The sequence below is a fragment of the Prionailurus viverrinus genome, chromosome X, assembly GCF_022837055.1.
Source record: "Prionailurus viverrinus isolate Anna chromosome X, UM_Priviv_1.0, whole genome shotgun sequence".
In the NCBI taxonomy this organism is placed as follows: domain Eukaryota; kingdom Metazoa; phylum Chordata; class Mammalia; order Carnivora; family Felidae; genus Prionailurus; species Prionailurus viverrinus.
This window is the reverse complement of record NC_062579.1, coordinates 47,266,207-47,410,385: the sequence shown is the minus strand read 5'-3', so window position 1 is coordinate 47,410,385 and position 144,179 is coordinate 47,266,207. Positions and strand designations below refer to the sequence as shown.

The window sequence follows — 144,179 nt, the reverse complement described above, 5'->3', positions numbered from 1 at the left end:
ACACTCCCTGAGTTCTGGCAGACTGGGATGGTTGGTCATCCTATTTTCAATCCTCTCAACTCTCCAAATGAAGACTTAATCTAACCATCTAACCTCCTCATCTGTTTGACTCATAGTCTATTTCTATATTTCTTTAATCCAACTCCTGAAGATTTATTTAAAAAATATATAAGTTCAACAAATTGAAATGTACTTCGGAGGAGCCAAATGTACTTCAGAACAGCATGGAAGTGTTTTGTGTGTCTTGCACCCATGAAATACAGCCAGACCAACACTAAACCATCCTACGCACCTAGAAAACTTACTGGAGGATTAACACAACAATCTGCACAACCTGAACTACAGAATTCACCAGGTATGTGGCATGGAGAAGTGAACCTGGGGAGCGAGAAGGTGCAGGAAGGGAGGTGCTTTTGTGAGCAGAGAGAGGACAGAGACTGGGGTGGGGGGAGAATATGGGAAAACTGCCCCCATCCCCAAAAGCAGCTCAAGAAAGTGGAAAATTGGAAACAGCCACGGGGACTAAAGTAAAAAGGGAAAAAGGAGAAAGGAGAGGGTTTAAATTCCATTAAGACCGTAAACAAGGGGAGTGCAGTCTGCAACTCTGCAGCTTGATACCTGGTAGTGTTCTGGTGGGAAGGGCGAATCCCCAGGAACAGAGTGGGGTCCGGGAGGTTCTCAGGCCACACGGGGGAAAGCGGTTCCACTGCTGAAAGGACATTTGGTAGAGACTGTTGAAGCCCCCTGGTCCCAGCAGACCCCAGAAAACAGCCACATTCACTGGTGCTGGAACAAGGCCATTAAGGGTGAAGGCTAGTGCCAGATGTGTGTTGTGATTTTCCATAATCCCTGAAATGCTGCTGCTACACTAGCTCACAAACTTTTTCTGGGGTGGGCTGGCATCTGGCTGTAGACTTGGAGCACTGGCAGCAGCAGGGTCCAGCAAGCATTTCTGGGTGCAGCTAACATTCAGCCATTGCTCATTTGGCCATTGCTCTGTGAGACCCACCCACTGAGGGGCAGACCAGGTCAAAGCCACAGTCCTTCAGAAGTAAGGGGCCAGGGAAAACAGCCACATGTGAGACAAAACTCGGGATAGAGGTACTGCCTGGGGCCTGGTCACAGAGAGTGAAATAGTGGGGAGTGGATGACAGCTGAAGACAGAGGACGGGTGTGCGATTGCTGATCCGGGAGAACAGACTGGGTAGCTGGGTGACACCATTTTCACCGATCCCACGCATGCGCATACGCAACTATGAGCACCCCAAAAATCCACCCCAGTAGGCTAGCAGCGCCATCAAGTGGAGAACGGAGCCGTTACACTGAGCCCCACCCAACTGGGCCAACTTCACTCTCAAGAATACAAGTGTCACCGCCAGCTTAGTTTATGGAGTATAAAGTGCTACATAGACTGACTTCTAGGGAAAAACGAAATAATTTCACCAATCTGTTAGCAGGTCCATCTATTCAATTTTCTTTCTTTTTTTTTTTCTCTTTTATACTTCTTTTCTTTTCCTTGAATACAGAAAGAGAAAAAACTCATTTTTATTTTCAACTTTTTTTTAAAAATAGTTTTAATTTTTTACTATATTTTTTACATCTGTGTAAATTTTTTCAAATTCTATTTTACTTCCATCATCTTATTTTAGTCTACTTCAGTGTATTCACCTTTCCAAATTTTCAAACGATTTCCTTTTTTTCTTTTTCTTTTTTTCTCTTTTTCATTTCTTTTCTATTTCTTGAATGCAGAAAGAGAAAAACTTCATGCTTACTTTCAATTTCTATTTAAAATATTTTTCTTTAATTTTTTTACTATGCTTTTTGCTTTTATGTAAAATTTTTCAAGTTCTGTTTACTTCCATCATTTTATTTTAGTCTACTACAGTATTCACTTTTTCAAATTTTCAATTTCCTTTTTTTCTTTTTATCTTTTTTCTGCTTTTCATTTTTCTTTTTCTTCAACACAGAAAAAGAAAAGATTAATATTTATTTTTAATTTTTATTAATTTTCTTTAATTTTTTTCTACTTTATTCTTTACTTTTGTTTATATTTTTTCAAATTCTCTTTTACTCCCATTATCTCATTTTATTCTCCTTCAGTGTATTCATTTTTCAAATTCTCCAAAGATTTTTTTTATTTTTAATTTATTTTTTATTTTTTTCTTCCCCCACATTATTTTTCTCTAATCTGTCAAACCACTTTCAACACCCAGACAAAACACACCTAGAATCTAGCATCATTTATTTGATTATTGTGTGCGTGTTTTTAATTTTTTAATTTTAATTTTTTTAATTTTAATATTTCTACCTCATTAATTCCTTTTCTCCCTGCAAAATGACAAAACAAAGGAATTCACCCCAAAAGAAAGAGCATGAAGAAACGACAACCAGGGATTTAACTAACACAGATAAAAGCAAGATGTCTGAATCAGAATTTAGAATTATGATAATAAGAATACTAGCTGGAGTCAAAAATAGATTAGAATCCCTTTCTGCAGAGATAAAAGAAGCAAAAAATAGCCAGAATGAAATTAAATACGCTATAACTGAGCTGCAATCATGGAAGGATGCCATGGCGGCAAGGATGGATGAGGCAGAACAGGGAATCGGTGATATAGAGGACAAATTTACAGAGAATAATGAAACAGAAATAAAAAGACAGAGATTAAGGCAAAACAGAACAATTTAAGAATTATAGAAATCAATGACTCATTAAAAAGGAAGAACATTGGATTCAGAGGCAGATGGCGGCGTAGGAGAACACTGGGCTTACCGCGTCCTGCTGATCACTTAGATTCCACCCACATCTGCCTAAATAACCCAGAAAACCTCCAGAGGACAAGTAGAATGGACTCTCCAGAGCCAAGCATAGACAAGAGGCCCACGGAAGAGGGTAGTTAGGGCAGAGAAGTGATGTGCTCTACAGGGACTGAAGGAAGGGAGCCGGGGCAGTGGAGGAGCAGCCCACCCGGCAAGGCAGACTGTTGACTTATAACATTGCAGATGTTAAGTCCCACTGGACTGCAGTGGGACTGCAGTCCCACTGGACTTAACATCTGCAATGTTATAAGTCAACAGCTCTGCTCGGAGAGCAGGAGGGCTAGAGGACAACGAGAGGGAGAGTTGTTGAGCCCTGGAAGACAAAGCACAGCTTGGCGGTGAACAAAGGTGCTGGGAAGTGCCATCTCCCTCTCCCATCCCCCAGCCAAAATCCCAAAGGGAACCAGTTCCTGTCACAGAACTTGTTTGCACCACGCAAACACCCAATGCTGTGCTTCTGTGTATCCATCCCACAGATGGGTCTGCCTCCCTCCCAGTGCCACAGGGCGCCTCCCGCAGAAGACCACCTTAGACAAAGCGAGCTGAGCCTGCCCCTCCTGCCCCTGTGCACCTTGCGGATCCATCCCAGATAATACACCAGAACCCATAGAAGCAGCACCAGGAGCCTGGCAGTGTGCAAGTAGCCCAGATAGGGGCCACACCTCTCCAGAGTGAGTCCTGCTCCTGGGAGAGGGGAAGATAAGGTACACATCAGTCTGAGTGGGGCCCCAGCGGTGGGCTGGGGGCAGATATCAGGTCTGACTGCAGCCCCGCCCACCAATGCAAGTTATGCCAGACAGCACAGAGGAAAAGCCCTGCAGTTCTGCACCACTCCAGGGACTATCCAAAATTAAGAAACAGAAGAATTCTCCTCAAAAGAAACTCCAGGAAGTAGCGACAGCTAATGAACTGATCAAAAACGATTTAAGCAATATAACAGAAAATGAATTGAAAATAATAGTCATAAAATTAACCACTGGGCTTGAAACAAGTATAGAGGACAGCAGAGAATCTATTGCTACAGAGATCAAGGGAGTAAGAAACAGTCAGGAGGAGCTAAAAACTGCTATAAATGAGCTGCAAAATAAAATGGAGGTGACCACAGCTCAGACTGAAGAGGGAGAGGAGAGAATAGGTGAATTAGAAGATAAAATTATGGAAAAAGAGGAAGCTGAGAAAAAGAGAGATAAAATATCCAGGAGTAGGAGGGGAGAATTAGAGAACTAAGATATGCGATGAAACAAAATAATATCCATATAATAGGGATTCTAAAGGAGGAAGAGAGAGAGAAAGGGGCTGAAGGTGTACTTGAACAAATCATAGCTGAGAAGTTCCTTGGTCTGGGAAAGGAAAAAGGCACTGAAATCCAAGAGGCACAGAGAACTCCCTTCAGACATAACTTGAATCGATCTTCTGCATGACATATAGTGAAACTGGCAAAATACAAGGGTAAAGAGAAAATTCTGAAAGCAGCCAGGGATAAACGTGCTACAACATATAAAGGGAGACTGATAAGACTAGTGACGGATCTATCTACTGAAACATGGCAGGCCAGAAAGGAATGGCAGGAAATCTTCAATGTGATGAACAGAAAAAAATATGCAGCCGTGAATCCTTTATCCAGCAATTCTGTCATTTAAGATAGAAGGAGAGATAAAGGTCTTCCCAAACAAACAAAAACTGAGGGATCATCACCACTAAACCAGCCCTACAAGAGATCCTAAGGGGGATCCTGTGAGACAAAGTACCAGAGACATCACTACAAGCATGAAACCTACAGACATCCCAATGACTCTAAACCCATATCTTTCTATAAAAACAAGACTCATCGATTTTCTGTCTACAAGAGACTCATTTTAGGCCTGAGGACACCTTCAGATTGAAAATGAGGGGATGGAGAACTATCTAGCATGCTACTGGAAGTCAAAAGAAAGCTGGCGGCACCTGGGTGGCGCAGTCGGTTAAGCGTCCGACTTCAGCCAGGTCACGATCTCGCGGTCTGTGAGTTCAAGCCCCGCGTCAGGCTCTGGGCTGATGGCTCAGAGCCTGGAGCCTGTTTCCGATTCTGTGTCTCCCTCTCTCTCTGCCCCTCCCCTGTTCATGCTCTGTCTCTCTCTGTCCCAAAAATAAATAAACGTTGAAAAAAAAATTTAAAAAAACAAAAGAAAGCTGGAGTAGCCATACTTATATCAGACAAACTAGACTTTAAATTAAAGGCTGGAACAAGAGATGAAGAAGGGAATTATCTAATAATTACAGGGTCTATCCATCAGGAAGAGCTAACAATTATAAATGTCTATGTGCCAAATACGGTAGCCCACAAATATATAAAACAATTAATCACAAACACAAGCAACCTTATTGATAAGAATGTGGTAATTGCATGGGATTTTAATACTCCACTTACAACAATGGATAGATCAACTAGACACAGGATCAATAAGGAAACAAGGGACCTGATTGATATCTTGGATCAGATGGACTTGACAGATAGATTTAGATCTCTGCATCCCAAAGCAACAGAATATACTTTCTTCTCGAGTGCACATGGAACATTCTCCAAGATAGATCACATACTGGGTCACAAAACAGCCCTTCATAAGTATAAAAGAATTGAGATCATACCATGCACACTGTCAGACCATAATGCTATGAAGCTTGAAATCAACCACACGAAAAAGTCTGGAAAACCTCCAAAAGCATGGGGGTTAAAGAACACCCTAATAAATAATGAATGGGTAAAGCAGGCAATTAGAGAAGAAATTAAAAAAATATATGGAAACAAACGAAAATGAAAAGAAAACAATCCAAACGCTTTGGGATGCAGTGAAGGCAGTCCTGAGAGGAAAATACATTGCAATCCAGGCCTATCTCAAGAAACAAGAAAATTCCCAAATACAAAATCTAACAGCACACCTAAAGGAAATAGAAGCAGGACAGCAAAGACATCCCAAACCCAGCAGAAGAAGAGAAATAATAACGATCAGGGCATAAATAAACAACATAGAATCTAAAAATGTGTAGAGCAGATCAATGAAACCAAGAATTTTTTTTTTGAAAAAATAAACAAAATTGATAAACCTCTAGCCAGGCTTCTCAAAAAGAAAAGGGAGATGACCCAAATAGATAAAATCATGAATGAAAATGGAATTATTACAATCAATCCCTCAGAAATACAAGCAATTAGGGCCGCCTGGGTGGCTTAGTCAGTTAAGCATCTGACTTCAGCTCAGGTCATGATCTTGCAGTCCGTGGGTTCGGGCCTCACGTTGTCTCTGTGCTGACAACTCAGAGCCTGCAGCCTGCTTCAGATTCTGTATCTCCCTCTCTCTCTCTGCCCCTACCCTGCTCATGCTCTCTGTCTGTCTCTTTTTCTCTCTCTCAAAAATAAATAATAAAACATTAAAAAAAACAAATAAAAGCAATTATAAGGGAATACTCTGAAAAATTATATGCCAACAAACAGGACAACCTGGAAGAAATCGTCAAATTCCTAAGCACCCACACACTTCCAAAACTCAAACAGGAAGAAATAGAAAATTTGAACAGACCCATAACCAGAAAGGAAATCGAATTAGTAATCAAAAATCTCCCATAAAACAAAAGTCCAGGGCCAGATGACTTTCCAGGGGAATTCTACCAAAAATTTAAGGCGGAGTTAACACCTATTCTCTTGAAGCTGTTCCAAAAATATAGAAATGGAATGAAAACTTCCAAACTGTTTCTATGAAGCCAGCATTACCTTGATTCCAAAACCAGACAGAGACCCCACTAAAAAGGAGAACTATAGACCAATTTTCCTGATGAACATGGATGCAAAAATCCTCAACAAGATATTAGCCAACTGGCTCCAACAATACATTAAAAAAAATTATTCACCACGACCAAGTGGGATTTATACCTGGGATGCAGGGCTGATTCAATATCCACAAAACAATTACCGTGATTCATCACATCAATAAAACAAAGGACAAGAACCATACGATCCTCTCAATAGATGCAGAGAAAGCATTTGACAAAATACAGCATCCTTTCTTGATAAAAACCCTGGAGAAAGTAGGGATAGAAGGAGCATACCTCGAGATCCTAAAAGCCATATATGAATGACCCGATGCTAATATCATCCTCAATAGAGAAAAACTGAGAGCTTTCCCCCTAAGGTCAGGAACGAGACAAGGATGTCCACTTTTGCTACTGTTATTCAAGATAGTATTGGAAGTCTTAGCCTCTGCAATCAGACAACACAAAGAAATAAAAAACATCCCAATCGGCCAGGAGGTCAAACTTTCACTCTTTGCAGATGACATGATACTCTATGTGGAAAACCCAAAAGATTCCACCACAAAACTGCTAGAACTAATTCATGAATTCAGCAAAGTTGCAGGATAGAAAATCAACGCACAGAAATCGTATATACCCGCATTCGTATATACCCACAATGAAGTCACAGAAAGAGAAATCAAGGAATCGATCCCATTTACAGTCATAGAGAAAAAACATAAAATACCTAGGAATAAATCTAACCAAAGAGGTGAAAATCTATGCACTGAAAACTATAGAAAGCTTATGAAAGAAATTGAAGAAGACAAAAAATGGAAAAAGATTCCATGCTCCTGGATAGGAAGAACAAATATTGTTAAGATGTCGATACTACCCAAAGAAATCTACATATTCAATGCAATCCCTATCAAAATAACACCAGCATTCTTCACAGAGCTAGAACAAACAATCCTAAAATTTGTATGGAAACAGAAAAGACCCCGAATAGCCAAAACAATCTTGAAAAAGAAAATCAAAGCGGGAAGCATCACAATCCCAGACTTCAAGCAATACTACAAAGCTGTAATCATCAAGACAGTATGGTACCAGCACAAGAACAGACACTCAGATCAATGGGACAGAATAGAGAACCCAGAAATGGACCCACAAACATATGGCCAACTCATCTTTGACAAAGCAGGAAAGAATATCCAATAGAATAAAGACAGTCTCTTCAGCAAGTGTTGCTGGGAAAACTGGACAGCGACATGCAGAAGAATGAACCTGGATCACTTTCTTACACCATACACAAAAATAAAGTAAAAATGGATGAAAGACCTAAATGTAAGACAGGAAGCCATCAAAATCCTTGAGGAGAAAGCAGGCAAAAACCTCTTTGATCTTGGCCACAGCAACTTCTTACTCAACATGTCTCTGGAGGCAAGGGAAACAAAAGCAAAAATGAACTACTGGGACCTCATCAAAATAAAAAGCTTCTACACAGCAAAGGAAACAATCAGCAAAACTAAAAGGCAACCTACAGAATGGGAGAAGATATTTGCAAATGACATATCAGATAAAGGGTTAGTATCCAAAATCTACAAAGAACTTATCAAACTCAACACCCAAAAAACAAATAATCCAGTGAAGAAATGGGGAAAAGACATGAATAGACACTTCTCCAAAGAAGACATCCAGATGGGTAACTGACACATTAAAAAATACTCAACATCACTCATCATCAGGGAAATAAAAATAAAAACCACCATGAGATACCACCTTACACCTGTCAGAATGGCTAACTTTAACAACTCAGGCAACAACAGATGTTGGCGAGGATGTGGAGAAAGAGGATGTCTTTTGCATTGTTGGTGGGAAGGCAAGCTGGTGCAGCCACTCTGGAAGACAGTATGGAGGTTCCTCAAAAAACTAAAATTAGAACTACTCTACGACCCAGCAATTGCACTACTAGGCATTTATCCACATGATACAGGTATGTTGTTTCAAAGGGACACATGCACCCCCATGTTTATAGCAGCACTATCAACAATAGAAAAAGTATTGAAAGAGCCCAAATGTCCATCGATGGATGAATGGATAAAGAAGATGTGGTATATATATATATATATATATATATATATATATATATATATATATATATAATGGAGTATTACTCGGCAATCAAAAATAATGAAATCTTGCCATTTCCAACTACATGGATGGAACTGGAGGGTATTATGCTAAGTGAAATTAGTCAGAGAAAGACAAGTATCATGACTTCACTCATATGAGGACTCTAAGAGACAAAACAGATGAACATAAGGGAAGGGAAACAAAAATAATATAAAAACAGAGAGGGAGACAAAATAGAAGTGACTCATAAATATGGATAACAAACTGAGGGTTACTGGAGGGGTTGTGGGAGGGGGCATGGGGTAAATGGGTAAAGGGCACTAAGGAATCTACTCCTGAAATCATTGTTGTACTATATGCTAACTAATTTGGATGTAAATTTTTAAAATTAAAAATTAAATTAAAAAAAATAAAAGTCAGTTATACCAATTAAAAAAAAATGCAATGTGCTTGTATATTCCATTCTCCCCAGTAACTCCATGTTCTAGGAGAGTGCTTCTCAACTGAGGTGGTTTACCCACTGGGGACATTTGGCAATGAATGGGATGTCATTTTTATTGTCACAACTTGGGGGGGGTGGAGAGTGCTACTGACATCTTGTGGATAGGAATCAGGGATGCTGTTAAACATCCCTCAATGCACAAGACAACTCCAATAAGGAATTATTTACATCAATTTCAATAGTGCTGAGGTTGAGAATCCTGGTCTAGTGGATATTATTAGCCAAAAAAATGTTACAAATGAAAACTCTGAGGCTGAGTGAGATAAATAGCTCAAGGTCAAAGAACTGAAAAGTGGCCTAGATAGGATTCAAGCCCAGACTGGTTGACTCTGGATCCAGCTCTTTGGTTACAATACTTCAATACTCCTGAGAAATGTTTTGTCAACTCATTTGCATGTATTACAACTCTGGCATGATAAGACATAGCCCATGTTAAAGATGGGGAGGTAAGTGTTCAAATCTTGGGTTGTTAGCTTCTTAATCCATTTTAGCATTATGCCCTATGGGCTATCCCACACCCCTCAAACACACACACACACACACACACACACACACACACACACACAACACAGGGTATGATGGCAATGAGGGTTTGGTACTTAGCTGGGGCCCCTGAGATGACTGGAAGTGAGTGACTGCTGGGACTAGGGTGGTAGTGGAGAGGGAAGAGTGGAAAGTCCATCCTTGCCAAGATAGTAGTCAGTTATGGGGAGGCAGCAAGCCCATTAGTCCAGTCTCCTGGTACTCAAAAAATGTCTCCAGTCCTTAATTCCAAAACCAGCCCCCAAGAGGAACCACACCTTGCCATGTAGAGCTCATAGAAGTGGCCTGATGATGTTGTTGAGTGATCACTGAATGCATCAATCAGGAAAGAATTCTTGAGATGTTTTATGATACATATTAGTAAGTTTATTTAAGTAGCATGGGGACAGGACCCGTGGGCAGAAAGAGCTTCACTTCTTCTGTATGAAGCTGGTGGTTATATGCTTAGTGCTCAAGGGGAAGGGGACATGCAGGGAGTATCAGATCATGTTTTCTTCGAATTTCTACTCATTAAACTACCTCCACAAGATTTCTCTGGTGCTTATCATTCAGTTAGATATTAACTATAGGTGAGATTTACAGCAGTCATGAGACCCTTTAAGAATGTAGCAACTAGCTGGGGCACCTGGGTGGCTCAGTCGGTTAAACGTCTGACTTCGACTCAGGTCATGATCTCATTGCTTGTGAGTTCCAGCCCCACATCGGGCTCTGTGCTGACAGCTTGGAGCCTGGAGCCTATTTCAGATTCTGTCTCTGTCTCTCTGCCCCTCCTCCGTTCATACACTGTCTTTCTCTCAAATATAAATAAACATTAAAAAAGATTTTTAAAAAAGAATGTAGCAACTAGCATGTATTTGATCCTTATCAAAACTATGCAGGCTATAGGTCAGCCTTCTGGGGTAAAGGTGAACATTTTTCTGCTTCTATCTCTCATCAGTGTAATCTATCCCAAAGCTCTCATTTTACAGATAAGTCAAAATAAAGTCCAGAGAAAGATCTGGCTCACTGTCTTGAGGGAGGAAAAGGAACAGGAACACTAAGGTACCTTGCCATCTAGTGCAGAGCTCATGACACTACATTCTCTGGAATCAGGCTTGCAAGCTAAGCAAGCCCTTTCACACCAGTGCTGAGTGGAAGCCAATACACCTTCTCACACCTCTGTACCTTTAATTCTCACCCAACAGTCTCTATTAATACCCTGGAATTTGAGGATCCTGAAGCAGATATTAAAGTGTGAAATTAGGGAGTATTAGAAAGAAAGAGGGATAGAGACTGTCCCTCTTCCTCTTTTAATATATCTTTTACACTGTGGTCCTGGGCTGCTCTTTTTGACCCCATCTCCTAGCCTCAGTGCCTAGCTCTTACTCCATCAGTGTCCTTGACTTTGGTCAGTTTGTCCTTTATAAGGATCCTAAACCTCAAAACCAATAAATTTATCCTAAACATAACATTTTCTACACCCCAGCTAGCCACTACACATACTTCTGTTGCCGGCCAAGCCCCAATAGTCATCAGAGTTTGGGACTCCACTCTACCCTGAGCCCTTACTCCCTAAGGCAGGCATTCTAGTTAAGTGGCCCAGCCATGTATTTCCTGCTCACAGAGAAAACATTTAGTTTATTCTATATCAGCAGTCCTTAAAAGGTGGTCCCTAAGTCGACAATGTCACCACCATTTTGGGAACTTAGAAATGCAAAATACCAGGCCCCACTCCAGACCTACAGAGTCAGAGACTCAGTGTAAAGCCCAGTAATTTTAGTTTTAACCAGTATTCCAGGTGATTCTGCTACATGCTGAACTTTAGAACTTCTTCTGCCTTGTACCCTTATGCTAGCCTTAAAAGGAAGCTAATGTTATCATTTTAGGGGTACTAGGAAGTAGGGTCACCAAGAACAGTTATGCTTTGTAAAACTCTGGATACCATCCTTCATGTAGATGTGAATAGTGCCTACAGAGTTTTGCAGTGTGAACCTGCCAGTAAGTGTTCCTCTTTCTCCCATGAAAAGAAATTAACAAATAAAAAATAGGAATATAATACCATATTTTCTATTAGTCCTCAAAGTGCTGTTCTGGAGCTGGTTCTTATAGGCTGAAACCAATTGTCTGCATCTCTTCCCAACAGTGTGTTCAATGATTTCACATTGGTAGCTTGACATTGCCTAGAATGAAAGTGTTTAAACCACAGAAATTGGCAAACAGTACAAATAAGAGTTTAAAAAAATTGAAGAGCCTGTTTATCCTTCTTGGCAAGGCCACCAAGTATAACCCTATGAGTTATGTATGGCAACAATACCTCTCCAGCAAATCTGTACAAAAATATTATTTCATCATAGTTCTTAGTGGCAAAAAGTTGGCAACAAAGCGAATGCTCAGAATAAGGAACAGTTGAAAAAACTACAGTATGTTCCTGAAAAGAAACAATTTCAGCTATATCAGATGACTTGAAGGGGCTTTAATGAGATATTGCTGAATGAAATATGCAGGAAAGTCTTTATGATATGATCTCATTTTGGAAAACAAACAATATGTGCATAAGAATATTTGGTTATGTGCAGGGAAAGATATATAATAGCATCAACGTGAATTATGAGAATGGGAAGGAGGATTCCCACAAAAAAAGACTGTTCAAAATATCCCTAATATTTATATGGTCAGATGTATATAGTTCAAAAATATCCCTAATATTTATATGGTCAAATGTATGTAGAATGACAATTTATATATTCTGTAAATGTAAACTTGTTTGGAAGAATATAATTAAAAACACAAAGTGGGGAGGTGGTGAGGTGATAATAAGGCATGGTAGTAGTATTGAGGATCCATGTGGGGTCACACTTCCCCAAGTGAAGCAGTCTCCCAATCCTGGTCAGTAAGGATCAGGATTTAACAATTCTCAGCTCCTTGATGCCCAATCCCAAGCTCTGGCTTTCCAACCTAATACAAAATCAAATGCTGAGCAACATATGGCACAGCTGGATCACTGGACAAATGAAAAGTGAGAGACAGGTAACCAACCAGCAACCACTGTGTTGTTACTATTCTAACAGCACCAGCCCAGATTCCCTGTATTTGTGCCCTTCTATTAGTGGGGTTAAGGGGAGGGGCTTTGACACCTTTCACTTGAGTGATAGCTCCCTTATCTTTAGCACTTTTCCTCCAATATCTAGTAAATAGTCTTGATTTCTAGTATCTAATCCTCTTTTCTTATTCCTTCCCCTGTCTCCCTTTCCAATATTTCAATACCAACTCTAGACTTAACCCATCCTTTAGAGGTATTCCCTGGACTCCTTGTCTTAGCCTGTACCTACTTTCTTTTCCATAGCTCTTATCATAACCTGAAATCATATTACACAGTACTTGTTTTCTTATAAGTTGTCATTTTCCTTCCACTAGAATGTAGACTCCATAAGGGCCAGGACTTTAATTTTGTCCAGTGATGCATCCCCTAGTAGAATGCCTGCTACATATGGGTGCTCAATTAATATTTCTTTGATGAATTACTGAATACATGAATTGCACTTAGTCTCCATATTTCTCCTATGCCCTTAGGATATTAGAATTTTTTTTCACAAAGGTTAACAGAAGGTCCTAAAGAAATTTGTGTCTGTTGGAGCCTTGAAGCAACTTTCACTCTCCACATTCCTTATAAGAACTGTACAGATATGGTTCAGATCCTTAGCACAGGTTCTTTGTTTTTGAAGTTTTGTTTTGTTTTCATATCTGTGTGGTAAAATGCATTTAAAAATTATGCAGGAGATTTCCAAACACAGGCAAAAGTAGCTTTACCAATTATCAACATATGACCAACCTTGTTGCATATATACCTTCTACTGTTATCTACTCCTTTTTTATTAGCTTTAATGGGGTATCATTTTCATACAATAAACTGTATTAAAGTATAAAACTTGACAAGTTTGGTATATGTATATACTCATAAAATCATGGCCACAATCAATATAATGAACATATTACTTACCCAAATATTAGAACAGTGCTTTTTAAACTGCAGGTTGCAACCCAGTAGTCATTTGTGGAATCACTTCCAGATAATTGATGTGAGACGAGTCTGGATAGTCCTGGAGCCTCATTTCTTCCCCTTTTCAGTAGCTCAGTTGAGAGCTGGATGTGCTATACTGAGCTAGCTGGGGAAAAACAAGACCTCTGGCTGCTGTCAGTGTTCTTGGCAGGAAAGGCTCTTCTTCCTAGGGCCCTTAGTATGTAGACCTTGGCCCTGGGCATGCATGCTCCTTAGCATTGTTACTGATCTGGGAGATCACTGATACATTTCCTGTTACTTAGAGACACTAGGTGTCACCTTAGCTCTTTTTCCCAAGGTGGAAGCACAGCTTGTGCTAGCCTGGAATGCTCATAGTTGCACAGATAGCCTACTGTCCAAGCAGGCCCCTCTTTGCTGGCCTTAATGCACACTTCTGTGACTGCCATATGCCAAGGAACAAGGAGAAATCAGGAGACTGTGTGTGCTCATCCACTTCTCAGCCTAGTTGTAAGTTTTCCCCCAATAAACCCCATGTTGTATTTGCATCATGTAGTATGTCAAAAGGTGGCTTCCTAAATATTACCAACACAGACTGTTGATAAGACCACGCTGAGTTTATTCCTTACTAGGGTGAAGAAGAACACCACCTATGCAAAGCTTTGGCAGAGATGTCTCAGAGGGAGGAAAGGCAAAATTAGAACTTGAGAACTGGAAGTTTGGTTTAAGGTAGGTCTTTATTTTAATGTTTATTTCTTTTTGAGAGAGAGACAGAGCACGAGTTTGGGGGGTGGGTAGAGAGAGAGGGAGACACAGAATCCAAAGCAAACTCCAGGCTGTGAGCTGTCAGCATAGAGCCTGACGCAGGGCTCAAACTCACGAGCCATGAGATCATGATCTGAGCTGAAATTGGACACTCAACCAACTGAGCCACCCAGGCACCCCAAGGTAGGTCTTTTAATGCTAGGACTTGATTAGAATTAGATAATGAGCATAACATAACAGTCCAGGATTTATGGAAACAGCAAGACAAGGATTTAGAAGTGAGAGATTAAAAGACTCAGGGGATTTTAAACTCCCTGTTGATGCTTTCAACTGAAGAGTTAGTTGTTGGATTTTTTTAGGATGCTCCTGTAATAAAACATTTGCCTGAGCAGGGGAGCCCTGGAAAAGTAAAGTCAAGCTAATGAAGACAACAGAATAGCAAAGTCATATTTGTTTAGACAGTAAGGTGTAGTTTTAGTTTTCAATGTCCAGGCTAAGTGTGGGAATAGAAGGTTTGATTCTCAGGTATTGGCAGTATATGTCCATGAACCCCTTACATGATAGTAAATAAACTATAAAATGAAACTGAATAAACTAGAATTGCATGTAGTAAGGTTAAATACTCTTTTGTGGAAACTTTATTTCAGTTATATATATGTATGTGTGAAATGAGTCATGAAGTAAAATGTATTTCTCACAATTGGTCTGAATCCAGAAATGTTTGAAAGAAAGCCTTAGAGAAATGATGATAGACCCCTAAAGGTGGTAATACCCTCTCTCAGCCAGTGTGCACTGCTCCAATCTAACCTTCTATGCTAAAAAGAGGAATGTCTGGCTTTGTTAGGAAAGAATACATAATCTGAGCATTAAAACAGAGGCCTTCTTCAGGTAGACTAAGAGTTGAGTGGGAGCTTTGAATCCATAATATTGTCTGCCATTTCAGCAGAGAGCTGAAAGAAGGCACATTGCTACTGCAGCACAAACATGCAGGCTAGACACGAATAATAACGTCCTACATGAGCATTGTTAGTGTCTAAAATAAATCCTTAAGAAAGCATAGGTTCCCATGTGACTGAGATGCAATCTACTTTGTCAGGGGACTGGATAAGATGACCCCTTGGGCCTCCTCCATTGAGAGGATATGATTCTAGAGAGAATCCTACAACAGAAGCAGGCAATTAACCTGAGATGTTTTCTTGCTAACACCTCCCAGCACCAGATCTTGAGGTAGAATACTAAATGTGACACAGTGGACAATGAAGAGCTTCCATTCTCAAGTGGATCATCTACTTCTCTGAGGACATTCTGCCAATTGAGGGCTTTAGAAGGCTGGAGGTTTTGGAAGGGATATTACCCTCCCCCCCTTCACAACCATCCCTCCTCATCAGGCCTGAAATTCCTCAGAGGGCCCCATTCCTTAGGATAAAGCACTATCTTATACACTTAAAATGTAAATTCTCCTTTGGCTCAAAATTTCAGCCTTTCACATTTATTTTTCCTACTTATCAAAAAGAGGCTTAGGTTAAAAAGAAAGTTAGAAACACTTCAACACTATCTCAGTGGGAATTTACATGGTTTATTCAGGAATTCATTTAGCAAACAAGGATTAAGATTAATTGGAGCCCTGGACGTACCTGGTTTTGAAGGTTTCATGGTCTGAAGCAGACCTGTAAACAGGTAAATCACATCCCATGTCTGAGAGCTGTGGAAAGAGCCTAGACTGAAGACACACAGACTTGGGAGGGAATCACATTTTTCCTTCTTACTGGTACCATCTTATGCCATGCAGCTGGGCTTTGGTTTTCTCATCTGTAAACTATTAAGAACAAAACCAATTTCACAGAATTCAGGCTATAGCCATAGGGAGACTGCTCAAAGAAAAGAAAGTTTTATAACGGCAAGTGAACAAAGGAATCATCACCAGTCTTATGGGAGTCATGAGGAAGTATGGATAGGGTCTCATCTCAAAATATGCCAGTGCAATGTGGTCCTTTTACAATTAGCTGGTTTTTGTTTGTTTGTTTTTGTTTTTTGTTTTTTTTTTTAACACAAAAGGGTGAGGGAGTTTCTCAACTGTGGCTCCTTTTTTCGAGCCCAGGGCTCAAAGTTCAATGTTTTCAAGCATTTAGCATATGGCCTGGCCCATGGTAGGCATTCAGCAAGCATTCCTTTCTTTTCCTTCCTCCAGTAGAAGGATGTACAAAGTGGTGTGGGGGTTCAGAGAAGGGCGTGACATATTTACTCTGCTTCAGAAAACTGGATTTGACAAATGATCCTGAATCTTAAAGGATGAATGGTGGCTTGCCAGAAAGAGGGAAAAAAAGAAGGCTTTCCAGATAGTGCTAACATAATAGAGAAGGGAATAGAGGCTTACAAGAGGTTTGCATATTCAGAGACCAGCTGTAACTTCAATGTTTTAAAAAGAATAACTGGACATGAGGTAGGTTTGAGCCAAATTGTAAAAACCTTTGAAAAGCCATTTAATGCTTACTATTTCAGGAAAATAATCCAGGAATTTATTACTCTATCAAGATGAGGTTCCATTTTATGAGACTACTGTGTAAGGGATGGAAGCAGGGAGACCAGTTAGGGGGGTAGTACATGATTCAGAGAGGACCTCTTTAAGGCCTTAAGATTTCACAGACAATGCCTTAGATTTGGAGAGAGCTTGTTTAATTAAAGTCCATTGGTACAGCTGGAGGTGTCCTGCAGAACCACATGCCTGGGGATTTTTAGAATTCATGAACATGTGACAAGGATGGATTCCATAGTACGTCTGGTAGGCTGCAAAAAGCACCTACCTTCCCAAATAAAAGACAGCCACATGCTAATCCCTGGAACCTGTGACTGTTACTTTCTATGGTAAAATAAGCAAATAAAATGGAACAATGCTACTTTATATGGTTAAATAAATTTAAATTTTTAATTGCACATATAACTAAATTAAAGATCTTGAAATTGGGATATTATCCTGGATTATCCAGATTGGCCCTGAATGTGATCACATATAGTAGAGGGAGGTAGTAGGAGATCTTACATAAACAAAGAAAAGGTGAAATGAAGATAGAACAGAGAGACATTTGAAGATGCTGGCCTTGAAGACTGGAGTGATGTGACTACAAGCCAAGGAATGCCAATAGACACCAGAAGCTGGAAAATACAAGAAATGGATTCTCCCCTAAAGCAGCCAGAGAGACTATGTCCCTGAAAATACCTCAATTTCAGCCAAATAATATTGATTTTGGACTTCTGACTTCCAGAACTGTGAGGTAATGAATTTCTGTTGTTTTAAGCCACCAAGTTTGTGGAAATGTGTGAAAGCAGCCACAAGAAACTAATATAGTGCCTCCTCAAAGCTATCACTACTTAACACACTTGTTGACCCAGAAATCCCTAATTCTCAACAGGTATCAAGCCTCATTTGTCACATATTAGACATGGTACTCTTGTTATGTACTTTGGTCAAGTTTTCTTGGAACACATGAAATAGGGAGACCATCAACTTCATGGAGAATGAAAGGGGAAGGATAGGGGTGTTTATGGAAAAGCCCTATCCAAAACTAGCCTCTAAACCCCCAAAATGTTCACAAATGATTTAGATTTGGCAGCTCCTCTGACTGGATTAGATTTCAAGGAACCATATAATCAATCTCCCTGTCTTTGCCTGTAAGCAGCCAAGATCCTGAACCATGTGAGAATACCACATCTTAGGAGAAAATGGCTGGAGAAAGCACATAGGGAGATCGGATTGGATTGTGTTGCTACTCAAAGAGATGCTGTTAAGACTGATATCAGTAGTTCTCCCTCAAGTGTTAGATTGGAAAACAACTTCTGTGAGAAAGATTGGAGCAGAACCCTGAACACATTTTAGCCATCCTGTGAAGTCAGAAGGGCTTCATAAAATCCCTCCCCCACACCCCGCAACTCCGTTATCCTAAGGAATTATGCAGAAAAATTAAGTATACCTATGCGGATGTTGAAACCAACACAGCAGCGGAATGATGGCAGAGTAAAATCCTACAACTTCCAGCTATGGACGAGAATCTAGAGATCACCCAGCCTAAGCGCTTCACTGCACAGATGAGAAAACCAAGCAGATTTTTCAACCCAAATTTAAATATTTCAATATTTTCTCTGTAGTCTTGCTTCAGTGTCCATAGTGTTTTTCTGGGTCAGGTGCTGATTCATTGTAATGAAAACATACTTACAAACGCATCCCAGTACACAGAATGACCAAGATCTTTCCCCTGCCTGCCAAAGGGCACAAACAAATTCCTCCCGAAGTTTAGACGCGTCCTCAGGGTCTGGGACTGAAGCTCATTAGCAGCCAGGGAATTAGCGGAACCTTGAGGCTGAACGGTTGCAGCCGGTACGGTTGCTTTGAGAAAAGAACACTTCCGGCTGGCGAGGCTGTGCCCCCAATTTGTGGTTAGGTTGGCCCCAGCCCTCTTGTTACGATTTGCCACGTTAACTCTGGAAGGCGGGCTTGCGTCTGGGTCACGCTTTTCCATTGGCTGCTGGCAGGGCGGTGGTTTGGAGCGAGGGTAGCACGTTGAACTGAAAGCCGCTCGGTCCAGTACAAGGCCTGCAGTCCGGTGGGAATCTGGGGGCCTGCAGGCCGGTGTCCGGTGGGAATCCGGGGGCCTGGACAGGTGTGGGTCCTTAGGGGATGGATCGCGTGTGGAGTGCGTGGTGCGGGAAGTGCGTCAAAGAGAAAGGGTCGTCACCACTTTGGGCCCAGCGCATCGTGGTCGCCTGGCTCAGTAGGGCCGAGTGGGATCAGGTGATGGTATATCTGTTCTGTGACGACCATAAATTGCAGCGGTACGCCCTGAACCGCATCACCGTGTGGAGAAGCAGGTATGGATGCAGGCTCAGCCCTCTTGCAAGCTGGTGGAGCCTCAACTCTTCTTTGTAGGATTCTGATAAAGGCCCTATTCTATAATCTCCTAAATGTCTAACGTCCTTATGAGTGGTTTGGGCGTTGCCCCTTTCCCAGGAGCCTGGGGGAAAGTCAAGCAGCCAAGTTTTGGTACTAATCCCGTTTGCAGAAAGAAAGAAAGAAAGAAAGAAAGAAAGAGAGAGAGAGAGTGTGCCTCAGCCACCCTCTTGTTAAATCTAGCTTTAACCCTTACATTCTTCCGTCTTGGGGAGGATGCTGTAGGGACCAGCGTTGCCGAGCCAGGGTTTAAGGAGTAGGTTAACAACCTAGGGTGTATTTCTGAGTTGAATTGAGCTGGGGTGGGGGTGCTTACTAACACAACCACGTTTGAATGGGGCGCCTCAGTCCAGTTGGTAAGATTGGGGAGCAAAGGATAAGGTCTTCTCTAACTGAATGAGTTGAAGTTGTAGAGTGAAAGAAAGAGGTATGTCCACATTTAATTTTTGGTTGATTGCCTAGCAGTTAGGTGTCCTTTGTATACCCTAGCCAGCCTCTCATGTGCTGTATACTATTGGATCCTAGGGACATTATCCTCCCCCTTCCCACTTGATTTGTGTCCTGTCATGCACTCTTGAGCCAGTTCAGTTATATAATTGGAATAACTTACAGCAACCTAGGTTCTGAGGGGGAGGGTGGATCAGGGTAAGGGACCTTTGTGATGGTGCTGGATTGTGGCCCTTTAGGTTAGGCAACGAACTTCCCCTGGCAGTGGCTTCTACTGCTGACCTGGTACGCTGTAAGCTCATGGATGTAACTGGTGGCTTGGGCACTGATGAACTTAGACTGCTCTATGGCATGGCGTTGGTCAGGTAAGATCTACAGGGGTAGGAGTGGGGGTGGGTAGAGGAATGGGGGTGGGGGTACACTTGATAAGCAAAGCTTGGCTTTATGTGCTACCTGAAACAAAAAGTCCCATGTGTCCCTCTGTATGGGTCACGCTGTGGTTGTTTGATTTGACAGCTTTTGGTACACCCTGTCAACACACATTCCTCTTTTTTTTTTTTTTTTCCTGAGAGCCTTCTATCCTCCATTTTTCTTTCCTTCTTTTTCTGGAATGTGGGGTAGAGGTGGTTTAGACCAAGTGATCTCAGTGAATCTCTTCCAGCTTTGACAATTTAATTTTTTTTCTTACCCTTTACCCAGATGAACTTCTCTGAATGGTTTGATGTCCTTGGCTATGACTTAATGTGGACTTTTCAACCCTTCCCTCATATATACCTAGCACCATCATGTTCCCCTTTTGTCCATGAACACTGAAAGGTTGCTGAGTTGAAGTGGACACATGGGCAGGGAATTCCTGATTTACAAAGTAATTCAGAGTGATTCTAGCTGTTTCATACACATCAGGAAAAAGGCTGCCACTGAATTTTCTCATCTATTGAAGTCTGTTCATCTCCTGCTGTTTCCTTTGTGTGCATTGAGGTCCTCCCTAATTCTTTTTATCTTATCCATCATTTAGGTGGGCTCCCCATATCATTTGATGTAGGTAGTCTTTTGTTTTAGCATTTATAAAATATTATCTAGCATAGTATGTTATGTCGTGCCATGAATATTTATCCTAGACTGACCTCTTCAAGGCCAGAGCAGTATCTTATTCATCTGTATGGCTTCAGTACAGGGCAGACATCCCTGTGCTGGCTGATACCAGTCATAAGAACAAGACAGAACAGTTATTGGAAAGGTTGTAGAAATGCAAGGTGTCAGTAACTCAGCAAGGTGTTTTGAAGCCCTACTGGTTTGAGTAAAACAGTTCCTTGGGCTATGCCACTTATTTCTTCCCCAACCCCAGGTTTGTGAATCTCATTTCCGAGAGGAAGACAAAGTTTGTCAAGCTCCCTCTCAAGTTCCTGGCTCAGGAGGTGTGTATGACAAAATTGCCTTACTAAATGGGGCATGGGGTGATGTGGGCATGCAGTCAGACTAGCTCATCCCACCACTACCAGCCAAGCCAAGCAAGAACCCCAGAGCCTCAGCCTCCAGCTTGAAAGTAGCAGACTTGCTCCCTTGCTCATGGCTGCTATCTTCAGTGGCTTGGCCTTTCCAGCTTGTTTGGAGTAGGCCAGTGAAGCTAAGGCACTGGAATACTCCACTGGGTGAGGACAAGAAAGAGGTGGCAGTCACAATGCCTGCCTTCTGGGAGCTGGCAGTCTGAGGCAGGAGATAAACTCAACCAATCAGCATGAAAATGCCTGACATTCCTGTCCTGAGTATGTGAGGTGTGTAGAGGCCCAGCCTCTGAGGCAGGTTCTCAGTCATCAAGAGAACTTCCTGAAAAGGGGTATGGGAGAGAGAGAGGAAGGATAAAGGGTACCCAAGGATTCAGACTAATACAGACAAGGCAGAGGAAGGCTGGGGTGATTGTTAATGCCCATTCATAGGAATCTCTTTATTGGAAGAGGGTCATTGGTGGTTGGGGGAGGCAGATATCTTTCCTGATTTTCAAGATCATCTACACAGAGTAAAAAGAATAAGGAGACCTTGTTTACAATCTTGGCTCTGCCACTAAGACTGGAACCTCATCAAGACCTCAATGTCTCTGTCAAATGCAGGGAGGCCAGGCTAATTCATCTCTGTTGTCCCTTCCAACTTTAATATTGTCTGATTTCTGTACTCACACTTCCCTTACAATCAGGTAAACATTCCGGATTGGATTGTTGAACTTCGCCATGAGTTGACTCACAAGAAAATGCCCCATATAAATGACTGCCGCAGAGGTGAGACTTCAGGAAGTATATCTATCATAGTTAAGTCCAGGAGCCTGGACTGGGTGGCACTGTGGGGAGGGAGAAGGAGGAGGGTCTTTAACTGGTGTCAGAGCCAGAACTAGGGAGAGGCAAGTGAAGCACTTGTTTTGGGCACAAACTTTAAGTGTGTGTCAAAAGCTCAGTAATTGAATTAAATAACATTTTAATGTGGAAAACCCCACAATGAACAAAATATCAAAAAATTAAGTAAAGACAGGATTACCATTACTCATTTTTCCTTTTGCTTCAGACTCCACTATGGCTTGGCAGGATGCTATTCTGATCCTGTTTTGATATCTTGGTTACTTTAATTTTTGGCATCCCCTTAAATTTTTTGCTTAAAGGGGAATGGAAGGCAGGTTGAGAGGTGTGAGCCATCAAATGTCATGAACCCAGAGGTTCTTTAGACACCCCATCCTAACTGATTCAGCCTAGTCCTGTCATGTTGGGGAAACTGAGATCTAGAAAAGAGAAGAGACTCAGCCAAGGCCATGTAACTAGCTAGTGGGTCTGGGTCCCTATTCTCTCGCTTGCCAGCCCTATGTTATTTTTGGCATCCCATCTCTAATACTGCTATTAGTTTCTTCTAGGAAAGTTGCTGGTGAGCATGAGAAAGCAAAGAACATGGAGATAACCCAGAGCAAGAATGGCTGCTTCTAGATATTTGAGATGTGTGCCTTCTTAGAGTTAAGCCTCTTCCCTGGGGTCTTCCCATAATGCTTATGAGACTGGGGGCCTGCTAGGAGCTGTTTGCCTATGGCTAGTCATATGACACTTCCTTTATTCCTCCCCTTGTTTAGGCTGTTATTTTGTTCTGAATTGGCTCCAGAAGACGTACTGGTGCCGCCAACTGGAGAATAGCCTGAGAGAAACCTGGGAGTTGGAGGAGGATAGGGAAGAGACAGATGAAGAAGACCAAGAGGAAGATAAAAACATTGTTGTTGATGACATCACAGAACAGAGAACAGAGCCTAAGGATAAGGGGAAAGGTGCAGAACTGGATGTCAGGGTTGATGGAAACAGTGAAAGCAACAAAGAGGTTGATTCACATTGGGAAAAGGCTCTGAGACATAAAGAGCTATATGGTAGGTGTCCTTGGGGGGCAGAGGCAGTATAGAGGGGCTCAAGAGTCTGGAAGGCTCAGACTTAGGGTTGACACTGGTTATTTCCCTGGCTCAGCAAATCCTCTGGGGTTGTAGTGAGTTTTAGCTTAAAAAAGTTACTGTCACATACCATTTCTCTTGAACCCTGTGAAGTAGGAGAGGCAAGAATTCTAGTTCCAAATTTACAACTCAAGAAATAAGGTGAGAAGGACTCACAGTCCCATGAGGAACAGAGGGCTGGGCTGCCCTATCTTTTCATACTCTGTTTTCAGAAAGAGCCCGAGAACTGCTGGTATTATACGAAGAGGAGCAGTTTAAGGTAAGAAAGCACCCTTGACTTGGTGTATTTTCATTCGCCCCAGCCATTTCTTCCTTCTTGCCAGCTTCCTGAGAGAAATCCTGAGAAGGAATTTGAAAGAAAAGTGGCAGAGCTTGAGGGAACTTCTCAGAAAGAGAAAGGGGGGAACTAGGAAGGAAACAAGAGAAGCAGAATACAGTTTGTTGACCCTTCACACCGATGGAAGAGAGCAGATGATGGAAGTTTGTGGATATCTGCCCCACTGGGTGGTAGGGAACAACTGGGCATAGGTGGTTGCATAGTCCTGCAGTACTGCAGCTGATAAGCATATGGCACCCAGGAACTTTCCTAGATCAGGTGAACTTGAGGGTTGCTATTTTAGCAGGAAGGAAGGTAGCTTAGAAACCATTCAGCTTGACCCTTTTCACAGATGAAGGAATTGAAACCACAGATTAGTGAAGGGACTGGCCCCAGGTCACATATGTAGTTAGCGATAGAACCAGAATTCGAATCTTGGTCATCTGATTCCCTTTCTTCCATAACCTATTGCTTCCCCTAATTCCTGGGCCCAATTGTCTCTGGCCCAATTCCAACAAAATGCCCCACTGTACATCTCAGTATTGGGATGTCTGGTGATTGGGAGCCACAGGAAATTCAAGAGGAGGAGGGAGATGGAAGAAGAAAATAAAGTCTGGCATTTGAAGGTCAGGATAATTTTAATTGTGGGGTCAGTAAGGGAGTTGTGGTCCTACCCCTGAAGGGAGGTACTGAGAGGTCCTATGGGAAGGGATCCTTGAAGGGTGGGAGAGGGTTGCCTGGCTGAACCACCTTTCTCATGGTAACCTCTTTGCTGGCAGGTGCTTGAGAAATTTAGGTATTTACCTCAGGCTGTTAAGGCATGGAACAACCTGTCTCCACCTGTAGAATGCATCCTGGCAGAGCTCAAGGGCATTACATGTGAGAACAGGTGTGTAACTAGATAATTAGGGGCTGCCTACTCTAGCCGCCTCACTGAAATAGGTTTCCATATCCCAGCTTGCCAACTTCTGCTATAAGGAAATCGTAGGGATAATCCTGATCCCCTGTGGGGTGACCTGTGTTCTGCATGACCCCCTTCCCTTGGCCCTCCCAGCTACCAGGTAGAGATTGCCTACTCTGAATCACTAAAATGACCAGAGACAGGAATGTCTGCTGTCATCAGTCCCCTGGCCAGCTTTGTTCCTCTGTGTCAAGTGGCATGTGGAGCTCTGGGCAAGTAGGAAAAGCCTTTCATCTCTTTACCACTTCACTGTCTAGCCTTTGTACAACTTTGAGGTAAAAGATATGGTGGGCACTGCAGATCTTTTTGAACTGCAATCAGGGAGTATTAATCCCTTGAATAGTTGTGGTTAGGGGAACAAAGGAGAGGCCTTCCCAGGGTCTGGCTCTTTGAAAGAGTAAGTCCTTCCCTGCTCAGTGTGGCCATGAGCCTTATTTCCCCCCTACCTTCAAAATACTGCTCAGTTCAATCCAGAGCAGACAAACAGTGTCTATCCATTCCTTTCCTACCTAGTTCTTGGCTCTTGCTACCTAAATTCACCTGGAAAGGACTTTGGGGAACCTTCCACTAAGAACCAATGAAAGCATTGCTAGGCCTTCCAAACTAGGAAGAGTTGGAAGAAATATGGGATGGAACAGAGAGTATTAGAAAGGTTGTATATGTGGTAGGGTGAGCCTGGGTGGGAGCCTGCAGTGGAGGTTGGGATTGCCCTGAGAGTCTTCTTCATTCCCAGGATATTACTAGTTCCAAAGATGTTTTATCAGTGTCTGCCCACCCTAGGTTTCTTGGCACCCTTCAGCACAGGCCACCCAGCAGCTGGGACAACTATTCCTGTACCTCTGTATTGTAATGTCTGCCTGGTTATGCTGAGCAGGCAATTGGCTGGCTGCTTTAAGTGCTCTTCCTGGATACTGACCTGAGGAGGTGGGAGATGGATGGAAGGATGTCCCTTTCCACCTCAAGCCTGGTAGAGGGAGGGATCTGAGCATGACAACATGATCTGACAATGCTTCTGGGCATTGAGTCACCTTGGGAACTCATGTTCCACCTCTAGGCCTGATCAGCTAGGGGAACCTCTCTTGGAGAAACTGCTCGCTCAGGAGAATACAGCTGGCTGTTGTTGGTTTCACTTTTAGCTACATGAGGTGAAAGCTGTACTTTCAACCTCTATAACTTAGTTCTAGGTTCTTGAGGTCCCTGGGATTAAGGATTATGTTTACTCCAGCAACTGAGTCCCCAAAGTTTCTGTTTCTAGGATCTGAAAGAGGGCAACCATGTAGAAGAGGAAGGATAAGAGACTGGAGGACTGTCAAGAGAAACAAAAAGACTGAGTAGTAGCTAAAGTCTAAAAGCCCTTGACTCTGTGACCTTAGTCATTTAACTCTCTGTGGGCCTGGGACTTTTCTCCATCTGTGTTTTCAGGCTTGTTCAGCTGCTACTGCCCTCATTATGGGCATTAGATCAGCATGTGCTTGGTAAATGTTTGTTCAGAACCCACTGATCCCAGTCTCTGACCCATCCTCTGTCCCAGAAGGCTGAGGCATGAGATCCAACTGTCAGTTACCTTTGCTTCCCCCCGTGCTGCTTTGCCCACCTGAGTCAGAGGCATAAGGTGCCTTGGGAGTGGGTGGGGGGTAGAAGAGGGTCTTCTCTCTGCTTAGTTGGCTTAATTGTCATCTTGCTTCAGGGAGGCTGTGTTGGATGCTTTTCTGGATGATGGCTTTCTTATCCCCACATTTGAACAGTTGGCAGCTTTGCAGATAGACTATGAAGGTATGGTCCTGGGGGCTTACATCAGTCTTAGAGTACTGTGTTTACTGGTGGCTAGGTGGCCCAAGGCTGTTTCCTGCCATTCCATAGCCTCTGGAAGCCTGTCTCAGACAAGCAGGACAAGTAGCCCCACTGATACTCAGTTTCTGGGCTACTCTTAGGTGGCCTGGAATTGGGTGGGGTGGATGGGATGGGATGGAATAAGATGGGATGGGATGGGATGGGATGGGATGGGATGGGATGGGATGGGATGGGATGGGATGGGATGAGATGGGATGGGATGGGATGGGATAAGTCTTAATGTTATTATTGTGCTATGTTAATTGTGATTTAGTCGCTTGCTAGTGAGCTAGAACAGCAGAACTGGAAGGGCCTTGTGAGGTCATCTAGTTCAACATCCTCATGTTACAGATGGGCAGACTGAGGTCCAGAGAGGGGAAGGTACTGACCCAAAGTTACACAGTGAGTTATTGACAAAGCTGAAGCTAGAACCAGAGCTTTTTTTAAATACTCTGTTTTGAATCAGTTGGTTGCCAGATACTAACTGGTTTCTCTCCTTGCTGTTCTACTCTTCTCTTTCTGTTCTCTGGTGGCAACTCTGTTGTTGGTGGGCCCCCCTCCTCCCTCTCTCTCTTCCCCTTCCTCTACACCTTCTCTCTCCCTCTCATTTTCTTCTTTCCTCCCTGCCTTTTTCCCTCTCCTCCCTCCCGGTCTCCCATCGGCCCCTGCCTCCCCTTTCCTTATCAACCTATGTCCCTCACAAACCAGAAAACATGGACTTGAGTGACATCCTGGTGCCAAAGCCGTTTTCTCAATTCTGGCAGCCCCTGCTCAGGGGTCTGCACTCCCAGACCTTCACGCAGGCCCTGCTAGAGAGGATGTTCTCCGAGCTGCCAACCTTGGGGGACAGTGGGATCCGGCCCACCTACATCCTCAGATGGACCATTGAACTGATTGTGGCTAACACCAAGACTGGTGAGAGAGTCTGGCCCTAGTCTCAGGGCCTAACACAGCCCAGGCAGGAGCATCTGCCATTGTTCTCAGCTCTCAGCTGAATAGCACCAGGCTGACACATTTCTTGTTAAATGTTTAGGCTTGCCCAGGAGGGCACCACAATAGCAGTGGACAAATCTTGTAGCTTTTTTTTTTCACAGGGCCAACTAAACGCGGTCTGGTACACAAGGGCCTAAATGCTTGAGCAATTGGGAGGAATAGAGTGGGGAGTCTGGGGGAATAGGGAGAGACAGAGCCAAGCTTTTAAAAGTACAAGGTTGGGTGGGGGGCTTACTTTTTCCTTCTCCTCAAACCCTCTCTTCTCTGTCAGGACGGAATGCCCGCCGATTTTCTGCAAGCCAGTGGGAAGCAAGAAGGAGCTGGAGGCTATTCAACTGCTCTGCTTCCCTTGACTGGCCCCGGGTGGTTGAGTCCTGCTTGGGCTCACCTTGCTGGGCTAGCTCCCAACTCCTTCAGCTGTAAGTGTCTTGAATTCCATCTGGTAAGAGGGTGAGGCCCTGGCCTCAGGGCCACACAGCCCTAGGGTGGCAGAGTTGGACAGGGCTCTTGCAAAAGACTCTGAATCCCATTCCCCTCCTACTAACAGGTGGGAGATCTGAGTCCCAGATAGGGGAGGGGCATGGTATTCTTGCCTAAGGTCACACAGCTTAAGACCTGGCTGAACTGAGTCCAGTATGAGAATGAATGAGATAATCTATGCCCCCTTCCGCCCCCAGAGTCCTTAGCACAGTGGCCTGTACAGAGTAAGTGCACAATAAATGGTAGCTGCTGTTTATTACTGAACCCAATCTTCTGACTCTGAGCCCAGTGCTGTTCTCCTTTGTTATGCCTCTCCTTTGTGTGCCTTCCATAGGTGCTTACTGATTTTCAGTGGCTTCCTATTGCCATCCTCTAGGCTTCTTAGCCTGACATTCAAACATCTTTCAGATTCTGCCCCAACCTATCATGGTAACCATACCTCCTGTATTCCCCTTTATCCAGTCTACCCTGGGTGCTATAGTCAAACTGAATATTGCACTGGTTCCTATAAATACCTGTGGTTGTCTCCCTTTCCTTTTCTCTGTCATATTCTGACCCTGAGTCACTTCCCTCATACTCATGGAAGCCTTTAGCACACAATTATCTTCTTGCTTTCTGGAGCAATATCTGTTTCATTTGAGTGTCTCATCTGATACTCTTCAGCTCTTCAACTCTAGTGACCTTCATTTTCCACTACACTCAGCAACCCATTTCCATCATTCAGAGCTCCTCTGCCTCTGAAACCTGACATCCCAACATTCTTCTCAGTGACCATAACCTCTTGACCTTCATTTTCTCATCCTTGCATCCCATGATGTTAGCCCTCTGCCTGCATCCAGACCTCCATTCCTCCATTTCCTCTCTCCCTCAACCTTGCTTCCCCTCCATCCTATCTTTTGTTCATTGCTTCAACCACTCATGATCAGGACCCTCTGCTCTGCCCATCCTTTGGTGTATCTGACTTGCAAACCCCTGAGCTGGGATTGATATGACTCACTCTGCTTCCCCATTCTTCAGCCTGGGTAGCTGAGCTCTGCTGGAAAAAACCACATATCACTGTGGAATGATGCCATTACAGCAGTATGATTTTTAATCTCAGGCAGGCCTCAGTTCAGCTTCTCTGAACTGTTCTCTTTTACTTGTTCTCTGCCCACTTTCTCTCCCATTTCCCCACTTTTCTAAACCCTTACCACTGACCTCAAGCCCCTCCCCCTCTCCCATTTCACCCCAGCTTCCTCAAGCACAGGAAAACATCCAGGAGGGCCCCCTCAACCTGAGGTCCAGTCCTCGTGAACTAATCTGCGGCTACATTCAACCATCTTGCTAATCTTGGGATGAGGTGGCTTTGTCCCACCTCAAAGCCTGCTCTTCCACCTGTGCCCTGGAGCCACCTCTGCCAGCATCTCTGGGCCCTTACCCCTGCCTCTCCTTTGCTCTACTCACTCTTAATCTTCAACCTATGAACATGCCTCGGGTTTTTTTTTTTTTTTTTCATCTTAAAACAGTAGTAACACAAGCAAAATCTCCTTTGACCCTGCATCCTTGTGTTGGGTTATTACCAGCTTATCACTCCTTCCTTCCCTCATCAAAACATCTCAAAAGAGTAGTCTATACTCAATAGTCTTGATTTCCTCACTACCCTCTTATTCCTCAACCTGCTATAATTTGACATCTACTCCCAAAACTGCTTCGACCTCCAAATTACCAAATCCAGTCAACTCTTGTCTGTTGCTGCATTATGGCTATTTACTACTCCCTTCTTAAAATGCCTGTGCTGTTTTCCTAGTTCCTATAAAGTACCAAGGCCCAAATCTCTTTAGTCCTGGCCTTACCCCCAAGATCCACCCTCCTATATTTGACTGTGTGTCAGACATGTCCCCGTGGATAGCCCACAGGCCAAAAGAGAATTGGTTATTTTATTCCCAACCCAATCCTGAAGTAATCCTCTTCTGCTCCCTATCTTCACTATATATGCTGTCATGCTGACTTCAAAATCTGAAATTTTGTGTTACCATCTCTACTTACCATAGTGTTTCCTTCCCTTTATCAGACTTAAGCTTTTCAAAGGTAAGGGCTCTGTATTAGCCATCTGTGCCCTAACACACCATGTAGATCCAGGTCCTAAATAGGCCTCAGTAAACATTCTTGAACTAAACTATACTCTGCTGTCTCATTGACGGCAGTGCTGTCTTTGGTGGGAGCTAACTCTGTGCCCGGGGACTAATTGAAGTGGGAGTCTGGATGCCAAGACCCTCTTAGTCCCCTGATCCCTCCATTGAGTGAGCAAGTCTTTCTTGAAACCTGATGGCATTGGTACAGTGGTAGCTTATAAGAAAAAAAAATGTGGCTTTATAGAGAATGTCAGCCAGGACAAGACCTCCAGGAGATGGAACTGAACCAAACAGCTAAATTGACAGATGTGTGTGCTCTAAAGAGAAGTGATATGGATGGGTGGGACACTGGGAGGAGAACCAAAAAAGTTTGGAGGGTTCAGGAAAGCATGACAGTGAGGGCATTTGAGAAATTCCAACAGGAAAAAGAATAAACAAAGTTTCAAAGTCTAGAAAGACCATGGCATGTGAATATAATGGGGGGAGGGAATGAAAAGACCAGCATGCGGAGGTTTGGATAGGTGGCCTTTAAGGTACTTTCCAATCCTAAGTGCCTGAAGAGTGGAAGCTGCTGGTCTTGGAGAAGTCTGGACCACAGAGATCTTCTCCCAATCCAGGCATACCAGAGGGATGCGACACATACCAGCAGTAACCGCAACTTACTTGGGTACGACTCCTTGTGCACAGATTCTGCGTTTCCAAGATAATCAGTGAATCTAGTCCTAATCACCCAATACACAGATTGAGACACAGGATTACCCTAGCTATTATGCTGCAAGTCAGTGGTAAGTCTGCAAGTCAGAACTGGGACCAGAATCCAGATATCCTGTCCTTACTCCTGTCTCTTTCTACACTGAATGTTCCATTAGATTGCACAATTGCAAAAAGTATGTATTAGTAGGCACATACAGAACTTGGCTTTGTTTTCCTGAGAGGAAAAAAATAAAAGATACCACTGGCAAATAACTGTCAGACATGGTGCTGTGCTTTTTGTAGAAGCAATATCATGTGACACAACAGTCTTCTTATTTGGTAAGAAAGACATTGAGACGCTGAGGAGTGAAGTAACTTATCCAAAAGTCACACAGTTTGTTGATGGTGGGACAGAGTACAAAATCCACATTCTTTCCACAACCTGACCTATGACCAGGCAAACCTGAGGAGAGAGATGCATTTTAAGATTGATATCACCCCCACACTTCAGTGGTTAGACTAGACAGCTTGAGATAGCATGTGGGTAATGATAAACAGTGGTGATACAGCATCTTGCCAATATCAAGTGCCTGGGAATATTCATTATTAAGCATACTAATGGACCACAGTGAGTTTCTCTCTGGCTTTTCCTCCAAAAATGCTGGAAACTTTAAAGTTTTTATTTTTATTTTTTTTTTGGAGACAGAGCAAGAGCATGAGCACAAGTGGGGGAGGGGCAGAGAGAGAGAGGGGGATAGAGGGTCTGAAGTGGGCTCTGTGTGCAAAGCAGAGAGCCTGATGTGGGGCTCAAACCCATGAAGCACGAGATCATGACTTGAGCCAAAAGGAGATACTTAACCCACTGAGCCACCAAGGTGCCCCAAGGCTGGAAACTTTTTAAGAACTTCTCCCAGCCAGCTGATATCAGTTCAGTTTGAGCCAGTGTCCTCTTGGAGTAATGAAATTAGCCATGCAGAAAGGGTGTCCCAGTAGAGTCACTAGTCCCCAGCCCTACCCCCAGTGACCAGAGATCATATGTGGTCAAATAGCCTGCTGAGCATATGACAACCTCCATGAATGACCCACAGTTCACAAACTCAATACTCCTAGAAGGAAACTATTTGTCCACTCCATGCCTTCAGCAGTGACCAGGTGCCTGGTTCTATATGAGGCTGTACAAGGGATGTTGATCCTCTTCCTCCCCAGGAGCTCTTCTTCCTTTTGGCTCTGTGTCTGTTGGTTTTGCTGTTTGCACCGTCCTTTATGTGCACACTATCATCATCTTTAACTCCCCTTTACCCAACTCCTACCATCCGGCCACCAAACCCTACTCTGTCTGTCTTTCGTGGCTTCTCTCCCTCTCATCTCCATAGTCAGTGCCCTAGGTCAACCCTCACTCGCTCCCTGGTCTCCCTGTCCTCAGGCTTCCCCATCTAGTCTATCTTCCACATGGCCATCCTCTACACAGGCACCATGGTGATCTTCAGAGGTGGAGCCATCAGCTGTGCATAGAGTCATCAGGTGACCCCCTGTGCCCAACATGCACATTTAACCTTTACAGTCTTTTTCTCCCACAGCTCCCCAGCACAGCCCTTCCCCTGGAGCAAAGCTACTCCCGCTACATGTACCCAGTACAGTGTGCTCACTTTTGTCTCTGTATAAAGCCCTCCCTTGATCTTTCCTGCCCTCCTGTGCTCTCTGCCTCTCTTCAGCTATTGTAGTGCCCAAGGTCTGCAGTGCTCATGTGGCCTCCCCACCCCACATCTTGCTTTGTCTTGTCAACCACTGACTTTTTTTCTTTTCCTCCATTCCAGGTTGGGCTGTAGTTGTTCCTGAAAAGGGATCAAATTTTGTATTCCATGTATAAGTTGCTCAGCACACTTCCAGGCATATCTTTGAAGCTCAGGACAAATTGCTCAGCTAAGCCATTGGAAGAGAGGGATCTGCCATTCCCATGTCCAGCCCTGTAGGTCTACTGCCTAGTTTGTGTATTTACACAGCATTTAGTACAGACTAATAGCTATCATTTATTACATGCCCACTCACTGTGTGCTAGGCACTATGCCAGGCATTCTATGTGAACTATCTTATTTACTCTTCCCAACAACCCTTTAAGTCAAGTGCCATCCTCATTTTACTGAGAATTGAAGTGAGCTACAGAGATGAATCACAGAGCTTGTTCAGGGTCCCTGGGCCCTTTCTGTTTTTGTATGTTCTTCTGCACTGCCTTTCAGAGGCAGGTCTGGAAACTCAAGAGACCAACTTCAAACCATGTAGTATTGGGGTATAAAGTGACTTGAGATTTTGAATCTTTCTTACCCCACCCCTCCCTTTGCTCAGTGTCTTCAAAGCCATGGGACAGGTCCTGCCAGATGAGGAGCAGGAGAAGCTGCTGCGAATCTGTTCCATTTACACCCAGAGTGGAGAAAACAGCCTAGTACAGGAGGGCTCAGAGGCCTCCCCCATTGGGAAGTCTCCATATACACTGGACAGCCTGTATTGGAGCTTCAAACCAGCTGGTTCCAGCTTTGGATCTGAAGAACCCCCGCAGCAGGAGGAGCAGGGCAGCCTTAATGATCTCCAGAAAAATGAAGAGGAGAAAGAGGTATTGGAAAATCAGGTGGAGGAGGAGGAAGAGGAAAACGATGACCAGAAGTGGGATGAGGAGGAGGATGAAGATGATGATGATGAAGAGGAGGAGGAGGAGAGAATGGAAGTGGAGCCTTTCTCTGCTGAGGAGTCTTCCACTGCTGAGAATTCCAGGCTCCTGGCCCAGAAAACAGGAGCTTTACAGGGCTCTGCATGGCAAATTAGCTCTGGTAAGAAGCCTGGTACCCACTTTCTCTCACACCAATCTTCCTTCTCTGGCTGGCTCTTGAGGTTTCCCTCCACCCTAGAGGAGATGGAAAGTAGCAGAGGTTAGCCAGTATGAGGCAGGTCTGGGAGGCAGTCTGGTGTGTGGGTGGCACCTGGCTTTCTTCCCCTTTAAGACAGTATGTAAGCTTCCAGGCCCTAAGAGCTATCATGCTACTGGATGCTTCATGCAGAGAACACATTCAGAGGGGATGGTGTGGGTGTGGGCACTGAGCAGCAGAACACAGAGGAGAAAGTGAGAGGTGGGTGGATATATATGATTCTGCATTTCTTTTTGGATGCAGTGATCCAGGAGCAGGTAGACAAATAATGCTTCCTATTTATATGTGAATGTGTATGGACACATGAGGGCTGGGTAGTGATGAGACAGAATTTTGCTGTGTATATGAGAAGGAAAACAGGTATTAAGTTAGAGGAAGTGGAAGGGAAAGCAGAAGAGCGAAAATAAGGAGTGTTGTGGCTTTGGGGTGAGCATACAAGTTAATGGGACAAAGCTTAGAGGGGGAAAGAAAGAATTAGGTGATAAGAAAGTGGGGGTGTATGAATCTGTTCCTGCTAATGGATGTGTTTTGAGTGCCTTTGTTTAGGTTAGGGGATAGGAACCTTGAGGCAGGGAGATCCTGAAGGAAAGAACATTTTGGTGTATATGTGTATACCGTGGAGGCAGGGGTAGATGCAGGGCAGTCAGTATTATGGAACCTGAAAGAGGGAAGGAAAACAGCTGGGACTGGGTGTGGCATAGGGTAGGCATGTTAGGGAACAATAGGGAGAGATGGGGAAGACAGTGAAGGAACTTAGGGGGAAAGGTGGAGCCTTTGCTCTTGTGTGGACATGTGTGGAAGGTCTGGGGCATAAAGGCACTGAGTGCTAGGGGTAGGGGAACATGTTTACGTCTGTTTACCTGCCTGCACATGCTGCATATAGAAAGGCATGGTGGCAGAGAACTCCTTAGTACAAGGAGGGCCGTGTTTGGGATCTTTGTAAATATTGAATGGGAGGGGCATTGACATAGGCAGAATTGTATGAGTATGTGAGAAAGAGAGAGTAGGGACTGTCAAGTCATTGTGAAGTGGATGCTATGAATCTGTGCATAGATGTACACATGGTCATGTATGTTTTTGGAAGAAGAAGCAGGGTCAATGAGACCTAAGGGAGACAGAAGGTATCTCTGTGAGGGAGGGGTATCTCTGCAATGAGAGGTGGGTGTATAAAGGTGTGAGAACAGGCAGTGAGACAGCCATCCAGAGGTAGTCTGTGTTGTCACTGAGGGACATGTACACGGATGTCAGGCTAGAGAGGCAGGGGCCAGATGTAGACAGGGTTGGGGATGCTGCTGATGGGGAGGGGAGGGAAGATGGTCGGGTCAGTGACAGACATGGGGAAAGTGGTCCCTGTGTGCGAAGGCATCTTTGTATTTATAGGGCAACACAGGTCATTAAGATAGGCACAACTTCCTTCCTGGAGAAGAGTCAGGGTGTGTGGTTCTGTGGATAACATAAAAAGCTAGTCCAGAATGCCAGGGCATTATTACAGAGAACTTTTAGGGTACCAAGGAGATGCAGAAGGCCTAAAATTGGACCTACTTGGAGGAGCTCATGAAGGCTTTGCTTGAAAACACTGGATGCACCAGTGTAAGGGTGGAGATGAGGCTTTACTATAATACTATGTAGAGGGTGTTTAAGTGGTAGGACAGAGGGGGTGGGTTGTGCCTGATATGGTTTGTTCTAAAGTGAAATTTCTTTGGGGTGGTAGGGGAGTGGTTTATGAAAGTGGAAAGGCAGGATATTAAAGTCTTTTATTCTCCCTCTTTCCATTGCTGCTTCTGTGTACAGCATACACAGGGGCATACACATATTTGGGGATATAGAGGGGATATAGAGACATTAAGATTTCTGGCTTGTATTCCTGTGAATGAGAGGTGTAGGAGGCAGAGTGAAACTGGGAGCACTCATTGAATGGAGGGTCAGTCTATATGCCTAAGTGTGTATACTTAGGTGGCAGTGGGGAGTGGGATATGCAATAAGACACCCCTTTCCTAGGTAAGGGATGTTCTGTGTGTGTATATCTGGGGGCAGTAAGACCTTGCAAAGGGATGGGGGGAGTATAATACCTCTGAGAGAGAGTACACTCTGAGGTGGGGTGTGTGTGTGTGTGTGTGTGTGTGTGTGTATCTATCTAAATGCAAGGCCACTAAGAAATGTGGCATTCAGACATGTTGGGGGTGGGGATTGTGTGTAGATGTGCAGGAAATCTAGGCCTTTCACATACTCTTGAGGTATCTGGGTTTGGGGATGCGGTGTGGGAATTCTGGAGTATCCAGACTCTCCAGAATATATGTGTGTACAGAGCAGGTGAGAAGTTGAGGCAGTGATACAGCCAGGTCTGAAGAAGTTGTTCTTGTCTATGTCTATGTTGGGGACATATCTGGGGAGGTGGGAGAACAAATATGTTTTTAGTTGTGTGCATGGCATGTGTGGACTTGGGAGTAGGTTGTGGTGGCATGTGTGGGTATGTGTGAACACATAGAGGGGATAAGGGCAATGAAGAGTGAATAGCCTAGTATGGAAGGGGTGGGGAGTGTGAAGGTAGAGAGGAGCTCATGAGAAATGATGGAGACAGGAGTAAGGCTGGACATGCACAGAAATCCCATGCTGAGAGGCTAATTGAAATGGGTGGGTAGACCATGTAGTTAGGCCTGTACACCACTCTGAGAACTATCTAATCAACCCACTTTTACTTCCTCCCTTGGCTTCACAGAAGATGTACGATGGGATACCTTTCCCTTAGGCCTAATGCCAGGTCAGACTGAGGACCCAGCAGAGCTTATGCTGGAAAATTATGACACCATGTATCTTTTGGACCAGCCTGTGCTAGAGCAGCGGCTGGAACCCCCAACATGCAAGACTGGGTGAGTGCCAATGGCAGCAGGAATTCTTATCCCTTTCTCTGCCTCCTGCAGGAGGGAGGGAGGGAGGGAGGAAGGGAGAGACACAAAGCAAGATGGGTGGGGAAGGTAGCTTCCCCCAGTCAGGGCCTAAGTGAGTGATGGATAAGTTCCAGTCCCTGGCTGGGCATTTTCCAGGATTCCCAGTCCCTAGTTGGTGGTGGGGGGCGAGGTTGGTGGTGGTATTGAGGTAGCCTCACAGAGCTGGCTTGGCACCCCTCTCAGATTGCATCCAGTTTGTGTGTGTGTGTGTCTCTGCTGGTAACACAAAGGAGCCCGTCCAGAGGGCTTGTACATTCTGGAATGCGGGGCCATTGTGACTGGGAGAATCCTATGAGCACCAGAGAGAGACCTCTGTGGGTCTTCCCCTGTGCTGCCTGCCTACTCCCTGGGAAATGAGCCCGTCTTCCTCTGGACATTCAGGGAGAGGGCTATAGAACCCAGGGGCCGCAGCAACAGGCCAGGGCCAAGACAGTGCTATGGACTCTCTGTCCTAGGCCAGGGGACAGCAGGCCTCTTAGAGAGGAGATGAGGCAGCTGGGAAAACCAGATAGTCTATAGTTGGGAGTGGGGCCCACATGTCTGAGAGACCTCTCCCCTTGAATAAGGCTGAATAAGGTGCTTGATGAGCACCACGGTATCAAGTGTGGGTAGGTAGAGCTGTTAATTCCAAAAGGAAGGGGAGTTGGCCCAGCTCCCATACCTCCTGTAGTAGGGGGGCTTCCTCTTGGAGCAAGCATGCCACCCCAGCTGCACCCCTGACTTGACTGTGTGGTCTTGAGCAAGTCCCTTTTCATCTCTGGGCCTCAGACGATGGGTGGGGATGGGACTAGATCATCTCTGAGGGTTTCAGCTGCAGTAGTGTAACCATGGATCTGCCTGAGGGGAGGATGATGGCTTTGCTCTCAGCTGTCACCCTCATCTACCTGGAAGGACCTTTGATCTGCAGGAAGCAGGGGAAATGAGTGTTCTGAGCAGCACCAGGGAGGGAGAAGGCAGTCCTCTCCCTAGAGTAACCTTGCAATCCTGGGATGGGATCTGGGCCTAGCCCTGTAGCCCAGTCCTGGCCTTGGCTGCCTTAACCAGCTGTTGGAGGTGGGAGGGATCCAGCTCAGGGTACTCTGGGCCCCCAAGATGTAAGGCCTTGGAAAAAGACCTGTTAAGATGGCCACTTTCAATATCTTCCTGGGGTGGGGTGGTTACGGGTCCTCCCTCCTACCTCAACTGAAATAGTTCTGCTTTGATCTGGTTTATATACTGGGGCTCTGAATAAAGTTTCATTTGAAAAGTTCTACTCCTTCCCTCCATCTCAATTGAGGGGAAGGCAAAACTATCCCTGGGGCCATCTGAAATAGTTTTTCAGATTTGTTCCATACTCTTCTTTGTAAAACTAGGCAGGAGGGTGGGTCCTTTCCATAGACACACATGCATCAAATACCCTTAGCCCTTCTAGAGCCTAAAGCTGCCTCCTTCCCTGACTGACCCCTCCCCCCTCTCTCCACAGCACCCTTGGCTTGAGCTGTGGCATGGGCAGTGACAACTGCAGCAACAGTAGCAACAGCAGCAGCAACTTGGAGGGCCTTCTCTGGAGCCAGGGCCAGCTGCATGGACTCAAAACTGGCCTACAGCTCTTCTGATACCCATTCTGGTGCAAAGTGTTTATTCAGCCCTGCTGGGGCAACAACCCATTCCCTGCCCCTTTTGTCCCTCACTCCTGCCTTTCTTGTCCCCTTGCTCTTCCCCCAGTGCATTTGACGCTCCATGAAACAACCTGGAAGACAGTCCATATCAGCCGTATCAGCTCAACTTTCCATCAGAGTGGAATTTTGACTGTTTTTTTTTTTAATTTTGTTCTGAGAAACAATAAAAAATAAACAGTTTTGATGTTTGTTAGATGAGGGGATGTGTGCTGGGACAAACCAGTGTAGTTCTCCCTTTATTCTAGGGGGCGGCAGAGAATGTGGGATCATAACAGGACTTTAAGCAGAAGCTTGGTCCTTTTGCCCTTTGGGCCCACTACCCCTAGTCATTTTCACAACCAGGCCCCACTCATACTTTCTTCCTGATTCAAACCATTTTCATTTCTATGACCTGTAGCATGGGGCCAGCTTACTTAGAAGCATTAGGCCCCATAAGCGAGGCATTGGTGTCTATAGAGCCCAGCCAGCATCAGGCGAATCTGCTCAGAACCTCCCTGACAGCGGGAAGATCCAGGCCTTCCTGATGCTACCTAGCAGGCTTCTGGTTCATTTCCTTGCTTACCCTCACTGGGCACTAAACAGCTAATGAAAGCCAAAGAGAATCCTTTGTTATTTTTCCATTCCTTTGGCCAAGAAAGATAGAGTGGACTTTACTATAGTAGGCATTGGAGACAGAGAATATCTTATGGAGTGACCCAGAGCTCCTTCTCTGTGGTCACCCAATTCCCTCAGACACTCAAGAGTGCCTACACTGTGTCGACTCTGAGCTGCTAAGAGACTGAGATGAATAAATCATGTTCACATCCCTCAGAGCCCTCTGCCTGTGAGAAAAGACAAAAGTTGCCAATTATAACCTGATGTTCTGCTAAGTGCCCTAAGGGAGCTCTGGTGTGCCACAAGTTCTTTGTGTTTTTTTAGGGTGGAGGTTGAGGTAAAGTCTGGCTATGGTATTATCAATTCTGGGGAGAGTGATAGCTGAGCAAGAGAGTGTGCATCTCTATAGGGCCAAGTTGGGCCCAGACAAGGGGAAGCAAGGGACAGATCTAGGCAACATTTCATACAAGAAGCTGGCCCAAGGGGTAGCTTGGAGCTAAGGAATAATGAAAAAAAGGAGAGGGCTTATGCTGTGAAAATTCCAAGGAGGAATTTAGTGCAAATGTTACGCCAGAGCACTGTCAAATGTTAACTTGAGGTAGGATCCCTATGAAGTCCCCAACATCTCTTAAAGGATATCCAGAATATCTTTGTGGGTATGTGTATATAATCATTTTTCTAGAACTGGCTCACAGATCTAATAAGATTATCAAATGGTCCATCAGTCCAACAGCCCAACAGGGTTAGGATTTCCTATCTTGTGTAGACCCAAGCATTAGGATTGGGTGGAGCAGTCTCCTGCACTGGTTAACACAAAGTCAGTTTACCTCCAAATCTTCCCACCCCTGCCACAATGGTAAATGCTGTCTTTCGACATTGTGGAATGTCAGAGCTGAAGGATCCCAGAGCATCTAAGCCACATACAGCCAAGAGATTTATGAACATGTACTCTATGATGTAGCTCAGCACCTGCTCCATGTGGAGATGGGTGTTGCAAACTTGTGGTTCCCCTCTGCCACTTCTCTGGAGCTGCCTGGATTTTATATATTATGTATGTATTGGTATTATATGTAAGACATTTTTTTGCCAAAAATTTGGAAATCATGCTGGTCTAACACCTAATTTTATGCATTGAGACACTGAGGCTGACAAAAAGAAAGGATTTGTCCAAGGGCACAAAACAAGTTAATAGTATATAGATCCAAGTTTCTTGCAACATCAGCATTATCTGGGTAATTGTTAGGAATGCAAATTATTGAACCCCATTACTGACCTGAATTAGAAAGGTTAAGGGTGGGCAGAAATCTGGCTTAACAATCACCACGTGATTCTGATGCATGCTGAAGTTTGAGATCACTGGAATAGAAAGGAAAAAAAAATCTGCCTAAAGACCTGGGTTCCAGGGAATTCCACCACTCATGGGAGCAACCTTGGGTAAATTATGCCAGCTTCTTCATCTGTAGGAGGGTAATATTTGCCTCACAGGCTTGTTGTAAGGATCAGAAAAAAGGTAATAGATATGAAGTTGCTCTTTAAAGTGTACCATGCTTTGTATGTGTGAGCCACGTGGGTTCATGCCAGGATTAGTGGACCTCGAACCCAGGACTCAGGTCTGTATAACTTAGGACAAAGTGATTTCCCCTGGCTTCCAAAGACTGACCTAAAGATGAGAAACAGATTATATGAGCTCATTTCTAGTTCAGGTCCAGAGTCAAAGGCCATTATTTGCTGGAGTCCTGAAACCTGTTTTGTGAAGCCAGGTCTCTGGGAAGGGCTGCTTTAGATGATGGGGTCAAAGGTTGAGTCAGGTGAGGGAAAGGGGTAAGGGAGGACCGGCCAGGAAGCAAGTGCTCTTGGACCTTTTCTTTCTGACTAGAGATCAGAGATGGATTAGAAAAACTTTGGACTGTACACATTTAACTGGGGAACAAGGGAAGGAAATGTAGATTATACTGTTAATTCAACAACAGTAATTGAGAGTCACCCCTTCTGATAATTTATCGGTGATGAAGAACATAGTTTCTGTTTCTAAAGAAACTTATTTGTAGAGGAGTCTGCATGCCAACATAATTATAAAAATGACAAGTGATAAGATAGAAGGATTGTTCAAGATCCCACTGGATAAGCACTAACAATGCTTGATGGAGGAGGTGGGACAGCTGAATAGAAGAGGTAACATTATCAGTGAGTCTTCAAAGGCAAATCAGAGTAGAAGTAAGGTAAAAATTTGGAAGGGATAAGAAAGAGTATGGCGTGTTGGGGCACCAGTGAAGAGTCCAGGATAATTGGAACATGATAGGTCCTGAGGCCAGAGAGGTGAGCTAGAGAAGGAAATGGTCAAGCTAGTTATTTCCCACCTATTACTAGGGAGAGACATTGGATATTGAATTGCCACTTCTTGGAATTCTACCACTCCCCACTCAGGCTGCCACTGCTCTCCAAGAAAGTCTTAATTTATTAACATTCTGTAAGTGTGCCTCATTTCCTCATGTGAGTGCAAGTTCTAGAAGATAGGAACTGTACTCTTCCTCTGTCCTTCCCTAGCCCAGTATAGACCAGGTCACTATTTGGTTCTAAAAACGTAATACATGTATGCCTGAGAAATGTGAAAGGAGGCAGAAAAAAGATAAGGAGAAATGAACACTCTTAGTCCCAAAAAGATGATAAAAGAAATATTCTCAGATTTATGAATAGCCCCTTTGAAAGGCTTAGGCTGGGCTCTCCTGCAGCAACTGTGGTCATCTCTGCCTTTAGAATGGGACTGGCCTGGATTGTGCATGGGGTAGGGAGGTTGGGGTGAGGGTAGGAAACTCCTAAAAAGCCTGAGGGAAGAGCAGACACCACTGTAATAAAGGGCTCATTGGCCTGGGAGCAATGAAGCCTGTGGTTCCAGTAGTGGCTTTGCGATTAACTCCCTGTTCAGTCTTAGTCAAATCTCTTCAGTTCTTGCAGCCTCAGTTCCCACACCTATAACGTGATGGAGTTGATGCAGCTGAGCATTTCACCTGTGACTTCTCTGTAACGTATAGGGTGCCAGGCTGCTTCTAGCTCTGATATTTTAGCTAATGTCCAACAGAGTATTTCTGTGGCCCTGAGAATATTCAGAGGAGAAACTAAGCCTGGGCCGTGAGGCCTCCACTTAGTTCCGACCCATGAGTGGAGGCCTGGCCCCAGTCCAGCCCTGTGGGAAACACAAGATGATTAACACTTGGAGCTGTGTTAGTATACAAAGATAGAAGAAGGCATATGCTTATTGTGATAAAATTCAGATGAACTCATTCAGAGAGATCCCTCTCCTTACAGCTTATCTCAAGATGCAAGTTCCAAGGACAGAATTTTTTTTGTAGTTTCAAGTTTTTATTTAAATTCCCTAAGGATAGAAATTTAAGTTTAGAAGTGAACTAGAGTGTGTATAGGTAGGTGTAATATGGCTTTTGTTGTTGATGTTCTTAAAGAAACACAGGCATTAGTAGTTAGTAGACAAATAGTTTATGCAGAAAATAAGTGTGGTAACAGTTCATTGTTGTCAATGATACAGCATTTTCAATCATGATTATAGGTGAAACAAATTAAAACCTTGTTAAGGAGTATAGCACATTCATGCTAGTGAGAACATTGCAAAGCATTGCACCTGCATTATAGGGGTAGACAAAACTGGGGACAGGATATATTTCCACTCAACTCTGGTTGGCTTTGTGTATTTTGTCATTGAGACTTACATTATGTTTGGGTCAAACAAAAAACCCAAAGAGGTTTTATAAAAGTTTACAACCATTAAACAGTATTGTTTAATCCCACAAATGGATAAAGCAAAGTACTATAGCTCAGTGATATACAAACCAGGACTAGAAATAGTCAATCTGCCTATGTATATAGCTAGCTACAATATGATAGACATTGAATATGCTAAGTCTTTTCAAAGGCATCGACTACTTTAGGCAAGCCGTTTCCCAAAATGAACTGGTTTGGTTTCCATTGAGAACTAACTGTAGTGCCACTTCAGTTTAAGACTATGCCCTCCTCAGTGTTAGACCTGAGGAGAAGAAAATTAGGGGAAGGCAGAGAAGGGTTAGGAGGAAACCTGAGCAGGGCTCTTTGGATAGCTTAACATTATTTTCCCTGTGCAGTGTCAGACCTGGGTCACAGAGTAAAAGTGTATTGAAATTGTTGGCCCTCAAAAAGGGCATTTATACAAAGTCCCACACTTACAGCATAGATAGAACAGTAACTAAGTGCCTCTCAAAATGAACTCTTCTGTGTTAGAAGAAAGCTCAGTGCCAAAGGTTAATGGTTATCAATGTTTGAATTACCGTATAAAGATAATTTGTTTTAAAATAGAAAAAAATGGGTATTCAAAGTGTTCTGAAAACTAGCAGTGTGTGTGTGTACTTTATATTTATATTATTAGAGGGAAAGTTTTATAGACCCTTTGCATAAGGTATCTGTCATTCTCCCTTCCATACCTTGTACTTTAAGATAGAGTGCAATGGCTGTAATGTTACCTTTGAAAAGGTTCTGGTGCCTGGATTGACCATACCACTCCAGAATCACACTTCTTCAGATTGAAATAAAAATAACAACAAAATTACAAAAAAAGAATCACAAAATTTACAAAATCTAAGGTTTGAACAGGCACCGACTTGCTAGGAGTTCAGTAACTCAGTGAAAAAACTTAAAAGTACAAAGCACCTCTTGCAAAATACACTCTTCCTTGAAAACCACACAAAACACTGTGTAGTAACTCTGCTGAGTGTTTGGAGGTAAGTATTCTGAAGGACATATGCTTAACCCTAGGAAGGAAGCCTGACTTTATTCTCAAGAGAGCTGAGGAAGTTCCAATTCTTCTTTGTATTTGTTGTTTTATAATTAAAGACAAAATGGAAAAGTCAAGAAGTATACAGACCTCAGTATAAAAAAAAGTTCTCTAATAACTTCACTAAAAACCACACTAGATTTATGCATTCAGAATTGTACAGCTCCATTTATAGATTCTTGCAGATTATTCACTAACACACTTTTTACACAAAATCCCTTTTGCAGGGACATATTAAATTTAATAAGCTAAAGAAAACTTATGCAACATAGTTCTTGAAACTGCACACATAATAGCTGTGTGCATAATAATAAAGAAACCTTGAAAAATAGTCTGTCTATAAGCTACTGCTTGGAAATCGCTCCCTCATGACCAGGCTGCTTTCTTGTGACACACAGTGCCACAAACATGATGAAAAGTCAGCATCGAACTTAGTTTAATATGAGTTTTGTACATTTGTTTTTATACAATCAGGAAAAAAAGAGATACAATTTGTATCAACAAAATGTCATTTCTGGTTATTTGAGGCATTGCTTTTAGCCGCTTTGGTTCATAACATTTTATGAGAAAAATGACAATTGCTTTTGGAAAATAAAAAATACATACACTGCCTTAAGTATTTCCTGTGTTGAGAGAAGGTTACAATGTTTTTGAGTACTAAACATGAACATGTTCAAGATAAATTGCAGCTGACAAGATTAATCTTGTGCTTCCCCGTAAATTGTGCAGCTAGTGGATACTTTAATCCTATTGATGATTTTGTTAGGAAGATGAACTAACTGGCAGAAAGGCAGTAGAGTCATCTAAGAGTGTCAAATACCCTGATTTAGACGTGGGGCCAATTTAGAAGGTCCAAGAAGTTGAAGGAATGAAGTGGTATTTGTGTGAAATAGCAAGCACTTCAGTGGCAACTGTCACTCTCTATTTTCTACCTGACAGAAAATACTTTTACCACTCAAAATGCTGGGGAATGGGAGGACCAGAGAGGATAGGAGATGAATATGAAGTTGTGGTTAACTGAAGAGAAATGCTGGCTGAGGTGCAGTTTTGATCAACTAGAACAGTGACAGAAAACCAAAAAGCAGCATTCAAGCCATTATCAAACCACCAGAAACAACCCTGACTACGGCGTCACATGTGGAGTGCTTCATGGTAAGAAAATTTATAGGCAGTCACACCTTCTCATGAAGAAACAAAAGGCCAAAACCAGGCCACCTCAACTTTCATGAAAAAAAAAAAAAACACATAGAAATTAGCAAATTCCAGCTCAAGAAATAGCAGGTCATGGTTCAAAATGTTGAAGTATGCAATGGATTTAAAAAGGGGTTCATTTAGTACTGCTTAAAAAAAAACCAAAAACAATAAATGCAAGAGGCATTTAGCTACAAAGGTTTCCACCCTGAGAAAGATACTAGTTGTGCAAATGGTGCTGCTCAATCCAAAATCCTGTGTGTTTAGTGATGCATTTAAGAATTTTTAAGGGAAAGTGCATAACTGAACCAGCTATTAGCAAAGATGTAGCATCCCCTTTTGTAAGCTGCCTTTTTCCACTTAGAAAATCCCCTGGTTTTGTTTCCTAAAGAAATTCTGTTCCACTAATGATCCACCTTATTGCCCAAAGAGTGGACAGCAGAAGAAAGTGGATTACATGGATGTGCACCGTCCTCCATTACATTTTATCCTGTGATGTTGAATACTGCATAGGTCATAAGTTTAAAGGGTATCCATTAGACCCTCCTTGAGTGCAGCTTTGTGTTCATCATTTAATGCTGCATGAGTTTGGCCATCTCTCCTTGGAAAAGGGAAGTGGAGTCTGGTAGTAAATCCCTTCATCCTTGTCAAACTCTTCTGTGCTTGTCTAGCACACACCTGCTATGCTTGTCCATCAGCTCCTCTGAAGAAGAAAGCTGTAATCTGATCCCAAATTTGCTAAAGTGAAGAGACTTAAAAGCTAAGAACTGTCAGTGTTGACAAGTAAAAAGTGCAAAGGAAATACAGTTAGTTTTCTCTGGTGCCTAAGAAAACAATATTCAAATATTGGCATGTAATTTCACTTTCAGAACTAGTTGACACTATGAAATGTGACATAAAATCAAGTTAGATTCATGATCTATACAGCTGTAGACTAAGGACTGTGCAGAGCTTTTCTTCTCATTATCACTATATAAAAGGTTATATGGGGATACATAAACATCTCAAACTAAATACATACAGTTATGCATGCAATATGCATGCAATATGCTAACAATAGTTTTGAAATATAGGTCTAGAGCTTTGATGTGACCCTATAGCTTGGTTAATAAAGATATTGAATGGTCAGATATTCATGCAATAAATTATGTATTTACTTTTTAAAAGCTTTAAATATCCTATTAAAAATCCCAAAAGGTAAATTCAATATATGATTTGATCCAGATGCTCTTGCTCTCTAAATTAGAAATATTATCAATACTTTGTAATATAGAATGTGCAACTAAGAAAACATTGATAATGGAATCCTTTGGGAGTTTCTTGATTTTAGATCTCTCCTCATGAGTTTTGTCCTCCATTATCCGCATGGTGCCGAGCAAAAAAGCATGGGACTTGGAGTCAGAGGACTTGAGTGTGAATCCTGATTTGGTCACTTGCTAGCAGTGTGACCTTGGCAAGTAACTTAATCACAATGAGATTCAGTTTCCTTTTATAGAAAATAAGATTAGTAAAATTTACTTTACAGGGTTGTTTTGCGCTTCAAATGACAGAAACACTATAACTTGTAAAGCGCAACACAAAATTATTAGTTACTTTTATCTTAGCATTGATGCATTATTAGTATGAATATTTATATATGTATAAAGGAATAAGTCCTGTGTCATGTCAACGTGCAGCCCTAAGCTTAGAAACAATCAAGGCTGCCAGTTGCTGGGCATCTGCTGTGTGGGGATTCTTTTCCATCACTGCAAGGACGATGTTTGAAGGGAAAATATTGCAGAGGTTCTTATAAGTCTGATACTGGTGCTCTGGGATCATATGCTCCCTGGTATCATTGCACATTCCAACCCAAGGATTCCTCCAAAGCTGTTCCATCTTTTCAGGCATGCTCCGTACCATGACTGGCTCAAAGCATGGTTGCATGAGGCTGTTACCCAAGGGATAGGAGTGATAGCCATAGGAGTCGGTTGTACAGGGTAATGGGTCCCAGCTGGCATGTTGTTCCCGGCACAGGGGAGGTCTTCTTTGCCTCATTGGGTTGCTTTCATAGAGGCGGGAGTCAGAAATACTGTCCATCCGAGTCATTACCAGAGCACGTCCTGGCTGGGGGGTTGCCCCAGGGTGGAGATTAGGAGGCATGGGGTAGTCTCCAGGACAGCTTGAACATGCTCCAGTTGCTGGGTGCTGGGCTTGTAGAACTAAGTGGGGAACTGACTGCTTGTGGGGGGCTTGCTTAGAATCCTCTGGGCCATAGCTCTGCACTCGTGTTAAGGCGTCATGGTAACCATGAGGAAAAGGCTGAAGACGGTTCTGAGATACTGAGCGATGCAGCTTTAAATTGCCTTCAGGATGGCCATCAGCTACAGCCAAATACAGGTTGTTGTAAGAGGAGTAGTTGTCGTTCCTGGTATGGCTCATACGATTGTCAGGACAGAGGTTGGGACTCCGGGCATACACCCCTCGGTCTACTTCAGCCATGTAGTACTCTCGATTATGCATGCTGTTGATGTTCAATTTGGAGAAGTCGCCTAACATTGAATAGTAACTGTGGTCCCCCAGGGACTCAAACTTTGAGTATTGGTCAGCATAGCTAATAGGTGTCCCATGGCTGTTTGTAACCAGGATTGGAGGGTACTGCATACTAGCCATGTGTTCCAGTGAGGCCTTCTGGTGGGGGAGATGAGAGGATCCTGGCACTGGGCTGCTGGCTGAACGAGTGTTGAGTGCACCCACTGCATGGCTTTTGGGGGGTGGAATTGTGGGGACACTTAGGGCAGTCACAAGTGAGGGGACAGAGCTGGCCTCAGGCTTACGGGCAATGGACAGCCATTCCTCAGGCTCCACAGCCATGGACCGGATGCTGGGATCCGATTGGCGCTTGGGGGCCACACGTTTGACTTCGGAGGTTATTTCACCTTTGGCATTAGACAGCCCTGTGCTACACTTGGCCAGGGTGCCTTCACTCACGGTTTTCACTGTGGACAGTTTGGCACTGATGCGGAGCTCATCAGCCACCGAACGCTGTGGTTGGTTGGCCCGCTCCGGATGGTAGTATTTGCACTTGTGGCCATAAGTGCATTTTTTGCCTGAAAAATAATGTCTTGGGGTAAGACTCTCTCTCATACTGGTGCAACTCTGTCAGAAACTGCTGTAATAAACTGGGTACTCAGGTTAGAGTTTTACTATTTGGGTTTAAGAAGAAAGTTAACTGTCCATAAAGATGAGAGGCAGCACAACACCAAGGAGGCATCACACACTGTGAGGGAAGAAGGAACAAGTGGAAACCTGGAGAGGAAACTGCAACATAAAAGCTAAGAACTGAGCAGTTGAACAGCCTTCACTTTCTTGTAATTCACAACTTTGCCTAGGCATAACCTGCATGCTGAGGCAGTGTAGGGCAGCAGCAGGCAGCATAGTGCAGTGCAAAAAGCACAGGCTTGGAAGCCAGTCAGCCTGAGTTTCAATTTCAGCTATGTTGTTTACTAGACATGTGACCTTGGTAAGTGACTTCACTTTCTGAGCCTCATTTTAACTCTTCTGTAAAAGAAGTCCATAATTATGCCTGTATTATAAGGTCATTGTAAAAATTAAATGAAGCTAATGAACAAGAAAATACTGTATAATTTAAATAAATGTTAATTGAGAAAAAAACCCAAGATGTCACATAAACAAATGATTATCCAAAAAGAGTGAACATCCAAAGTAGCTTCAGACCAAGCAGCCCATGTTGCATTGTTAGGCTCACAAACTTTGTATCAGAAGGACTTGGCATAAGATCATGAAAGCACTCTAGACAACTATATTTTTAAAAAACAAATGAAAATGAAGTTTGGAAGAAAACTGGAAAATACAGATCTGAAGAAAAGGGTATTATTAGTTGACAGAGAGTGCAGTCACCTACTTGAGAGACACATCCTTTTTTGAGGCCAAATCCAATTTGGCATTGCCTTTTCTGCTTCCGTAGGCCATGTGAGTTTCTGCACTTCCCTGCCTCCAGCAACACTGCTCAGGATGGAGACAGCTAGAACACATGTATCATTTAAACAAGCGGCAACTAATTTTCCCTTCGTGTTTCTCATGCAGTTTTTATGGATGTTTTTTTAAATGCCTGAGAATACTTAGACACAGACTTTAACTCACAGAACATAGACAAGTTGCAATTTTCCATTTGAAAGGGAAACCTTTGAGATGTAAGTATTCACATAGTCCTTGTGTTTCTTTTAGCATAGAACTCAGTTATGCACATAGGTACTCACCATAAGGGCATGGTTGCTTCTTGTACTCTGGAACAACAGGTCTCTTTCTCAAGAAATTTTCAAGATTTGGGCCATGGCGTCCTAAAGGATCATCTGGAGGCATAAATCTAAAAACAAACAAGCAAGAGATAAATATCTTCCTTTCTATCCCCATTACCCTTCTTTAGGAGTTCAGATCTTCATTACTCCTTGCCTATACTGTTGTCATGGCCTTCTAATTGTCCTTTCTGCCTCAGGTCTATCTCCTGCTAAGCCAGCAGTTCTTCCCTTCATTCCCATGTGAACACACACACACACACACCAAAAATATGATTTTTTCCAGTGTATCATTCTTCTGTGGACTATACATTTCAACCATACGAGCATGCCTGCTGATTCCCCCCACATGCAACCTACTTTCACATCTTTATAGCTTTATTCATGAAATTCTTTTTACCTGTAGTGCCCAGCAATCCTCTTTCTTCTGTATGTAAACTTCATCTCAAACGTTATGCCCTGTTTGAGGCTTTTTCCTATTATTTCATGTAGACAAAGCAATTTTAAAAACTCTAACCATACTACTTATCACAACATGTGTGGTTCTCTTTCGCTTCTCCACTACACTTTGAGCCTCTTAAGAGGAGTCTTGTTTCCTATTCAGCCTCTTATCTCCATGGCAATTAGCATAATTCACAGTACACAGTAAATGTTCAGTAAGTGTTTATTGAAATGAAAATCTATTCCTAGTGGAAACAGGGATTTAAGCATTCAGTGCCTACTAAAAGAAACGTACTTGTCATTCACAAAAGAATACATCAGCAACCGCTCCTCTATAAACTTCTTCCATTCTGGCTTTTCAACTTGAAGGTCTCGGTAGTTATCATTAGATACAATGATGCCGTCGGAATCAAAAGCCAATTTGACTATGAACCGGTCATCATAACAGACAACTCTCCTGCCCTGGACCCTTCGGGATGGTGTGAAGACAAGAATCTTTTCTTTCTCCAGTTTACGTAGAATCTCTTGATCTGTCAAAATATAGATTATATGCCACAGAGTAGAAACCATCTTTGAAAACTAGCAGCATTATCCTCATATTACAAATACAAAAGTTGGTACTAGATAGATGAGTGTTATTTGCTCTTAGAGAGAAAGTGGCCTTTATTCCTGGCTATGGCACCAATTTGGATTGTGACATTAAGCAAGTCACCTTCTCCTTTGGACTTCAGTTTCTAATAAAGTGAAGGAACTGAACTCAATGACATCTAAGTTTCAGAAACAACCATGAAGAGTGAGAAATAACACTGATATCCTAGCATTCCTTATGTTTGTTTTTTCTTTTGGCTGAAGCAGCAGCTTTTGACTGTTGAAGAAAACAGAGCAGTATACTGAGGATGTGTCTGCCAGGAGGAGGGTAAAACATCACTCCTTGGGACTTACATTTTTCCCTTCTTCCTGAAGGAAAGCCACAACTAAGTGGAAACAAAGCTGTACCATGTTGAGTACTGACCCCCTTTCCTTTTGGTATCTTAATTGATGAGGAAAGAAAGCATACAGGCTGGGCTTGAGCAATGGCAGGGGCCACTCTCAGGCGGAGGTCACCCTGTTCAGAAGCTGGCAGACAGTTCCACAACACAGTTCTAACAGCCATTCTGACATTCTTATTTGGCACATCATGCAAAAGCTGATACATAGAGGACTAGGGTCTATATGTTCTCAAATTCTGTAAAGAGTTAGCTTCATATAGTGTAGGTGAATATAGTAATCCAACTAACATTAGGACCACATCCTGACTTTTGTGGACCTTAGTTTTCACTTTGTTTTCACTTTGAAATGTCCTTATTTCATAAAGAAATATTAAAAATTACACTTTACAACTGCTTTGGTATAAAAACATTATCTAGATACATTATTATAAATTAATTGTTGTTATATTAAATGTTTCCTTCAATATTAAAAGAAAATAAAATTAAAACATATTTTTGTTAAATTTTTTTCCAGTGTAGTCAACACACAATGTTATATTAATTTCAGGTGTACAATATAGTGATTCAATAATTCCATGCATCACCCAATGCACATCATGACAAGTGCACTCCTTAATCCTATTTACCCATCCACACCACACAATTCCCCTTTGGTAACCATCAGTGTGTTCTTTATAGATAGGAAATGTTTTTGGTTTGTCTATCTCTCTTTTTTAACTTTGCTCATTTGTTTTGTTTCTTAAATTCCACATATGAGTGAAATTGTATGGTATTTGTCTTTCTCTGATTGACTTAAATCGCTTAGCATTATACTGTCTAGCTCCATCCATGTCATTACAAATGGCAAGATTAAATATATACATATATATATATATATACACACACACATATATACGTATATACATATATATATACACACACATATATACGTATATATGTATACATATATATACATATACATGTATATATGTGTATATATATACATATACGTATATGTGTATATATGTATATGTATACATATATGTGTATATATGTATATGTATATATGTATATGTATACATATATGTGTATATATGTATATGTATACATATATGTGTATATATGTATATGTGTATATATATACATATATGTATACGTATATATATACATATATATGTGTATATATACATATATACGTATATATGTGTATGTGTGTATATATATATATATATATATATATATATACACACACATAGAGAGAGAGAGAGAGAGGGACCACACAGGCAGAGGAGGGGCAGAGAGAGGGGGAAATCCCAAGCAGAGAGAAAATCCCAAGCAGGCTCTGCTCAGTGAGCACAGAGTCTGATCAATCCCAGGAACCATGAGACAATGACCTGAGCCGAAATCAAGAGTCAGAAGCTTAACCAACAGAGCCTCCCAGATGCCCCTAAGTTTTAAGTTTTTATTTAAGTTTTTATTTTTTAAGTTTAAGTTTTTATTTCAATTCCAGTTAGTTAACATATAGTGTTATATTACTTTCAAGTGTACTAGATTTCATTCTTTATTATGGCTGAATAATATTCCATTGTATATATACGCCACATTTTCTTTATCCATTCATCAATCTATAGACACTAAGGCTGCTTCCATATCTTGGCTACTATAAATAATGCTCCTATAAACATAGGAGTGCATGTGTCCCTTTGCATTATTTTTTTTGTATTTTTTTGATAAATACCCAGTAGCACAATTACTGGATCATAGTGTAGTTCCATTTTTTACTGTTTGAGGAACTTCCATAATACTGTTTTCTACAGTGGCTGCATGAGTTTGCATTCCCACCAACAGCGCAAGAGGGTTCCTTTTTCCCCACACCTTGCCAATATTTATTTCTTGTGTTGTTGATTTTAGCCATTCTGATAGGTGTGAGGTGATATTTCATTTCAGTTTTGGTTTGCATTTCCCTTATGATCAGTGATATTGAGCATCTTTAATGTGTCTGTTGGTCATCGGTATGTCTTCTTTGGAGGAGGAATTTCTGTTCATTTCTTATGCCCAATTTTAATTGGACTGTTTGGGCTTGGGGTGTTGATTTGTGTAAGTTCTCTACATATTTTGGATGCTAGTCCTTTATTAAATATGTCATTTGCAAATACTTTCTCCCATTCCTTAGGTTGTTTTATTTATTGTTTTAGTTTTGTTTATTGTTTCCTTTGCTGTGCAGAAGCTTATTATCTTGATGAAGTACCAATAGTTTATTTTCACTTTTATTTCCCTTTCTTCAGGAAACATATCTAGAAAAAATGTTACTATTGATGCCAGAGATCTTACTGTCTTGTGTTCTCTGCTGGAATTTTTATGATGTCAGGTCTCTCATTTAGGTCTTTAATCCATTTTGAGCAGTTTCATTCTTTTGCAGTTTGCTGTGCAGTATTCCCAACACCATTTGTTGAAAAGACTGTCTTTTTCCAGTTGAATATTTTTTTCCTACTTTGCTAAAGAGTAATTGACCACATAATTGTGGGGTTATTTCTGGGGTTTCTATTCTGTTCCATTGATCTATGTGCCTATTTTTGTGCCAGTACCATATTGTTTTGTATACTACAGCTTTGAAATGTAACTTGAAAACCAGAATTGTGATGCATCCAATTTCTCTTTTATTTTTCAAGCCTAACATAGGGTTTGAACTCATGACCTTGAGATCAAGACCTGAGCTTAGATGAAGAGTCTGACACTTAATTCACTGAGTCACCCAACACCCTATACCACTTCTTTATCCATTCATCAGTCAATGGACATTTGGGCTCTTTCCATGATTTGGATATTCTAGGTAATGTTGCTATAAACAGCAGAGTGCACATATCCATTTAAATTAGTATTTTTGCATTCTTCTGGTAAATACCTAGTAGTGAAATTGCTGAATAGTAGAGAAGTTCTATTTTTAACTTTTTGAGAAACCTCCATACTGTTTTCCAGAGTGGCTGCACCAGTTTGCATTTCTGCCAACAGTGCAACAGACTTCCCCTTTCTAAACATCCTTGCCGACACATATTGCTTTTTGTGTTGTTGATTTTAGCCATTCTGACAGGTGTGAGGTGATATCTCATTGTAGTTTTGATTTGTATCAAAGATGCTGAGCATCTTCTCATGTGTCTGTTAGCCATCTGTATGTATCCTTTGGAAAAAAATGTCTATTCATGTCTTCTGTCCATTTGTTAACTGGATTATTCATTATTTGGGTGTTGAGTTTTATAAGTTCTTTATATATTTTGGATAGTAACCCATTATCACATGTGTCATTTACAAATATCTTCTCCCACTCAATTCTTTTAGTTTTGTTGATTGTTTCCTTTGCTGTATACAAGCTTTATATTTGATGAATCCCAATAGTTTATTTTTGCTTTTGTTTCCCTTGCTTCAGGAAACATATTTAGTAAGAAGTTGCTATGGTTGATGTCAAAGAGATTATTGCTTGTGTTCTCCTCTAGGATTTTGATCATTTCCTGTCTCATATTTAGGTCTTTCATCCACTTACAATTTACTTTTGTGTCTGGTGTAAGAACATGGTCCAGTTTCATTCTTTTGCATGCTGCTGTCCAGTTTTCCCAACACCATTTGTTGAAGAGACTGTGTGTTTTCCATTGGATATTCATTCGTGCTTGTTAAAGATTACTTGACCACATAGTTGTGGGTTCATTTCTAGGTTTTCTATTCTGTTCTATTGATCTATGTGTCTATTTTTGTGCCAGGGCCATACTGTTTTGATTACTACAGCTTTGTAATATAACTTGAAGTCTGGAATTGTGATGCCTCCAGCTTTGCTTTTCTTTTTTTTGAGATTGCTTTGGCTATTTAGGATTTTTTGTGGTTTCATACGAATTTTATGATTGCTTCTTGTAGTTCTGTGAAAAATGTTGCTGGTATTTTGATAGGGATTACATTAAATGTATAGGTTGCTTTGAGTAATATAGGCTTTTTAACAATATTTGTTCCTCCAATCCATGTGCATGGAATATATTTCCATTTCTTTGTGTCATCTTCAGTTTCTTTCATCAATGTTTTATAGTTTTCAGAGTACAGGTCATTTGCCTAGGTTTTTGGTAAAATTGTAAATGGGATTGACTCCTTAATTTCTATTTGTGCTGCTTCATTATTGGTGTATAGAAATGCAACAGATTGCTATACATTGATTTTCTAACCTGCGACTTTACTTAAATTTTTTTTGTCAATTCTACACTTTTTTGGTGTAGTATTTCAGGTTTTCTATATAGGTTATCATGTCCCCTGCAAATAGTGAAAGTTTTACTTCTTCTTGCCAGTTTGGATGCCTTTTATATCTTTTTGTTGTCTTATTAGTGAAGCTAGAACAGCCAATACTATGTTGAATAAAATTGATGAGTGTGGACATCCATGTCATGTTTCCTGACCATCCATCCCCATGGAGAAAGATACTAGCCATGAATTTATTATAGATGGCCTTTATTATGTTGAGGTATGTTTACTCTAAACTTACTTTGTTGAGGGTATTTTTTTAAATCATGAATGGATGTTGTACTTTGTCCAGTGCTTTTTCTGTGTCTACTGAAAACGTCATATGGTTCTTATCCTTTCTTTTATTGATTGATGTATTACACTGATTGATAAGGAAGTAATGCACAATGCTTGAATCCAGGAACAAATGCCACTTGATCATGGTGAATGATTATTTTAATATATTGTTGAATTTGGTTTGCTAGCATTTTGTTGAGGATTTTTTGCATCTATGTTCATCAAATATATTGACCTGTAGTTATATTTTTAGTGGTATCTTTTTCTGGTTTTGATCACAGAATGCATTTGGAAGTATTAGTTACTTTTCTATTTTTTGTAATAGTTTCAGAAGAATAAGAATTAAGTCTTAAAATGGTTGGAGGAATTCACCTGTGAAGACACTTTCGTTTGTTGGGAGTTTTGTGATTACACATTCAATTTTTTTTGTTGGTTATCAGTCTGTTCAAGTTTTCTATTTTTTTCTGTTTCAGCTTTGGTAGTTTATATGCTTCTAGGAATTTATCTATTTCTTCTAAGTTGTCCAATTTGTTGGAATATGGTTTTTTGTAATCTTCTTTTATACTCATTTGTATTTCTGTTATGTTGGTAGGTATTTCTCCTCTCCAATTTGTGATTGTATTTATTTCAGTCATTTCTCTCTCTCTCTCTCTCTCTCTCTCTCTCTCTCTCTCTTTGATGAGTCTGGGCAGAGGTTTATCCACTTTATTGATCTTTTTCAAAAGTACAGCTTCTGGTTTCATTGATCTATTTTCTTAGTTTCTGTATTATTTATTTCTGTTATGATCAGAAATATGATTTATTTCCCTCTTTCTGCTGGTTTCATGCTTCCCTTATTGTTCTTTTTCTAGCCTCTTTAGGCACAAGGTTAAGTTGTTTCATATTGTTCTTGCATCTTGAGGTAGGCCTATATTGCTATGACTTGCCTCTTTGAACTCTTTTACTGCATCCCACTGGTTTTTGGTGGTTATAATTTTTATTTTTTTATCCTATCAATTCATATTTTATTTTATTTTATTTTATTTTTACTTTTTATTTAAATTTCAGTTTGTTTACAAACAGTATGATATTAGTTTCAGGTGTATAATTTAGTGCTTCAGCACTTGCATACATCACCTGGTGCTCATCACAAGTGCACTCCTAATATAAAGCAACTATTTAACACATCTTTCCATCCACTTCCACTCTGGTAGCCATAAGTTTATTCTCTATAGTTAAGAATCTGTTTCTTGGCTTGCCCCTCTCTTTTTTTTCCATTGATCATGTGTTTTGTTTCTTAAACACCACATATGAGTGAAATCATATGGTATTTGTCTTATTCCCACGAACCTATTTCACTTAGTATAGTACTCTCTAGCTCCATCCATGTAACTGCAAATAGCAACATTTCATGGTTTTTTATGGCTGTGTAATATTCCATTGCATGCATATATATATATATATATATATATATATATATATACCACATCTTTATCCATTTATCAGTTGATGGACATTTGGACTATTTCCATAAATTTGCTATTTTAGTTAATGCTGCTATAAACATCAGGATGCATGTATCCTTTTGAATTAGTATATTTGTATTCTTTGGGTAAATACCTAGTGGTGCAATGCCTAGGATGATTCTATTTTTTAACTTTTTGAGAAACCTCCATTCAGTTTTCCAGAGTGGCTGCACCAGTTTGCATTCCCACCAACAGTGTAAGAAGATTTCTCCACATCCTTGCTAACACCTGTTTTTTCTTCTGTTGTTGATTTTAGCCATTCTGACAGGTGTGAGGTGATATCCCATTGTAGTTTGGATTTGCACTTCCTGATGATAAGTGATGTTGAGAATCTTTTTACATGTCTTTTGTTCCATGTATTTTTTTTTTACTTCTTTTAATTCCTGGTTTCATTCATTACTTAGTAGCGTGTTTTTTAACCTCCATGTATTTGTACTCTTTTCAGATTTTTGTGTGTGATTGATTTCTAGTTTCATAGCTTTGTGGTCAGAAAAGATGCATGGTATTACTTTGCTCTTCTTGAACTTGTTGAGATTTGTTTTGTAGGTGAAAATGTGATCTATTCTGGAGAATGATCTGTGTGCACTTGAAATGAATGTGTATTCTGATGCTTTCAGATGGAATGTTATGAATGTATCTGTCAAATCCAGTTGCCAGTGTCTCATTCAAAGCCATCATTTCCTTGTTGATTTTTTGTTTACATGATCTATCCATTGATGTAAATGGGGTGTTAAAGTCCCCTACTATTATTGCATTATTATAGATTAGTTTATTTATGTTTATTATTAACTGTTTTATGTACTTGGAGACTCCTATGTTGAGTGTGTGTGTATATATACATATATATATTTCAATCAATTGTTATATCTTCTTGTGAGATTGTCCACTTTATTATTATATACTGTCCTTCTTTGCCTCTTGTTACAGTTTTTATTTTAACTTTTTTGTAAATGTTTGTTTATTTTTGAAAGAGAGAGACAGAGAGTGAGCAGGCGAGGGACAGAGAGAGAGAGAGAGACACACACAGAAACTAGAGCAGGCTCCAGGTTCTGATCTAATCAGCACAAATCCCGATGTGGGGCTTAAACCCACAAACCATGAGATTATGACCTGAGCCGAAGTCAGATGCTTAACTGACTGAGCCACCCAGGAGCTCTCACAGTTTTTTATTTTAAACTCTATTTTGACTTACATTAGTCTTGCTACCCTGGCTTTTTTTTTTTTTTGACATCCATTTGCATGATACATGTTTCTCCTTCCCCTCATTTTCAATCTGCAGGTGCTTTTTAAAATTGTTTTTAACGTTTATTTCTTTTTGAGACAGAGAGAGACAGAGCATGAATGGGGGGAGGGTCAGAGAGAGAGGGAGACACAGAATCAGAAGCAGGCTCCAGGTTCTGAGCTGTCAGCACAGAGCCGGATGCGGGGCTCAAACTCACGGACCACGGGATCACAACCTGAGCCAAAGTGGGATGCTTAACCAACTGAGCCACCCAGGCGCCCCTCTGCAGGTGCTTTTTAAGTCTAAAATGAATCTCTTGTAGGCAGCATATAGATGGGTCTTGTTTTCTTTATCCATTCTGCCACCCTATATTTTTTTTTTGATTGGAGCATTTAGTCCATTTACATTTAAAGTAATTATTGATAGATATGTATGTATTCATTGCCATTTTGTTACTTGTTTTGTTTTTTTCCTGGCTATTTTCTGTGATCCTTTCTTCTTTTTCATGTTTTGCTGATTTTCTTTAGTGATATATTTGGATTCTTTCTCTTAATTCTTTGCATATTTATTAGTGTTTTTTGATATATGGTTACCATTGGGTTTGTATATACCCTCGTCTTCATAAAGCTGTCTATATTAAGCTGGTGGGCATTTATGTTTGAATTCATTCTTTCTCCTCTCCTTCCCATGTTTTAGGTATGTATCATTATATTTTATATATCATTTTATTTTGTGAGTTCCTTGACCTATTTTTTAAAGAAATGTTTATTTTTACTGCTTCTTCATTTTTTTTTATCTTTATACTGTCATTTTGTGTGTGTCCTTCCCATGCAAAGTACCCTTTAATATTTCTTGAAGGACTGGTTTAATGGTCACAAACTCCTTAGTTCTGGTTTATCTGGGAAACTCTTGATCTCTCCTTCTATTTTGAATGATTGCCTTGCTTGATAGAGTATTTTTGGCTGCGGATTTTTTTCCCATCAGCACTTTGAATATATCATGCTACCCCCTTCTGTCTTGCCAAGTTTCTGTTAAAAAATCTCCTGCTGGCCTTATGGCTTTTCCTTGTAATATACTGACTTCATTTGTCTTGACAATTTTAGGATTTTTTTTGTGTATCATTATATTTTGCAAACAATATGTCTTAGTGTGTGTCTGCTTTTGTTGATTTTGATGGGAGTTCTCTGTGCATCCTGGATCTAGATATCTGCTTCCTTCACCAGTTTAGGCAAGTTTTCAGCTATTTTTTCTTGAAATAAATTTTCTGCCCCCTCTTCTCTTTCCTTCTTCTTCTTCTTCTTCTGGGACTCCTATAATACAAATATTATTACATCTGGTGGAATCACTGAGTTCCCTAAGTCTATTCTCATTTTGTGTAATTGTTTTTTCTCTTTTGTTCAAGTTAATTAGTTTCCATTACTTTTTCTTGTAGGTCACTAATTTGTTCCTCTGCTTCTTTCATCTTGCCATTCTTTCCATCAAGCTGATTTCTCATTTTGTTTATTGAGCCCTTTATCACTGCTATGTTATTCCTTATCTCTGTGTTAAGGATCTCACTCATGTTTTCCACTCTTTTCTCAAATCCAGTAAGTATCCTTATGAGCATTATTTTAAATTCTCCATCAGGTATGTTTCATATGTCTGTTCCTTTTAGATTTCTGGCGGTCGCCATGTCCTGCTGTTTCATTTGGGATAAATTTCTCTGTCTCTTCATTTTGTCTGTCTCTCTGTGTCTGTTTTTGTGTGTTAAGAAAGTCATCAATGTCTTGTGCTCTTGAAAGTAGTGACTTTTTGGGATGCCTGGGTGGCTCAGTCGGTTAAGCTTCCGACTTCGGCTCAGGTCATGATCTCGTGGTTCGTGAGTTCAAGCCCCATGTCGGGCTCTGTGCTGACAGCTCAGAGCCTGGAGCCTGTTTCAGATTCTGTGTATTCCTCTCTCTCTCTGACAGTCTCCGTTCATGCTCTCTCTCTGTCTCAAAAATAAATAAATATTAAAAAAAAAAAAAAAGAAAGTAGTGACTTTTTGAAGAGGAGGTCCTGGAGTGCCCTGCAGTGCAGTGTCCCCTGTTCACCAGAGCTTGGCACTTTAGGAGAGTAACCTGTATGTGTTGTGTATGCCTTACTCTTGTGTCTGAGTCAACTTTTCTTTTCAGTGCAATTGTCTGCACTGATTCTCTCAGTTGTGGGCTGCGTTTGCTCTCTGTAATATTAATGGGATCCAGGCAGGCCATTTCTGAGATGGCATCCCTACTAGGGAAATTGAGAATGTGGAGCAGTGTTAGCAAATTTTGCAGTGGGACTCTAGTTTTTTGCTGGATACTCCGGAGCACCGCAGCACCTGAAGGCTTCATGTGGGATTGTCTGGGGTGTGATACCGACTGTACCACATGACAACTGCAGGCACAGCTGGGCACAGTGTGTGATGGTGGCTGGCGTCACATGGCTAGATGCAGCAAGTCAACTGATTGTGGGATACTTCAGCAGGTATGCCCCCAGTGTCTGCATATGAAACACATCAATAGCTGTGTCCCAAGTGTCTGGATGTGGCATGTGACAATAGCTGGTGGTGCATGGCTGGGTGCTTCACTGTGGCTTGGTAGGGTGGCAACTGTCCACCTGGTAGTTGGGCAGGGTACACATACAGCTTTAACAAAATTTACCCTGAACTCTGGGTCAAAGATGCAGGTGCCTGTGTAGCCCCATGTCCCACAAGTAGTACTGTGTTTATTCTGGGGGTTCGGGGAGGAAAATGGTGACTCCCATCTCTCTTGTTACCAGAGAAGTTCCCCAACATGCTCCAAAATCAGTATAAACATATCTTCCTCTTGTTTTGTAAGCTCTTGTTTCTATGTTTCCTGTTCATGGGCTGTTTTCTCTTTTAGGGTGGGGACTAGGGTACAACTTTCCCTCTCAGCTAGCCTATTGCTGAGTCAGCTGACTTCAAACATTAGGCTCCATGTGCTGCTGGTTATACAAACTTACAGAATTCAGCCCCTCTGATATTTAAGGCTAGATGTTATTGTAATTTATCTTCCCTGTGGGTTCCCTGGTGCTTTCCCCTCTCTGCAAGCACAGTTCCCTCCTTCCTGCAGGCTGCTCCCAACTAAGGTACCATTTCTGCCCTTCCTAACCTCTCTAATGTGTCTCCTGTAAATTTAGTTGTGGACATTGTTCTGCCAGTCTTCGTATCACTCTCTCGTTTATTGACATAGTTATGAGTGATATCTAGTTGCAAATGAGGGATGGCATGAGCTCAGGGTCTTTCTACTCTGCCATCTTACCTGTGTTTCAAATTAAAACACTAAAAGTATCATGGGTCCTCGACACTGGGCCTTCTGTGCCTCATGGCTAGTTTGGCTCTGACTGTTCTCTCTATATATTTTACCCTGTAATTTGCAAATCTCACAATCACTTCTTTGGTACAGCATGTGATTCATACCCTACTATGGTTTGTTCAGTTCTTTGGAAAATTCAGTCACTCACACATAACCATGTTCACCTTTCTTTAGTCTGAAGTCTATGGTCAAGTAGAAAAGCACTTTTTTTTAATACTGTACGCTTTATTCCTTACTGAATTCAAGTTGTCTCAATTTAACTGCCATATGCGACAAAGCAATAACAGTTTTATTTGGATCAGGAAAAAATATGTTTAAAAATATACTTAATATGAGGCTTTCCCCATCGCTCAATAACAGCTGTATTGGGGTCAGATCAATTGGAACACCCAGAAAATCAATTCTGCAGAATGGCAGATGGAGCTCCACAGTTGGAGGGGGATAGCATAGCAGATGCAAGGTGTGTGGAACTGATTTGGGGGATAGAATAATGGTGCTGCAGAGGGGAGGGAACCTTTTCCTTGTAGAGACAAAAAGGAGAGAAAGAGAGAGGGGTTGAGAAAGTGTGGCATTGAGTTTGCACAAGAGGAAACCCTCTCTAGACCATTCACTGCGGAGTGAGAAGTACTGAGTGTCCCAGATTGGTTTTGTTTGTTTGTTTTGTTTTTGTTTTTGTTTTTTGAAAACAGCATTTGGAGCTCAAACTCTGAGGTTTTGGAAGAGCACAAATTTCTCCAGAGCTGAGCTGTGGTGCATACTCCTGGAGAGGAGGGAGCTGGGCCCAGTGGGCATAGCATGGTGTTGGGATCTCCAGGGCTCATTGTTAGAGAACACTCCCCTTCCTTGAGTACTTTTGAAAGAGGGTATATTGCCTCCCCAAGGACAAAAGACCCTGTAAGCATCAGCAAAAGGCCTTTTATTAGCAAGAGAAAGAAGGACATCCAGAGGGAATATAACCTTTGCTGCTTTTGTCGGTTCTGCACCATAGACTGTGCACACTGTGCAAGCATAAGACTGTTTTTCACGGACAAAGGACTTCAGACACAGCGTGGAGAGGCTGTACTCTGGAGGAGGGTGGCAGATCCACATGGTGCCTGGTCCCTTAAGACTTCAGGTTTTGAATCCCAGTGATGTGTGCCAAAGAAAAAATGCAGCAGAGTTGTGGTGCAGGGCCAGCTGACTGCCTTCGCTATTCTGTGAGGACTTCCTGAAGAGGGGGGTGGGTGAGGTCCCCTGTCCCATGACAAAAGATTAGGGTAGCACAATTTTCTCCCCAACACCAACACAGTGGGATTTCAGAGAGCAACAAAGCAGGCCCAGTTGGAGGCAAGACCCATTTACACAAAACCCCACCCCCCTTATGCCTGGCAACTGCCTATTTATGGGGAAAGACTGACTCTGAGCCAATGAAGCAGACCTCTTCTCCAGAAGACCAGCACAAACAGCACTGCACATGCACCAAATATACTCAAAATCGAATATTTAAAAAAAAAACAAAAACCTGAAGTTCTGGTGGGAATAAGACCAGGCTTAGTTTTGTTGTTATTGTTATTGTTGTTGTTTTGTTTTGTTTTGGTTTCTTCTTTCCCCTTTTTTCTTTTGGAATCAGGCTCCTAGGTTTTTTTGTTTGTTTGTTTGTTTGTTTTCATTTTCTCTGGTTTCGGATCAGGCTTTTTTATTCTTGTCTTTGTTTCTCTTTTATTTTTTTCTATTTTTTCATTCTTTTTGCTGGAATCAGCCCTATAGATTTGGATACTATGTGTTTTTTTGTTTCCTTTCCTTTTATCTTTTCTGGGGGTCATATTTTGTTTTCTCTTGTTTCCTTTTTTCCCAGGCTTATTTTAATAAACAAATCAAAGCATACCTAGTTAAAGGTCCAAACACAACCCAATGCAACCAAGGAGGAGTCTGTAGAGGGCTGACCAGTGGGAAGAGCAGCCAAAACACAATAGCAGAATGCACACAGCACACACCAGAAACACTACCTGAGATGCCAGGCCCTGGACAGTGTGTGGCCTTTTTTAATATAGTAGTACTCACAGGTGCAGTAAGCATAACAAGCCTTTAAAACATGCAAAGGCAGAAACTTAGCAAAAATTGCAAGATAGGAATTTTCCCCAAAAAGAAACGTCAAAAGAAATTACAGCCAGGGACTTGCTCAAAACTGATATAAGCAAAATATCTGAACAAGAGTTTAGAACAACAGTCATAAGACTACTAGCTGGGCTTGAAAAAAAAAAACAAAAACAAAAACAAAGACACCACACAAACCCTTGCTGCAGAGATCAAAGACCTAAAAACCAGTCAGGTTGAAATACAACATGATATAACTAAGATGCAAAACCAACTGCATACAGTCACAACAAGGATTGAAGAAGCAGAGGAGTGAATAGGTAATATAGAAGATAAAATTATGGGTGAAATGAAGCTGAAAAGAAGAGACAGTTGAAAGTATTAGATCACAAGGAGAGACTTAGAGAACATAGTGATTCCATAACATGAAACAATATATGTATCATAGGAGTCCCAGAAGAAGAAGAATGGGGAAAAGGGGAAGAAGGTTTATTTGAACAAATTATAGCTGAAAACTTAACCTAAGTGGGGAAGTAAACAGGCATCCAAGTCCAAGAGGCACAGAGAACACCCCTCAAAATCAACAAAAACAGGTGAACAACATGAGATAACATAGTGACATGTGCAAAGAACAAAGATAAAGAGAAAATTCTGAAAGCAGCTAGGGACTAAAGGTCATTAGATTACGAGGGTAAACACATAAGGTTAGCAGCAGATATGTCCACTGAAAATTGGCAGGTCAGATGATAGAGGAAGAAAATATTCAATGGTCTGAATGGTAAAAATATGCAGCCAAGAATTTTTTATCCAGCAAGGCTGTCATTCAGAGTACAAGGAAAGATAAAGATTTTCCCAAACAAAAACTAAAGGAGTTTAAAGGAATTTGTGACCACTAAACCAGCCCTGCAAGAAATTTTAAGGGGGACTCTGAGTGGAGAAAAAGAAGAACAAAGCAACAAAGACTACAAAGGACCAGAGAACATCACCAGAAACACCAGCTTTACACAAAATATAATGGCACTAAATTTGTATGTTTCAATAATCACTCTGAATGTAAATGAACGAAATACTCCAATCAAAAGACATAGAGTATTAGAATGGATTAAAACACACACACACACACACACACACACACACACACACAAGATCCATCTATTTGCTGACTACAAGAGACTCATTGTAGACCTAAACACAACTGCATATTGAATATGAGGGCATGGAAAACCATATATCTTGCTAATGGAGGTCAAAAGAAAGCCATAGTAGCCATACTTATATCAGACAAATTAGATTTTAAAACAAAGACTGTAACAAGAGATGAAGAGGGCATTATAGCATAATTAAGGGGTTAATCCCTTAAGAAGAGCTAAAAATTGTAAATATTTATGCCCCTCAACATGGAAGGACCCAAAAATATATATCAAATAATAACAAACATAACAAAACTCATTGATAATAATACCTTAAAGATAAGGGACTTTAATACCCCACTTAGAACAATGGACAGATCATCTAAGCAGAAAATTAAAAAAAAAAAAGGAAAATAAGGAAATGATGGCTTTGAATGATGACCTGGACCAGATGGACTTAACACGTATATTCAGAATGATTCATCCTAAAGCAGCTTAATACACATTCTTCTTTTTTTTTTAATTTTTTTTTTATGAAATTTATTGACAAATTGGTTTCCATACAACACCCAGTGCTCATCCCAAAAGGTGCCCTCCTCAATACCCATCACCCACCCTCTCCTCCCTCCCACCCCCCATCAACCCTCAGTTTGTTCTCAGTTTTTAACAGTCTCTTATGCTTTGGCTCTCTCCCATTCTAACCTCTTTTTTTTTTTTTCCTTCCCCTCCCCCATGGGTTCCTGTTAAGTTTCTCAGGATCCACATAAGAGTGAAACCATATGGTATCTGTCTTTCTCTGTATGGCTTATTTCACTTAGCATCACACTCTCCAGTTCCATCCACGTTGATACAAAAGGCCATATTTCATTTTTTCTCATTGCCACGTAATATTCCATTGTGTATATAAACCACAATTTCTTTATCCATTCATCAGTTGATGGACATTTAGGCTCTTTCCATAATTTGGCTATTGTTGAGAGTGCTGCTATGAACATTGGGGTACAAGTGGCCCTATGCATCAGTGCTCCTGTATCCCTTGGATAAATTCCTAGCAGTGCTATTGCTGGGTCATAGGGTAGGTCTATTTTTAATTTTCTGAGGAACCTCCACACTGCTTTCCAGAGCGGCTGCACCAATTTGCATTCCCACCAACAGTGCAAGAGGGTTCCCGTTTCTCCACATCCTCTCCAGCATCTATAGTCTCCTGATTTGTTCATTTTGGCCACTCTGACTGGCGTGAGGTGATACCTGAGTGTGGTTTTGATTTGTATTTCCCTGATAAGGAGCGACGCTGAACATCTTTTCATGTGCCTGTTGGCCATCCGGATGTCTTCTTTAGAGAAGTGTCTATTCATGTTTTCTGCCCATTTCTTCACTGGGTTATTTGTTTTTTGGGTGTGGAGTTTGGTGAGCTCTTTATAGATTTTGGATACTAGCCCTTTGTCCGATATGTCATTTGCGAATATCTTTTCCCATTCCATTGGTTGCCTTTTAGTTTTGTTGGTTGTTTCCTTTGCTGTGCAGAAGCTTTTTATCTTCATAAGGTCCCAGTAATTCACTTTTGCTTTTAATTCCCTTGCCTTTGGGGATGTGTCGAGTAAGAGATTGCTACGGCTGAGGTCAGAGAGGTCTTTTCCTGCTTTCTCCTCTAAGGTTTTGATGGTTTCCTGTCTCACATTTAGGTCCTTTATCCATTTTGAGTTTATTTTTAATACACATTCTTCTTGAGTGCACATGGAACATTCTCCAGAATAGATTACATACTGGGTCACAAATCAGCCTTCAACAGGTACAAAAAGTTCCAGACCAAAACATGCATAATTTCTTTTTTCTTTTTTTTAATATAATTTATTGTAAAATTGGTTTCCATACAACACCCAGTGCTCATCCCAACCAGTGCCCTCCTCTCTGCCCATCACCCACTTTCCTCTCTCCCCCAACCCCCATCTACCCTCAGCTTGTTCTCAGTCCTTAAGAGTCTCTTATGGTTTGCCTCCCTCCCGCTCTGTAACTTTTTTTTACCCTTCCCCCCCCCCCATAGTCTTAACATATGAGTGAAAATATATGGTATCTGTCTTTCTCTGCCTGGCTTATTTCACTTAGCATAATACCCCCAGCTCCATCCACGTTGCTGCAAATGGCCAGATTTCATCCTTTCTCGTTGCCAAGTAGTATTCCATTGTATATATATAAACCACATCTTCTTTATTCATTCGTCAATTGATGGACATTTAGGCTCTTTCCATAAACTGGCTATTGTTCAAAGTGCTGCTATAAACATTGGGGTACATGTGCCCCTATGCATCAGCACTCCTGATGGGTAGATTCCTAGCGGTGCTATTGCTGGGTCATAGGGTAGTTCTATTTTTAATTTTTTTGAGGAACCTCCACACTGTTTTCCAGAGCAGCCGCACCAGTTTGCATTCCCACCAGCAGTGCAACGGGTTCCCATTTCTCCATATCCTTGCCAGCATCTGTAGTCTGCTGATTTGTTCATTTTGGCTACTCTGACAGGAGTGAGGTGATATCTCATTGTAGTTTTGATTTGTATTTCCTTGATGAGGAGTGACGTTGAGCATCTTTTCATGTGTCTGTTGGCCACCTGGATAGCTTCTTTGGAAAAGTGTCTATTCATGTCTTCTGCCTATTTCTTCACTGGATTGTTTGTTTTTCAGGTGTGGAGTTTGGTGAGTTCTTTATAGGTTTTGGATACTAGCCCTTTATCCGACATGTCATTTGCAAATATCTTTTCCCATTCCGTCGGTTGCCTTTTAGTTTTGTTGATTGTTTCCTTTGCGGTGCAGAAGCTTTTTATCTTGATGGCGTCCCAATAGTTCATTTTTGCTTTTAATTCCCTTGCCTTTGGGGATGTATCGAGTAAGAAATTGCTGCAGCTGAGGTCAGAGAGGTTTTTTCCTGCTTTCTCTTCTAGGGTTTTGATGGTTTCCTGTCTCACATTCAGGTCCTTCATCCATTTTGAGTTTATTTTTGTGTATGGTGTAAGAAAGTGGTCTAGTTTCATTCTTCTGAATGTTGCTGTCCTAAACATGCATAATTTTTTTTTAAAAAAACTGTTTACATTTATGTATTTTTGAGAGACACAGAGCACAAGTGGGGGAGGGACAGAGAGAGAAGGAGACACAGAATCTGAAGCAGGCTCCAGGCTCTGAGCTGACAGCACAGAGGCTGACACTGGGCTTGAACTCACAAACTGTGAGGTTATGACTGGAGCCAAAGTTGGACACTTAACTGACTGAGCCACCCAGTCACCCCTAAACATGCATAATTTCTAATCACAATGCTTTGAAACTTGAAATCAACCACACACACACACACACACAAATATTTGGAAAGCCCTTGAATACATGGAGGTCAAAACATTGTACTAAAGAATGAATGGATTAACCAGGAAATTAAATAAGAAATTTAAAAATATATGTAAGCAAATGAAAACATGACAATCCAAAACCTTTGGGATGTAGCATAACCAGGCTGAAGAGAAAAGTATATAGCAATTCAGGACTCTCTTGAGAAGCAAGAAAGGTAACCTTTCTCAAAAAAAAATCTAACCTTACACCTAAAGGAGCTTGAAAGGAGCAGCAAATAAAGCCTAAAACAGGCAGAAGGAGGGAAATAATAAAGATTAGAGCAGAAATCAATGATATTGAAACAACGCAACAACAACAAACAACAAACAGAACATTCAAACGAAAATTAGGGCTGTTTCTTTGAAAGAATAAGCAAGATTGATAAATCACTAGCCATAATTCCAAAAAGAAAAGAGAAAGGACTAAAATAGATAAAATTATGAATGAAGAAGGTACATCACCACCAACACTGCAGAAATGCAAACAATTATAAGCAAATACTATGAAAAATTATAGGACAACATATTGGGCAATCTGGAAGAAATGGACAATTCCTAGAAACTCACACACTACCAAAACTGAAAGAGAAAGGAATAGAAAATTTGAACAAGCCAATAACCACCAAGAAATTGAATTAGTTATCAAAATCTCCCATCAAACTAGAGTCCTGGGCCAGATGGCTTCCCAGGGGAATTCTACCAGACATTTATAGCAGAGTTAATACCTATTATTCTCAAACAATTCCCCCCCCCAAAAAAGTGGAAAGAAATCTTCCAAATTCGTTCTATGAAGTCAGCATTATGTTGATTCCAAAACTAGACAAAAACTGCACTAATAAGGAGAATTACAGGCCAATATCCCCAATAAAACTGGATGCAAATATCTTAACAAGATACCTGCAAATTGAATTCAACAGTACATTAAAAAAATATTCACCATGATCAAATGGGGTTTATTCCTGGGCTGCAGGATTGGTTCAATATTCACAAATCAATCAACATGATACACCACATTAGTAAAATAAAGGATAAGAACCATATAATCCTTCAACAGATGCAGAAAAAGCATTTGACAAAATGCGGCATCCTTTCCTGATAAAAAGCCCTCAAGAAAGTCGGTAGAGAAGGAACATACCTCAACATCATAAAGGCCATATACAAAAGACCCGCAGCTAATACCATCCTCAATGGGGAAAAGCTGAGAGCTCTCCCTTTAAGGGCAGGCACACAACAGAGATGTCCACTCTCAGCGCTGTTCAACATAGTACTGGCAGTCTTAGCCTTAGCCATCAGACTACAAAAAGAAATAAACGCATACAAATCAGCAAGGAAGAAGTCAAAATTTCACTCTTCAGTGATCTCATTTATAACTGCACCAAAAACCATAAGATACCTAGGAATAAACTTAACCAAAGAGGTAAAATATCTGTACACTGAAAACTATAGAAATCTTATAAAAGAAATTAGAGACACAAATAAATAAAAAAAGCATTGTATACTCATGAATTGGAAGAACAAATATTGTTAAAATGTTTAAACTACCCAAACTAATCCACACATCCAATGCAATCACTATCAAAATAAAACGAGCATTCTTCACAGAGCTAGAACAAGTAATTCTAAAATTTATATGGAACCAGAAAATACCCCAAATAGCCAAAGTAATTTTGAAAAAGAAAACCAAAGCTAGAGGTATCACAATTCCAGTCTTCAAGCTGTATCATAAAGCTGTAATCATCAGGACAGTACGGTACTGACACAAAACGAGACAGATCAATGGAACAGAGTAGAGAACCCAGAAATGAACCCATTAATGTATGGCCAACTAATCTTTGACAAAGCAGGAAAGAATGTCCAATGGATAAAAAGACAGTCTCTTCAGCAAATGGTGTTGGAAATACTGGACAGCAACATGCATAAGAATGAACCTGGACCACTTTCATACACCATGCACAGAAAGAAACTCAAAATAGATAAAAGACCTAAATGTGAGACAGGAAACCATCAAAATCCTAAAGAAGAAAACAACCAGCAACCTCTTTGACCTCAGCCACAGCAACTTCTTACTAGACATGTACCAAAGGCAAGGGAAACAAAAGCAAAAATGAACAAGTGGGACCTCATCAAGATAAAAATCTGCACAGTGAAGGAAACAATCAACAAAACTTAAAGACAACTGTTGGAATGGGAGAAGATAATTGCAAATGACCTTTCTGATAAAGGACTAGTATCCAAAGTCTATAAAGAACTTATCAAACTCAACACCCAAAAAACAATCCAGTGACAAAGTGAGCAGAAGAAATGAACAGACACATTTCCAAAGAAGACATCCAGATGGCTACCAGACACATAAAAAGATGCTCCATATCACTCACCATAATGGAAATATAAATCAAAACCACAATGGGATACCACCTCACACCTGTCAGAATGGTTAAAATTAACAACATAGGAAACAATAGATGTTGGTGAGGATGCAGAGAAAAGGGAACCCTTTTGCACTGTTGGTGGGGATGCAAATGTGTGCAGTCACTCTGGAAAATAATATAGAGGTAGCTCCAAAAAATAAAAATAAAACTCTCCTATGACCCATCAATTGCAATAGTAGGTATTCATCCAAATGATCAAAACTCTTGATTCGAAGTGGCACATGCACCCCAATGTTTATGGCAGCACTATCACCAATAGCCAAATTATGGAAAGAGCTCAAATGTCCATCGACTGATGAATGGATAAAGAGAGTGTGGTATATATATTATACAAAGGCTTATTATTTGGTGACTAAAAATAATGAAATCCTGCCATTTGCAACAACATGGATGGAACTAGAGTTTATTATGCTAAGCCAAATATAAGTCAGTAAGAGAAAGATAAATATCATATGATTTCACCATTATGTGGATTTTAAGAAACAAAACAAATGAACATAGGGGAAGGAAGGAAAAATGAGGTAAAAAGAGGGAGGCAAACAATAAAAGATATCACTCAAATACAGAGAACAAACTGAGGATTGCTGGAGGGGTGGAGGTTGGGAGGATTGGCTAAATGGGTGATGAGCATTTAGGAGAGCACTTTTTGACAAGAGCACTGGGTGTTATTTATAAGTCATGAATCACTGGGTTCTACTCCTGAAACCATTACCACACTCTGTTAACTAACTTGAAGTTAAATATATAAATTAAAATAAATATACATTTCAAATAAAAATACACTTAATATAAGATATTTTAAATATACTTAATAAACTTATAAAATAATTATCTAAGTTGGGATCATCTTTTCCCCAAATACCTTGCTATCTTTGCCTCTGGATGGGCAGAAATGTCTTATTTGAAATAGTACCTGTAATTGGTGCATCAGGACGGGATTGCTCCTTTCTCCATGCAGGCACAAATACAGTAATATCTTTATGGCCTTTGTCTAGAAACCAGTCCACAGCAAGTTGTATTCCTCTGCAGGAGAATTCTTCTTTATTCCCATGGCTTTAGGAAGATAATGAAAAGATAAAGGATCGACAATAGGTAGCAAGGAAATACTCCAAACAGGCTTATTCTTAGTAACAAGACATTAACAACAGAAATTTTATTTCTTGCTGGTGCTAAAGATGTATTTTTAAAAACATCAAATCAAGTTCTTTTTTATTCAATTATTAAAAATATTTCCATTATTATTACACCTTTCTTCAAGGCCCCAAATGTTTAATAACGACTCTCAATTTATAGCAACATTTGTGGCTACTTTCTACCACTATTTCAATTTTCTCTCTCCTCTTTCTGTTTCTACTACCACTTTATTTTAGAAGATTAAGATATTCACAACAGAATAGGAAAGAAGAGGTGTAACCAGAGGTTTAGATAAAGGTTATATGTAAGATTAGTTGGAGATGAGTTTTAGGCACATATATTACCTTAAAAATAACATTGACAGCAAAAATGATACACACATAAATGCTGACTAAAAATAGTTGTACATTTAAATATAATATGTTAATAAAACCCACATTCTTAAAAATGTTAAGATTTGAGAAATTCTCACAATATAATACACAGGGAGGAAAAAAGATACAGAGTATAAATAATGTAATCCCAATTTTGTAGAAGAAAGTCTATATATAAGTTTAGAAAAAATGCTAGGAGGTAGACGCATCAAACTATTAATAAAAAGAATCATTCTGTGTGAGAGGATTATAAGTACTTTATTTCTTAATCCAAATTTTTTTTCAAAAAAATTAAGTATTGCTTTTATAATAGAATATGATTTAAAAACAGAAGATATGGGGATGAGGGAAGATGGTGGCGTAGGAGGACACTGGGCTCACTGCGCGTCCTGCTAATCACTTAGATTCCACCTACACCTGCCTAAATAACACAGAAAACCGCCAGAAGATTAGCAGAACGGAGTCGCCGGAGCCAAGCGCAGACAAGAGGCCCACGGAAGAGGGTAGGAAGGACGGCGAGGCTCTGCGTGCTCCACGGACTGGCAGGAGGGAGCCGGGGCGGAGGGGAGGCTCGCAGGCCAAGCAGAGTCCCCGAGTCGGGCTTGCAAAAGCGGAGGGGCCTGACGGACTGTGTTCTGACAGCAAGCGCGACTTAGCATCTGGGAGGTCATAAGTTAACAGCACTGCTCGGAAAGCGGGAAGGCTGGAGGACAAAGGGAGGGAGAGCTGCTGAGCCCCTGGACGACAGAGCTCAGTTTGGTGGGGAACAAAGGCACTCGCCAGCGCCATCTCTGTCGCCCATCCCCCAGCCAAAATCCCAAAGAGAACCAGTTTCTGCCAGGGAACTTGCTCCCTCCGCGCAAACACCCAACTCTGTGCTTCTGCGGAGCCAAACCTCCGGCAGCGGATCTGACTCCCTCCCACTGCCACAGGGCCCCTCCTGAAGCAGATCACCTAAGGAGAAGCGAGCTAAGCCTGCCCCTCCTGCCCCTGTGCACCTTGCCTACCCACCCCAGCTAATACGCCAGATCCCCAGCATCACAAGCCTGGCAGTGTGCAAGTAGCCCAAACAGGCCACGCCACCCCACAGTGAATCGCCCCCCTAGGAGAGGGGAAGAGAAGGCACACACCAGTCTGTGGCCCCAGCGGTGGGCTGGGGGCAGACATCAGATCAGACTGCGGCCCTGCCCACCAACTCCAGTTATACACCACAGCACAGGGGAAGTGCCCTGCAGGTCCTCACCATGCCAGGGACTATCCAAAATGACCACACGGAAGAATTCCCCTCAGAAGAATCTCCAGGAAATAACAACAGCTAGTGAGCTGATGAAAAAGGATTTAAATAATATAACAGAAAGTGAATTTAGAATAATAGTCATAAAATTAATCTCTGGGCTTAAAAACAGTATAGAGGACAGCAGAGAATCTCTTGCTACAGAGATCAAGGGACTAAGGAACAGTCAGGAGGAGCTGAAAAACGCTTTAAACGAAAGGCAAAACAAAATGGAAACGACGACGGGTCGGCTTGAAGAGGCAGAGGAGAGAATAGGTGAACTAGAAGATAAAGTTATGGAAAAAGAGGAAGCTGAGAAAAAGAGAGATAAAAAAATCCAGGAGTATGAGGGGGAAATTAGAGAACTAAGTGACACACTAAAAAGAAATAATATACGCATAATTGGTATCCCAGAGGAGGAAGAGAGAGGGAAAGGTGCTGAAGGGGTACTTGAAGAAATAATAGCTGAGAACTTCCCTGAAGTGGGGAAGGAAAAAGGCATTGAAATCCAAGAGGCACAGAGAACTCCCTTCAGACATAACTTGAATCGATCTTCTGCACTACATCGCAATCCAGGCCTATCTCAAGAAACAAGAAAAATCCCAAATACAAAATCTAACAGCACACCTAAAGGAAATAGAAACAGAACAGCAAAGGCAGCCTAAACCCAGCAGAAGAAGAGAAATAATAAAGATCAGAGCAGAAATAAACAATATAGAATCTAAAAAAACGGTTGAGCAGATCAACGAAACCAAGAGTTGGTTTTTTAAAAAAATAAACAAAATTGATAAACCTCTAGCCAGGCTTCTCAAAAAGAAAAGGGAGATGACCCAAATAGATAAAATCATGAATGAAAATGGAATTATTACAACCAATCCCTCAGAGATACAAACAATTATCAGGGAATACTATGAAAAATTATATGCCAACAAATTGGACAACCTGGAAGAAATGGACAAATTCCTGAACACCCACACTCTTCCAAAACTCAATCAGGAGGAAATAGAAAGCTTGAACAGACCCATAACCAGCGAAGAAATTGAATCGGTTATCAAAAATCTCCCAACAAATAAGAGTCCAGGACCAGATGGCTTCCCAGGGGAGTTCTACCAGACGTTTAAAGCAGAGATAATACCTATCCTTCTCAAGCTATTCCAAGTAATAAAAAAGGAAGGAAAACTTCCAGACTCATTGTATGAAGCCAGTATTCCTTTGATTCCTAAACCAGACAGAGACCCAGTAAAAAAAGAGAACTACAGGCCAATATCCCTGATGAATATGGATGCAAAAATTCTCAATAAGATACTAGCAAATCGAATTCAACGGCATATAAAAAGAATGATTCACCATGATCAAGTGGGATTCATTCCCGGGATGCAGGGCTGGTTCAACATTCGCAAATCAATCAACGTGATACATCACATTAACAACAAAAAAAGAGAAGAACCATATGATCCTGTCAATCGATGCAGAAAAGGCCTTTGACAAAATCCAGCACCCTTTCATAATAAAAACCCTTGAGAAAGTCGGGATAGAAAGAACATACTTAAAGATCATCAAAGCCATTTATGAAAAGCCCACAGCTAACATCATCCTCAATGGGGAAAAACTGAGAGCTTTTTCCCTGAGATCAGGAACACGACAAGGATGCCCACTCTCACCGCTGCTGTTTAACATAGTGCTGGAAGTGCTAGCATCAGCAATCAGACAACAAAAGGAAATCAAAGGCATCAAAATTGACAAAGAGGAAGTCAAGCTTTCGCTTTTTGCAGATGACATGATATTATACATGGAAAATCCGATAGACTCCACCAAAAGTCTGCTAGAACTGATACAGGAATTCAGCAAAGTTGCAGGATACAAAATCAATGTACAGAAATCAGTTGCATTCTTATACACTAACAATGAAGCAACAGAAAGACAAATAAAGAAACTGATCCCATTCACAATTGCACCAAGAAGCATAAAATACCTAGGAATAAATCTAACCAAAGATGTAAAGGATCTGTATGCTGAAAAGTATAGAAAGCTTATGAAGGGAATTGAAGAAGATTTAAAGAAATGGAAAGACATTCCTTGCTCATGGATTGGAACAATAAATATTGTCAGAATGTCAATACTACCCAAAGCTATCTACACATTCAATGCAATCCCAATCAAAATTGCACCAGCATTCTTCTCGAAACTAGAACAAGCAATTCTAAAATTCATATAGAAACACAAAAGGCCCCGAATAGCCAAAAAAAAAATTTGAAGAAGACCAAAGCAGGAGGCATCAAAATCCAAGACTTTAGCCTCTACTACAAAGCTGTCATCATCAAGACAGCATGGGATTGGCACAAAAACAGACACATAGACCAATGAAATAGAATAGAAACCCCAGAACTAGACCCACAAACGTATGGCCAACTCATCTTTGACAAAGCAGGAAAGAACATCCAATGGAAAAAAGACAGCCTCTTTAACAAATGGTGCTGGGAGAACTGGACAGCAACATGCAGAAGGTTGAAACTAGACCACTTTCTCACACCATTCACAAAAATAAACTCAAAATGGATAAAGGACCTAAATGTGAGACAGGAAACCATCAAAACCTTAGAGGAGAAAGCAGGAAAAGACCTCTCTGACCTCAGCTGTAGCAATCTCTTACTCGACACATCCCCAAAGGCAAGGGAATTACAAGCAAAAGTGAATTTGGGACCTTATGAAGATAAAAGCTTCTGCACAGCAAAGGAAACAACCAACAAAACTAAAAGGCAACCAACGGAATGGGAAAAGATATTTGCAAATGACATATCGGACAAAGGGCTAGTATCCAAAATCTATAGAGCTCACCAAACTCCACACCCGAAAAACAAATAACCCAGTGAAGAAATGGGCAGAAAACATGAATAGACACTTCTCTAAAGAAGACATCCGGATGGCCAACAGGCACATGAAAAGATGTTCAGCGTCGCTCCTTATCAGGGAAATAAAAATCAAAACCACACTCAGGTATCACCTCACGCCAGTCAGAGTGGCCAAAATGAACAAATCAGGAGACTATAGATGCTGGCGAGGATGTGGAGAAATGGGAACCCTCTTGCACTGTTGGTGGAAATGCAAATTGGTGCAGCTGCTCTGGAAAGCAGTGTGGAGGTTCCTCAGAAAATTAAAAATAGACCTACCCAATGACCCAGCAATAGCACTGCTAGGAATTTATCCAAGGGATACAGGAGTACTGATGCATAGGGGCACTTGTACCCCAATATTCATAGCAGCACTCTCAACAATAGCCAAATTATGGAAAGAGCCTAAATGTCCATCAACTGATGAATGGATAAAGAAATTGTGGTTTATATACGCAATGGAAGACTACGTGGCAATGAGAAAAAATAAATATGGCCTTTTGTAGCAACGTGGATGGAACTGGAGAGTGTGATGCTAAATGAAATAAGCCATACAGAGAAAGACAGATACCATATGGTTTCACTCTTATGTGGAACCTGAGAAACTTAACAGGAACCCATGGGGGAGGGGGAGGAAAAAAAAAAGAGGTTAGAATGGGAGAGAGCCAAAGCATAAGAGACTGTTAAAAACTAAGAACAAACTAAGGGTTGATGGGGGGTGGGAGGGAGGAGAGGGTGGGTGATGGGTATTGAGGAGGGCACCTTTTGGGATGAGCACTGGGTGTTGTATGGAAACCAATTTGACAATAAATTTCATATATTAAAAAAAAACAAAAATAGAAGATATTTCATTATAATTATTTGTAGGTGCAAACATTGTAAAAACTTAAAAACTCAAACATAAATTTATTTGATTTGTAATTTGAAGAGGGAAAATTAACTGATAAATTGGGAAAAGGTATATTTATTGTCATCATATTAAAAATTCATAGTGTACTAGATTTATGCCTTGTTTGCCTGTGGAAAATTATAATTTCTTAGCATGGAGTCTGATGTTCTGACATATATATAAACCACACTAAATTATAATTATTAAACAACTTGGATGGCAAAACAAATTGGCATACATTACATTACATGTACCAATTCTAGTACAATAAAGTGGATATTGCCTGTTAAGACTCATCAGCAAAGAATAATCATTTTTCTAAAAGGTTAATTAAGACAATATAATGGGGTTTCTCTCTTTAGATTTCTTACTTGCTCACTGGTGATCACTGAACTACAAGAGAAATTAGCTCCAATTTTATTATTCCCTTTGGGTAAATTCATACATAATCTCAGAGGCCCATTAATACATACATGGCTGGACTTCCCACTGTCTTAATCACTCTTGAGGCACATGATAAAAAATATTAAATTCTTTCATTAATATTTCCAAACACATTTTAATCATGTTTTATTATTTTAGTATGTACCATAAAGCAAACACTACTAAAAGTCAAAACACTTAAGAAAAAAAAAAGGAAAGGAAAATATATTTAAATGCCAATACACTCCAAGGTAGCCTTAGAAATAGCTACCACACTGCTTCTAAAAAGTTGAACAATGGATAAATTGGGCAAGCCTATGGATCTTAAAGGGTTAATATTGGATGGATCCAACAGGCAGATAGGGAAGATGTCCAGATATTATTTTTCCCACTGTTATAGTGCTGGTAAATATAAGAATAACATGAACTCAGGAAAATCATCAGAATTGCCATTAGAGGGGGAATTTGGAGGAAGGGTATAGATTTCATTGCACCTAGGTTGGCAGTGCTATAAAGTGTGTCTTTCCAAACACAGTCTAAAACCAGAAATAAATACAAGAGTAATATTTGCTGTTGAATATGACAATTTTATGTTTTCTAATGCCAATTTCTTTGTGTAAAAATATTTCCACTAAATAAGTCAGACAGAGAAAGACAAATGTTATATGATTTTACTTTCATGTGGAATCTAAAAAGCAAAACAAATAAATAAAGAAAGCAGAAATAGACCCATAAATACAGAGAACAAACTGGTGGCTGCCAGAGGGGGAGTGGGCAAAATGGGTGAAGGGAATGGAATGTACAAGCTTCCAGTTATAGAATAAATAAGTCATGGGGATGAAAGGTATAGTATAGGGAATACAGTGAATGATATTGTTATAGAACTGTATGGAGACAGATGGTAACTATACTTGTGGTGAGCATAGAATTGTCCAGTCACTATGATGTACACCTGAAACCAATGTAATATTGCATATAAACAATAATAAAAATAAATAAAATATTTTTCACTATGAAAAAATTGTATACCAACATATTAAACAACTTAGAAGAAATGGGTAAATTCCTAGAAATAGGATTTTGGTCCAATACACGAAGACCCTGAATTTATCCCCTCCATAGAACACACCAAAGTACACTTATTTATAGAACAATTCCTGAACAGCCTCTGTGCAACCAAAGATAGAATGTCAAAAGAGAAGAGAAAGGGAGATGAAGACATGGTAACAAAAAGAACTCCCACCCCCGACAATGCAAACAGCAGAGAGAAGGCATAGTACTAAGGGACCAGAGAAAGGTTCCTCTGTCCTTGGATACAGAATAAAAGCTGTGATTTAAAAGAACAACTATCACATAAGAGATAGCACCAGAACTCTGCCAGATGGCAGAAGAGCTGTGGGCTCTAGGTATAAAGAACTGGAGAACAACATAGTTTAGTTCCCTCTCCACCTTGAAAACGCAAACTGGAGCAGAATCCACGTGCACAGCCAGTTTGATGCCTCAGTGGCCCCCAGATCTTCAAGCCTATATCAGTACTGGTAGCTCTGGGGCACAGAAAAAAAAAGTGCAGTTTAAAAGGCCAAAGGAGCTGAGGGTATGCTCTCTGAATCAGAAGAATGGGAGAATGACAGGATTTATACTCCACCTCCACCTTAAAACAACAGATAAAAGCAAGGTCTGGTCTCCACAGCTGGCTTTCTGCCTCACTAAACCATAGCTAGGAGCTCCCACACCAGCCTTAACCATCCCACCAAGGTGGCCACAGGTGCAAAGCACTCCCAGAACATCCAGACACACATCACTTTGGATTCAGATAGGTTTCTAGGGCATGCTTGATACAAAGTGCTATGGAACCTCCTGAGTGATGTCTGCTCCCCTGCCAGGGTGCCTTCTGAGTGAAAAAAAAACCCAGAACACCCATGTTTGCACCAGTTTTACCCACCCCACTAGGATATCTGCTGCTGAGAACACCTTGAAGTACTCATGCCCACACTGGTCTTTGCTCCAGTTGCCTGGGTAGGGTGCCCACTGCACTGAACACCTTGGCACACCCCAGTTTGCACCAAATTCAGCTTTAGATGCCCTACCAGGTTCTTCTCAGTGTGGAAAGTTCTAGAATAATTCAGCTTGAAATCAGTTCAGCTTCAACTCTCCTGTCAGGGCACATGTGTAGAAGAGTCCAGGGACCACACTGTCCTGCATCCACTTTAGCTTTAGCTGCCCTGCCAGGGTTACCTTTGTGTGGAGTGCCCTAGGACGTCTTAGCCTGTACCCTGCTTTGGCTCCAGCCAGCCACCCTTTCAGGGCACCCTCTATGCAGAAGGTCCTGGAACACCCCAGGTTATATCCACTTCAGCTTCAGTTATTCTGCCAATATGGCTTCTGGGCAAAGAGCTCCAGGTCCTCTCAGCTTGCACCCATTTTAGCTTCAGCTATCCTGTCAGAGCATCCCCTGTGCATAGAGCCCAGGAACCCCCTGGCCTTCACACCACCTCTGCACCAGCCACCCCACCAATACATCTTCTGCACAGACCATTCCAGGACATCCCAGCTTGCACTTATTTAAGCTTGACCTGTCCTTCCAGGAGACCTTCACAGAAAGCCCTGTGATCTCCTGACCTGCACCCATTTCAGCTTTAGCTGTACTGCCAGGACACTTGCTGAATGGCGAGCCATGGTACTTCCCAGTCTGCACCTAATCTTAGCACCAGGATCTTTCCAAGACACCCTCTATGAGGAGATTTCTGGGACACTCCAGTTTACACCCACTTTAGCCTTAGCTCTACTGGCAGGACACCTAGTCCTTAAAAAGGCCGGGAACTGCACTGATCTACACTTGCTTCATCTTTAGCTGTCCTTCCAAGGTGCCCATAATGTGGAGGACCCCAGGACCTCCAACTCATGCCAGCCACGGCTTCAGCCAGTCAGCAAAATTCCCTAAACACACATATACTACATAGGGGACAATCATACACAAGAAGATTCCTTCTCCTAAAGAAGTGGTTGTTCTGCTTAATCCATAAAAATAAACAAAGAAAGTCGAGCAAAATGGGAAGACAGAATACGATGCTTCAAAAGAAAGAATAAGACAAAACCTCAGAAAAAATAGAACTAAAAGAAATGGAGGTAAACAATATACCTGATGAATAATTTAAAGTAATGATTGTAAAGACGCTTACTGAGGCTGGAGAGAAGAGTGGAAGAATCAGTGAGACATTCAAAAAAGACATAAAAATATTAAAAGGAACCAGAGTTGAAGAATACAATGACTGAAATAAAAAAAACCCACACAGATAAAATCAACAGTATATTAGTGGGTGCAGAAGAACTGAATAGTGACATGAAAGATAGGGAAATGGAAAGGACCCAATTAGTGGGTGCAGAAGAACGGATCAGTGACATGAAAGAGGGAAATGGAAACAGTGCTGAAAAGAAAAAAAAAAAACTTAACACCAAGAATATTGTACCCAGCAGGCTTATCATTCAGATTTCAAGGAGAGATAAAGAGTTCCCAGACAAACATAAGATAAAGAAGTTTATTATCACTAAACCAATCCTCACAAGAAATATTAAAGGAACTTCTTTAAATGGAAAGTAAATGGCCATAATCAGACACAAGAAAATTATGAATAAAAAGATGTATATACATAAAGTATATACATTAAAAAGCATATACATACAACATGGAGGAGGGAGTAAAAGATAAGAAAGAAAGTGGTTTTTTTTTAGAATGTGTTTGAACTGAAATGACCATCAACTTAATATAGTCTACTATATACTTAAGATGTTATATATGAACTTCATGGTAAGCACAAATCCAAAACCTATAATAGATACACAAAAAGTAAAGAGAAAGGAAGCCAAACATAACACTATAGAAAGTTACCACACAGAAAGAGAGCAGAATAAATGAACAGCAAAGAACTACAAAAACAGCCAGAAAACAAATAAAATTGCAATAAGTATATACTTATCAATAATTATGTTAGATGTAAATGGTTTAAATACTCCAATCAAAAGACATAGTGAGGCAAGAGGTATCACCAGCTAGACCCCAAGATCTGGTCCTTACTGCCCAACTACTTGTACTCACTAACCTTTGTTTTATGTTTTACCCTAAGCTCTTCTTTCTGGCTTTTCTCCTGACTCAGGCAAATGAATCCCCAAACCACCTCCAGATGCTGTCCACTGACCTGACAAGACCTCCCATGGGCCCAGACCACTCAGGCTATTTGAACTAAACCAGACTCATGCCTGTGCAGATGAACAATGGAGTGACCTCTGGAATGACCTAAAATTTCCTTCACCTTATGATAATACTAAAATTTCCACCCAAGGAAGAGCCTCATCCTTTATAAATACCCCAGTAATCAATCTGAAGACTGACAGAACAAACTCCACAACTAAAGGGAGAGAAAAGGCCACATCAAAGAAGATAAGAAGTGCAGATGGGGTTTAGGGGAGAAAGGTATCACAGGTGATGCAGAGGGGAGAGAGCAGTAGTTGCAGAGAAAGGTGAGAGAGTGGAGCACACAAGGAAATGCACAAGGAGAACATTTCCCCAAAGACGTTGACTGGGAAAATAAGAGGGGCTGATTTTTGTGAGTTTTTGCAACCAGTGATGCTTAAAGCCTGGAGTTTTAAAGGTGGGCTTGGCTGGGATAGAACCCTGAGGACACCATGCTGCTCCTTGAAAGAAGGCAAGGCAAACAACCAGGGTAGGCAGCATGGAAACAGCAATCTGAAGAATGGGGCACACAGCAGGGACATTTGTGGATCATCTTGGAGCACATCCTTTAGAGGCAGCATTCAAGGAGAGGCCTCTCTGGGAACAAAGGAGCTAGCCAGCACCATTTCCCTCCCCCACCCCTCAGCATAAACACAGCCATGTAGAGGAAAGAGCACAGTGCCAACACTGGTTGCCTAACTTGCTCAGACCTAGCCTCACCCCCTGTGCTCTAGAGGGACTGCCCTTCTCAGTCAAGCTTCCCTCAGTCCCAGCTTGGCAGGCTCCTCCACATAACACTAGCACAAACCACTGCCCAGGACACATCTCTAAAGCCTGGAGTTTTAAAGGTCATCAGTCTTGGCTGAGAGAGAGCCTAGAGGACACTGTGCTGCTCCTACTGAAAAGGCAGACAACATGGAAAAAGTGATCTGAAAAAAACTGGGGCGCACAGCAGGGACATTATTCGCTCTTCTCAAAGTGCTTCCATGTGAAGCAGCATTCACAGAGACACCTCTCCAGGGACAAAAGAACTGGCCGGTGCCATTTCTCACCCTCAAACCCTCAGCTTAACACAGAGCCATCTTTGGGAAGCAGTGAAGAGCCAACATAAGCTTCCTAACTTGTTTACCCCAAGTTCCACACCTCTGCATTCTGAGGGGACTACTCTTCTCAGTCAAGCTTGCCTTATTCCCAGCACAGAAGGTTCTTTCACCAGAAGACCATCAGAAACCCCTGCCCACAAAGTCTGTAGGGCTTCAATTCTGGTGGAAGTAATATTAGGTCTCATTTAAGAAGCAGACCAGAGCACACCTAGTAAAACCTCACTACATTCTGCTCAAGGACCAAATACTGTCCACTGCAGGCAAGGAGAACCTCTGCAGACAACTGGCCTGAAGGAATAGTGCAACCAAAAATCAACTGCAGAGTGCATACAGCACACCCCAGAGACACTCCCTGAAATGTCAGACCCTGGGCACTACATGACCTCTTTTTCATAAAGAAATTACTCTCAAGAGCAGGAAGCATAACTGGCTTTTCTACCACACAGAAGGCAGACTTCGACAAAATGTGAAGCATAGGAATTCATCCCAAAAGAAGGAAAAAGATAAGGCCACAGCCAGAGATCTAAGTGAAACAAATATAACGAAGATGCCTGATGCCAGATACCACATTAATAAAAGAAAGGAAACATCATTGCAATAGATGCAGTAAAAGTATTTCACAAAACACAACATTCATATGTGATAAAAACAAAACCTTCAACAAAGTACATTTAGAGGGAACATACCTCAACATAAAGCCCATCTATGAAAAAAAAAAACAACAGCTACTATCATCCTCAATGGGAAAAGAGAGAGATTTTCCTCTATGGTAAGGAATAAGACAGGGATGTCTACTCTCACCATTGTTACTTACCATCATACTGGAAGTCCTAGCCACAGCAATCAAATGATGAAAAGAAATAAGAGGCATCTAAATCAGCAAGGAAGATGGGGCACCTGAGTGGTTCAGTCAGTTAAGCATCCAACTTTGGCTCAGGTCATGATCTCACAGTTCATGAGTTTGGGCCCCGCGTTGGGCTGTGTGCTTACAGCTCAGAGCCTGGAGCCTGCTTTGGATTCTGTGTCTCCCTCTCTCTCTCTCTCTCTCTGCCCCTGTCCCCCCACCCCCACTGGCACTCTTTGTCTCTCACTCTCTCTCTCTCAAAAATAAATAAACATTAAAAAATTAAATTGGCAAGGAAGAAGTAAAACTTTCACCATTTGTAAATGATATAATACTCTACATGGAAGACCCAAAAGAACCCACTAAAAACTTTCTAGAACTGATACAAAAATTCAGGAAAATTGCAGGATACACAATGTACATAAATCTGTTGCATTTCTTTTTATTTTAAATCTCTTGCATTTCTATACACCAATAATGAAGCAGCAGAAAGAAATCAAAGAATCAATCCCATTTACAATTACAACAAAAACAAGAAGATAACTAGGAATAAACATAACCAAAGTCGTGAAAGACCTGACGTCTGAAAGCTATAAAACACTGAAGAAAGGAATTGAAGACAGCACGATGAAATGTAAAAACATTCCATGCTCATTGACCAAAAGAACAAATATTGTTAAAATATCTATACTACCCAAAGCAATCTACACATTTAACACAATCCCTATCAAAATACCAACAATAGTTTTCACGGAGATAGAACAAACAATTGTAAAATTTGTATGTAACCACAAAAGACCACGAATAGTAAAAACAACTTTGAAGAAGAAAAGCAAAGCTGGAGATATCACAATTCCAGACGTCAAGTTATATTACAAAGCTTTGGTCATCGAAACAGTATGGTACCAGCACAAAAATAGACACATAGGTCAATAGAACAGAATACAAAACTCAGAAATGAACCCACAACTATATGGTCAAGTAATCTTGGACAAAGCAGGAAAGAATATGCAATGGGAAAACGTTTCTTTTCAACAAATGGTGTTGGGAAAACTGGACAGCAAAATGCAAAAAAAAAAAAAAAGTAAACTAGATCACTTTCTTACACCATACACAAAATTAATTCAAAATGAATGAAAAACCTAAATGTGAGAGACAAAACCATTAAAATCCTAGAGGAAAACACAGACAGTAATCTCTTTGACATTGTCTCTAAAAACTTCTTACTAGCTACGTTTCTTGAAGCAACAGAAACAAAAGCAAAAATAAACTATTGGGATTTCATCAAAATAAAAATCTGCGCAGTGAAGGGAACAATCAACAAAATTAAAAGACAACCTATGGAATGGGAGAAGATATTTTAAAATGACATATATGATAAAGGGTTAGGGTCCCAAATCGATAAATAAATTATAGAACTCAATGCCCCAAAAAATGAGTAATCCGATTAACAAATGCACAGAAGACATGAGTAGACATTTTTCCAAAGAAGACCTACATATTGCCACCAGACACTTGAAAACATGTTCAACATCACACATAATCAGGGCAATACAAATCAAAACTACAATGAGGTATCACCTCACACCTGTTAGAATGGCTAAAATCAACCATACAAGAAATAACAGGTATTGGAAATGATGTGAGGAAAGGGGAAACATCTTGAACTGCTGGTGGGAATGCAAACTGGTGCAGCCACTCTGTAAAACATATGGAGGTTCCTCAAAAAGTTAAAAATAGAACTAACCTACAATCCAGCATTTGCACTAAGTATTTACCCAAAAAATACAAAATTACTAATTCAAAGGGATACATGCACCTAGATGTTTATAGTAGCATTGTCTATAATTGCCAAATAATGTAAGTGGCCCAAGTGTCCATTGACTAATGAATGAGTAAAGAAGATGTGATATATATATATATATATATATATATATAATGCCATAAAAAAAAGAATGGAAATCTTGCTATTTTCAAGGACATGGATGGGACTAGAGAGTATTAGGCTACGCAAAATCCGTAAGTCAGAGAAAAGTAGATACCATATGATTTTACAAATATGTGGAATTTAATAAAGAAAATAAATGAGCAGAGGGGAAAAAAGAAAGAGAGGCAAACCAAGAGACAGACTCTTAACTATAGAGAATAATCTGATAGTTACCAGGTGGGAGGTGCGGGTGGGGGGTTAAATAGGTGATGGGAATTAAGGGTTCCAGTTGTGATGAGCACTGGGTGTTTTATGTAAGTATTGAATTACTAAACTGCACTTACTGTAATTTATGTAAGAAGTTTAACAAAATTTATATTGAGGAATTAATGGAAAAAGTTCCAATCCTTTAGCTGACAGCCCGTTATTTGTAGTCTTGGCAGCAGCCAATGTTTAGCAAAGTTCCCTCTTGTATTTATACTTTATTTAGAAGGCATCATGACATTATAAGTAATAATTATTTTTCTCTATTTTAAGTATTTATAAATATGTATTATTTACTGAGACTCAATGGTATATTGCAGAGGTATTAGAGTAGATCTGGAAAGAACTGGTTGAAAAACATGAAAGGATAGGATAAAAAGACTTGCAGCTATATCTATTTTAAAAAGGAAAGAAATCAGGAATAAACAGGCCATAATCAAATGAGAGACTGTATTCTTGTGACTTAAATAAAATAGCTATGGGTTTGATTGGGGAAAGTCATTAAAGATTTATTTGTCTCAGTTTCTCACTTAAAAGTGGGATAACAATATTTTCTTTAAAGCTTTTTTTTTCTGTGAGAATAAGAGAATATATACAAGTGCTTAGTATATTGGAAATCATTACATGTATTTGTGATATCTCTGTTTATTTTAGCCAAAGAGAAAAAAACGTTTCCTTTTTCTCTAAATATTACAAAACTGTTGTTATGTTAATACAGATTTTCTGTACATTCTTTGAGTGTATGAGGTGGTGTGTGTATATGTGAGCTAGTGTCTATGCAATGTGTCTATAGATGCTTCTGCTTTTTAATGTCATTAAAGCCACAGTTTTGTATTTTAAAAAGAAAAAATAGGGTGGAAAAATATGTTTTAAAAATTTAAAACTAAGACCAGTATATATTCTGCCTACAGGACACTCATCTCAGAGCTAAAGACACATACAGACTGAAAGTGAAGGGATGTAAAACATTTACGATGCAAATGAAAGAAGCAAAAAAAAAAAAAAAAACTGGAGTAGCAACACCTAAATCAGAGAAAATAGACTATTTTTACTTCATTTTACGTTAATTCTTCACACCCCCATGTTTTTTGGTATATGGTGTCATATTTTACACTCTTTTATTTTGTGAATCCCTTGACTGATTTTTACACAAATAGTTATTTTTACTGTTTTTGTGATTCCTACTTTTCATATGCTCACTTATGGTCTTTCCTTTCCACTCAAAGTGTTCCCTCTAACATTTTTTGTAGGGCTGGTTTAATGGTCACAAATTCCTTTAGTTTTTGTTTGAGAAACTCTTTATCTCTTCTTCTATTTTAAATGATAGGCTTTCTGGAGAGGATATCCTTGGCTGCAGAGTTTTTCCCTTTCAGTACTTAGAATGTGTCATGCTACTTCATTCTGGCCTACAAAGATTCTGCTGAAAAATCTGCTGATATAGACTTTAAAACAAACAATGTAACAAGGGACAAAAGAGGTAATACATAATGAAAAAGGCATCAATCCAACAAAAGGATATAACAATTGTAAGTATCTATACACTGGAGAGCCTAAATACATAAAGCAAAGATTAATGGAAATTAAGACAGAATAGCAGTAAAGGACTTCAGCAGCCCACTTACATCAATGGATCGATCACCCAGGTATAAAAACAATAAGAAAACAGTGTCTTTGAATGACCTATTAGACATTAATCTAGAAGTCAAGATGACTAAGGAGTACAAGGACCCTAAGCTTGCCTCATCCCTTGAACACAGCTAGATAAATATCAAATCATTCTGAATACACAATAAATAAATATGAGGACTGAGAGAACAAACTGCACATCTATGGGGAGAAAAACAGTCAAATAGTGGAAGGTAGGAGCTGCAGAGAGATGATTTGGGGGATAAAAGAATTGCAGGTTATGCAAATGGGAGGGAGCTCTGCTCACAGAAAGGAGAGAGAGAGAGAGAGAGAGAGAGAGAGAGAGAGAGAGAAATGCACAGGGTATTAAAAAGAAAAACGCTTCCACAAAACCATTGAATGGGAAAAGGAGAGGGGAAGACTACCACAAGTTTTTATAAGCAGTGGAGCTCAAAATCTGAAGTTTTAGAAGTCTGTACCATTGCTGAGTTCATGCCTGGTGGGCTTAGTGGTGTTCCTGTAGGGAAGGAGGGCAGAGGCCTGGGAATAGACAGCACGGTCTGAGGATCCCCAGGGTCACATGGGACAAAGAGTTCCCCTTCTTGGAGTGCATTTGGAAGTGGTGGCATGGCTTCTCTGGGGACAAAATTGCAAGTGGATGCCAATGTGCTGCCTTGCTAACTAGCATAGGAACAGAGACACCTGCTGAAGGCAGAAAACCTTGGTTCCAGCTTTTTTCTATACTTTATCATAAACACCAAACCACTGTGCAGTTGTGTGATGGCTTGTCTGGGACAAACTGGCACCAGCCACAGTGTGGCAAGACCCTTCCCCAGAGGATCAGCGCAGGTTTGCACTGTGCTGGGATCCTAAAATTTGGAGTTTTGAAACCCAACTCTATGCCTGACATAAAGCACAGGATTACAGAGTGCCTGGCAGACAGAGAGCTTAGACACAGACAAGGTAAGGACAGGGATATGACAGAAGCCAGGGACAAAAGAAAGAAGATTGTTTACTCTTCTGTGAGGGCTTCCTGAAGAGTGATTGATGCCATCTCCACTCCAGGGAGGATAGAGTGGAGTGATGTCATTTTCTCCTCCTGGCCATCAACATTTATAGACACCAGTGATCAACACAGCACTCCCCAGTGGAAGTTAGAGCTACTTGCATCGAGTTCCACTGTCTTGTGTCTTGTAGCTGTATCTCCACTAGAGCAAATCTTCCTGAGAATCAGCACAGCAAGCCCTTTCCCCAGAAGACAAGCCACAAATCCCTTGCATGTACCAAGTCTACTGATCATAGATTGCTGCAAAACTTCAGCTCTAGGGGAAATAAGGTCTTTCTTCTTTTAACAAACCAACCAAAAAACGCCTAGTTAAAACTTACCACACAGTGGACAAGGTCCAAAGACCTCCAACTGAAAACAAGCAGACACTGCACAGGAATGACCTGAGAGAAGAAGCAGTCAAAATAAAACAGCAGTGTACATTCTAAAACACCTCCTGAAGTACCAGGCCCAAAAGAGTATAGGAACTCTTAATAATATAGACATTACTTAAGAGTGGAAATATAACAGTCTTTTGTAACAATCACCCCAAAACACAGTGACCTAGACAAAATGACAAGACAGAGGAATTCACCCCAAAAGAAAGAACAGGAAAAATCAGTTGCCAGGGAATTAATCAAAACAGGTATAAGTAAGATAACTGAACCAGAATTTAAAACAACAACCATAAGATACTACCTGAGCTTGAGAAAAGCATAGAAGACATTAGAGAATCATTATCCCTTACTGCAGAGATAAAAGAACTAACAACTAGCCAGGCAAAAATAAAAAAAAAAATGCTATAACTGAGATGTAAAACTGACTGACTGCAATGTCAACAAGGATAAATGAAGCAGAGGAATGAATCAGTGATATAGACATTAAAATTATGAAAAATAAAGAAGCTGAAAAGAAGAGGAAGAGAAAGGTATTGGTTCACAAATGTAGACTTAGAGAACTCGGGAACTCCTTAAAATGCAATAACATTTATATCACAGGAGTCTCAGAAGAAGAAGAGAGGGAAAAAGAAGCAGAAGATTAATTTGAACAAATTATAGCTATAAACTTCCTTAATCTGGGGAAGTACACAGAAATCAAAATCCAAGAGGCAAAGAGAACTCCCATTAAATTAAATAAAAGCTAACACACACCAAGGTATATTGGAGTCACACTCACAAAATACACAGACCAAAAAAAAAAAAAAAAAAAGAATTCTGAAACAAGCAAAAGAAGTCCTTAGTCTACAAGGGAAGACAAATCAGGTTCACAGAAGATCCATCCACAGAAACGTGGCAAGCCAAAAGGAAGTGGTAACATATATTCAACATGCTGAATTGGGAAAAATATGCACTCAAGAATACTTTATCCAGCAAGGCTGTCATTCAGGATACAAGGTGATATAAAGAGATTCTTAGACAAACAAAAACTAAAGGAGTTCATCCTCAATAAACCAGCCCAGCAGGAAATATTACAAGGACCTTTGAGTGGAAAGAAAGACCATAGGCAACAAAGATTGGAAAGGAACCAAGATCACCAGAAACACTAACCTAACTGGTAACACAATGGCACTAAATTTGTATATATAAATAATCATTCTGAAATTAAATGGACTAAATACTCCAATCCAAAGATATAGGATATCAGAATGGATAAAAAAAAGAGCCATCTATATGCTGACTACAAGAGACTCATTTTAGAACTCAAGCCACCTGCAGATAGAAAGTGAGGGCATTGAGAACCACCTATCATGCTAATGAAAGTCAAAAGAAAGATGGAGTAGCCAAATTTATGTCACACAAAATATATTTGAAACCAAATACTGTAACAAAAGATGAAGAAGGGCATTATATCATAATTAAGAGACCTATCCATCAGGAAGATCTAACAAGTGTAAATATTTATGCCCCGAACTTGGAACACTCATATATATGACTCAATTAATAACAAACATAAAGAGACTCATAGAAAATAATATCATAATAGTAGGGGACTTTAATACCCCACTTTCAACAATGGATAGATCATCTAAGCAGAAAATCAACAGGAAACAATGGCATTGAATGACACACTGGACCAGATAGACTTAACAGATATATTCAAAACATGTCATCCTTGGGGCGCCTGGGTGGCTCAGTCGGTTAAGCATCTGACTTTGGCTCAGGTCATGATCTCACGGTCCATGAGTTCGAGCCCCGCGTCGGGCTCTCTGCTGACAGCTCAGAGCCTGGAGCCTGTTTCGGATTCTGTGTCTCCCTCTCTCTCTGGCCCTCCCCTGTTCATCTTCTGTATCTCTCTGTCTCAAAAATAAATAAACATTTAAAAAAAATTTTAATCCTGAAAAAGAATACATATTCTTTTCAAGAGTACATGGAACATTCACCATAATAAATCATTTACTGGGTCACATATCAGGCCTAAACAAGTATAAAAAAGATTGAGATCATACCAAATATCTTTTTCAAACACAACGGTATAAAACTTGAAGTCAACCACTAGAACATATTTAGAAAGACCACAAATATGTAGAGATTAAAGTACATCTTATGGTGTTGGTTGTGGTCTCTACTCTTTCATTCATAATTCTAGTTAATTGTGTTCTTTCTTTTTTCTTTTTGATAAATATAACTAGGGGTTATCAATTTTGTTAATTCTTTTAAAGAACAAGCTCTTACTTTCATTGGCATGTTCTACTGTTTGTTTTTTAGTTTCTATATCATTTTATTTCTGCTGTCATCTTTACTATTTCCATTCTTTTGCTGGCTTTAGGCTTTTTTTCTGTTCCTTTTCTAGCAATCATAAGAGAATGTTATAAAAAATATATGCCAACAAACTGGGTAATCTGAAAGAAATGGATACATTCCTGGAAACATGCAAATAACCAAAACTGAAAAAGGACGAAATAGAAAGTTTGAACAGACCCATAATGAGCAAAGAAATAGATTCAGTAATAAAAAAAACCTCCCGCAAACAAAAGTCCGGGACCATATAGCTTTCCAGAGAAATTCTACCAGACATTTAAAGAAGAGTTAATGTCTATTCTTCTCAAACTATTCCAAAAATAGGAATGGAAGAAAAACTTCCAAACTCATTCTATGAGGCCAGCATAACCTACATTCCAAACTCAAACATTTCACTAAAAAGTTGAAATACAGGCCAATATCCTTGATGAACATGGATGCAAATATTCTCAACAAAATACTAGCAAATCAAATCCAACAGTACATTAATAGAATTACTCACCATGATCAATTAGGATTTATTCCTGGGCTTCAGGGGTGGTTCAGTATTTGTAAATCAATCAACATGAACACCACATCAACAAAAGAAAGTATAAGAACTATGTGATCCTTCAATAGATGCAGAAAAAGCATTTGACAAAATACAGCACGAATTCTTTTTTTTTAATTTTTTTAATTTTTATTTTTGAGAGAGACAGAGTGCAAGTTGGGGAGGGGCAAAGAGGGAGGGAGACACAGAATCTGAAGTAAGCTCCAGGCTCCAAGCTGTCAGCATATCACCCAACACAGGGCTTGAACTCATGGACCATGAGATCATGAACTGAGCTGAAGTCGGAGGCTAAACCTACTGAGCCACCCAGGTGCCCCATCAGCATCCATTATTGATAAAAACTGTCAACAAAGTAAGGATAGGTGGAATATACCACAACATCATAAAGGCCATATAGGTAACACCCACAGATGGGGAAAAACAGATCTTTTCCTCTATTATCAGGAACAAGACAGGGATGTCCAATCTTTTCATTACCATTTAACTGAAAGTCTTAGCCTCAGCCATTGGACAGCAAAAAGAAATAAAAGGCATCAAAATCAGCAAGTAAGAATTGAAAATTTCACTATTTGCAGATGAAATGATCTTCGATGTAGAAAACCTAAAATACATGAATTTAGCAAAGACACAGGATATAAAATCAACATACAGAAATCGATTACACTTTATACATCAATAATAAAGCAGCAGAAGGAGAACTCAAGGAATAGATCCCACTTATAATTGCACAAAAATCATAAGGCACCTAACCTAGGAATAAACCTAACCAAAGAGATAAAAGATCTGTACACTGAAAACAATAGAACACTTATGAAACAAATTGAAGAGGACACAAAGAAATTGAAAAAAAGTTCTATGCTCACGAATTAGAAGAACAAATATTGTTTTACTACCCAAAGTAATGTACAAATTTAGCACAATCCCTATCAAAATACCACCAGTATTTTCACAGAGGTAAAATAAACAAGCCTAAATTTTGTATTAAATAACAAAAGACCCCAAATAGTCAAAACAATCCTGGGGAAAAAAAAGCAAAGCTGGAAGCATAATGATTCCAGACTTCAAGCTACATCACAAAGCTCTAGTCACCGAGATAGTATGGTGCTGGCCCAGAAACAGACACATAGATCTATGGAACAGAATAGAGAATCCAGAATTGGAGCCACAAATGTATGGCCAAGTAATCTTTGACAAAACAAGAAAGAGTATCCATTGGATAAAAAGACAGTCTCTTTAACAAATGGTGCTGGGAGAACCGGACAGCAACATGCAGAAGAATGAAACTAGACAAGTTTCTTACACCATTCACAAAAATAAATTCAAAATGGATAAAGGACCTGAATGTGAAACAGGAAACCATCAAAACCCTAGAGGAGAAAGCAGGAAAAAACCTCTCTGACCACATCCGCAGCAATTTCTTACTTGACACAGCCTGGAAATGATTCTCCAAAGGCAAGGGAATTAAAAGCAAAGATGAACTATTGGGACCTCATGAAGATAAAAGCTTCTGCACAGCAAAGGAAACAATCAACAAAACGAAAAGACAACCAACAGAATGGGAAAAGATATTTGCAAATGACATATCGGACAAAGGGCTAGTATCCAAAATCTATAAAGAACTCACCAAACTCCACACCCGAACAACAAATAATCCAGTGAAGACATGGGCAGAAGACATGAATAGACACTTCTCTAAAGAAGACATCCGGAGGGCCAACAGGCACATGAAAAGATGCTCAACCTCGTTCCTCATCAGGGAAATACAAATCAAAACCACACTCAGATATCACCTCACACCACCTCACACAGTGGCTAAAATGAACAAACCAGGAGACTATAGATGCTGGCGAGGATGTGGAGAAACGGGAACCCTCTTGCACTGTTGGTGGGAATGTAAATTGGTGCAACCGCTCTGGAAAATAGTGTGGAGGTTCCTCAAAAAATTAAAAAATAGACCTACCCTATGACCCAGCAATAGCACTGCTAGGAATTTACCCAAGGGATACAGGAGTGCTGATGCATAGGGGCACTTGCACCCCAACGTTTGTAGCAGCACTTTCAACAATAGCCAAATTATGGGAAGAGCCTAAATGTCCATCAACTGATGAATGGATAAAGAAGATGTGGTCTATGTACACAATGGAATACTACTTGACAATGAGAAAAATGAAATACGGCCTTTTGTAGCAACGTGGATGGAACTGGAGAGTGTTATGCTCAGTGAAATAAGTCATACAAAGACAGATACCATATGTTTTCACTCTTATATGGATATTGAGAAACTTAACAGAAGACCATGGGGGAGGGGAAGGAAAAAAAAGTTAGAGAGGGAGGGAGACAAACCATAAGAGACTCTTAAAAACAGAAAAATCTGAGGGTTGGTGGGGGGTGGGAGGGAGGGAAAGGTGGGTGATGGGCATTTATTTAATAAATTTCATATTAAAAATAAATAAATAAATAAATAAAATTTAATATCTTTTTGTAATTAAAAAATAAAATAAAATAAAAAATAAACGCAGTGCATCCAAGAGCTTTTAAAAAAAAACCCTTTGCCAGACTCACCAAGAAAAAAAGTACCCCCCAAAATGAAAACAGAAATGAGAGAGAAGTAACAACTGACATCACAGATATAAAAAAGGATTAGAATAGAATGCTACAAAAAATTACATGTCAACAAATTGTATAATCTGGCTAAAAAAGATACATTTATGGAAAAATACAATCTTCCAAAACTCAATAAGGAAGAAAGAAAAAATCTGAATAGACCAATTACTGGTAACAAAATTGAATATATATATAAAAGTTCAGGACCAGATCGATTTACAGGTGAATTCTACCAAACATAAGAAGAAAAACAGTTAATATCTATTCTCAAACTATTCCAAAAAATAGAAGAGAAAGGAAAGCTTCCAAATAGATTCTATGAGGCCAGCATTACCCTGATACCAAAACAAGACAAAGATATCACAAAAAAGAAAGCTATAGGTTAATATTCCTGATGAACATACATGCAAAATACCTCCCCAAAATATTAGCAAACCACATTCAATAAAACATTAAAAACATCATTCACAACCATCAAGTGGGATTCAATCTGAAGATGCAAATCAGTCAACATGATACACCACATAAACAAAATTAAGGTTAAAAATCATATAATATCAGTGGGAGCAGAAGAAACATTAGACAAAATTCAACATCCATTCATCACAAAAACTCTTAGCGAAGTGGTGTACAGAGAACATACCTCAACATAAGAAATGCCATATACAGGAAACCCACAGCTAATATCATACTCAATGATAAAAAAAAAAAACTGTGAGCTTTATCTCTAAGATCAGGAATAAGACAAGGATTTCCACTCTTGCCACTTTTATTCAATATAGTACTAGAAGTCCTAGCCACATCAATCAGACAATGAAAAGAAGTAAAAGTCTTCAATATTGATAAAGATGTTGAACTTTCACCATTTTCAGCTGACATGGTACTATACGTAGAAAATTTTTAAGACTCCACCAAAAAACTACTAAAGTACTAAATGAATTAGTAAAGTTACAGGATACAAAATTAATACACAGAAATTGGTAGTGTTTGTATACACTAATAACAAAGTAGAAGAAAGAGAAACTTTACAAATAACTCCATTGACAATAGCACCAATAAAGTACCTAGGAGTAAGCCTAACCTAGGAGTAAGCTTAAGTAAGAATGGGCAAAAGATCCATTCTCGGAAAACTATAAAACATTGATGAAAGAAACTGAAGATGACATAAAGTAATGGAAGGACATTCCATGGAAATGGAAGGACATTTCATGTTTATGGATTGGAATAATGAATATTGTTAAAACATCCACAATACACAAAGAAACCTATGAATTCAATGCAATTCCTATCAAAATACCAACGACACTTTTCAGAAAACTAGAAGAATAATATTAAGATTTTATGGAAACACAAAAGGCCCTCAATAGCCAGAGTAATTTTGAGAATTTTGGAGGTATCACAACTCTAGATTTCAAGATATATTACAAAGCTTTAGTAATCAAAACAGTATAGTACTGGCACAAAATGAGACACATAAATCTATGAAGAGAATAAAGAGCCCATAAATAAACCCACACTTATATGGTCAAATAATCTATGAGAAAAAGAGGTAAGACTATACAATGGGGAAAAGATAGTTTTTTCAATAAATGATACTGGGAAAACTGGACAGCTATGTAAAAGAATGAAATTGGACCAGTTTCTAACACTGTACACAAAATAAACTCAAAAGGGATTAAAGACCTAAAACCTAAAAATGTTAGAAGAAAACACAGGTAATAATTATTCAGACATCATCTGTCAACATTTTTCTAGATATACCTCTTCAGGCAAGGGGAATAAAAGCAAAAATAAACTATTGGGATTACTTCAAAATAAAAGACTTCTTCACAGCCTGGAAATGATCAAAAAACAAAAAGGGGACCTAGTGAATTGGAGATGATATTTGCAAATGATATTTTCAATAAGGGGTTAATATCCAAGCTATATAAAGAACTTATACATCTAGACAGCAAATAAACCAACAATCTGAGTTTTAAAAATGAACTGTGGACCAAAGTAGACATTTTTTCCAAAAAAGACATACAGATGGCCAATAGACACATGAAAAGATGCTCAACATCATTAGTAATCAGGGAAAGGCAAATCAAAACCACAAAAAGATATCACCATATGCCTGTCAAAATGGCTAGAATAAAAAAGACAAGCTATAACAAACGTTGGAAAGGATGTGGAGAAAAAGGAACCTTTGTATACTGTTGGTTGGAATGTAAATTGAAATATCCACTGTGAATATATATATATATATATATATATATATATACACTCCTATGTTTGTTATATATACATTCATATATATATACACACACACACACACACACACACACACACTCCTATGTTTGTTTGTTGCAGCACCACTTACAATATTCAAGATATGGAAGCGACTCATGTCCATTGATAGATGATTGGATAAGGATGACATATAGAGATACATATATATGATGGATAATATTATAAAACTATTAAAAAAAGGTTAAGTTCATGCCATCTGTGACAACATAGATGGGTAAGTGAAATAAGTCAAACAAGGAAAGAGAAATACCACATGATTTTATTCATATGTGGAATCTAAAAACCAATCAAATAAATAAGCAAAGAAAAGGAAGAATTAGACCTTTAAATACAGAAAACCAACTATTTCCAGATGGGATAAGGTGGGGTGCTGGGCAACATGTGTTAGGGGGAGTAGGAGAGTAGAAGATACAGGCTTCCAGTTATAAAATGAATAAGTCATGGGAATAAAAAGCACACTATAATAAATACAGATCAGAGTGGCTTCACTAGTTTACATTCCCACTGGCAGTGCAAGAGGGCTCCCCTTTCTCCACATCTTGACAACATTTGTTTGTTGTGTTCTTAAATTTAGCCATTCTGACAGGTGTGAAGTGATATCTTATTGTAGTTTTCATTTGTATTTCTCTGATGATGAGTGATGTTCAGCATCTTTTCGTATGTCTGGTGGCCACCTGTATATCTTCCTTAGAAAAATGTCTATTCATTTCTTCTGCTAATTTTTAAATTAGATTATTCATTTTTTTGGTGTTGAGTTTTATAAATTCTTATGTATTTTTGGTGTTGAGTTTTATAAATTCTTATGTATTTTGAATCCTAACACTTTATCAAATATGTCATTTTCAAATATCTTCTCCCATTCCTTAGGTTGCCTTTTAATTTTGTTGACTGTTCCTTTGATATGCAGAAACTTTTATTTTCATAAAGTCCCAATAGTTTATTTTTGCTTTTGTTTCCCTTGCTTCAGAAGATATCTATAAAGAAGTTGCCACAGCTTATGTCAAAGAGTTTACTGTTGGGGCACTTGGGTGGCCCAGTGGGTTAAGTGTCTGACTGTTGATTTTTGTGCAGTTCAGGATCTCACGATTCATGGGATTTAGCCCTTCATCAGGCTTTGTGCTGACAGCATGGAACCTGCAAGGGATTCTCTCTCTCCCTCTCTCTCACCCCTCCCTCACTCACTTATGTGTGCTGTCTCTCAAAATAAATAAATGTAAAAAAAAATCCTGTCTTCTCTAGGATTTTAATGGTTTCAAGTCTCACATTTAGATCTTTCATCCAGTTTGAATTTATTTTTGTGTTTGGCGTAAGAAAGTGTAGTTTCATTCTTTTGCATGTTGTCATCCAGTTTTCCAAACACTGTTTGTTGAAAAGAGTGTTCCCTGCCCCCCACTGGATATTCCTTCTTGCTTTCTCAAAATTAACTGATCATATAGTTGTGGATTCCTTTTAGGGTTTTCTGATCTGTTCTATTGATTAATATGTCTGTTTTTGTACCAGAACCCAACTGTTTTGATCACTGCAGCATTGCATATAACTTGAAGTCTGAAATTGTGATTCCTTCAGCTTGCTTTTCTTTTTCAAGTTTGCTTTGGTTATTTGGAGTCTTTTGTGGTTCAAAGAAATTTTAGGATACTTTGTTCTAGTTCTGTGCCATTGGTATGTTGACCAGGATTGCATTAAATGTGTAGATTGCTTTGTCTAGTACAGACAATTTTCACAATATTTATTATTGCAATACATGAGCATAGACCGTCTTCAGAATAATTTTCAGAATATAGGTCTTTCACCTCTTTGGTTAGGTTTACTCCTAGGTATCTTATGGTTTGGAGTAGAATTGTAAATTGGATTGACTCCTTGGTTTCTCTTTATGCTTCTTAATTATTGGTATACAGAAATGCAACAGATTTCTGTACATCAATTTTGTATCCTGCGAATTTACTGAATTTGTTTATCACTTCTAGCTGGTTTTTTTTTTGGTGGAATCTTTCGGATTTTCTATATAGTGCAAGTAGTGAAAGCTTTACTTCTTCCTTGTCAATTTGGATGCCTTCTATTTCCTTTTGTTGTCTGATTGCTATGGCTAGGTCTTCCAGTGGTATATTTAGTAACAGTGGACATCCCTGTCTTGTTCCTGATCATAGAAGAAAAGCTATCAGTTTTCCCCCATTGAGGATTATCAGTTACTCTGGAACACAGTATGGAGAGTCCTCAAAAAGTTAAAAATTGAACTACCCTACAATCCAGTAATTGCACTACAAGATATTTATTGAAAGGATACAAAAATAGTCATTCAAAGGGATGTATGCATCCTTATGTTTATAATAGCATTTTCTGTAATAGCCAAATTATGGAAACATTTGAGTGTCCATTGACTAATAAATGGATAAAAAAAAAGTTACAGAGAGGGAGGGAGGCAAGCCATAAGAAACTCTTAAATACTGAGAACAAACTGAGGGTTGAATGGGGTGGGGGAGAGGGGAAAGTGGGTGATGGGCATTGAGGAGGGCACCTGTTGGGATGAGCACTGGCTGTCGTATGGAAACCAATCTGACAATAAATTATATTTAAGAAAAAAAGAAAAAAAAGATGTGATACACACAGACACGCGGTGGAATATTACTCAACCACAAAAAAGAATGAAATGTTGGCATTTGCAATGATGTGGATGGAGCTAGAGAGTGTTATGCTAAGTGAAATAAGTCAGAGAAAGGCAAATACCTATGATTTCATTATATGTGTAATTTATGAAACAAACCAAATGAGGGTAGGAAAAAAGTGAAAGATGCAAATTGAGAAAAATACTATTAATTATAGAGAACAAAGTGATGGTTACTTGAGGGGAGGTGGGTTGGAGGATGGGTTAAATAGGAGATGGCGATTAAGGAGTGCACTTGTTGTGATGAGCACTGGGTGTTGTATGGAAGTGTTGAATCACTATACTGTACACCTGAAACTAATATTACCTTGTATGTGAACTAACTGGAATGTAAACAAAAACTTAAAAGAAATATAGTCAATGATATTGTAATAGCTTTGTATGGTATCAGATAGTAGCTACAGTAATGGTGAGTATAGCATAATGCATAAAATTGTCATATCACTATGTTGTGCATCTAAAACTAATTTAATATTGTGTGTAAACCATAATGAAAAACATTCCTAAAAACATTAAATCTTCCAGTACTGAAAGAGGAAGAAATACAAAATCTGAGGAGACCAATTACTAGTAATGAAACTCAGTCAATAATCAAAAGACACCCAACAAGCAAAGTCTAGGACAAGATGGATTCATAGGTGAATTGTATCAAACATTTAAAAAGTCAATATGCATTTTTCTCAAGCTAGTCCAAAAAAATTGAAGAGGAGGAGATGGTTTCAAACTCATTCTATGAGGATAGCCTACCATTGTATGAACAACAGGCAAATATACTTTGATTCCTAAACCAGACAGAGACCCAGTAAAAAAAAAAAAAAAGAGAACTACAGGCCAATATCCCTGATGAATATGGATGCAAAAATTCTCCATAAGATACTAGCAAATCGAATTCAACAGCATATACTTCAAAATAATTAGAAATAAATATCCTTGATGAGAGTAGATGCAAAAATATTCAACAAAATATTAGGAAACCAATTTGACAATACATTAAAAGGATAATACATCATAGTGTTGTGGGATTTATTCCAGGGATTCAATGATGATTCAATACCACAAATTGATCAACTGACACACCATATTAATAACGGATAAAAATTATATGATCATCTCAATAGATGCAAAAAAGCATTTGATTAAATTTATCATCTATTTATGATTAAAAAAAAACTTTAAAAAGTGGATATAGAGGGAAGGTACCTCAACATAATAAAGGCCATATATGAAAAGTCCGCAGCTAACATCATGCTCAATATTAAAAAACAGAAGTTTTCCTCTAAGATCAGAATGAAAACAAGGATGTCCTCTCTCACCACTTTTATTCAACATAGTTTGGGTGCCCTATAGGGAGAAATTAAGCAAGAAAAAGAAATAAGAGGCATTCGATTGGTAAGGAAGAAGTAACAGTGTCACTATTTGCAGATGACACGATACTATACTTAGAAAACTCTAAAGATTCCACCAAAAACAATTAGAATTGATAAAATGAATGCAGAAACCTGCAGGATACAAAATCAATACACAAAAATCTTTTGTATGTCTATACACCAATAACAAACTACGGGAAGTATGAAACAACCTCATTTACAATTTTATCAAAAAAGAATAAAATACGTAAGAATAAACCTAACCAAATGAAAGACTTGCACTTTGGAAACTTTCAAACACTGGTTAAAGAAATTAAAGGTGACACAAATTAATGGAAAGATTACTGTTCTTATGGATTGGAAAAATTAATATTGTTAAAATATCCATACTGCCCCAAACAATCTACAAATGCAATGCAATACCAACAGCATTTTTCACAGAACTAGAACAAGTTATCAAATTTGTATGAAACACAAAAGACCCTGAATAGGCAAGGCAATCTTGAAAAAGAACAGGACTGGAGGTATAACAATCCCAGATTTCAAACTCTACTTCAAATAACAGCAATCAAATCATATGGTATTGGCACAAAACTAGACACATAGAATGGAATAGAAAGCCCAGAAATAAACCCACATAGGAGGAGAGCTGAAATGACAGCATAATAGGAGGACTATATACCTCCCCCAAATATTAGCAAACCACATTCAATAAAACATTAAAAACATATTATGAAAAACTATATGCCAACATAGGCCGCCTGGGTGGCTCAGTCAGTTAAGCATTTGACTTCAGCTCAGGTCATGATCTCATGGTTTGTGAGTTCAGGCCCCTCATCAGGCTGTCTGCTGTCTTCACAGAACCCACTTCGATCCTCTGTCTCCCTCTCTCTGACCCTCCCCTGCTCTCTCTCTCTCTCAAAAATAAATACATTTTTAAAGGAAAAGAAAAACTGTATGCCAACAAATTGGGCAATCTGGAAGAAATGGATAAATTCCTGCAAACATACAAATTACCAAAACGGAAACAGTAAGATATAGAAAACTAGAACAAACTGATAACAAGCAAAGAAATTGAATCAGCAATCAAAAATCTCCCTACAAACAGGGGCGCCTGGGTGTCTCAGTCATTTGAGCATCCAACTTCAGCTCAGGTCATGATCTCATGGTTTGTGAGTTTGAGCTCCGAATTGGTCTCTCTCCTGTTAGGGCAGTGCCCACTTTGGATCCTCTGTCCCCCTCTCTCTCTGCCCCTCCTGCACTCATGCTCCCTCACTCTTAAAATTAATAAACATTTTTAAATATCCCTCAAAACCCAATGTGCAAGGCCAGATGGCTTCCTAGAGAAAGTCTACCAAACATCTAAAGAAAAGATAATACCTATTCTTCTGAAACTATTCAAAAAAGGAATAGAAAACTTCCAAATTCATTCTATGAGGTATCACTCTGATTCCAAAAACTCCACTAAAAAAGGGAACTACAGGCCAATATCCCTGATGAACATGAATGCAAAAGTTCTCAACAAAATACTAGAAAATTTAATCCAATGGTACTTTAAATTAGTCATCCACCATGATAAAGTGGGATTTATTCTTAGACTGTAATGGTGGTTCAATATTCACAAATCAGTCAACCTGACATACCACATTAATAAAAGAAAATATAAGAAACATTGTGATCCTCTCAATAGATGCAGGAAAAGCATTTGACAATGTACAACATCCGTGTATGATAAAAAAAAAACCCTCAACAAAGTAGGGATAGAGGGAATATACCACAACATCATAAGGCCATATGCGAAAGGACCACAGCTAATATCATCCTCAATGGGGAAAAAGTGAGAGCTTTTCCTCTACAGTCAGGAAGAAGACAAGGATGTCCACTCTACCCATTAGTATTTAACATAGTACTGGAAGTCTTAGCTTCATCCATCAGACAAATGAATAAATAAATAAATAAATAAATAGCATCCAAATTGGTAAGGAAGAAGTCAAGCTTTCTTACTATTTGCAGATGATATGACACTATAAAGAAAACCCAAAAGACTCCACAAAAATTGCTATAACTGATACATGAATTCAGTAAAGTTGCAGGATAAAAAATCAATGTACAGATATCTGTTGCATGTCTATAAACCAATACTTAAGCAGCAGAAAAAGAAATCAAGGAATCAATCCCATTTGCAATTGCACCAAAACCCATAAGATACCTAGGAATAAACCTAACCAAACAGGTAAAAGACCTTCAGTCTAAAAACAATAAAACACTGATGAAAAATGTGAAGATGACACAAAGAAATGGAAAACCATTCCATTCTCATGGATTGGAAGATAAAGTATTGTTAAAATATCTATAATACCCAAAGTAATCTACAAATCTAGTGAAACCCTATCAGAATACCACCAGAATTTTTCACAGAGCTAGAAGAAACAATCCTTAAATTTGTATGGAACCACAAAAGACCCTGAAGAGCCAAAGCAATCTTGAAAAAGAAAATAAAAGCTGGGCATACCACAATTCCTGACTTCAAGTTACATTACAAAATGATCAAGACAGTATGGCACTGGCACAACAACGGACGCATAGATGAACACAAAAGAATAGAAAACCCAGAAATGTACCTACAACTCTATGGTCAACTCATCTTCAGCAAAGCAAGAAAGAATATCCAATGGGAAAAAAAAACTCTCCTCAACAAATGGTTCTGGGGAAACTGGATGGAAGCATGAAAAACAAATGAAACCATACACAAAAACAACTTCAAAATGGATTAAAGACCTAAATGTGAAAAAATAAACCATCACAATCCTAGAGGTGTACACAGGCAGTAATCACACTGACATTGATTGTGGTAACTTCTTAATAGATGTCTCTGGAGGCAAGGGAAACAAAAGTGAAAATAAGCTATTAGGACCTCATCAAGATAAAAAGCTTCTGCACAGCGAAGGAAACAGTCAACAAAACTAAGAGACAGCCTTTGGAATCAGAAAAGATATTTGAAAATGACATATCTGGAAAAGAGTATCCAAAATATACAAAGAACTTATCAAACTCAACACCATAAAAACAAATAATCCAGTTGAAAAATGGGCATGAATAGACATGATTCATGATAGGTCATGAACGACATGAATAGACATTTTTCCAAAGAAGATATACAGATGACTAACAGACACATGAAAAAATGCTCAACATCACTCATCAGCAGGGAAATACAAATCAAAACTACAATGAGATATCACCCCCCCCCACCTGTAAGAATGGTTAAAATTAATACCACAGAAGAAAACTGGTGTTGGCGAAGATGCAAAGAAAGGGGAACTCTTTTACACTGTTGGTGTTAATGCAAACTGATGCAGACACTATGGACAACAGTATGGAGGTTTCTCCAAAAGCTAAAAGCAGAACAACCCTATGACACAGCACATGCACTAGTAGGTATTTACCCAGCGGATACAAAAATACAATATACAATGGAATATTACTGAGCCATAAGAAAGAATGAAATCTTGCCATTTGCAAAGACGTGGATGGAACTAGAGAGTATTATGCTAATGAAATAAGTCAGTCAGAGAAAGACAAATACCATATGATATCACTTACAAGTGGAATTTTTGAGACGAAACAAATGAACATAGGGAAAAAAGATTCAAACCAGGACACAGACTATTAACTATAGAGAACAAATTGAGGGTTACTGAAGGGGAGGTGGATGGTGGAACGGGTTAAACAGGTGATGGGTATGAAGGAGGGCACTTGTGATGAGCACTGGGTGTTGTATGTAAGTTATGAAACGCTGAATCCTACACCTGAAACTAAACAAACAAAAAAAAAACTAGAAATAAACCCACTGTATATGCTCAATTAATCTATGACAAAGGAGGCATAAATATACAATGCAGAAGACAGTTGCTTCAATAAATGATTCTGGGAAAACTGAATAGCTACATGCAAAATAATAAAACTGGATGACTTTGTTACACCTTGAGCCAGAATAAATTGAAACTGGATTAATGCAGAAGCTTTTTATTTTGATGTAGTCCTGATATTTAATTTTGCTTTAAAAAATGTCTGTTTGTTTGTTTGTTTGTTTGTTTCGATGGAGGCAGAGACAACAATGAGCAGGGAAGGAACAGAGAGAGACACACACAGAATCTAAAGCAGGCTCCAGGCTCTAAGCTGTCAGCACAAAACCTGATGCGGGGTTCAAACCCTTGAACTGTGAGATCATGACCTGTGCCTAAGTTGAACGCCCAACTGAGTGAGCCACCCAGGTGCCCTTTTATTTTGCTTTTATTTCCCTTGCCTCAGGAGACATAGCCAGAAAAATGTAACAGTCGATGTCAGAGACTTTACTGCCTATGCTCTTTTGTATGATTTTTATGGATTCAGGTCTTACATTTAGATCTTTAATATATTTTGAATTTATTTTTGTGTATGGTGTAATAAAATGGTCCAGTTTCATTCTTTTGCATGTAGCTGACCAGTTTTCTGAACATCATTTGTTGAAGACACTATCTTTTTCCTATTGTATATTGTTTACTCCTTTGTCAAAGATTAATTTACCATATAATTGTGGGATTATTTCTGGATTTTCTGTTCTGTTCCTTTGATATATGTGTCTATTTTTGTGCCAGTACCACCCTGTCTTGATCACTAGTTTTGCAATATAACTTAATGTCTGGAATTGTGATTCTTCCAGCTTTGCTTTCCTTTTTCAAGGTTGTTTTGGCTATTCGGTGTCTTTTGTGGTTCCATACAAATTTTAGGATTGCTTGTTTTCCCTCTTGGAAAAACGCTGTCTTTATTTTGATACAGATTGTACTAAATGTGTAGAATGCTTTGGTTAGTATTTTTTCTATATATCATATTTCTATATATCATATATCAATATTTTTTTCTATATATCCATGGTCATGGAATGGTTTTCCATTTCTTTTTGTCATTTTCAATTTCTTTCAAGAATGTTTTACTTTTTTTCATAGTAAAGGCCTTTCACCTTTTTTGTTAAGTTTATTCCTAGGTATCTTATAATTCTGGTGCAATTGTAAATGGGATTTTTTCCCTTAATTCCTCTTTCTCCTGCTTCATTTTAATGTGTTGAAATGCAATAGATCCAATAAAAGGTTAATATTAAAAATATAGAAAGAATTTATAAAACACAACACCCTTCAAAAAATGAACAATCCAATTAAAAATTGGCAGAAGAATTGAGCACACATTTCTCCATAGAAGGCATATAAATGGCCAACACACATATGAAAAGACAATCAACATCACTCATTATCAGGGAAATGCAAATCATAACTACAGTGACAGATCACCTCTCATCCCTCAGAATGGCTAAAATTAAAAACATGAACACCAATTGTTGGCAAGGATGTGGAAAAAAATAACTCTCTTGCACTGTTGATGTGAATGCACACAAGTATACACTCTTAAAACACTATGGAGTTTCCCCAAAAAGTTTAAAAAAGAACTACCCTACAACGTGGTAATCACATTGCTGGGTATTTATCAAAATAAAAAACAAAACAAAACAAAACACTAGTTCAAAGGGATACATGCACCTCGATGTTAATTGTAACATTATTTATAATAGTCAAATTATGGAAGCAGCCCAAGGGTCTACCAATAAATGAATTAATAAAGTAGAGGTAATATATTTAAAAAATGAAATATTATTCTTTATAAGAAAAAATAAAATCCTGCCATTTGCAAGGAGATGGCTGAGCTAGAGTGTTTTTATTTAATATGAAATTTATTGTCAAGTTGGTTTCCATGCAACACCCAGTGCTCATCCCAAAATGTGCCCTCCTCAAAACCCATCACTCACCCTCCTCTCACTCCCACCCCCCACCAACCCTCAGTTTGTTCTCAGTTTTTAACAGTCTCTTATGGTTTGGCTCCCTCCCTCTCTAACCTCTTTTTTTTTTTTCCTTCCCCTACCCCCATGGTTTACTGTTAAGTTTCTCAGGATCCACGAAAGAGTGAAAACATATGGTATCTTTCTCTGTATGACTTATTTCACTTAGCATAACACACGTTGCTACGAAAGGCCATATTTCATTCTTTATCATTGCCATGTAGTATTCCATTGTGTATATAAACCACAATTTCTTTATCCATTCATCAGTTGATGGACATTTAGGCTCTTTCCACAATTTGGCTATTGTTGAAAGTGCTGCTATAAACGTTGGGGTACAAGTACCCTTATGCATCAGCACTCCTGTATCCCTTGGGTGAATTCCTAGCAGTGCTATTGCTGGGCCATTGGGTAGGTCTATTTTTAATTTTCTGAGGAACCTCCACACTGTTTTTCAGAGAGGCTGCACCAGTTTGCATTCCCATCAACAGTGCAAGAGGATTCCCGTTTCTCCACATCCTCGCCAGCATCTATAGTCTCCTGATTTGTGCATTTTAGCCACTCTGACTGGGGTGAGGTGGTATCTGAGCGTGGTTTTGATTTGTATTTCCCTGATGAGGAGCGATGTTGAGCATTTTTTCATGTGCCTGTTGGCCATCTGGATGTCTTCTTTAGAGAAGTGTCTATTCACTTCTGCCCATGTCTTCACTGGATTATTTGTTTTTCAGGTGTGGAGATTGGTGAACTCTTTATAGATTTTGGATCCTAGCCCTTTGTCTGATGTGTCATTTGCAAATGTATTTTGCCATTCTGTTGGTAGCCTTTTAGTTTTGTGGATTGTTTCCTTTGCTGTGCAGAAGCTTTTTATCTTCATGAGGTCCCAGTAGTTCATTTTTGCTTTGAATTCCCTTGCCTTTGGTATGTGTCAAGTAAGAACTTGCTGCAGTTGAGGTCAGAGAGGTTTTTTCCTGCTTTCTCCTCTAGAGTTTTAATGGTTTCCAATCTCACATTCAGGTCCTTTATCCATTTTGAGTCTATTTTTCTGAATGGTGTAAGAAAATTGTCTAGTTTCATTCTTTTGCATGTTTATGTCCAGTTCTCCCAGCACCATTTGTTAAAGAGACTGTCTTTTTTCCATTGGCTATTCTTTCTTCCTTTGTCAAAGATGAGTTGGCCATACGTTTGTGGGTCTAGTTCTGGGGTTTCTATTCTATTCCATTGGTGTATATGTCTGTTTTTGTGCCAATACTGTGCTGTATTGATGGTTACAGCTTTGTAGTAGAGGCTAAAGTCTGGGATTGTGATGCCTCCTGCTTTGGTCTTCTTCTTCAAAATTGCTTTGGGTATTCGGGGTCTTTTGTGGTTCTATACAAATTTTAAGATTCCTTGTTCTAGCTTTGAGAAGAAAGCTGGTGCCATTTTGATTAAGATTGCATTGAATGTGTAGATAGCTTTGGGTAGTATTGACATTTTAACAATTTTTATTCTTCCAATCCATGAGCACGGAATGTTTTTCCATTTCTTTATATCTTCTTCAATTTCCTTCATCAGCTTCCTATGGTTTTCAGCATACAGATCTTTTACATCTTTGGTTAGGTTTATTCCTAGGTATTTTATGCTTCTTGGTGCAATTGAGAATGGGATCCATTTCTTTATTTGTCTTTCTGTTGCTTCATTATTAGTGTATAAGAGTGCAACTGATTCCGGTACATTAATTTGGTATCCTGTGACTTTGCTGAATTCATGTATCAGTTCTAGCAGACTTTTGGTGGCGTCTATAGGGTTTTCCGTGTATAATAACATGTCATGTGCAAAAAGTGACCTTGACTTCCTCTTTGCCAATTTTGATGCCTTTGATTTCCTTTTGTTGTCTGATTGCTGATGCTACCACTTCCAACTCTGTGTTAAACAACAGTGGTGAGAGTGGACATCCCTGTCATGTTCCTGTTCTCAGGGGGAAAGCTCTCAGTTTTTCCCCATTGAGGATATTAGCTGTGGGCTTTTCATAAATGGCTTTTATGATGTTTAATTATGTTCCTTCTATACTGACTTTATCAAAGGTTTTATTAAGAAAACATGCTGAATTTTGTCAAATGCTTTTTCTGCATTGATTGACAGGTTTTTATCTTTTCTTTTATTAATGCGATGTATCACATTGATTGATTTGCGAATGTTGTACCAGCCCTGCAGCCCAGGAATGAATCCCACTTGATCATGGTGAATAATTCTTTTTATATCCTGTTGAATTCGATTTACTAGTGTCTTATTGAGAATTTTTGCATCCATATTCATCAGGGATATTGGCCTGTAGTTCTCTTTTTTTACTGGGTCTCTGGTTTAGGAATCAAATTAATGCTGGCTTCGCAGAATGAGTCTGGAAGTTTTCCTTCCCTTTCTATTTTTTGGAATAACTTGAGAAGGATAGGTATTATCTCTGCTTTAACTGTCTCGTAGAATTCCCCTGGGAAGCCATCTGGTCCTGGACTCTTATTTGTTGGGAGGTTTTTGATAACTGATTCAATTTCTTCGCTGGTTATGGGTCTGTTCAAGCTTTCTATTTCTTCCTGTTTGAGTTTTGGAAATGTGTGGGTGTTTAGGAATTTGTCCACTTCTTTCAGGATGTCCAGTTTGTTGGTATATAATTTTTCATAGTATTCCATGATAATTCCTTGTATCTCTGAGGGATTGATTGTAATCATTCCATTTTCATTCATGATTTTATCTATTTGGGTCATCTCCCTTTTCTTTTTGAGAAGCCTAGCTAGAGGTGTAACCATTTTGTTTATTTTTTCAAAAAACCAACTCTTGGTTTCATTGATCTGCTCTACAGTTTTTTAGATTCTATGTTGTTTATTTCTGCTCTGATCTTTATTATTTCTCTTCTTCTGCTGGGTTTGGGATGTCTTTGCTGTTCTGCTTCTATTTCCTTTAGGTGTGCTGTTAGATTTTGTATTTTGTTTTTTTTGTTTGTTTGTTTCTTGAGATAGGCCTGGATTGCAATGTATTTTCCTCTCAGGACTGCCTTTGCTGCATCCCAAAGCGTTTAGATTGCTGTATTTTCATTTTCATTTGTTTCCATTTTTTTAAATTTCTTCTCTAATTGCCTGGTTGACACATTCATTCTTTAGTAGTGTGTTCTTTAACCTCCATGCTTTTGGAGGTTTTCCAGACTTTTTCCTGTGGTTGATTTCAAGCTTCATAGCATTGTGGTCTGAAAGTGTGCATGGTATGATTTCAATTCTTTTATACTTATGAAGGGCTGTTTTGTGACCCAATATGTGATCTATCTTGGAGAATGTTCCATGTGCTCTCGAGAAGAAAGTATATTCTGTTGCTTTGGGATGCAGAGTTCTAAATAGATCTCTCAAGTCCATCTGATCCAGTTTATCAATCAGGTCTCTTGTTTCTTTATTGTTTCTGTGTCTAGATGATCTATCCATTGTTGTAAGTGGAGTATTAAAGTCCCCTGAAATTACCACATTCTTATCAATAAGGTTGCTTATGTTTGTGATTAATTGTTTTACATATTTGTGGGCTTCCGCATTCGGTGCATAGACATTTATAATTGTTAGTTCTTCCCAATGGATAGACCTTGTGATTATTATATAATGCCCTTCTTCATCTCTTGTTACAGCCTTTAATTTAAAGTCTAGTTTGTCTGATATAAGTATGGCGACTCCAGCTTTCTTATGACTTCCAGTAGAATGATAAATAGTTCTCCATCCCCTCACTCTCAATCTGAAGGTGTCCTCAGGTCTAAAATGAGTCTCATGTAGTCAGAAAACAGATGGTCTTGGTTTTTTTTCATCCATTCTGATACCCTATATCTTTTGGTTGGAGCATTTAGTCCATTTACATTCAGTGTCATTATAGAAAGATATGGATTTAGAGTCTTTGTGATATCTGTAGGTTTCACGCTTGTACTGATGTCTCTGGTACTTTGTCTCACAGGATCCCCCTTAGGATCTCTTGTAGGGCGATTTCGTGGTGATCAAGTCCTTCAGTTTGTGTTTGTTTGGGAAGACCTTTATCTCTCCTTCTATTCTAAATGACAGACTTGCTGGATAAAGGATTCTTGGCCTTCATATTTATTCCGTTCATCACATTGAAGTTTTCGTGCCATTCCTTTCTGGCCTGCCAAGTTTCAGTACCTAGATCCGTCACTAGTCTTATCAGTCTCCCTTTATATGTTAGAGCATGTTTATCCCTGGCTGCTTTCAGAATTTTCTCTTTTCCTTGTATTTTGCCACTTTCACTATGGTATGTTGTGCAGAAGATCGATTCAAGTTACGTCTGAAGAGAGTTCTCATGCCTCTTTCATTTCAATGCCTTTTTCCTTCCCCAGATCAGGGAAGTTCTCAGCTATGATTTGTTCAAGTACACCTTCAGACCCTTTCTCTCTTTCTTCCTCCTCTGGAATCCCAATTATGAGTACATTATTACGTTTTATCGCATCACTTAGTTCTCTAATTCTCCCCTCTTACTCCTGGAATTTTTTATCTCTCTTTTTCTCAGCTTCCTCTTTTTCCATAATTTTATCTTCTAATTCACCTATTCTCTCCTCTGCCTCTTTAATCCGAGCTGTGGTCGCCTCCATTTGATTTTGCAGCTCATTTATAGCATTTTTTAGCTCCTCCTGACTGTTTCTTAATCCCTTGATCTCTGTAGCAATAGATTCTCGGCTGTCCTCTATACTTGTTTCAAGCCCAGTGATTAATTTTATGACTATTATTTTAAATTAAGTTTCTGTTACATTGCTTAAATCGTTTTTGATCAGTTCGTTAGCTGTCGCTACTTCCTGGAGTTTTTTTGAGGATAATTCTTCCATTTTGTCATTTTCGATAGTCACTGGAGTGGTGCGGAACTGTAGGGCTCTTCCTCTGTGCTGTCTGGCATAACTTGCATTGGTGGGAGGGGCCGCAGTCAGACCTGATATCTTTCCCCAGCCCACCACTGGGGCCATAGTCAGACTGATGTGTACCTTATCTTCCCCTCTCCCAGGGGCAGGACTCATTGTGGAGTGGTGTGGTCCTTGTGTGGGCTACTTGCACACTGCCAGGCTTGTGGTGCTGCTTTGATGGAATCTGGCGTATTGGCCAGGGTGGATCCGCAAGGTGCACAGGGGCGGAATGGGTAGGGTTAGATCACTTTGCCTTTGGTGGTCGGCTTCTGGAGGTGCCCTGTGGCACCGGGAGGGAGGCAGACCCATCGGAGGGATGGATCCACAGAAGCACAGCATTGGGTGTTTGCGAGGTGCAAGCAAGTTCTGTGATGGGAACTGGTTCCCTTTGGGATTTTAGCTGGGGGATGGGCGAGGGAGATGGTGTTTCCCAGTGCCTTTGTTCCCTGCCAAGCTGAGCTCTGTCTTCCCGGGCTCAACAACTCTCCCTCCCGTTGTCCTCTAGCTCTCCCACTTTTTGAGCATAGCTATTGACTTATAATATTCCAGATGTTAAGTCCCTCTGGCTGTCAGAACTCACGCAGTCTGGCCCCTCTGATTTTGTAAGCCAGACTCAGGGGCTCTGCCTTGCCGGGTGGGCTGTCCCTCCACTGCCCCGGCTCCCTGCCGTCAGTCTGTGTAGCACGCACCACCTCTCTGCTCTTCCTACCCTCTTCTATGGGCCTTTTGTCTAGGCTTGGCTCTGGAGAGTCCGTCCTGCTAGTATTCTGGTGTTTTTCTGGGGTATTTAGGCAGATGTTGGTGGAATCTAAGTGATCAGCAGGACGTGGTGAGCCCAGTGTCCTCCTACACTGCCATCTTCCCCAGTCCTAAAGAGTTTAATGCTAAGTGAAATAAGTCAGAGAAAGACAAATACCATGGTTTCACCTAAATGGGAAAGTTAAGAAACAAAAAAAAAAGAACAATGGAATAAAAAGAAAGTTATACAAACCAAGAAACAAACTCTTAACTCTAGGGAACAGATGGTTACCAGAGGGAAGGTGGGGGGGGGTGAAATAGGTGATGGGGATTATCAGATGCACTTGTCCTGATGAGCAATGGGTGATGCATGCAATTGTTGAATCACTATATTGTACACTTGAAATTAATATAACACTGTATGTTAACTATACGGGAATTTAAAAAAATAAAAAAATAAAAAAATAATAAAATAAAATAAAATAAAATAATGGATTAATGATCTAAATAAAATACCTGAATCCATTAAATTCCTGAAAGAAAACATTGGCAGTAAACTCTTGATAGGCTTTAGCTATACTTTTATAGATCTGCCTTATTAGGTAAGAGAAACAAAGCAAAAATAAATAATTGGGACTACATCAAACTGAAAAAAAAACAATTATTCCACAGTGAAGGAAACTTTCAACAAAATAAAAATGTAACATACTGAATGAAAGAAGTTATTTGCAAATGATATATGTAATAAGTGGTTAATGTCCAAAATATATAACAAAAACTCATAGAACTCAATGCCAAAAAAACCCAACAAATAATTTGATTACAAAATGACCTGAATAGACATTTTTTGAACAATATCCAGATGGCCAACAGAGGCCTAAAAAAAATGCTCTACATCACTGGTCATCAAGGATATGCAAATCAAAACCACAATGAGATATCACTTCACACCAGTTAGAATGGCTAGTGTCTAAATGACAAGAAATATCAAGTGTTGATAAAGATTTAGAGAAGAAAAAAACTTGTGCACTATTTGTAGAAATGTAAATTGGGGCAACTACTATAGATAACGGTATGGCAGTTTCTCAAAAAATTAAAATTAGAAATACCATAAAATCCAAAGTGCCCGGCTTGCTCAGTAAGTTAAGAGTCTGACTCTGGATTATGGGTCAACTCATCATCTCATGGTTGGTAAGGTGGAGCTCTGCCTCCGGCTCCTGGCTGATAACATTGAGCCTGCTTGAGATTTTCTCTTTCTTCCTCTCTTTCTGCCCTTCCCCTATCCATGCTGTCACTTTCTCTCTCAAAATAAATAAAGAAAGAAAGAAAGAAAGAAAGAAAGAAAAGAAAAGAGAAAAAAAAGAAATACTATACCATCCAGTAATTCTATGTCTGGGTATTTACCCAAAGAAAATGAAAACACTAATTCAAAAAGACATGTGTACCCCTATGTTGATCGCAGCATTATTTACAACAAGCAAGACATGGAAGTAACCTAAGTGTCCATCAAAAGATGAATGCATAAAGATGTGACACACACACACACACACACACACACAGAATGAGAGACAGAGAGAGAGAGAGAGAGAGAGACTGGAACATAACTCAGCCATAAAAGAGTTAAATCTTGCTATTTGTGACAACACAGATGAACTAGAAGGTATTATGATAAATGAAATAAATAAGACAGAGAAAGATAAATACCATATGGTTTCACTTATATGCAAAATCTAAAGAAACATAACAAATGAACAAATAAAAAAAAATAGAAACTGGCTGATAGAACAAATTGATGGTTTCTAGAGGGGTGGGTGGGTAGGGGATGGACAAAAGAAGTGAAGGGGATTAACAGTTACATATTCCAGTTATAAAATAAATAAGACATGAGAATATAATGTATAGCATAAAGAATATAGTGAATAATGTTGTAACAACTTTGTAGGATGACAGATGGTAATTAGGCTTATTGTGGTGATCACTTCTCAATGTATCAAATCATTATGTTGTACATATGAAACTAATACAATTAGTATGTCAATTATTCAATTAAATATCTTTCCTCATGGGGCGCCTGGGTGGCGCAGTCGGTTAAGCGTCCGACTTCAGCCAGGTCACGATCTCGTGGTCCGTGAGTTCGAGCCCCGCGTCGGGCTCTGGGCTGTTGGCTCGGAGCCTGGAGCCTGTTTCCGATTCTGTGTCTCCCTCTTTCTCTGCCCCTCCCCCGTTCATGCTCTGTCTCTCTCTGTCCCCCAAAAAATAAATAAACGTTGAAAAAATAAATAAATAAATATCTTTCCTCATTTTAAGAGTAATATGTATTTATAAGGTAAAATGTGGAAAATGCAAAAAATATAAATTTTTCTTTACATTTTTATTGTTTTACTACCTTCCAGAGACAAACATTATTAATATTTTTATACATCTGTATTCTGGTATAAATTTTTAACATACTGAGAATTATAATGTTAAAAAATGTAAAATGTCTACAGCATGCCATTGAAAATATTCCATTGGAGCATTCCAGGAAGTGTACCAAATGTCCAGTAGGAATCAGAATTCAATTTCAACATTTGTGAAGGTGGCAGTGATGTCCTACATAAGGGCCCAGTACACAAAGTTTAGTGCTCAATAAATACTTGAGAAATGCATAAAAGAAAAAAAATAGTGTAACATAGAATGATTCTTGTAAGATCACCTGTTATAGCCTAAAACCACAAAGTATTATTTTGCAATTTAAAAAGTAAGACCTAAAAGCCTATCTAAATGTAATCTAACAGTATAGACCTGCAAGTCACCAAGTGTCTCTTGGTGACAGTATATCTCACTTTGTTTTGTAAACTGGTTTAGATACGTATTATGATCCAGATTCCAAGCCAAATTCTGCCTAGCAGATTCATCACTGGCATCTCCTTCTGCCCTTTTTGTAGGGTTTAAGTATTTGGGTTTCTCTCAAACTTAAAGAATATGGTGGCATTTGCATTTGACATTCCTTAATTCCTCTGAAATAGATTTTTCTTTCCAAAGGAGGCAGCTCTCAGAATGAACATATATTTTAGGATCTTAGCATATTGATATATGCTGTTCACCAGTGTGTGAATCACAGGTACACCACTACTGTAAATGTTAATGTTAGATGACAAGCAAAACATCATGAGTTCAATGCAGGCTCATATAATATGCTGAAGAAAAATAGATGTTAATATGTAGTTTAAGAAGTATAAATCTCATGATAAAGTTACAGCTAAGCAATGGGGAAATAAACCAAATTTATATTAATAGCACTAACAAATTCATAAGCAGACTATAGCACTGATCTTTGACTATGTGAAATGTGACTGCAGAATAAATGGGACTCATCAGTAACTAACCTAGTCAGAAAAGGAAAGAGATGCTAACAAGGGCACAGCTGGCAATTTTAGAAAATCAGTTGTTCTACTACACACTATGTTTATATACTCCTAAAAATATGTTGAGTGCTGATTTTTTTTCTTTTTTCTTTATTTAAATTGTAATACATCTTTAACTTTGCAAAGCAACTCCAACAAAAGACAAAATCTCATCTTCCTATCAGTATTACAGTTTGCTACTGGCATAGACTAGATATGCTGAAAAGAATTACCTTGGCAATTAATCTCTTCAGTATTCCTTAAAAAGCACAAGAACAATACTACAGTGTCTTTTATAATCAGTAATCCTTCAAGTCGAAAGATAAGGAAGGTCTTATATCACCATGAAGCCAAAGTCTTCAACGAAGTCTTGGGCTCTTATCATCCCCACATCCAAAACACAAAATACTTAAAGAAGTGTAGGCCTTGGAAAACCAGTCCAATCTAAGGTGTTTGGGGTGATCTAGTCTGGTAAGATATTGAGTTTGGCAGATCCCATGCCTCTTCCCTTCAAAAATTAGTTTATGCCTATTAGAAGATCAGAGTAACCATTGGCCTTTGAACATAGAAATCACCCTCTGCTTTTCACTGGCCCTTTGCATCATTCTGATTACTTTAGTATTGTGTACAAGCTATTTAACTTTCTTGTGACTATGCTTCTAGTTTTCCTTCAGTAAAACAGGAGAGAAGTCTAGCTTGCTTTACCCACCTTGTGATGAAGCTGTCATAATTAAAAGTTTGAAAAAGGAAATGTGTAAGGGTATTTCCTGCTACCAGGAGGAATACCAAATATTCTTATTAACACTAATAGTCACATATTATTGCATTTTATTGTCAAAAAAGCATTGAAGTCAGATTCAGGTTTTAATGCAAACATTGTCATTCATTACTTGTATAACCTTGGGCAGTTACTCAACCTCTCTGAACCTGAGTCTCCTCATGTGCAAAAATTAACCAAATTAGTCTGTTCTTGTAGACGTTTTAGCGTGGATTAAATTACATATGCAAAACTCCCTGGCACTTGCAGTGATGAACACTGGGTGTTGCATGTAAGTGATGAATCACTAAACTCTACATCTGAAACTAGTACTACACTCTATGCTAACTAACTGGAATTTAAATAAAAACTTGAAAAAAAAGAGAACAAACACATTTTTAAACACATATTTTTAAAAAAACATATATTTTTAAAATTTAGTTTCATTTCATTTATTTGAAGCCAGAGGACTTAAGTTCAAATTCTCACTTTGCTACTTACTAGCTTTATCAAATGACCTCAAGAAAGCCATTTAACCTTGCTGAGCTCTGTTTTTCTCATCTGTAAAATAAAGTTGCTGTGAGGATTAAATAGAACTATATACTAAAATATACAAGATAGACTGCTAAGTAACTCCTACATACAACAATGGTATCATTGATAAGACTTGTCCTATTCCTGCTCCTTTTGTATCTCTATAGGAGCATCCAATAGTGTGCTACATACTGTGGGGAAAACAAGGGAAGCATAAAATAAGGCCTTTGTCCTCAAAGAGAATTGGATAATCAAATGAAAATCTTGCTAGTCTAAGGCTTCTTATTTTTGTTCTGATTGTGTAGTCTAAGACTCCATTGAGTTCATCAAGGAATGATATACTCATAGGAAACAGGCTCCTGATTATCGGGAATTTTTACGCCAGAGCTGAATGGCAATTCATTTTACAAACAGAAGAAGGTTTTTATTTTGATGAAGTCTAAATAGTTCATTTATGCTTTTGAAAAAGAAAAAAGAAGGAATTCCTAAAGATCTCTGACATGAATTAAAAAATTATGTGAGAAAATATGGAATAAAGTATGAAGGCACTCTTGGTTATGTATTACTTTACTATTGCTGCTATAACAAATTACCATATATTAAGTGTCTTAAAATAACACCAATTTATTTGTGTTTAGTTCAAGAAGTCAGAATTCTAAAATCAAAATGTTGACAAGGCTATGTTGTCTCTTCAGGAGAGAATCTCTTTCCTTGCCGTTTTCAGTTTCTGGAGGCTTCCCACATTCCTTGGCTCATGGCCTCTTTCTTACACCACCCATCCTCTTGTTTATGTCATTGCATCTCCTACTACCCATTAAAAAATAATTTTCTTGAAGGAGGCGGCAAGATGGCGTCTTAGGAGGACGCTGGGCTCACCGCACGTCCTGCTGATCACTTAGATTCCATCTACACCCGCCTAAGTAACCCAGAAAACCACCAGAGGATTAGCAGAACGGAGTCGCCAGAGCCAAACGCAGACGAGAGGCCCACGGAAGAGGGTAGGAAGGGTGGCGAGGCGGTGCGCGCTCCACGGACTGGCGGGAGGGAGCCGTGGCGGAGGGGCGGCTCGCCGGCCAAGCAGAGCCCCCGAGTCTGGCTTGCAAAAGCGGAGGGGCCTGACGGACTGTGTTCCGACAGCAAGCGCGACTTAGCGTCTGGGAGGTCATAAGTTAACAGCTCTGCTCGGAAAGCGGGAAGGCTGGAGGACAAAGGGAGGGAGAGCTGCTGAGCCCCCTGACAACAGAGCTCAGTTTGGTGGGGAACAAAGGCGCTCGCCAGCGCCATCTCCCCCGCCCATCCCCCAGCCGAAATCCCAAAGGGAAATGGTTCCTGCCAGGGAACTTGCTCGCTCTGCGCAAACACCCAACTCTGCGCTTCGGTGGAGCCAAACCTCCAGCAGCGGATCTGACTCCCTCCCGCTGCCACAGGGCCCCTCCTGAAGTGGATCACCTAAGGAGAAGCGATCTAAGCCTGCCCCTCCTGCCCCCGTGCACCTTGCCTACTCACCCCAGCTAATACGCCAGATCCCCAGCATCACAAGCCTGGCAGGGTGCAAGTAGAACAGAGGAGCCACACCACCCCACAGTGAATCCCGCCCCTAGGAGAGGGGAAGAGAAGGCACACACCAGTCTGACTGTGGCCCCAGCGGTGGGCTGGGGGCAGACATCAAGTCTGACTGCGGCCCCGCCCACCAACTCCAGTTATACACCACAGCACAGGGGAAGTGCCCTGCAGGTCCTCACCACGCCAGGGACTGTCCAAAATGACCAAGCGGAAGAATTCCCCTCAGAAGAATCTCCAGGAAATAACAACAGCTAATGAGCTGATCAAAAAGGATTTAAATAACATAACAGAAAGTGAATTTAGAATAATAGTCATAAAATTAATCGCTGGGCTTGAAAACAGTATACAGGACAGCAGAGAATCTCTTGCTACAGAGATCAAGGGACTAAGGAACAGTCACGAGGAGCTGAAAAACGCTTTAAACGAAATGCATAACAAAATGGAAACCACCACAGCTCGGCTTGAATAGGCAGAGGAGAGAATAGGTGAACTAGAAGATAAAGTTATGGAAAAAGAGGAAGCTGAGAAAAAGAGAGATAAAAAAATCCAGGAGTATGAGGGGAAAAGTAGAGAACTAAGTGATACACTAAAAAGAAATAATATACGCATAATTGGTATCCCAGAGGAGGAAGAGAGAGGGAAAGGTGCTGAAGGGGTACTTGAAGAAATAATAGCTGAGAACTTCCCTGAAGTGGGGAAGGAAAAAGGCATTGAAATCCAAGAGGCACAGAGAACTCCCTTCAGACGTAACTTGAATCGATCTTCTGCACGACATATCATAGTGAAACTGGCAAAATACAAGGATAAAGAGAAAATTCTGAAAGCAGCAAGGGGTAAACGTGCCCTCACATATAAAGGGAGACCTATAAGACTCGTGACTGATCTTTCTTTTGAAACTTGGCAGGCCAGAAAGAATTGGCACGAGATTTTCAGGGTGCTAGACAGAAAAAATATGCAGCCAAGAATCCTTTATCCAGCAAGTCTGTCATTTAGAATAGAAGGAGAGATAAAGGTCTTCCCAAACAAACAAAAACTGAAGGAATTTGTCACCACTAAACCAGCCCTACAAGAGACCCTAAGGGGGACCCTGTGAGACAAAGTCCCGGAGACATCACTATAAGCATAAAACATACAGACATCACAATGAGTCTAAACCCGTATCTTTCTATAATAACACTGAATGTAAATGGATTAAATGCGCCAACCAAAAGACATAGGGTATCAGAATGGATAAAAAAACAAGACCCATCTATTTGCTGTCTACAAGAGACTCATTTTCGACCTGAGGACACCTTTAGATTGAGAGTGAGGGGATGGAGAACTATTTATCATGCGACTGGAAGCCAAAAGAAAGCTGGAGTAGCCATACTTATATCAGACAAACTAGACTTTAAATTAAAGGCTGTAACAAGAGATGAAGAAGGACATTATATAATAGTTACAGGGTCTATCCATCAGGAAGAGCTAACAATTATCAATGTCTATGCACCGAATACCGGAGCCCCCAAATATATAAAACAATTACTCATAAACATAAGCAACCTTATTGATAAGAATGTGGTAATTGCAGGGGACTTTAACACCCCACTTACAGAAATGGATAGATCATCTAGACACACGGTCAATAAAGAAACAAGGGCCCTGAATGAGACATTGGATCAGATGGACTTGACAGATATATTTAGAACTCTGCAACCCAAAGCAACAGAATATACTTTCTTCTCGAGTGCACATGGAACATTCTCCAAGATAGATCATATACTGGGTCACAAAACAGCCCTTCATAAGTTTACAAGAATTGAAATTATACCATGCTTACTTTCAGACCACAATGCTATGAAGCTTGAAATCAACCACAGAAAAAAGTCTGGAAACCCTCCAAAAGTATGGAGGTTAAAGAACACCCTACTACACGAATGAGTGGGTCAATCAGACAATTAGAGAAGAAATTAAAAAATATATGGAAACAAACGAAAATGAAAATACAACAATCCAAACGCTTTGGGACGCAGCAAAGGCAGTCCTGAGAGGAAAATACATTGCAATCCAGGCCTATCTCAAGAAACAAGAAAAATCCCAAATACAAAATCTAACAGCACACCTAAAGGAACTAGAAGCAGAACAGCAAAGGCAGCCTAAACCCAGCAGAAGAAGAGAAATAATAAAGATCAGAGCAGAAATAAACAATATAGAAACTAAAAAAACTGTAGAGCAGATCAAAGAAACCAAGAGTTGGTTTTTTTTGAAAAAATAAACAAAATTGACAAACCTCTAGCCAGGCTTCTCAAAAAGAAAAGGGAGATGACCCAAATAGATAAAATCATGAATGAAAATGGAATTATTACAACCAATCCCTCAGAGATACAAACAATTATCAGGGAATACTATGAAAAATTATATGCCAACAAATTGGACAACCTGGAAGAAATGGACAAATTCCTGAACACCCACACTCTTCCAAAACTCAATCAGGAGGAAATAGAAAGCTTGAACAGACCCATAACCAGCGAAGAAATTGAATCGGTTATCAAAAATCTCCCAACAAATAAGAGTCCAGGACCAGATGGCTTCCCAGGGGAGTTCTACCAGACGTTTAAAGCAGAGATAATACCTATCCTTCTCAAGCTATTCCAAGAAATAGAAAGGGAAGGAAAACTTCCAGACTCATTCTATGAAGCCAGTATCACTTTGATTCCTAAACCAGACAGAGACCCAGTAAAAAAAGAGAACTACAGGCCAATATCCCTGATGAATATGGATGCAAAAATTCTCAATAAGGTACTAGCAAATCGAATTCAACGGCATATAAAAAGAATTATTCACCATGATCAAGTGGGATTCATTCCTGGGCTGCAGGGCTGGTTCAACATTCGCAAATCAATCAACGTGATACATCACATTAACAAAAAAAAAGAGAAGAACCATATGATCCTGTCAATCGATGCAGAAAAGGCCTTTGACAAAATCCAGCACCCTTTCTTAATAAAAACCCTTGAGAAAGTCGGGATAGAAGGAACATAAAGATCATAAAAGCCATTTATGAAAAGCCCACAGCTAACATCATCCTCAACGGGGAAAAACTGAGAGCTTTTTCCCTGAGATCAGGAACACGACAAGGATGCCCACTCTCACCGCTGCTGTTTAACATAGTGCTGGAAGTTCTAGCATCAGCAATCAGACAACAAAAGGAAATCAAAGGCATCAAAATTGGCAAAGATGAAGTCAAGCTTTCGCTTTTTGCAGATGACATGATATTATACATGGAAAATCCGATAGACTCCACTAAAAGTCTGCTAGAACTGATACATGAATTCAGCAAAGTTGCAGGATACAAAATCAATGTACAGAAATCAGTTGCATTCTTATACACTAACAATGAAGCAACAGAAAGACAAATAAAGGAACTGATCCCATTCACAATTGCACCAAGAAGCATAAAATACCTAGGAATAAATCTAACCAAGGATGTAAAGGATCTGTATGCTGAAAACTATAGAAAGCTTATGAAGGAAATTGAAGAAGATTTAAAAAAATGGAAAGACATTCCCTGCTCATGGATTGGAAGAATAAATATTGTCAAAATGTCAATACTACCCAAAGCTATCTACACATTCAATGCAATCCCAATCAAAATTGCACCAGCATTCTTCTCGAAACTAGAACAAGCAATCCTAAAATTCGTATGGAACCACAAAAGGCCCCGAATAGCCAAAGGAATTTTGAAGAAGAAGACCAAAGCAGGAGGCATCACAATCCCAGACTTTAGCCTCTACTACAAAGCTGTCATCATCAAGACAGCATGGTATTGGCACCAAAACAGACACATAGACCAATGGAATAGAATAGAAACCCCAGAACTAGACCCACAAACGTATGGCCAACTCATCTTTGACAAAGCAGGAAAGAACATCCAATGGAAAAAAGACAGCCTCTTTAACAAATGGTGCTGGGAGAACTGGACAGCAACATGCAGAAGGTTGAAACTCGACCACTTTCTCACACCATTCACAAAAATAAACTCAAAATGGATAAAGGACCTAAATGTGAGACAGGAAACCATCAAAACCTTAGAGGAGAAAGCAGGAAAAGACCTCTCTGACCTCAGCCGTAGCAATCTCTTACTCGACACATCCCCAAAGGCAAGGGAATTAAAAGCAAAAGTGAATTACTGGGACCTTATGAAGATAAAAAGCTTCTGCACAACAAAGGAAACAACCAACAAAACTAAAAGGCAACCAATGGAATGGGAAAATATATTCGCAAATGACATATCAGACAAAGGGCTAGTATCCAAAATCTATAAAGAGCTCACCAAACTCCACACCTGAAAAACAAATAACCCAGTGAAGAAATGGGCAGAAAACATGAATAGACACTTCTCTAAAGAAGACATCCGGATGGCCAACAGGCACATGAAAAGATGTTCAGCGTCGCTCCTTATCAGGGAAATACAAATCAAAACCACACTCAGGTATCACCTCACGCCAGTCAGAGTGGCCAAAATGAACAAATCAGGAGACTATAGATGCTGGAGAGGATGTGGAGAAACGGGAACCCTCTTGCACTGTTGGTGGGAATGCAAATTGGTGCAGCCGCTCTGGAAAGCAGTGTGGAGGTTCCTCAGAAAATTAAAAATAGACCTACCCTATGACCCAGCAATAGCACTGCTAGGAATTTATCCAAGGGATACAGGAGCACTGATGCATAGGGCCACTTGTACCCCAATGTTCATAGCAGCACTCTCAACAATAGCCAAATTATGGAAAGAGCCTAAATGTCCATCAACTGATGAATGGATAAAGAAATTGTGGTTTATATACACAATGGAATATTACGTGGCAATGAGAAAAAATGAAATATGGCCTTTTGTATCAACGTGGATGGAACTGGAGAGTGTGATGCTAAGTGAAATAAGCCATACAGAGAAAGACAGATACCATATGGTTTCACTCTTATGTGGATCCTGAGAAACTTAACAGGAACCCATGGGGGAGGGGAAGGAAAAAAAAAAAGAGGTTAGAATGGGAGAGAGCCAAAGCATAAGAGACTTAAAAACTGAGAACAAACTGAGGGTTGATGGGGGGTGGGAGGGAGGAGAGGGTGGGTGATGGGTATTGAGGAGGGCACCTTTTGGGATGAGCACTGGGTGTTGTATGGAAACCAATTTGTCAATAAATTTCATAAAAAAAATAAAAAATAAAAAAATAAAATAAAAACAAAACAAAAAAAATAATTTTCTTTTTTTAAATTTTTTGATGCTTATTTTTGAGAGAGAGAGAGAGAGAGAGAGAGAGAGACAGGGAGGGGCAGAAAGAGAGGGAGATACAGAATCCAAAGCAGACTCCAGCCTCTGAGATGTCAGGACAGAGCCTGATGTGGGGCTTGAACCCACTAAACATGAGATGATGACCTAAGCAAAAGTTGGACGATTAACTGACTGAACCACCCAGGCATCCCTCCTACAATTCATTCTTATCCTGTTGCCTCCCTTCCTTTTATAAGGACCTTTGTAATTACAGTGAGTCCACCTTGATAACCCAGGATAATCTTACCTATCTCAAATTCTTAATCATACCTGCAAAGTTCCTTTTACCATGTAAAATAACCCATTCACAGATTCCAGGGATTAGGATGTGGACATCTTTAGGGGGATATTACTCAACCTATCATAGTTATTATAGCTCAGAGATAATCATTGGGATTAAAAGAGCCGGGATGGTGTCAGTGAAGGCAGTGCATCTTGATAGGTATGAAGATAAGGACGAGGTTACTCCTAGGTTTGGGAATGACATGAACACAAGCAGTGGTGTAGAAATCATCATAATTTACATGGAGACTATTCAAAAGACTGAGCTACAACCAAATGGGAGGAGAGAAATGTCATATCAAAAAGCCAGGCAAAGGGATCCAAATTTGGTAGAATCGCAATTGGGAGTCACTCCAAGCTCCCAAGTAAGCCCCCAAGTGAAATTATAAAAACAGCATTCTCAGGATGATTGGTCTAGGCAAGCAGAGGTTGGAGAAGATACCCCAGGAGGAACAAAGGCTGAATGATGTCTCTACTGAAACATCACTGATGTCTCAGCTGCTTTGAGTACCTGAACACAAATGGCAACAATTCCAAGGGAGAGAGAAAAGGCCAAGGCAAGATCATTTTAGCCTCTCTCCACCTACAGTAGCATAAGCTGCAGACAACAGCCAAGAGCCTCCCATAGTGCTTTGCAAAGGGAGATGATTTTTTATGAGCTCAGAGATGTTTTGTTTTGTTTTGTTTTTAAAGATTGAAAATATGATACGCTTACCTCATTGCCACATTACTTCCATCTATGACAACTGGCCTCAAATTTTCACTGTTGTCTATTTCATCTTCAAGAGACAGTTCAGGGCTTGCAATCTCTCTAGAGCTGGGACCCCTAGGTGCTAACAAACTCAAATTGGCCTGCCCTTCTGAATCACCTTTGTTCCCAAGCCTGACGAGCTCTGCCAATACATCATTAATAAGTGATTCTGGGCCCAGCTTGTTCAATACTGATTGAATCTGTGCCTCTGCATAGCCCAGCTTTAGAGCAAAATCCATCTTGGCTTGGTATTCTTTTTCCAAGTCAAGCTTCCTATCCTGTAGAATGCTGCTCTGGGAGAAGCTTGGATGATCTAAGCAGGGTGATCTAAAGAGCTGACGGTGTGGCTTGGCGGGAATATCCTTTTTTTTCAACTGAGCATCCCCAGATCCGTAGCTATTGTCATTGTTATTGTTCTTAAGGCTCATCTGTTCAGGTTCATTCTCAGAGTTCATCCACTCTTCAGAATCAGCATTGCTCTGCTCCATCCTGTCCTGCTTAGATTGTTGTTTCTCTTCCTTGGAGGAACTCTTCTCCATTTTTGATGTCCCCACTGCAGCTGTGGCCGTCATCCCCATTCAGTGGGCAGTCTGAAGTCTAATCAGCTCTTTTTCTTTTTAGCCTGCTTGGAATCCACATACAGTTATATTCCTTTGTAGTAAAATGTGGTGGTAGTGATGGTGAAAGTCTTTGCCTGTTTGGTTTGGTATGTTCAGATGTTACCAGTCCCTACAAATAAACACACATACCACAATCATGTTTAGTAACATTCTGGAATGGCATTTAAGAATGCACCGGTTTCTTTTAAAGAAACTACACACTGTATGACATTTTGTTTTTGTACTTTAAATGATTGGACTCACCTTATAACAAAAAAAATATATACTCTAATTCTTTAATAATTATAGGCATAAAAATTTCAATGGTAGCAATTGTGCTATAATCACCCCCCATTCACACACAAAATAAATCACGCTAAAGTTAACTTATTATCACAACTTTGTGAAAGGCAAACATGGCATTTCAACAAGGTGCAGGAATATATACATCCTTAAAAGGACTTTCTCTTCTCCTTTCTGAGAGATTTCCAGATTTCACACTAGATCCCTCTTGCTAAAGTGCAGTTCCATTCCTGAAAAGCACAACATCTCTAGCACCATTCATTGCAACAGATCAGAGACTCTATCTACTATGGAGACTAGAAAACCATTAAAATTGCTTTCAAGAAATTGAAGTAGGTAAAAGGTGATAAGTAGGTAGATGCACTCCAGATTTTTTTAAAGGGTCTGTGTACACTTATGAATTGTATCTGCAGCCTATTTCATTTATTGTAATTGTATTTATTGTATTGTAAAAAGTCAGTTTGCACAATAAAACAAAACATTTTAAAATAATATCTGTTACCGAAGAGAATTAAGGACAATTTTATTTCTGAACTCCTCCTCTCACCTACCTCAATTGTCCCCACAAGTTTGAGTTCTAACTTAGGCAAGGTATTTTTTCTCAGTCTGAGCCTTGGTTTCCTCAAATATAGAATGAGAATACTGATACTTACCTCACAGGGTAAAGATTATGTAAGATGAGTAAGGAAAGTGCTTAGAAAAGTGAACAGAAGACAGTAGGTTCTCAATATATGTAAAGGGTGCAACAGACACCATCAAAGGATTTTTGTTGTTGCTGTTGTTTTAAGGGAGGCTGTCAATAAGGCAAGGTAGTAGATGTGTGAGCACTGAAAAGCTCTTCAGGTAGCAGCAGTTCACTAATCTAAAACAAGACTATTTATGTAACCAATGTACTAGGGTTACACTTTAGTTACACTTTAGTACTACTGTTTATACAAACAGGAAGAAGGCACTAATAGTTCTATCGAAGAATAATATGGATAGCTGCATGTTTGCTTTAGGAAAGTCACATTTGGAAATTTTATATGCACACAGAATTGCCATCTCAGAACTGACATTCAGGCAGCATGTGACTTCTATAATGATTACACTACCTCTTGTGTCTTAAAAAATTTCCCTTAATGAATTAGCCAATACATAGACATCCATTTCACTTTCACTTCTCCATTAATCTGTTATTTGAACTTTGAAGTCTATTTCCTTTAAAATTCGATTTTATTATCTGACTTATATCTTATTCTCTTCAAAATAATTTCTAGTGCACATAAGACATTGAGATTTTCACCACATAGGACATTGAGATTTTCATCTTGCATTTATTTAAATCTCAAAAGTCACTTAAAAACAACTGTTTATAAGATCAACGGTATATTTTATTGGCAAATGAGAGGTACCTATAGATCAGTTTGACTATTCCTAGCTAATGAACTATAGAATTTCCCACCTTTTCTATTATCTTATATTTTGCTTTGTCCAAGTTAACATTGATGTGAGCACATTTACCAAGTTCATGTACATATACAATAGCAAATTTAAGCTCAAGGAAAATCTCACAGCACAAAAAATCCTCACTGCAATTACTAGTTTTTATTATGAAAATTTTCTACTCAGGGGTGCCTGGGTGGCGCAGTCAGTTAAGCGTCCGACTTCAACCAGGTCACGATCTCACGGTCCATGAGTTCGAGCCCCGCGTCAGGCTCTGGGCGGATGGCTCGGAGCCTGGAGCCTGTTTCCGATTCTGTGTCTCCCTCTCTCTCTGCCCCTCCCCCGTTCATGCTCTGTCTCTCTCTGTCCCAAAAATAAATTAAAAAAAACGTGAAAATTTTCTACTCAAATAACATAAAGCAGAAGAGAATTAAATGACTTAGCAAACATAAATTTGATTTACCTTTCAAAGTCTTAAGCAAGAAGATTTTTAAGAAAAATATTGATTGTCCTTAAACCTGCGCATGTGTGGTGTCATGTGTTTTTTTTTTGTTTGTTTTCTTGAACAACAGAAACTTCTTGAGGCAAAGATGTAAATAACATTTTTCATTCAAAAGAACAGTCATTGAGTGCCAGACACTGAAATAAGCCCTAGGTCTAGGAAAAAAACAAAACAAAAAAATAGAATTTATCCTGTCCTCAAAGAACTCGTAAGCTAATAAAGATTGGCTATACATGGCTCTAGAAAGTGTTAAAAACAATTCTATAGAATATGATCACTGGGATACTTTTGAGAATAAAAAGAACATTACTAATAATTATGTCAGAACATTAGGCATAAATTAGGTATATCCAAGGCAAACCCGAATACATGGCTGATCCTTCAAATTACTTGAAAATTTCCATTGACATACTAAGGAGGAAATGTTAAATTCTGTCAGTGGAGTCAGAGATAAGGGTGATGGTTATAGTGATTAGGAAAAAATTCAAGAAGTATATAATATTTGAAGTAATTTTCTGACTAATAATTAATAAACATTCACTTAGTGTTGACTATGTGCCAGGAAACAGGAGCTGGGGATATAAAAAAAAAAAGACAGGGATTCTGATCTCAATGTTCTTACAGTGGTGATGGTGGGAAGTGGAGATAGATAATAATAAAATAATTATATAATTTATACTTACAAACTGTGATAAGTGAATAAATGTTAATAATATAAGGAGTTATCAGTTGAAACTTAAAGGAAAGAGTAACAATTTTCTTGGCAGGAAAGAGTTTTTAAAATTATAAATGTATAAACATTAATATGACATTGTACCTTTGTCAACACCTAATGCCTAATATTACTGGTGAGGAGTGATAAATGAAAGCATTGAGGATGGCTAAAGGAAAATGGTTACTTTTGCCCCAAAATTAAAGTAAGTAGGGAAAAAATTTCAAAGATAAGGTTCTAGCTGCTACTTATTAAAGGTGTTGAAAAGATTATTTTTATTGTTATTAATTGAATACAAATACATTTAATACAAATGAATGCATTAAAGAATGACATACTTTTGAAAATCTTACTAGTCAGATGAACTTGTAGGACTGGATATAGTTTGTTTTAAGAAGTCAAGAACTTTGACACCAGATAACAACATGTTACAAGTACAGAGTTTGCCTATAGTTTACTTAAAAATATGATTAAGCAAATGACTGCAAAGTTGCATTTGAATCTAAAAGAGTAGACAAATATATGCAGGCAAAAATTGCCAACATTGACCTTAATGAATTACCAAGAAAGAAAAAAAGTCTTCTTCCCATTCAGTCTGCTACTCTACTTTCTTCATTCATCTCCTCCTTCCCATCTTTTCATTATGAAATAAAGTTTATTTCTATTGCATTCAGGTAAAGCAATTTCCCAAGATAAATATTCAAGTTGTACTACAAACTCCATCTTTTCCAAAATCTGCCAAACAACACCATGTATGGAGACAGGAACATCTTGCCATGTCTACAGAGCCAAAACCACTGGAAATGTGCAAAAAAGCTCAATAGCCATGTAGGACAGAGCTGTCCAAGCAATAGCCAAGTCAAGAAGAAAATATTAAATTCTAAATGATCTACATGTGGCTAAGCCACTTTATTATTATTTTTTACATATAATTTATTGTCAAGTTAGCTAACATACAGTGTACAGTGTGCTCTTGGTTTTGGGGATAGATTCCCGTGATTAATCACTTATGTACAATACGCAGTGCTCATCCCAACAAGTGCCCTCCTCAATGCCTATCACCCATTTTCCCCTCTCCCCCACCCCCAATCAATCCTCAGTTCGTTCTCTGTATTTAAGAGTCTCTTATGGTTTGCCTCCCTTTCTGTTTAAAACTATTTTTACCCTTTCATTCCCCCATGGTCTTCTGTTAAGTTTTTCAAGTTCCACATATGAGTGGGTGGGAATGCAAACTGGCGCAGCCTCTCTGGAAAACAGTGTGAAGTTTCCTCAAAAAATCAAAAATAGAAATAACCTATTACCCAGCAATAGCACTACTAGGAATTTATCCAAAGGATACAGGAGTGCTGATTCATAGGGGCACTTGTAAACCCAATGTTTATAGCAACACTTTCAACAATAGCCAAATTATGGAAATAGCCCAAATGTCCATCAACTGATTAATAGATAAAGAAGATGTGGCTTATATATACACTGGAATACTACTTGGCAATAAGAATGAAATCCTGCCATTTGCAACAATGTGAATGAAACTGGACGGTATTATGCTAAATGGAATAAGTCCTTTATTATTTGTGAAGGCATTATCTGTACACTGGGAGGCATGTTTTAAAAGAGACTTAGGGACATCTAGTTAGGCAACTACCCTTCCCTTTCCCTTCTAGCAGTATTTTTTTTCGTAATAAGCATCCTAAAAAAAGGATATCAAAAGTCATCTACTATGCAGGATTTCGGTAGGGTCTAGAAAATTGAGAAGTGGCCATATTTCAGTCATCATAATATTCAGATCTTTTCTTGGTTTCTAATCTTTGAACCATAACACTGTTTTGAGAATTAGCTTTAAAGAGAATAAATCTAAATCTATATTGTATCAAGGCATCATATTTTCCTTGATAAATGGAAAATAATACTTATAAAACTTTAGTAATAATAATAACAATAAAATATAACTAATATTTACATTTACATTGCCTATTAGAGTTGCCTAAGGGCAACAGGCTCTCAGCAAACAGGGCTACATAATTACCTGCATAACCCAAATTTGGATTGTTGTGACATATATATATCACTTTCAATTCCCTATGTTAAGCTTATCAGTTAAAGAAGTTACATAAACATCAGAGGGAAACATAAAATGTGATATTTATTTTTTTTATTTATTTTTTCAATATATGAAGTTTATTGTCAGATTGGTTTCCATACAACACCCAGTGCTCATCCCAAAAGGTGCCCTCCTCAATACCCATCACCCACCCACCCCTCCCTCCCACCCCCCTCAACCCTCAGTTTGTTCTCAGTTTTTAAGAGTCTCTTATGCTTTGGCTCTCTCCCACTCTAAACTCTTTTTCTTTTTTTCCCCTTCCCCTCCCCCATGGGTTTCTGTTAAGTTTCTCAGGATCCACATAACAGTGAAAACATATGGTATCTGTCTTTCTCTGTATGCCTTATTTCACTTAGCATCACACTCTCCAGTTCCATCCACGTGGCTACAAAGGGCCATATTTCATTCTTTCTCATTACCACGTAGTACTCCATTGTGTATATAGACCACAATTTCTTTATCCATTCATCAGTTGATGTACATTTAGGCTCTTTCCATAATTTGGCTATTGTTGAGAATGCTGCTATGAACATTGGGGTACAAGTGCCCCTATGCATCAGTACTCCTGTATCCCTTGGGTAAATTCCTAGCAGTGCTATTGCTGGGTCATTGGGTAGGTCTATTTTAATTTTCTGAGGAACCTCCACACTGTTTTCCAGAGCGGCTGCACCAATTTGCATTCCCACCAACAGTGCAAGAGGGTTCCCGTTTCTCCACATCCTCTCCAGCATCTATAGTTTCCTGATTTGTTCATTTTGGCCACTCTGACTGGCGTGAGGTGATATCTGAGTGTGGTTTTGATTTGTATTTCCCTGATGAGGAGCGACGTTGAGCATCTTTTCATGTGCCTGTTGGCCATCTGGATGTCTTCTTTAGAGAAGTGTCTATTCATGTTTTCTGCCCATTTCTTCACTGGGTGATTTGTTTTTCGGGTGTGGAGTTTGGTGAGCTCTTTATAGATTTTGGATACTAGCCCTATGTCCAATATACCATTTGCAAATATCTTTTCCCATTCTGTTGGTTGCCTTTTGGTTTTGTTGGTTGTTTCCTTTGCTGTGCAGAAGCTTTTTATCTTCGTAACGTCCCAGTAGTTCATTTTTGCTTTTAATTCCCTTGCCTTTGGGGATGTGCCAAGTAAGAAATTGCTATGGCTGAGGTCAGAGAGGTCTTTTCCTGCTTTCTCCTCTAAGGTTTTGATGGTTTCCTGTCTCACATTCAGGTCCTTTATCCATTTTGAGTTTATTTTTGTGAATGGTGTGAGAAAGTGGTCTAGTTTCAACCTTCTGCATGTTGCTGTGCAGTTCTCCCAGCACCATTTGTTAAAGAGACTGCCTTTTTTCCATTGGATGTTCTTTCCTGCTTTGTCAAAGATTAGTTGGCCATTCGTTTGTGGGTCTAGTTCTGGGGTTTCTATTCTATTCCATTGGTCTATGTGTCTGTTTTTGTGCCAATACCATGATGTCTTGATGATGACAGCTTTGTAGTAGAGGCTAAAGTCTGGGATTGTGATGCCTCCTGCTTTGCTCTTCTTCTTCAAAATTACTTTGGCTATTCGGGGCCTTTTGTGGTTCCATATGAATATTAGGACTGCTTCTTCTATGCTTCGAGAAGAATGCTGGTGCCATTTTGATTGGGATTGCATTGAATGTGTAGATAGCTTTGGGTAGTATTGACATTTTAATAATTTTTATTCTTCCAATCCATAAGCACGGAGTGTTTTTCCATTTCTATATTTCTTCTTCAGTTTCCTTCATAAGCTGTCTATAGTTTTCAGCATACAGATCTTTTACCTCTTTGGTTCGATTGATTCCTAGGTATTTTATGCTTCTTGGTGCAATTGTGAATGGGATCAGTTTCTTTTTTGTCTTTCTGTTGCTTCATTATTAGTCTACAAGAATGCAACTGATTTCTGTACATTGATTTTGTATCCTGCAACTTTGCTAAATTTATGTATCAGTTCTAGCAGACTTTTGGTGGAATCTATCGGATTTTCCATGTATAATATGTCATCTGCAAAAAGTGAAAGCTTGACTTCATCTTTGCCAATTTTGATGCCTTTGATTTCCTTTTGTTGTCTGATTGCTGATGCTAGAACTTCCAACACTATGTGAAACAACAGCGGTGAGAGTGGACATCCCTGTCGTGTTCCTGATCTCAGGGAAAAAGCTCTCAGTTTTTCCCCATTGAGGATGATGTTAGCTGTGGGCTTTTCATAAATGGCTTTGATGATGTTTAAGTATGTTCCTTCTATCCCAACTTTCTCGAGGGTTTTTAATAAGAAACGGTGCTGAATTTTGGCAAATGCCTATTCTGCATCAATTGACAGGATCATATGGTTCTTATCTTTTCTTTTATTAATATGATATATCACATTGATAGTTTTGCAAATGTTGAACCAGCTCTGAAGCCCAGGACTGAATCCCACTTGATCATGGTGAACCATTCTTTTTATATGCTGTTGAATTCGATTTGCTAGTATCTTATTGAGAATTTTTGCATCCATATTCATCAGGGATATTGGCCTGTAGTTCTTTTTTATTACTGGGTCTCTGTCTGGTTTAGGAATCAAAGGCTTCATAGAATTAGTCTGGAAGTTTTCCTTCTCTTTCTATTTTTTGAATAGCTTGTGAAGGATAGGTATTATGTCTGCTTTAAACGTCTGGTAGAACTCCCCTGGGAAGCCATCTGGTCCTGGACTCTTATTTGTTGGGAGATTTTTGATGACTGATTCAATTTCTTCGCTGGTTATGGGTCTGTTCAAGCTTTCTATTTCCTCCTGATTGAGTTTTGGAAGCGTGTGGGTGTATAGGAATTTGTCCATTTCTTCCATGTTGTCCAGTTTGTTGGCATATAATTTTTCATAGTATTCCCTGATACTTGCTTGTATCTCTGAGAGATTGGTTCTAATCATTCCATTTTCATTCATGATTTTTTCTATTTGGGTCATCTCCCTTTTCTTTTTGAGAAGCCTGGCTAGAGGTTTATCAATTTTGTTTATTTTTTCAAAAAACCAACTCTTGGTTTCGTTGATCTGCTCTACAGTGTTTTAGATTCTATATTGTTTATTTCTGCTCTGTTATTTATTATTTCTCTTCTTCTGTTGGATTTAGGCTGTCTTTGCTGTTCTGCTTCTATTTCCATTAGGTGTGCTGTTAGATTTTGTATTTGGGATTTTTCTTGTTTCTTGAGATAGGCCTGGATTGCAATGTATTTTCCTCTCAGGACTGCCTTTGCTGCATCCCAAAGTGTTTGGATTGTGGTGTTTTCATTTTATTTTGTTTTCATATATTTTTTCATTTCTTCTGTAATTGCTTGGTTGACCAATTCATTCTTTACTAGGGTGTTCTTTAACCTCCATGCTTTTGGAGGTTTTCCAGACTTTTTCCTATGGTACATTTCAAGCTTCATAGCATTGTGGTCTGAAAGTATGCATGGTATGATTTCAATTCTTTTATACTTAGGAAGGGCTGTTTTGTGACCCAGTATGTGATCTATCTTGGAGAATGTTCCATGTGCACTCGAGAAGAAAGTATATTCTGTTGCTTTGGGATGCAGAGTTCTAAATATATCTGTCAAATCCATCTGATCCAATGTCTCATTCAGGGCCCTTGTTTCTTTATTGACCGTGTGTCTAGATGATCTATCCATTTCTGTAAGTGGAGCGTTAAAGTCCCCTGCAATTACCACATTCTTATCAATAAGGTTGCTTATGTTTGTGAGTAATTGTTTTATAATTTGGGGGCTCCCGTATTTGGCACATAGACATTTATAATTGTTAGGTATTCCTGATGGATAGACCCTGTGATTATTATATAATGCCCTTCTTCATCTCTTGTACAGCCTTGAATTTAAAGTCTAGTTTGTCTGATATAAGTATGGCTACTTCAGCTTTCTTTTGCCTTCCAGTGGCATGATAAATAGTTCACCATCCCCTCACTCTCTTCATCTGAAGGTGTCCTCAGGTCTAAAATGAGTCTCTTATAGATAGCAAATAGATGGGTCTTGTTTTTTTTATCCATTCTGATATCCTATGTCTTTTGGTTGGCGCATTTAGTCCATTTACATTCAGTGTTACTATAGAAAGATATGGGTTTAGAGTCATTGTGATGTCCATTGGTTTCATGCTTGTAGCGATATCTCTGGTACTTTGTCTCACAGGATTCCCCTTAGGATCTCTTGTAGGGCTGGTTTAGTGGTGATGAGTTCCTTCTGTTTTTGTTTCTTTGGGAAGACCTTTATCTCTCCTTCTATTCTAAATGACAGACTTGCTGGATAAAGGATTCTTGGCTGCATATTTTTTTTTTCTGTTCATCACATTGAAGATCTCCTGCCATTCCTTTCTGGCCTGCCAAGTTTCAGTAGAGAGATCAGTCACGAGTCTTATAGGTCTCCCTTTTTGTGTTAGAGCACGTTTATCTCTAGGTGCTTTCAGAATTTTCTCCTTTCCTTGTATTTTGCCAGTTTGACTATGATATGTCGTGCAGAAGATCGATTCAAGTTACGTCTGAAGGGAGTTCTCTGTGCCTCTTGGATTTCAATGCCTTTTTCCTTCCCCAGATCAGGGATGTTGTCAGCTATTATTTCTCCAAGTACACCTTCAGCACCTTTCCCTCTCTCTTCCTCCTCCGGGATACCAATTACACGTATATTATTTCTCTTTAGTGCATCACTTATTTCTCTAATTTTCCCTTCATACTCCTGGATTTTTTTATCTTTCTTTTTCTCAGCTTCTTTTTTTTCCATTAGTTTATCTTCTAGTTCACCTATTCTCTCCTCTGCCTCTTCAATCCGAGCCATGGTTGTCTCCATTTTATGTTGCAGCTCATTGATAGCATTTTTTAACTCCTTCTGGCTGTTCCTTAGTCCCTTGATCTCTGTAGCAAGAGATTCTCTGCTGTCCTTTATACTGTTTTCAAGCCCCGTGATTAATTTTATGACTATTATTCTAAATTCACTTTCTGTTATATTGTTTAAATCCTTTTTGATCAGTTCATTAGCTGTTGTTATTTCCTGGATGTTTTTTTGAGGGGAATTCTTCCGTTTCATCATTTTGGATAGTCCCTGGAATGGTGCGGGACTGCGGGGCACTTCCCCTGTGCTGTCTTGAAAAACTTACCTTGGTGGGCGGGGCCACAGTCAGACCTGATGTCTGCCCCTGGCCCACCGCTGGGGCCACAGTCAGACTGGTGTGTGCCTTCTCTTCCCCTCTTCAAGGGGTAGGATTCACTGTGGGGTGGCGTGGCCTGTCTGGGCTACTTGCACACTGCCAGGCTTGTGGTGCTGGGGATCTGGCGTATTAGCTGGGGTGGATCGGCAAGATGCACAGGGGTGGGAGGGGCAGGCTCAGCTTGCTTTTCCTTGGGAGATCCGCTTCAGGAGGGGCCTTGTGGCACTGGGAGGGAGTCAGACCCGCCAGAAGGATGGATCCACAGAAGCACAGCGTGAGGTGTTTGGGTGGTGCAAGCAAGTTCCCTGGCAGGAACTTGTTCCCTTTGGGATTTTGGCTGGGTGATGGGCGCGGGAGATGGCACTGGCGAGCGCCTTTGTTCCCCGCCAAGCTGAGCTCTGTCATCCGGTGCTCAACAACCCTCCCTCCCGTTGTCCTTGAGCCCTCCCATTCTCCGAGCAGAGCTGTTAGCTTATAACCTTCCAGATGTCAAGTCCCGCTTGCTGTCAGAACACACTCCGTCCAGCCCCTCTGCTTTTGCAACTCAGACTTGGGGCTCTGCTTGGCGGGTGGGCCGCCCCACCTCCCCAGCTCCCTTCTGCCAGTCCGTGTAGTGCGCACTTCCTTGCTGCCCTTCCTACCCTCTTCTGTGGGTCTCTCGTCTGCGCATGACTCTGGAGACGCTGTTCTTCTAGTCTTCTGGCGGTTTTCTGGGTTATTTAGGCAGGTGTAGGTGGAATCGAAGTGATCAGCAGGATGTGCGGTGAGCCTAGCGTCCTCCTATGCCGCCATCTTCCTATTATGTCTGAAGTGTTATATTTCTTTTTTTTTCCTCCAACGTTTACTTATTTTTGGGACAGAGAGAGACAGAGCATGAACGGGGGAGGGGCAGAGAGAGAGGGAGACCCAGAATCGGAAACAGGTTCCAGGCTCTGAGCCATCAGCCCAGAGCCCGACGCAGGGCTCGAACTCACGGACCACGAGATCGTGACCTGGCTGAAGTCGGACGCTTAACCGACTGCGCCACCCAGGCACCCCTGAAGTGTTACATTTCTTAATGCCTGGGAGGTAAAGAAGTTAGAAACCTTTACTGAGTCTCAAAAGGAAAAAGGTTCACATGAAAGCAATGTGATAAAATTTAAAATACAAATCTTCCCATTTTCCTTTATATGAAATCAATTACATACAGCCATTATATCATAAAGGAGATAAAGACTTGTTGTACCGCTTCTTCAACCTCCAGTTACACCGACTTGTTTATGTGTTCTTGGATGGTTCACAGGTTGTAATAGTCAGCAAAGAAATAAGAATTTTAAAAAAATGTATTTTCTGTGGCTGGTAAAAATGAGATTTTCCTCAAGCAATGAGAACATGTCTGTCAGCCTGTCCTTACACACCTCTAAAACAATATCATTTTTTTCTTTACAAATTTGTTGATATTCAATGGATTCTCAATATGATGCTTGTTACAGCAAAAATTGTCACGGCCAGAGCTAAGCACAACTGAGCTATTCAAAATTTTCAATTTCATTTCAAAGGTATTCATATTTCAGTGGCTTCAATTCTTGTCCCTTGTCCCCACATCAGATGTTGGAGCTTTAGACAAAATGTTTATAGAAAAACAACAGTTTCCCAACATTCATTATCCATTTATCCCTCCAGGATTTCAAACATAATAGATACACAGTTTGATTTCAAGACCCATTACTCTTAGCTTTTGAACTAAGACTCATTATTCTCTGATCTTGTACCTCCACTCACTTCATTAGGAAAGACAGCCACAGCACATGTATAGCATCCTGCTCTACACAACCCAGTGTCCAAATGAACTAAAAACACACTAGGAACTGTAACCTTAATTAATACTGTATTTAATCGTCCATATAAAAAAGCATTTCCAATGATCAACCTTATAGAAGGAAAAGGAAATTTTGGGTTACATACTATTTCTTCTTTCTATATAAAGAAGGTCTAAAGAAAGATCAGTTGAAATTCATGTGGGGATTTGGTTTGCTAGTATTTTGTAGACGATTTTTGCATTTATGTTTATCAAATATATTGACCTGTAGTTCTATTTAGTAGAGGTCTCTCTCTCTGGTTTGGTACCAAGATACTGGCTGGCTTCATATAATGAATTTGGAAGTTTTAGTTCCTTTTCTAATTTTTGGAATAGTTTGAGAAGAATAAATATTAAGTCTTAAAATGTTTGGAAGAATTTGCCCACGGAGCCATTTGGTCCTGCACTTTTGTTTTTGGAGTTCTGTGATTACTGATTCAATTTTTGTTCTGGTTATCAGTCTTTTCAAGTTTGATATTCTCCCTGTTTCAGCTTTGGTGGTTTATATGTTTCTAGGAATTTATCCATTTCTTCTTGGTTTTCCAATTTGTTGGCATATAGGGTTTTTTAATAATCTTCTCTTACACTCATTTGTATTTCTGTGATGTTTATTGTTATTTCTCATCTCCCATTTGTGATTGTACTTATTTGAGTCCTTTCTCTTTTTTTTTTCTTGATGAATCTGGGTAGAGGTTTATCCATTTTATTGTTTTTTTCAGTAAAAACCAGCTCCTGGTTTCACTGATCTTCATTTGATCTTCTTAGTTTCTATATTATTTATTTATAATCTAATCTTTATTTCCCTCCTTCTGCTGGTTTCAGGCTTCCTACGTTGTTTATTTTTCTGGGCCCTTTAAGTGCAAGGTTAGGTTGTGTGAAATTGTTCTTGCATCTTGAGGTAGGCCTATCTTTCTATGGCCTTCCATTTAGAACTGCTTTTGCTGTTTCAGGAGTTAATATGGCATAGAAAAAGAGGGACTGTGACTTCCTCATCCCTCAAACTCAGCTGAACTGAGGTCAGATTACTTGGAACACCCAGGAAATAAGTCTGCAGAGTGGCAGAAGGATCTCCACAGTTGGAAGGAGACATCTTGGCAGGTACGAGGTATATGGATGTGAATTGGAGGAGAAGAAAATAAAAACAGTAGTGCTACACAGTGGAGGGAACCTTTCCATGGAGAGAAAAAAGGGAGAGAAAGAGAGATGAGTTGAGACAATGTGGTATTGAGTTAGCACAAGAGGAAAACCTCTCTGGACCACAGACTTGGAAGTGAGAAGTACTACGTATCACAGTTCTTTTTTGCAAACAAATTTTGTAGTTCAAACTCTGAGCAGAGCTGTGACACACACTCCTGGGGAGGAGGGAGATAGCCCCAGACTGCATAGCATGGTGTAGCGATCTTCACAATGCACTTGGGAGAGAATAGTCCTCTTCTTGGAGTACATTTGGAAGAAGGTTTATTGCCTACACAAGGATACAAAACTCTGAGGGGTGAAGCAAAAGCCTTCCATCAGCAGGGTGGAGATGCTCGACTCTGGAGGAGGGGAGCATATTCACATTGTGCCTGGAACTTTAGAACTTTGGGTTTTGAATCCCAGCTGTGTGCCAAATAAAAAACCCAGGAGAGTTTTGGTTCAAGGATAGCTGACTTCCACAGCTATTCTCTGAGGGCTGCCTGAACAACAGGGGTTGAGATACCTACCCTGAGGATAAGACACTGGAATGGCGCCATTTTCCCTCTCAAGACCAACATGGTGAGACCTCAGAGAGTAAACAATGACCCCCAGTGGAAGCAGGGCCCACTTATGCCAAATCTTGCCCCTCTGTGCCTGGCAACTACCTATTTACTGGGACAAGACAGAATCTGAGCCAATGCAGCCAGCTTCTCCTCAAGACTAGCACAGCCACCAGACCCCAGAGAACAATAGACAACTCACAGACAACTTTGTTTTCCTTCTTTTTCTGTTTTTCTTTTGGAATCAAGTTCATAGCTCCTTAATGTTTCTCATTTATTATTCTGGTTTTTGGGGGGATCAGGCTTTTAAAATTATTTTTGTTTTCCTTCTTTTTATATTTCCTTCTCCTTTTTTTCTATTTTTTTCATTTTTCTTTGGAATCAGCCTTATTGTTTTTTTTAATTTTTAAAAAATATTTATTTATTTTTTATAGAGAGAGAGACTGAGCGTGAGTGGGGGAGGAGCAGAGAGAGAGAGGAAGTCTGAAGCAGGGTCCAGGATCTGAGCTGTCAGCACAGAGACTGATGCAGGTTTCGAACTCATGAACCATGAGATCATGACCTGGCTGAAGTCGGATGCTCAACCAACTGAGCCACCCAGGAACCTCTCATCCTTATAGCCTTTTTATTCTCTGTTTGATTGGTTTAATTTTGTGCCTTTTCTTTTACTCTTTTTTGGGATCAGGCTTCCCACTATCTCTTTTTCCAAGGTTTCTTCAACAAACAAGTCAAAACACCTAGACAAAGGTCCAAACACTCCACCATTGCAAGCAAGGAGGAGTTGTGCAGAGGACTGACCTATGGGAAAAGCAGCCAAAATTCAATAACAGAGTAACCAAGCATATACCAGAAATACTTCCTGGAGTGCCAGGCCCTGGAGAGTGTATGGCCTCTTTTTAATATAGCAGTACTCTCAGGTTCAGGAAACACAGCAAGCTTTTCAAACATGTAAAAGAAAGAAACATAGCCAAAATGACAGAAGATATTTGAACATTAACTTAGACCAGCAGTCATATGACTGCTATCTGGGCTTTAAAAAACATACAAGACACCATAGAAACACTTGTTGCAGAAATCAAAGACCTAAAAACTTCAGGCTGAAATAAAAATCCTATAACTGAGGTGCAAAATAGATAGATACAATGACATCAAGGATTGAAGAAGCAGAAGAGAGAATGGATGAAATAAAAGATAATATATGGAAAATAATGAAGCTGGAAAAAAGAGGGAGAAGAAATTACCTGATCACAAGGGGAGTATCAGAGAAATAAGTGATTCCATGAAACTAAACAATATACATATCATAGAAGTCTCAGAAGAAAAGTAGTGAGAAAAGAGGGCGGGGAATTTATTTGAAAAAAAAATAGCTGAGAACTTCCCTGATCTGGGGAAGGAAACAAGCATCCAAGTCTAAAAGGCACAGAGAACTCCTCTCAAAATAAACAAAAACAGGTCAACACCATGACATATCATAGTGAAACTTGCCAAATACAAAGATAAAGAGAGAATTCTTAAAGAAGCTAGGAACAAAATTACCTTAACCTACAAGGGTATATGCATAAGGTTAGTAGCAGACCTGTCCACTGAAACGTGCAGGTCAGAAGAGAGTGGTAGGAAATATTCAATGTGCTGAATAGGAAAAAATATGTAGCCAAGAATCCATTACCCAAACAAGGCTGTCATTCAGAGTAGAAGGAGAGATAAGGACTTTCCCATACAAACAAACAAACAAAAAAAAAATTAAAGAAATTTTTTTGGGGGGGGCTCTCAGAGAGGGAAAAAAGAAGACCAAAATAGCAAAGACTATAAGGGACCAGAGAACATCACCAAAAACACCAATACAGGTAACACAATGGCACTAAATGCATATCTTTCAATAATCACTCTGAATGTAAATGGACTAAATGTTCCAAAGACACAGGGCATCAGAATGGATAAAAAAAAATATTGATCTATATGCTGCCTACCTTGGACTCATTTTATACCTAAGGAAACTTGCAGATTGAAAATGAGGGGATGGAAAAGGATCTTTCATGCTAATGGAGGTCAAAAGAAAGCTGGGGTGGCTATACTTATATCAGACAAACTAGATTTTAAAACACAGACCGTAATAAGAGACAGATAAAAGCATTATTATATATTTAAGGGGTCTATCCCTTAGGAAGATCTAACAGTTGTAAATATTTATGCCACCAACTTGAACACTCAAAATATAAATCAAATAATAACAAACACAAAGAAACTCATTGATAATAATACCATTACTGTAGGAGACTTTAATACTTCACTTACAACAATGGACAGATCATCTACGAAGAAAATCAACAAGGAAAAAAAGGCTCTGAATGATACACTGGACCAGATAGACTGAACAGATATATTCAGAACATTTCATCTTAAAGAAACAGAATACATATTCTTCTCAAGTTCACATGGAACATTATCCAGAATAGATCACATAATGGATTTCAAGTCAACCCTCGACAGGTACAAATATATTGAAATCATACCATGCATATTTTCAGATCACAATGCTATGAAACTTGTTATCAACCATAATAAAAATATGGAAATACCTCAAAAACTTGGAGGTTAAAGAACATCCTACTAAAGAAGGAATTCTTTAACCAGGAAATTAAAGAAGAAATTTAAAAAATACATGCAAGTCAATTAAAATGAAAACTTGACAGTCCAAACACTTTGGGATGCAACAAACAGAGTGCTAAGAAGAAAGTAAATTGTTATTCAGGCCTATCTCAAGATGCAAGAAAGGTTCCAAATACACAACTTAGCCTTATGCCTAAGGGAGCTAGAAAAGTGGCATCAAGTAAAGCCAAAAGCCAGCAGAAGGAAAATAATAAAGCTTAGTGCAGAAATAAACAGTACAGGAACAAAAGAAATAGTAGAACAGATCAATGAAACTAAGAGCTGGCCATGGAAACACCCAAATAGGTAAAATAATGAAAGAGGAGAGATCACAACCAACACCACAGTAATACAAAGAATTATTATACAATTCTATGAAAAATTATATGAAAACAAACTGGCCATCCTGGAAGAAATGGGTAAATTCCTAGACACTCACTACCAAAACTCAAATAGGAAGAAATAGGAAATTTGAATATGCCCATAACCAGCAAAGAAATTGAATTAGTTATCAAAAATCTCCCAACAAATAATACTCTTGGGCCAGGTGGCTTCCCAGGGAAATTCTACCAGACATTTAAAGAAGAGTTAATACCTATTCTTCTCAAACTGTTTCAAAAAATAGAAATGGAAGGAAAGCTTCCAAACTCATTCTATGAAGCCAGCATTACCTTGATTTCAAAACCAGACAAAGAATCCAATAAAAAGGAGAATAATAGGCCAATATCCCTGATAAACCTGGGTGAAAAATTCTCAACAGGATACTAGCAAATTGAACTCAACAGTACATTAAAAGAATTTTTATTATGATCAAGTGGGATTTATTCCTTGGCTGCATGTCTGATTCAATATTCACAAATCAATCAATGTGAGAGAACATATTAATAAAAAAAGGATGAGAACAATATGATCCTTTCAATATGTACAGAAAAAAGCATTTGACAAAATACAGCATCCTTTCTTGATAAAAAAAAGAAAGTAGGTATAGAAGGAAAATACTTCAACATCATAAAAGTCGTATATGAAAGGCCCATAGCTAATATCTTCAATGGGGAAAAATTGAGAGATTGCCCCTTAAGGTCGGGAGCATGACAAGGATGTACATTCTCACCACTATTATTCAACAAAGTCCTGGAAGTCCTAGCCTGAAAACTCAGACAACAAAAAGATTTTTTAAAAGGCATCAAAATCAACAAGGAAAAAGTCAAACTTTCACTCTTCATGGATTACATGATACTCTACATGGAAAACCTGGAGGACTCTGACAAAAACTGCAAGCTCTGATGCATGAATTCAGCAGTCTTGGGATATAAAATCAACATACAGAAATTGGTTGCATTTCCGCCAATGATGAAATGGCGGAAAGAGAAATCAAGGAGTCAATCCCATTTACCACCGGACCAAAGCCATAAGATACCTAGGAATAAACCTAATCAAAGAGGGAAAAGATCTGTACTTTGAAAACTGTAGAAAGCTTATGAAAAAAATTGAACAAGTTAAAAATAAATGGAAAAACATTCCGTGCTCATGGATTTAAAGAAGAAATACCATTAAAATATCTATACTACCCAAGCCAATCCATACATTAAATGCAATCCCTATCAAAATCCCTATTATCACCAGCATTCTTCACAGAGGTAGAACAAACAATCCCAAAATTTGTATGCAACCAGAAAAGACCCTGAATAGCTAAATAAATGATGAAAAAGAAAACAAAAGCTGAAGGCTCACAATTTTGAACTTTAAGCTATATTACAAAGCTGTAGTCATCAAAATAGTATGGTACTGGCACAAAAACAGACACATAGATCAATGGAACAGCATAGAGAACCCATTATAGTTTTGATTTGCATTTCCCTGATTATGGATGATATTGAGCATCTTTTTGTGTCTTTTCTTCCATGGACTTTTTAAAAATTTCTTCTTTTAATTCCTGGTTTACTCACTCATTATTTAGTAGTATGTTATTTAAACTCCATATATTTATGCTCTTTTCAGAATTTTTGTTGTTTATTTCTAGTTTCATAGTTTTGGGGTCAGAAAAAATGCATGGTATTACTTTGCTCTTCTTAAATTTGTTGAAATATGTTTTGTGGGGAAAAATGTGATCTATTCTGGAGCATGTTCTGTGTGCACTTGAAAAGATTGTGTATTCTTCTGTTTTATGATGGAATGTTCTGAATGTTTCTGTTAAATTCAGATGCCAGTGTGCCATTCAAAGCCATTGTTTCCTTGTTGATTTTCTGCTAACATAATCTATCCATTGATGTAAATGGGGTGTTAAAATCTCCTACTATTATTGTATTATTATCCATTAGTTTCTTTATGTTTGTTATTAACTGTTTTATGCATTTGGGCACTCCTATGTTGAGTGCATATATAATTAAAATTTTTATATCTTCTTGTTGGATTTTCCATTTTATTATTATATAGTGTACTTCTTTTTCTCTTGTTACACTTTTTATTTCAAGTCTATTTTGATTTATATGAGTCTTACTACTCTGGCTTTCTTTTGACACCCATCTGCATGATAGACATTTTTCAACCCCTCATTATCAATGTGCAGGTGCTTTTAGGCCCAAACTGAATCTCTTGTAGGCAGCATAAATAGGCCTGTTTTTATCCATTCTCTCACCCTATGTCTTTTGATTGGAGCATTTAATCCA

The 144,179-nt window shown here is 39.6% G+C and overlaps 2 protein-coding genes and 1 long non-coding RNA gene across 4 annotated transcripts; 1 reads left to right on the top strand and 2 right to left on the bottom strand.

The window, feature by feature from the left end:
* Positions 1–10,509: 10,509 nt before the first annotated feature.
* On the bottom strand, positions 10,510–18,872 carry LOC125157311 (uncharacterized). Its single transcript, XR_007148941.1, has 4 exons — positions 18,725–18,872; positions 16,151–16,332; positions 13,734–13,899; positions 10,510–11,916 (listed from the first exon to the last, which is right to left on the bottom strand). It is a non-coding gene; the product is annotated as an uncharacterized LOC125157311 (long non-coding RNA).
* Positions 18,873–19,031: 159 nt separating this feature from the next.
* On the top strand, positions 19,032–38,620 carry LAS1L (LAS1 like ribosome biogenesis factor). 2 transcript variants are annotated; one of them, XM_047843901.1, is made up of 14 exons: positions 19,174–19,376; positions 20,142–20,267; positions 21,248–21,317; positions 22,091–22,172; positions 23,003–23,287; positions 23,578–23,624; positions 24,461–24,570; positions 26,330–26,415; positions 26,824–26,874; positions 27,181–27,387; positions 27,737–27,884; positions 33,090–33,568; positions 36,381–36,531; positions 38,072–38,620. In XM_047843901.1, the coding sequence occupies exons 1-14, from the start codon at positions 19,186–19,188 to the stop codon at positions 38,202–38,204; spliced, it is 2,166 nt and encodes a 721-aa protein (XP_047699857.1). In that variant the 5' UTR covers positions 19,174–19,185; the 3' UTR covers positions 38,205–38,620. The 2 variants fall into 2 exon arrangements, with proteins under 2 accessions (XP_047699855.1, XP_047699857.1); XM_047843899.1 differs by lacking the exon at positions 26,824–26,874 and having other exon boundaries at positions 19,032–19,376; positions 38,072–38,618.
* A 7,910-nt stretch (positions 38,621–46,530) lies between these two features.
* Positions 46,531–125,057, bottom strand: ZC3H12B (zinc finger CCCH-type containing 12B). Its single transcript, XM_047844315.1, has 5 exons — positions 124,450–125,057; positions 71,089–71,228; positions 49,894–50,128; positions 49,122–49,228; positions 46,531–47,951 (listed from the first exon to the last, which is right to left on the bottom strand). Exons 1-5 carry the CDS (start codon positions 125,055–125,057, stop codon positions 46,531–46,533), a joined length of 2,511 nt encoding a protein of 836 aa, XP_047700271.1.
* Positions 125,058–144,179: the final 19,122 nt, after the last annotated feature.

What these genes read in the sequence shown, in the direction of transcription:
- LAS1L (XM_047843901.1), top strand. Translation starts at nt 19,186, where the DNA reads ATGGATCGCGTGTGGAGTGCGTGGTGCGGGAAGTGCGTCAAAGAGAAA. An exon ending in TCAAGTTCCTGGCTCAGGAG is followed by an intron (nt 21,318 to 22,090) that starts GTGTGTATGACA and finishes CCTTACAATCAG; the next exon opens with GTAAACATTCCGGATTGGAT. An exon ending in TACTGACCCAAAGTTACACA is followed by an intron (nt 26,875 to 27,180) that starts GTGAGTTATTGA and finishes CTCACAAACCAG; the next exon opens with AAAACATGGACTTGAGTGAC.
- ZC3H12B (XM_047844315.1), bottom strand. Translation starts at nt 125,057, where the DNA reads ATGACGGCCACAGCTGCAGTGGGGACATCAAAAATGGAGAAGAGTTCC. An exon ending in TCCTGATGCACCAATTACAG is followed by an intron (nt 50,129 to 71,088) that starts GTACTATTTCAA and finishes ATATTTTGACAG; the next exon opens with ATCAAGAGATTCTACGTAAA. An exon ending in GAAGCAACCATGCCCTTATG is followed by an intron (nt 47,952 to 49,121) that starts GTGAGTACCTAT and finishes ATTATTTTTCAG; the next exon opens with GCAAAAAATGCACTTATGGC.